Here is a 144179-nt window from a genome sequence, read left to right on the forward strand (position 1 = left end):
TATGGGTGATCACAGCTTTAACTGCAATTGATGTCTGGGGTAGCCACATTACATTCAATTTAAGTGAGAAAACAGTAAGATGGCCTTCATTTAGTAGACCAAGAAAGAATTGGAGAAAGCAGAGGTTACTAGACAAGGCATGAGACATCATAGTAATCCTGAGCAGAAGCTGAGCCTTGTGGCCCAAGAGGTTTTCTTGGACACTGATCACAAATGCAGAAGCTGAGGCACTGATTTATTTGCAGCTGTTTGAGTGTGTATCATATAGGAAGCAAGCAGAGGGAAGAGCAGCAGTGTGCATGTGGCTCTGAGCTGAAGCCAATAGAGAGAGAACATCTTTTTGGACAGTACCGACTGGAGATGCAGAACAAGGAAACAGCCTACTACCGGTGTAATGTGAATATGATGTGTGTAACAGCCGGAGGAAGTAGGGGGCAGTCTGCAGAGCTGTGCAGACTGTAATTTGGACTACAGCTCCTAGAAGCCCCCAAGAGCTGAGGGGCAGGGCAAGGTTAAGAGAGCAACATGCATGTGAAACCTGGTCAACCCTAAACGGAGGAGGAGTGTGCAGTGGAGCTGGAGATTTGACGGCTCAGTCAGCCAGGCCGGTAGACTGGAGCTGGACACGACTCAGAGGCAGCTGCAGGCTGCTGTTTGAGTGCTCTCGGGACTATAGGCTAGTTTGAGAACACTTCTGGAGGGGTGGAGGGAATTAAAGTGCTGAGTGTGTGTGTTACCGCAGTATTTATGTTTTACCTGTTCCACCCCTTTGGCCCATTGGCTTGTGACCCTAACCCCTCTGTTTCTCTATATAAAAGTGGGAACACCCCCTTTCTTCTTGTGCTAGTTTCTGAAGCTGCAGGGTTGGCACACTGGTTGCTCCTGCTGCGTTCATGGTAATAGAAAGTTGTGTTCATCTTCTGCAAACAAAAAAGACTGCACTAAAGAAATGCTGGGCGATCATCAGTTTCCCAAGAGAAACAATCTGGCAATGTCCCAAATATTGTTACCCAGGGGGAACACTAGATTAGTTTGGGCCTCCCAGAAACAAACGGTCCCTTCAAGAAAACTGGGACGATCAAATCTGCCCGTTGGTTTTAAAGGCAGTTTGTGCTGCTTAGTCTTTGGAAAAATAATTTAATAGAGAATGAGCTTATCTTCCAGTGCTTTAAAAATAGCAACCAGTCGACTCGAGTGAGATTAGGTAGTTAAAGTTCTACCACGAAAGATTTCATAATTTCTGTAAGCAGTTGGAAGGTTAATGTTTCCTAGGGAAGCATGGGGCAAGCGTCACATTGCCTGCTAGTCTGTTGTTCTCACGTAAACACAAAAGAGTTAAAAGGGGAAAGGCAAGCTCACCAGGAACATACTTTCCTGATTAAAAATATTGTCCATGAGGATATTACATTTTGCCGGGCATAACAAAATGTGGGAAACAGGGAACAAGCGAGTGCACTGCTTGTGTGCACTGGAGCGGTCTTGCCAACCCTGCTACCGCAGCACTCCTTGCCATTGGATCCCAATATCAAGGTAAAGAGCTAGATTTGGCAGGCATAATGGGTCTTGGAGTTGACGGGCATAATCTGAAACATAGTGCAGTGTGGTTATGTGCAGCAGTTCTTGAAGGATTCAGAAGAGAAGGAGGTCACAGCAAGCAGTTTAATCCCCAAGTGATACCTCTTAATTTCAGAGCTAAAAGCCTGCAGTGCCTTGAACTCCTGCATTTTACATGGAGAAGCTGCTGTAGATTTAGCTAAGGGGCTGGGTCTTCTGGTTGAAATGGTGTTGAACGGCACTAGGGATGGACCTAGGGCAAACTTGCAACTTGCTTTTTATGCTGGGCAAGAGAGATTATTGACAGCTCAACTATTGCTAATGACAAATTCAAAATTGAAAGTACAGCTGGAACAAATAGAAGTTTCCTGAGCTTCCCAAATTAAGCTGGCAAGCTGGATCAGGAAAAGGAGCACAGGAAAAAAATTGGAAGCCTAAGTTATTGCTACCGCAGTGGGACCAAATTAATTCATGCATGCTTTACCTATGATGTTTAGGGTAGGCCTATGTTGCTGAGTTCATCTGAGCTCTTACATGGGTTTTGGCCTTTAATCCCTCACACAGAAAAGCCTCTGCTATAGGTCTGGATGAGCTTGACATTTAGGCTAATTAGGAGCAGGGGAACCTCATCAATGCAGGCAAGAACGAACGCACACAACACAGGCTATATCACAGAATCACCAAGCATCCTCTTGCAGAAGACTTCACGACTTCACATGAAAACCAAACACGTTTTTCTGCAATTAGCACAAGGGCTTCAGAAAATTTCTCAGCATAGTGACCAGGGGGTGTGCACACCCTCTTAACACACACTGTGGAGAGTGAGTACAGGGACATGGGGATATGAATAGGGCTTTGCTCACACTCATACTAACTACCATTCAGGTACTAATCTCCTAAACCTTCTCAGAAGCTTAAAATGTCTATTGTCTACATTACCATCACAAACGGCTCCATGGTATTTGATGAGTTTCCTGTCTTCTTCGGAAGACAGGTGGAGGAAACAAGGCACTTCTATTCATTTTTCCCTGCACCATCAGCTGCTCATCATTAGGAAAGCAGGAAATACAGGGCTACATGCACTCCTATTTCAAGTGGATTTAACTTTATTGACTTCAATGGAGCAAAACCTGCTAATAACATTCATGAATTCAGCCAATGATCTCCCTAAGCCACTCTGCGGAAACATCGTTACGGTTGCAAAACAGTGCAAGGAACACCTTTCCTTGAGATAAAATACCTGCGTTTCTTTTGCAAAACACAGCCAGCTGCCAGCAACTCTAGCAACAAATAATGGAGGTCCTTCTGGACATGAGCTTTCCGACAAGCGATTCCAATTACCTCACATTAAGAGTTATAGATGCATCTACTGAGGGAAGGCCAGTGGTTTTGTTCTTTAATTCCTATGCCGCTTGTAGTTGCACAGTTTACACTATTTAGAATGAAAGATTACGGAACTACTAAAAGGGACTGAAAAGCACAAAATCAGGGTGGGTTTTTCTGTGGATGATTAAATCCATATGGAGTCAATTTTTTTCTCAGTTACGTCACAGTAAAATCAGATTAGCTGGAAGTAGAATTTGGCCCCTGGTTTGGAAAGAACTAGCTCACTTCGCTGTACAAAGGGGAGGCGAGTGCAGGCAGCCCATATCCTCTAGATGTCACTGCTGCAACAGACTTGCAAATCTGTGCTCCCCTTTGCAACAATCCCTATGCCCTATGGAGAACAAAGTACGCGTTAAAGGGACAAACCCCTATTTTCTTTCATATATTGCCAGTGACACCATATCACCTCAGCAGTGGAAGTAACTGAAAAAAACCCCTAATTTATTTCTTATCATTTCTGCCATTTCTTTCCTATTTGTATTTCTCCCTGCTCTCTCACAGCCAGCTGAAAATCAATTCAGATACTTGCAAGTCCACATGCATTAGTGAATGCTGCAATGCTCAGGTTGCAAATGTTGCAGGGGGATGCCAATTACATTACTGTATAGCTGCTTTTGCACGGATATTAAAAAAAAGTTGACGGAAAAAATGTCCTGTAATTTTTCATCCTCCCAGCAAGGCTGCATGCAGCTGATTCACAATGTTCTCTGTGAAGGCAGGGTAGATTTGTACCTTAGAGCATTGGCGATGCATAGGGGGTGCACATGGGTACACATGCGCTCCCTGAGATTGACTGTGCACCCCCTGAAAGCACCAGCTGTGAAACTTCTAGTTTTGCCATTGGTGGTTCCAGGCTTGGCGACTGACCACTGAGGGGACCCCCGCCCCACCATTGGCGATCTGGTGTCTCCCCAGACTCGGGAGGCACCAGTCATCCATGCCTTATAGACCAAAGTAGATCTCTATATATAGTATAAGCTTCCTTGAGCTGAAGCTCACTTCAGATATTCTTGTATCATGTCCATCTTCCTAATATTTTCTGCCAAGGAAGAATTTGGGAACTCCTGGCCAGGAACACCTTCTCTCTGATCAGCACAGATTAGGTGCAATTGGCTGACTCAAGCTACCAAAGTACTTCTTTTGTCCAGGTGTATCTCCCTGTCTAGGGACAGAAGTTACACATACACCAGTTTTCAGTGATCAGAAACTGGTTTAAACCTGTAACAGAACAAAAGTTCAGTGCACATAAACCAGTTTCACAATGGCTGAAACTGGTTTAAGATAAACTTGGTTGAATGTACTATCAGACTTAACGGATTTGGGTCTAACCAGTTTATGGAACTTCTATCCCAGATCCCTTCCTGGTTTAAGTTAAATCAGAGTCCTCCAGCATCCCAGGATGCTCTGCAGCCTTGGGCTGTGCTGTGCTGTCTGCTCCAGAGAGCAGGGCTGGTTCTGTCCCTTTGCTCTGTAGCCCAAGCAGAGGCAGGGGCATGACCAGACACCAGCTCAGCATGGTCCCCTGAGGTGAAGGGGGCAGGGAGGCAGTTTATTACCCCCTCTCTTCCCTATTCCCCCCAGGGGATCCTAGCTGGGGTCTGCCTGGCCAGGGTGTAGCAGCCCCTGCCAGGCTTTCCCCCCACCTTACTGCTCCAGCAGTGGTGGGGGGACACAGCCAGCCCCATCTGCAGCCTCAAGGAAATGGGAATGGAGTGGGGTTTAATTCCCTGCCCCTCCGCTGTCTCATCAGCATGGAGCTAGCCAGGGCAAAGCCAGCTGAGCATGCACTGCTGCTGGGCAGTGAGCAGGGCATACCCGTCTTGGCAGCCCAGGGGACACAGGTTATAGTACTGGGGCTGAGGGGGTGAGCCCACACCACTGAGGGGGCCAGGGCTGTCCTGGGTACTCTGGAGCATGGCTCTGGCTGGCCAGGCTCCCGTTTTGGGTGGTGCACGCTGCTGCCACATGTGCCACCCCACTTTTTTTAATGTGGGGCTTTTTTTACCCCAGGATCTCCTGGACTCAATCCCCCCGCAGGTGCTGCAAGACAGCACTGTGGGGAATGCCAGCATGTGCAGTGTGTGGCACCACAGACAGATTGGACAGACTGCACATTCGCACTTGTCTGGACACAGCCAGAGATTTCATACTGTTTAAAACGTTTTGACTTGTTGTGGGCTTTCTGAGTTGTTTGCAACAGAATTTCTATGTTATTTTTCTGGTTTCACTTATTTAGTGACTACAAGAGATAGCATTTTCAAAGGGGTGCCTTGTGTCTAAAAAGGTTACAGAACCCCTGGTTTAAGGAGCAGTGCTGTCAAGGTTTTGCTGTGTTAGTAATGAATGGGAAGCCTAAGACTGGAGTGAGATAGACCATCTGGATCAGAAATGAGAGTGCTGCCAACAAAGTCATACAGAGAATTTTTCTTCCACTTTGTGCTACAAGTCAGAATCTTTATCCAATATCAAAGGGGTATTTTTTGCCATGTCCATAATGGAACCATCTTTTCTAGAACTGGATGGACTTTTTAAGAAGAAAATTGCCCCTCTACAACATTATACCTTGGTGAAAAGGAGGAAAGAAACCTAATTTTTTCAGAACAATACATTGGAATTTTCATTTGACGTTTTACTAGTTTTGTTCCAAACATTATCTAATTTTCTTAATAATGCTGAGAAGCCAGTAGATCATACTGAGAGGAAGCAGATGCTGAGAAGTTATGAGACTTGCAAATTCACAGAGGAAGGCAGGACTAGGATAGAACTGGAGAGTGTGGCTAGGAACAGAAATTACACATAAACCAGTATAAGTGATTGGAAACCAGTTCAAATCTGTAACACAATAGAAGTTCGGTCTACGTAAACCACTTTCAAAATGGTCAAAACTGGTTTAAGATGAACCTGGATAGATGTAGGATCAGACTTAAATGATTTACGTTAAATCAGTTTATTAAACTTCTGTCCTAGATCCCCTCCAGGTTCAAGTTAACTCACAGTCCCCCAGCATCCCAGGATGCTTTGCACCTCCCCCGCAAACTCCCCCTTGCAGGGTGGGCAAGCTATCCTTGGCCCAAGCAGTCTGCTCCAGCTGAGCAGGGAGGTGTGCTTTTAGTGCCCCCCTGGTTTCTGGCCTGTACCACTGCAGGCATGTGGGTGCATTTCTGGAATCAAAAGTGAATGTCTGTTCACTTGCTTATTGGTTCAATCTGTGAAGATTGAATCACTTTAGCCTTGGGCTTTTTGACTATCTCTGTTTAGCTTGTGTGACTCTCTGGCTCATATTCATATCAAACTTTGCTTATAGTATATAATTGACTTCAGTTTGCAGTATTTTCTGCCTCTAGTTACCCATGGATTAAAAAAAAAGAAAGGAACCATCTCTTCTTCTTTTAAACCACACGAGAATTTCAGGATTCATATTACTGTGAAAAAAGCATGTGTTATTTTTTTAACATCAAGATAGAAAATTTGCTGCCAAGTCTTATGGAACACCAAGCATAGGCAATTTTACCCCACCTAGACATAAGGGGACATTCACAGAGCCATGCCTGCACTAGTACTTCATTGTTGAAAGTCTGTTTGGTGGTGCAAGCTGGATGTGCCATTTTTATTGTACAGCTACGGGGATGAGATCTAGCAAATGTTTCCCATGCCTAACTTCGGCAGTCCTTGGATTCTTTTAAAATAAGGAAAAGAATGGGGGGGGGGGGGGGATTTACAGGATCCACCAAAGCACCTTCTACCTATGAGTCTTCAGGTTTCCATTCACAGACAATATAAAAGAGACAAATCAATTACAGTACTGTAGTGTGTGTCTCCATCTGAGATTGTCTTATATTTGGGCATCAAAAACCTACTGCTATCCAGTTTCTAGCACTGAGCATATTTATTTAGGGATTTGCTACAAACATTTACAAATTAAGGATCTGTAAATGATATGAACATAATCTGGAAATATGAGCCTTTAGGTTTTGCATTTTTCTCTAGAAGGCCACTTTCCCATAGATATAAAGGTCCAAATTCTGCTCCCTGGTACAAACATTAACCGCATCAGCCAAGATGGGGTTACGGTAACATTTGTGGGGTTGGTCAGGTAAAATAAAGGAAAAACAGGTCACTAGTTTTTGGAAACTGCTGTGCCTGTAAGGGCACACATCTATATTTTAGATTACATTATCCTCTCACTGGGTTAACAGTCTATTTACTTCTACATAATACAAAAGGCCTCATTTTCCATTCCATTTTAAAATGTGCTGTACTTTCTATGATGCCAATTGCATCTTAAGTGCTTGCTCCCTAGCCTGGAGAAGCAGGATTTGATGAGCTTTGGTATTTTGCTGATGGACATTTATCTGCACACCCATTATCAAAATGATTCTTGAGACAGCTGGTGCCAGAGTAGCTATTCACAGATAATGATCTTTCCAGTAGGATTTTAAATGCACAACAGTGGTAACTCCCAAGCAGCCTTCATGTAATATGGATTTATTAAACATAATACTTAAAGTACAGCAAACTTGGGGTTAAAGTGTATAAACTGACACATGGGGTCAGTTTGGGAATATCAGACTCCCAATTAACACATTCATGCTAACAGCACTTCAGAACTACTTGTTCCTCCTGTTGGTATTCTTGAAAGGGACTGATGCTCTAGAGAGACAATGACAAAACACCCTTGGCCAGACTGAGCAATTAAGTCACCAGTCCCTGAATGCCTATTAGTGCAGGGTTAGGGGATAGCATGCAGCTGTACCGCACCAGAAGCAGCTCAGGGAATCACTGTAACTCTGGGGTCAATTCAGGTACCTGTATTATTTCAACTGAGCCATTTACTGGCTAGTACAAACATGTCACAGCCTTCTGGATAGTCTCTGCGGATGGAGCTCTGGTTTAATTTTCTTTTCACCTACAAATAATATCCCATAAATAGACCCTGCACACCCGGTGCCAACCTCAAACTGGATCATAATTGGGTTTTTTTAGGTTGAAGCATTAATTATTTTGAATGGCTTTGAGTCCACAAAGCTACAACGTTCAGTTATGTTTACAGCACAACTCTACCAAACACGTGGTCCTGTACTATCCACTAGAAAAAAATCAGCAAGACAAAGCTGTAAAGAAAATCAAACTAGTATAACCAGGTTGGCAAATTTCCTCACGTAGACGTGAGGAATCTCATGTAGGTGCTCAAAATTGAAGCTAATGTAAATTACTATTGCTCTACAGAATTCAGTGTAGCAAAGAAATGACAGCACGTGAGAATCTGAATAATTTAATTTGCACCTATTTATGCTACTGTTAAAATCACTCTACAGCACAGGTAGCAAAATATAAGATTTAGAGAATAATCCACTGGTAAACTGATTATATGACAACCCGGGAAAAGGAGGGAAAATACTTACTGACATTTCCTACCATATAAAACCAGTGTCATGGCATTTTACTTATGTACTGCTATTTTCAATGCACTCATAGAAAATAAAAAGGAGGCCAAAAATTGCCCATACACAATGTATGGGCAAAATGTATGGGCACAATTGCCCATACACAGGGACAGCTGTGTCCAATCTGCAGTGCGGCAGGTGTTTTTTTTACACCAGGAAATTCCGGTGTCAAAAAAAAACTGTGCCAGTATAAAGTGGTGCAGCGCATTTGAAGCTCAAAATTGGAGCTTGGCCAGCCAGAGCCATGCTCTGGCTGTTAGCCAGGCCCTGCACACCCACATCATCACCTTGCCAGCCTCAGGAAGCCTCCAGGACCCCAGGTCAAACTGATGGGGCCAGCTCAGGTGCTGGTCCCAGCCTCCCCTACCCCACCTGGAGCACCTTGCTGCACACCAGAGTGTGCATGCAGGGACATTCTCTGGGGACAACTAGCAGCAGCACAGATATGTGCCGCTGCTAGTTATCCCCGGGGACATGCACATTCCTGCTAGTGGAGACATGCCTTATAAGTTCTGTAGATATCTAGGAGATGCACATTAGCTTAGCTACAATTACTTTTTTATATAAATATTACTAATGATTCACTATAGTGTTCTCTTTCTAGGATATTTTTAATGCTAAAAAAAGAGTGCAGGATTGTAATCATGATAAAGATAAAGCCACATCGTAGCCAGACAGAGTTTTAGGGGTTGCCTACATAATCAATTAATTTTGCACTGAACTGGTGCACATTAACTGTTGTGGAAAACATATTCCATAGCAATTGTATCCACAGAGATTTCCTGCTTCAGTCCACACCTTTGTGCCCATACAGTTTTGCCTTTTGTGTGCACACACCACTCTGGCATATACCCCCGGTTGGTTTTTTCTGATACGTGGCTTTCTGAGGTGTGGGGCATTTTTCAGATCTTCACTCAGTGCAATGCCATTCCTGAGTACAGGAAACAACATTGGATGTCAGAGAAAGGTTGTAGTGTGAGTGTGGGGTGAAGAGCGGTGGCAGCAAGGGCCTTCTAGAGCTCAGAATAGCATATGGATATGACAACAGCCCAAAAGATTCAGAAGTTTCTGGTCAATCAGGTGCCTGTACACAAATACTCAGAGCGTGGGAAACAGGCAGGAAGAATGGGAAGTCCTTGCACAGTCATGGCACTCTGACCCGATTGGAATAACAGAGACTTGGTGGGAGCTCGCATGACCGGAGCAGTCATGGATGGGTATAAACTGTCCAGGAAGGACAGGCAGGGGAGAAGAGGAGGAGTTGCACAGTATGTAGAAGAGTCATACGATTTCTCAGAGCTCCAGTATGAAGCTGGAGATAGGCCTGTTGAGGGTCTCTGGGTTAGGGTCAGAGAGAAGGGGAACAAGGGTGATGTTGTGGTGGGGTCTACTACAAACCACCAGACCAGGAGGAAGTGGTGGATGAGACTTTCTTCAAACAGGTAGGAAAAGTTTCCTGATCACAGGCCCTGGTTCTCATGGGGGACTTCAATCACCCCAACGTCTGCTGGGAGGGCAATACAGCAGGGTGCAGTCGATCTAGGAAGTTTTTGGAGAGTGCTAGGGACACTTCTTGGTGCGAGTGGCCAAGCAGCCAACTAGGAGCCATGCTCTTCTAGACCTGCTGCTCACAAACAGGGAAGAATTGGTGGGGAATGTAGTAGTGGATGGCAACATGGGCAGCAGTGACCATGAGATGACTGAGTTCAGGATCTCGAAAAAAGGAAGGAAGGAGAACAGCAGAGTAAGGACCCTGGATTTCAGAGAAGTAGACTTCGACTCACTCAGGGAACTCATGGGCAGGATCCCCTGGGAGGCCAGTCTGCAGGGGAGAGTTCAGGAGAACTAGCAATATTTTAAAGAAGCCTTACTGAGAGTGCAGGAACAAACCATCCTGATGTGCAGGAAGATGAGCAAGTATGGCAGAAGACCAGCTTGGCTTAGCAGGGAACTCAAAACACAGAAAGGAAGCTTATAAGAAGTGGAAACTTGGACAAACAACTAGGGAGGAGTATAAGGGCATTGCTTGGGCGTGCAGGGATGAAATCAGGAAAGCCAAAACACAGTTAGAGTTGCAGCAAGCAAGGGATGTGAACAGTGACTAGAAGGGCTTCTACAAGTATGTTGAAAGCAAGAAGAGGATCAGGGAAAGTGTGTAGATCACCCGCTGGGTGTAAGTAAATAACTTGTTGGGACTGTGTCACAGAGGGATGTGCTGCTTTGTGTAAGTATGAGCTTTCTGCACGGACATCCTTCTGTGTGACATCCAAACCACTGAGGTTCCTGTGGGTTCAGGAATAATGAAATATTAGGGATTCATGATCATGGCATCTTATGAAATATTCTTTGTAATGTGTTATGATAGAATAATAGAAACTGTATTTTGTATAATGCATTGATAGCAGCATGAGGGGAATCGTACCTCATTAAATGCTCATTAAGAACAGCAAACAAGGACAGACGTTGATAGACTCGAGAGGGTCCAGAGGAGGCCACTTGTATGGTTAGGGGCTTACAGGACAAGCCCTATGAGGAGAGACGGAGGGACCTGGACCTCTTCAGCCTCCACAAGAGAAGGCTGAGAGGTGATCTTGTGACTGCCTACAAATTCATTAGGGGGATGCAGCAAGGGATTGGAGATGCTCTGTTCACGAGGGCGCCTCTTGGGGTAACAAGGAACAATGGTCACAAGCTGACAGAGAGCAGATTTAGGCTAGATATCAGGAAAAATTTCTTCACAGTGAGGGTGGCCAAAATTTGGAATAGGCTTCCAAGGGAGGTGGTGCTCTCCCCTACCTTGGGGGTCTTTAAGAGACGGCTGGATAGGCATCTGGCTGGGGTCATCTGGTCCCAGCACTCTTTCCTGCCTAGGCAAGGGGTCGGACTCGATGATCTGTTGAGGTCTCTTCTGACCCTAGCATCTATGAATCTATGAACTTAACTTCAGTAGTGCTTTTTTCTGTATTAAAAAAAGGACAAAGCATATTCAATTTACCAGGCCTTGTTTGAATTCAAGATGAGACAGGCAGCTTTGAGAGTGGGTGCAGCTTCTGCTGGGGCTAGTGACAATGGGCTCTGACTATTTTTCATTTGCTTGGCAGTGAAGTGCATCACGCAGCTGCCATGTTGAGTTTGGTTTGTGTGGCTGCCAGAAAGACAGTCCTCATGTCTTGCCAAAATGGTTGCGTGCATAGGGTGCCCAGAACAAAATAAATCCCAGCTGTATTTACAGCATCTCCCGGTGTTTATTCACCACAAAGTTAAATTTACCATTGAGGTTTTCTCCAAATGACTGGCAGCTGGATGTCCATGTGGGTGACCTCAGGGTCTGGGTCAGATTATTGTATAGGGAAGAGATCCTGGCTTTCAAGGAAGGTCTTCTCTGCATCCTCAGACTCTGGGTTGATCTCAGTTTCATTTGTCTTCCACAAACCTGGGCTCTGTTGAGGCATCCTTGGGAAAAATCCTTCCAGGTCCTTATGTACATGAGAAGTGGCAGAAACACACATTCTGGTCCACGACTTTCTGACAAGCTTTGTAGTTCTTTCCTTTGTTTCTCCCCTGTATAGCATTCCTGAAATGACTCTTGGTCATCTGCTTTGTGGTGACTTTTGTTGACCTATTTCAGTGGTTCTTTGAAATCACAGTTCAACACCTTTGTCTCTCCCCAGAGGACAAGAGAGTCCAGCATATCTGCACAGCTCCAGGTGGAGAATCATATAGTGCTGTTAGAGCAGAAGTGCGATAGTGCTGGTATTTTAATGGGCACTGGACCAGGCATCCATGAACTGCTGTGTTCTGATTAGCTACAAATGTATAGGCCTAAAGGAAAAACAGTATCATATTGCAACTAATTTTGTAGTTGATGCCCGTTTGAAACAAACCGTAGATGGAGATGTGAAAAGACACATGCTCGTTTCTAAGATGCTTGGATTTGAGCTTAGATTGCCTTCTTTGAACTCTCTCTCCCCTTGATTTATTATGTATTCTGTAAAAGATGTAAAAGTGCCATATGCAACTGCTTGTATTTAGGCTGAACTCCAGGGTTAAACTTTGGCTAGTAGGAATTCACTGGGAAAGACAAAAAAAAGACAATCAACTTTGGGGTCTATGGAAAAAATCCCAACCACAATTTGGAGGGGAAGAAAGGTTCTGTTCTGACAACTTATTTGAACCTGGAAAACAACCAAGCAAGGGGGCTTTGGAAAGAAAACTCAGTGCCGATCTGACAGCCAAGTTTAAGAATCCTTGCTCAGCAATAAAGAGAAAAAATCCGGATTAAAGTGGGAAAGATTAAGAGATCAATAGTTCCCGTCTCAGAGAAAATGGGGATTACTGGACAAGTATCAAATCTTGGCCTTTGGGTTGCTGTAACCACTTCTTACTCAGCGATCGATTGCCTTACTGATTGTATTTTTAATCCAGTTTGCTGTTCACATTTAAGAGGAAGAACAAAGAGGGACCAAAGTTAGAAAAGGCTCAGTATAACATCACTCACTTCTTCAAGCAGTGTAGGCCACTGGTGCCACAGGGTTTGTGGATGCCTCACTCAGATCTTTATAATACCCCGAGAAGAAAAGACCTTGGTGAAAAAATTTAGCTTCTGGGATGATTTTCAGATTTGTTTTACCAATTCCCTTAACAGCAGGTAAGAAATTTTCTTTTTTGCTTCAAGGATAATTTATTAAGATGATATGAGGGAGGTATGGAGAATGGGCAAAACCTATTTCTGGTGTAATCCCACAGAGCTCAATGATGTTAGACTAGGGATGAAGTGGAGCAAATATCTTCAGTCAGAGATCAAGATAAAACAAGATTATAAAAGGTTTATTTTAGGGAGCACTATTTGGTTATAGTTTGTCTGAAAGACAGTAGAGAGAAACACGGTTGTGGTGCATTGGAGGAACATAGCATTTCAGACAGCAAATAGGTGAGGAAGACCAGTTTACAAATCACAATTAGATGGTGGCAAGATTAGACGGGAGATGCATTACTTTTGCCTTAACCTGGTATTCAGTGTATATAGTGCCAAGTATATCTTTTTCCAGAAACCTTGGAAGATGCTCTTTGCATTCCCAAATATCTTTCCTAGGGTGAGTACTTTTAGAGAAAACTAATGTGAACTGCTGTGTAAAGAAGAGCCTTCCAATATATCACAGTCTCTGTTTGAGGGGCGTTTATTAAAATTCAAGCTTGCTCAGTTAATAGGTTTGCTTAGCAGGTTTTTTCGGTGTGTCCTCCTAAAGAGAGTCCTACTTATAAAATACATGTTGTTAAAACTGCAGTACACTATTTATAACCTAATGTATTCAGCTGAGACCTTGCTGCTTTCATACAGCTACTCTTTGATAGGTATTAACCATGTAAAACTATCCTGACAAAACAGGACCAAAGTATTTTAGTTCCTTGTTCTATTATCCTAGCCATTTTCACAAGCGTGATACGAACCTGATGTCCTGAACTCATATTTTCTTGTTATGGTAGATTGATTTTTTACTATTACAACAAAAAACCCCAAATGTTTTACTTAAGATACTCTTAGTAATACTCTCTGCTCTCCAATGCTGGTTTTAGGAAACAAAAGACAAATTTCTATAGTAAATTTGCAAAGAAGGTCAGGTTTTTATTGCTTTATTGTAAATTTAAAGTATTCATCTGGTGAAATGAACCCACAATGAATACTTTCAGTGGTTTTCCATTATTTTTTGAACATTTACTTGAAGGAGAGATTTTGGTCAGCAGCAATATGAAATATAATTGGCCCAGTTCTGCATTGGCTTGCAAGTGTCCTACTGAGTTCAAGTGCAAATATTTTTAACTAATATTACACCCTACATTACTCAATAGAATTATTCCCAAATGACCCTTTATCTCTTCTCCACAAAACTTCCTTTGTTAACTTATGGTTGAATTTATTTCAGATTAATTTTCCATCAATACTGTTGTTAAAAATTCTTGGCAATCCCTAGTAAGGAGATGCTTGCATCAAGCCACCCCATACTACCTTCCTGACCATACACAGCACCTCATACCCACAGTGCCATCCTGCATGCTGCCATAACACAAATTTACATGCACCCAGTCTGCATATTTGATTAGATGTTCAGCCGAAGAGGAAATACTGTAACTTTGATGAGGAAAACTTAATTTCAAAGATTATAAAGGCATTAATGCTCACCAGGACAACCTGAGAAAATGCAGTCATTTTGGAATTGTTTTATGTGATAATTCCAGTGGACGTCAGTCTGGACAGTACAGCACACTTCATCCCTTTCCAACACTTTGTGCTTATTATAATACCTCTATGGCTTCTATTACCAGACCAAGTGCCTCACACTCAGTCTCTGGTATCCAGGTTGTAGTTGTATTGGTTTAGAGGCAAAAGGAATCAGGACTCGTGGTAGAGGTGATATCTTTTATTAGACCAACTGGATTTTTGCAAAAAACATTCTTTAATTGCAAGCTTTCGGGCACAAGCACCCTTCATCAGGCATTGGAGAAAAGATTGTAAAAGTTCTCCTGGGTAGAAAGGAAAGTTGGAATAGTCTGTTTACCTCGAAGTTGTTTGGTGGCAAGCAGGCTGTAGTCATATTTCCTTCTGGTTATGGTGTTCCATATTTCACAGAGGGAATACGACCACATCCTGCTTGCTACCAAACAACTGTAAAGTAAACAGACTATTCCAACTTTTCTCTGAGCCGAATCTGCATATAAAATGAAGTGTTCCAAACAGGAGCCTTCAACTCTCCTATGAAATATGAACTTTCCTTCCTACCCAGGAGGACTTATACAATCTTTTCTCCAATGCCTGATGAAGGGTGCTTGAGCCTGAAAGCTTGCAATTAAAGATTTTTTTTTTTGTTGCAAAAATCCAGTTGGTCTAATAAAAGATATCACCTCCACGAGTCCTGATTCCTCACAGTCTCTGGTGTATTTGCCCTCACAACACCCCTGCAAAGCAAGGAACGCATGGTTGTCACACTGAAGACCAATACAGTGCTCTGGTCAGAAGAGGGAATGAGAAACACCTGTTGAGCAAAACAGCTGAACTCCTTTGTGGATCCAATATTAACATGCAAACAGACATATGCTTCCTTCTTACTCCTCTTTGTCACAATTAAAGCCACATTTGATCATTTCACAGCTATATTATTCAGACACAATGGACTGTCTGTGGCCTATCTCATCTTCCTACTGCTCATCCCACTGTTCCCTGAACCTACAGCTGGTACAATGAAAGGTAGGTGACCTCCCTCCAGTTCTGGACTATCAATATTATATTAATTTGCATGAGGTATACCGTATTCTTCTAAGGAGCATGTACCTGTTTAAGGAGCATGACTACAGTTGGGTATCACTGGTATTTTGTTATCCTGTTTATCAGTCCCATTCAACCCCAGACTGGGTGTGGTGGGGGTGCTGGGATTCGTCTGTATTCCTTAGGCTTGGACTTTTCATGTTCATAGATTCATAGATGTTAGGGTCGGAAGGGACCTCAATAGATCATCGAGTCCGACCCCCAAGAATGTTGCCCACAATGCAGTTGGGAAAGGAAGGGAGCTGTTTGTTGCCCCCTTGCATTGCATCCATCTGATTTAGACTGTTAGCTCCAAACAAGGGACATACCTCATTAGATGTTTTATAGGACATTACATACATTGTTTACTAGCACAGCAAAGCCAATCTTTTATTTTTCAGGAAGCACCAGACAGCTGCTTAGAACAATAACTTACACGAGTTTCACTTTCCTTGTGCTACAAGTGGCGTTTCAGATTGCCTTCTACTATCTGCCACCGAACGGTAAAGTCAATTTTCTGCTGTAAACATCTACCCAGTAGTAAAGAGCTCGATAATTTAATTAGCCAAATGCCACATTAAAAATGAGGCTGGATCCCAGCAAGTTGGAAGGGACTTTGGTTGCTTATTCCAGTTTATCATTGGACTACTTTTCTACTTGGTGGAGGGGGATGATTGGGCATTGGGGATCTAAATGGCCCTCATATCATAACTGAAGCTGATGTCTTATTTTACAATGTATTCAAACACATACTTCAGTTTTACTGAAATCTCAGAATTGCTTTGGAAACTTTTGAGCCACATGCTTTGTGCAAAAAATCTTTGGAAGCTTTAAACTCTTTAAATCAAAAATAGATCCCCTTGATTTTCTTCCAGCATAAAATGATCCATCTCAATGACCCTTGTGTTGGGGCTTTATATTGTTTTCTTAAAGCCAATGTATGCCTCAAGTGAGGGAAAAAAGGTCCTTCTTATTTTCCTGTTTGGCTTGCCATACAACTACTCATTTGTTTCCAGATTACTTTACAGAAGGATTCAGGCAGGAAGTCAGGAATACAACACAAGTCTAGTGATGAGAATGTATTTTGGGATTTGAATCTATTTTTAAATGGTCCTTTCTGTTCCTTTCTGCTAGGTAGCAGATGGGAGGTCCTGCTCTGTCATTTTGGACTTCTGAGGTAGGCCCCTGGCTGGATGGTTCTACTTTCACAATGAAGCAGAAAATGTAATGCTTGATAAATTGGCCACAGATTTGCTTATTTATATCTGTAAAGAAGTGTCACATTGTTATACATGCAAGCACTTGGTATTTTCTTGCAAAGAATTGTAATCCATCCAAAAGATACTTGAACACATCCTAAAGGAGAGAACAAATTCTTCAGGGTATGAACTGTTTTTATTTTTTTTAATTTCACATTTGTACATCTTTCACAACGAAGCTCTGATTGGGCCCGTAGGTGATATTGCATTAGAAACACAAATAAAATGAGCACTAATTTACCGTAGTGAGTGATCTAGCAAGCATGGCCAAATATATGTACATTTAGATGTTCTCGGTTGGACTGTCCATTAATAATGGAGATGCCTAGTTAGGGAAAGGACTTGGAACTGGGACGTCTATACCACTAGTATTAAAAATATTCCCTTTTTTTTTTTTACTGAGGTCTCTGCTTTGCCAGACTTACCAATTTGCCCAGAAAGACCTACGTCATTCTAAACCATTCAATCTAAATCATTCAAAGTCATTTGAAAGAGAAATACCTACTTAATGGCCTTGAAACAAATGACTGGATCTAGTAAAGTGACAAAGTGAAATGTTCTAAGCCAATTCTTTACAGTGACCTTCTTGCTATATTATTTTATATCAATAAATGGTTTTAAAAGAGTATCAACTGTTCTTTCCTTTATGCTGCAAACACAGAAATGTGCTTAGTGGTTTGCTCATTCTGCTAGTAAACCAAAAACTATGACTTTTACTTACATGCTATTAGTAGATCAGAGGTGTGAATTTTGGACTTCTTATTCAGTGAGTCACAACTTTAAGGCCATTTGTGCGTGGGGGGTGGGATGGGGAAGGTGGGAGAGGAAGAAATTTTAAAACTCTGGCCAGTATCCAAGTATAATACTATTCACCATTGAGACAAAGCAAGTTGCAAGAGAATAACCAAGATCACTGGCTTATTCCATCTTTATTACTGCACTGTGGCATTTCTGGGATGGTTGGAAGGAAAAAGCACTTTCAGCTTAATAATTAAAAGAGTTGTAAAAATAAAGCTGCCATTGTTAAGCACTAGACTCCTGTTTCACTCATGCTTTCCCCTCTGCAGGCTCAGCAGAGTGGATGCTGGAAATATCTTTCGCCTACTGGTACCTGATATTGGAATGTTTTTCTCCAGTATCGTGGTTACACGGCTTTATGCAAAACTGGCGAAACCTCAGAATCCCAAAATGCAGCTTTGTTCTGAAGACGAGGAACAGAATGAAGGAGAGGTATGGAAAGCAATAAGACTGTGTAAGCCAAGCCACTGGAAAACATTTGGATTGCGAGAAATGCGTTGGCTGTGCATGTAAAAAGCATCAGCTCTGAGGGCAAGATTTGCTTTCTCCCTCTGACTAGCTCTCCAGTTTTAATGAGTTCACAGGACCATATTTTTGTACTTTGTACTGTAAATTTTCCTGACTGCAAAATGCAGTGTTTAGAGACTCAAGTATTCTTTGGCTTATTTTTTCATAGGTCTTTGCTGCCTGCTTCTCCACAGCAGAATATCCAGACCACAACACATTCTCTTCGTGACTGAGAAAGTGCAGTGAAAGAGTTTGGGAACCATTTGGCAATGGTTTAACTTTGATTTTCAGGCTGATGCTTGACTTGTGCTTAACCATTCATCTTTTCACAGGGCTATGAAACAGAAACAGAAGACAGTTACGAAGAGGAGTCTTCCTCTGAAGATGAATTGGGAAAAGAGGCAGGTTTTAAAAAGCCAGTTTTCATTCAGAAAGCCATTGTCTTCCTTGCTGGCTTAAAAAGTATAGTTGATGTCATGCTGAGAAATGCTGGAAAGGTGGTAGCAACTCTTCTATTAGGTGTAGCAGGTAAGAGTGTTAAAGCAAGAGGCTGAAATAGCAAAGGTTGTAGTCCACTAAAGAATAAAAAGACAAGCGGATACCCGTGGTACTCATTTTTCCCCTACTGTTCTTACTTGTTATTTGTAGTTGCCCAATTATTTGTTTGCTCTATGTCAGCATCCACTACAGCTGAAAAGCCACAATCATCTGTGAGGCAGGATTTCCTTGTATGATTTATAGATGGACCTTGACACTGCTCTTCTGGTTGTCCCACATTTTCTGGAGGATAGTTTCCCCAGTCCAACTTCTGCTGTGACTATGGAGTGGGGAAACTGTCTGCACAGGACGAGTCCCTCCCTCTCCCCCCAACTGAAACCCCTGAGAGTCTCAGAAACTTTTTATTTAAGATAATTGAGGGGATCATCTATACTTGGGGGGGATTTTCTTATTAATCCACTGTCAAACTAAGCAGCTGCAATAGCCAGATATGTGTATCTTGCTTGATGTGGAACAGGACTCTTTTGTGTTTTTTCCCCCTCTAGGGATAATCTTACCTTCTGCAACTTCTGCCACCTATTTTTTCACTTTCCTGGGCTTGTGTTCTTGGTGGTCCTGTCACCTCCCCATTGCACTGGTCACCTTCAGCAGTTTGTGCGTGATGATGGCTATATTCAGTGCTGGCCACCTTACTGCCCTTTACCTATACCAGCTGCCATACTTTCAGGACCTCATTCCTCCTGATGACATTTATGCCAGGTAAAGACACCAGCTTCTATGCAGAAAAGGGCAGGGATAATGCTTAAAGCTGTTTTAAGACAGAATGAAAGAATGAAAGATACACTAATGATCCTCGGTAGGCCCATCAAGGCAGCATAAATACAAGCAACATGTCAACACTTGCCAGAGGAATAAAGAAAGATCTATAGGGACCATTATTTTCTATTGCTTTGCTTTAAAACGCAAAACTTTTACTTGAGGATCTCAAAGCACTTAACAAATACTATTTCAGCCTCAAGGTATGGGGCTGATCCTGCCCATGTTACGAGTGGAGGAGCTGAGGCTACATAAGTTGTTCAAGGTCATAAGGGAAGAGCGTGCATTGTCAGCCAAAACAATAGCATAGTGTGTTCAGTAGGTTGTCCTATTTAGTATTAAAGCACTTGGTTTTGCTTTTTAAATACTATTTTAGGCTCAATGTAACATTAAAAAAGACTTTCATTGTTACTGCTGTCTCTGTCTTCTATTTCTACAGGCTCCTAGGAATGACTGCAATCATCAAAACAAATATCACAGAGTCCTGGAAACTGCAGCTTCATCCTGGATTAACTTGGCCTGTGTTCTTCAATCCTCCAGTCTTGCTTGTACTGTATTATGCACTGGTTGTGCTGCTACAGCAGTGGGCTTTAAATCCTAAGGTAATATATAGGTTAAAGAGCAGAGCTAAGACAGGCTACAAACAGTATGTGCCTAAATACAACCACATTTGAGAGAAAATCAGGAAAAGCATCTTGTTTCTTTGCTTCTACCTAATTTCTCCATTTTCCCCATGAAATGTGTGGTCTGTAGCAAAGGCACCAGATGGGATGGGGCTGTGGCTCATGGCCTGTGACATCTTCATGTGCTATTTCCTTGAATGCAGGAACATAGAGAAGAGGATGTCCACTTACCACCAGCAGAGCACAACAGTTTGGAGTTGGAGACAATGTCATGGGTGGCCAAGAATGAGGAGAACAAGGTAAAGGATATCTCCAGGAGGTTCTTGGTGTAAAGGGACAAACAGGTCAGATACAAAACCTGAATTCATGTTCGGTAAACAGGACCCGCCATTTCAAAAGTGAATGCTGGAAGTGAGGCCTCCTAAACCCATAAATAAATACTTTAGTAAGAGACGTACCTTTGTTCTGAAGCATTTAGAGAAAAAGGACTTCCCTTCCCTCCATGGTAAGAGTTCAGCTTGAGATCTGACCCCCATATGTGCCTGTGCCATAGACCCCTTCCCCACAATAACTCCCCTTCCTTAAGAAGGTGCTCCTTTTTTAGTTTTCTCTAGTTATTTGGATTACTTGTGTTTTCAGATCTTTTCCTGTCCTGCCTCAGTCTCTTAGTAACTCTCAAATATTTATTGAAAAGTGACTTATTTCAAGCCATTTTCCCCTTTTCTTTTTGTCCTCCACTCCCTAACAGCCCCTGATTACTCTAAGATAATATTCATAAAGCCAGAATCCCAGTAATCATGTCAACTCACAGTATTCATGGGTTGCTCCAAAGCAGCTCCATATCCACCACTCAACCAGCCCAGGCTAGAACAGTTTGCAGTGTCTGTGGAAAGATGAGGCTGGAACAGAAAAGTTCTTTGTACTTCTTTTACTAGGTGACTTATATTTCAAGTGGAAACTGGCAGGACATGGCCTGTTTATATTGTGAACAGGACACAGGCTGTGAGATCCCTGCCCACAAGCACAAAGGACTTAGCCCTCCACTATCAGGTACTATACATCCTAATGTGATGTTTGTGTAACTAAGAGTGTCTCAGACCAAAGTGAAAGAGGTCTTGAAAAGGTGGCAGCATTAGTAGGAATAGGAAAAATAATCCTTTCAAATTGCATCTTTCATACTTACAGTTTATACATTTTCCTCTGCAGTACAATTAACTGTACAGATGGAGGGAAAGCCTGATCTTTCTCTGGCTGATAATCTCTGCCATGTCAGGAAAAAACATTTTTTGTTGTTGTTAATGATATGGCAAGTTCAGCCAGTGAGTGGATGATGCCAGGGCAACTTATGCATTAGATAGTACCTCCAGGAATACTATCTACCTCCACTTCTTATGAAGTGCATCCTAATGTCTACCCTTGCATATGCATTGAAAAGGCATATTCCAGTAAAGGGGTTTAGATTTAGACAGATAAATCAAGACTTTGCTAGCATTAACACCGATTGTGAAGAGGGTTTATTTATGGCACGATGCCCAGGGAGTCCAGGCACCTGCTTCTAGGACTCAGAATATTTTGCACATAGCCCCTTATGTGCCGTTGCAAGCATGTACCCAGCAGACTTATAAGGGCTACTGAATATAATCAATTTTCAATGAACTATCACAGATGCATGGTAGAGACCCTTCAGTGATGTTCACTTATGCCTGTACACTATATGTTTCTTGCAGAGGATCCTGCTAGCCCTGAGAATGCAGACAGTGATGGGAATAAGACTACCACTTTGGCTGTGCTGGGTCAATTCATTTTGAATCAAAGCTATACCAGCGCACTGATTGCCATGATGGTAAGATATAGAGCTGAGAGAATATACCCTGTACATTCCTCTAATTTTCTTCTTTGTACTACCGTTACTAGGGCATTTGGTATGAAGTGGTATCCTGGAGTGTTTGACGTGGGAAGAAATATATCTTCTTGAACCTCAAACCCATGTAAGAAACAAGGATGCTACTGCTTTCCTGTGGGGCAAGGCTTAATATTCTACAGATCAGTGAAAGTTCTGCATATGGTGAATGCAGGATGGGCAACACATTCAGAAATGGGAAACAGGATTGTTGCAGAGCAGAATTTTAGTAAGGACCATTACAGTAGTGGATGGATCCTGATCTGGTACATAGGACTTCAGACCAATTCCATGTTTAGAACACATTCTAAGAACGTCCTCCAATTGCTTTGACTTGACTAGAGTTTTATGCTGAAGAGCATATTTATTAAACAGTCCTATGTGCATTAGGACACTGCTAGTATGCTTTGGGCCGCATTTTCAGCTAACTTAAACTTGCTTTCAGTTTTGTGCCTAGTTTTTGCATGGCAATAGGCGTTTATCTGTTCTAGGTATAGAGAACCTGTATCTGTGTGTATATTGAGCTACTGGCTGCCCAGCTATGTAATACAAGGAAGCAAAATATAAGTATTTTCACTTCAGAAGCTGCAGTCAGCTGTAAATGCAACTGCTGGGTGGAAAACTACAGTCTGAAATCTTTACTTTTCCACTCTACTTAAGTTTGGTTTCATTAAGGTTTGGACAGCAGCATTTCTTCCCATTCATTGTCTGTCTGTTTGCAGGTTTGGAGTATCACCCATATCAGCTGGTTGACTTTTGTTCTCCTTATCTGGGCTTGTATCATTTGGATGGCTCGTGACCGTCGATTTTATGCTATGTATAGCTCTCCATTCCTTGTCACCTATGGGAATATCCTGCTGGTCCTCAGTTTCTTTGTAGGGTTAAATATTTCTCAGGAAGAAGTCTTTCCTGGAATTTCAACCTCTGTGCTCATTGACTTTGACTTAAAACCATACTCACTGCCATGTGTGCACCTTGCTGCTAAGGTAAGGACTCAGTGGTTCTCATTTAATTGCAAAGCTAGGTAATACACAGGGCTTCAAAAAACAAGTCAAGATGATCTACACTGTAAATTGCACCTCCATTTTGGGAAAGATTTTTAAAGACACTGGTCAAAAACCATGGGAAACACAAAGAAAGGGAGGAGAGAGTTGTCAGGGGTTTACTCAATTAAACAGCTTTGGGGAAGTGGTTATGGGAGAAGAGGCATGACACAGTGGTTTACTTTGCTTGGACTTCAGTACCACATGTATTCATATCCATTTCAAAATTGCAAAATGTGAATACAGATTTCTATCTGGGCTTAACCACACTTTCAGGGTGTTTGAGTTTGAGGCTTGCTTCAGTTCATTGTACAGATGGAGGCCAGCTCAGATCTGAGTCCAAAGTTTGGGGAGACCCCAGACTTACCTCTAATTATTAAACTTGCTGAGGATGGTTCATTACTGAATTGGTTAAATTTGGCTTGGTTAGAGAGGCCCTGGAGTTTCTGGCAAATGGTTAGGATCAAGTACTGGTAAGGAAGACAAAGGGAGCCAGAATAGCTATGAACTGATATGTCTTCCATAACAAGATTAATTTACTGCATATGAGGAATTGTAGAGGGGGTAAACCAGAGGTTAGAAAGAATGATCATTGGTGATGGTTTTGCCCCTTCTTCAAGATAAATTCATTGTTTAGCAAAAAATAGAACAATAGCGTTCAAATTAAACACTGGGTTTGTGAATTCTGATCTTCAACTTGTGTTCTAGTAGTGCCTGGGATATCAGTGTGTTAAAAGTTGTATCAATATACACCACAGCTCTGCCTCCAAAAAACTTTCAACCAAAACTCACATCTTCTGTAACGATCATTTAAACATATATTAAATCCTGGCATTGAGCCAGCTTTCCTTTTTACGTTCTGCTCTGACTTTTTGCCTTAGAAGTAGAGACCTCGATTCCTAGCAATTAGCAAAATGAGGAAGGTAGAGAGAGGAATTATTTGCATTCCTTTGTGGTTTCTTTCCATGAAAAAAAATAAGGCACAAGTATGGTTTAATTGCAGATCTCATATACATTCACATTCTGGCTATTGCTAAAGCAGCATGTAATCGAAAGACGCTTGAAGGAGAAGGAAGACTCTCTCAAAGAAGTGGCAGTGAATGAGACGGGTAAGTAAATGTAATATTTACTCACAGACCACCCTGACACAACACTCACTCATGGCTCTATAGCTCTCCATCACCACAGTAGTTAAGTGTCACTTTTACTAGAGGATGCTGAATTTCTTTGTATATTAAGATTTCTTGTTAAATAACTGGGGGTTAGCTTTTCATAAAGCTTATTCATGCTAAGGTGTGTGCAGGTTTAAAGCTAATTTGCACAGACAGCTACCCAAGTTGCTCTTGCAGTTGTGATAACTGCATGTGGTACTTAACTACATTATTTGCACACCGAGTAGCCATTTATTTGCAGCCTGATAAGCATTACAAATCTTGCCTGACAACTTCCATTTTTTCACAAGTTTCACACAGGAAAGCACGGGCAACAAGTGAGTTTGGGGAGGAGAGTGTACCAATGTGCTCAGTAGACCTGGGGAAATAAAGAGCTTCTGCTAGCGCTTCTCATGGTACCATTGTATCACTGTCTATTTTAGAGCTAGAGAGGCGTAGAAAGGATTACATTAATCACCCCATCCCTAAAGGCATTGTTTCTAAAGACATGCCTTTGTGTCCTCAAAATGCTTCCTCTCCCCCTAGCTTGACCATAGGCAGCTAACCGCTACTGAAGACTTAGGGGTAGGTGGCAGTAGGGCAAGGAGGGCCACACATTCAGTAAAAAAGTAAGTTACCTTATATCCAAAAGTACTGGACATTTTATGGGACTTCACTGTTCCTTCAGCATCCCTATTATCAGCCAATGCTTTGTGATGTGCTTTAACACAGGATGTTAAACATACTACGCAAGACATTTTATTATAATAAAGCTATTACAATGATACAGTAACCAAATAACTACTTGTAACACCCCTGATAGATTTCAATTCCTCTTATTACAGAAGGAAACAAGCCAAATAATTTTCTGCTAGAAATCTTTGGCTCTCTGCTTAAGGAAATTCTGGATAAATACTGGATCTGCTTCTGCGCTGCCATGTTTTTCGTGGTGAGTTTCAGCGGCAAAGTGGTTGTGTACAAAATTCTCTACGTTCTGCTCTTCCTGCTCTGCGTGACTTTGTATCAGGTAAGCAAATGGGTTATTGTACGCAATGCAAAATGGGAAATTAAAAGAAACCAATAGTCTGCAGCAGATTAATCGAGTTCCCAGTTTGCTCCTGGGAAGTTTGCTCCCAGGTTTGATCCTTTGGGTTTTAGTCCCCTGTTAGCATTTGACTATCTCACTATGACTGCTGGACCGTGTTTTGGCCTTCCTGGCTAAAATTCAGTTCCAGTTGAGAAGAAAGTCTGAAGAGGAACAGGTCCTAATTTTGTTGGGAAGCCACAGATACCCTCAACACCAAGTCAGATATCTTAAGAACTGTAAGAATTTACTTAGTTTCCTTCACTCATCAAGAGAAGCCCTTGAGTCTGGGGCTTTGGGTAGCACAGGGTTTTTGACCCTGGTTCAGTCAGTAGACAGTTTTTAGACAGCACTACAGATTGAACTGTATCTAACATGAGATGCATTTGGTTTCAGATTCACTATGAGTGGTGGAGACGAATCCTGAAGGGCTTCTGGTTCACTGTTGTCTCCTATTCCATGGTAGTGCTCATTGCCGTCTATGTCTTCCAGTTTCAATCCACTTCTGGTTTTTTTCTCCTGACCTTGGCAGTGTCAGAAGAGAGGTAAAGACCCTATTATGTTTTTAAATGATCCTCCTGGAAATCCTGCAGAATAAGACTTCCTTTTCCCTCAACAAGAAGCCCCAGCCCTAGTCACCTCCTTCCCTCAGGCAAATTAAACTCTAGACAAAGCCACAGATAAATGCCTGGGTCCAAGGGTTTCTTCTTCAGCCAGCCCTCTGCCTCATGTACCTGGGCCAGCTTCCTAGGTCTGTGACGAGTAATCCATCAGCAGCTACCACTCCTTTCAAAGTTTTGCTGCCAGGAGGGAGAAAGGACTTTTAAACCAGGCCAACTTTCCTAGCATGCCCTGTAGTTGCAGGTCAGAGTGGTGCAGGACCAGAGGCCTATCTGTAAAGGGTCTGTACATATATTACACTATCACCCGTTCAAGTATTATTAATTCCCACCCCATGACTCCATAGACCTCATTTAAAATAACAACTCCCCATTAATAGACCATCATCAACTCTTCCTCTCCCTCATGGAAGAAGGATCCAAAGCCCAGGAAAATCAGTGGAAAAAAAACTCCCTTGACTTCAGGAAGCTTTGGATCAGCTCCTAAATTCCTAAGGAAGGAAGGAGAGCCTTGTGGTATGCCTAGGATTGCATTTTATTAGTTAATGACTGTGAGCACGCCACAGTGAAAGGACCAGCAAGATCATAGGGAAGTAGGGCTGGAAGAAACCTCAGGAAATCATGTAGTCCAGCCTCCTGCTCAAGACAGGATCATCCTTGACTAAATCATCCCAGCCAAGATGTTGAGCGTCTCCTTAGATTTCAATGAAAGCCAGGGGTCTTAGCACTTTTTTGAGGAGGCTTGATACATTTTCACCATTTGGGAGATTAACAGTACTGCGAGGCTGCATCATTTTATTCCCTTGGTGCAATGTGTACAAGAATAGAGCTCTCAGCATTTTCTCTATTTTCAGTAGCATGGCTAAGACAGCAGGATATGGAGTACAGACCCAAACCACAAAGGGGTGACTTGCTGGAATACAAACCCCAGCACAGTCTGCAGGATTCATCAGGTTTTTTTCAAAATCTTTTGGTAACTATCCCTGATTTCAGATCCAAACTACTGCAACAGAAGGGCCAGCCTTTCTGGCAAGGGACCACACATTGTTCTGTTAAAATGTTTGTGGGTTTTTATAGTAATAGTAGCCAGACAGTGGTGGCTTTTCAAGAATCAGTAGCGGTCATTCCCTTCACAACATGGGTCTTGGATCTTTCCTGTGGTTAGAGAAATGGAGACAAGAGGAAGTAACCTTGGAATAAGACCAAGGGCTGGAAGAAGATATGGGGGTTCTTTATGTGAATTCAAGTTGAAGGGATGTGTCTGTGGTAGCCATAGTGATGCCAGTAGCCCATGATTGACTTAAGGAAACCTGTAACAGTGACACTATGCTGTCAGCCTCAGATCTAGGAAACAGCATGACTTGTCCATGTGTCAAAGGCATAATGAAGGATGACCTCGCTTAAAACGGTCACTCTTCTACAGTGAGAAATACAGTACTGCAGTGCTCCATGCGATCAGCTACCTCATATTCTATGCATAAAGCCTTACTCCCTTTTATCGGACAGGTTAAAAGATCTGGGTCTGGAAAAATTTGACACAGTGGAACTGTTTGCTAAGATTCTGCTTCCATCAGCTTTCCTCCTGGCCTGCATCCTGCAGCTTCACTATTTTCATAAAGATTTTCTGAAGATCACCGACCTACGTAATGTTCCCGGGGATGCATTTACTCTGGGGAGGTACTGTAAACCAACCCATGCATCACTTAGCTTTGAAACGCATGAAGATGTCTCTAACAGCATAAATGGTTACAAAAATGTCTATTTGATATATTTGCATGAGTATTTATTAGTCTTCTGACACACACACACAACCCCCAACATCATTTCAAATTGGAGCATAGCAGCATGTCTAATTTATCATGCAAAAAATGTTAACCATGGGAGGTTTAGGTAGCTCCTGCCTTCCATTTGCTAAGAACATTAACTGAGGTTCTGTTATATTTTCTCCCTAGTAAAAAGAAAACTGAAACGAATGTGCATCTTCTAGCAGACATGTGAGTCCATTTCCTGTCTTGGATTTTTGTCAAATGTTCTCTTTTTAGCTACACCAAACATTAATTTGATGTTACTTAAGCTCAGAGGGCATTTATACAGGCCCATAGGGCTCAGGGGGCATTTATACACATGCTCTGGGAGCACTGGGGGGAGGGAGGAAGAGGGGGAATGCATTAATTACAGTGAGCTTTAAAGTGCTCCTGCTGCCATTTTAAGTGCAGGGACACTCATACACAAGATGCTGAAGGCTGCTGCAGTGCAGTTATTACCATACTCCAGCAGCAGGGCCAGATTAATGCATAGGGAAACTAGGCACATGGCTAGGGTCCTAGTCCGTCCACCTGCAGTGGCAGTGCAAATGGCCCTGTTCACCTCCCGTTCCTTACCTTCTCCTCCCCTCCACCCATCTCACCTGGGGAGGGGGGGTCTTGACTGGCCCAGGGCCCAGGAGTTTGTTTGCCTAGGGCCCATTAATGGGGGGCAGGTGGATTGCAGCCCTCCCACCTTGCAGCCCCTCCACTTGCTTCCCCCAGCCCCTTCCCCGCTCCAGCTCAGGTCAGGCAAACCCCAGGCCAGATCTCTCTCCCCTCCCTTCTCCCTCTTCCTTTCCTGCAGACAGCACCGGAGCTGGGGGGTAGGCTAAGGGAGAGAGACTGCAGGCAGGCTCCTCTGCTGGTTTGGCTCCAAACGGAGCACCATGAATTAGAGCGGGGGCCTGCATGTCTGTCAGCACTCTTACTGACAGCTCAAGTATCAGGTAGTCTTTGGTGCTGAAGCTGGTTTCATCCTTGCTAATAACCAGGCAGACTGAATGATCCTTTCTAATGCTATCAGTCATGGATATTGAATGCATGTGGCTATCCATCGTTTGTAAAATCACTTTGTGGCCTGCTAGTAGGAAAGAGACTCTAACTCTGTAAGGAATTGTTGTTAGCATTTGTAGAAAACCAGAAAAATATCTTGGTGTTATATTTTTTTTTTCAGGCTTAAAGAAAGTGTTTGGAAACTGCAGAAAGGGTGAGTGTGACGTTCTAGAGGACGATATTTCTTTGTACATTTTCACTGAAGTCTATTTTGCTCTCGATAACTGGAAGACAAAGATCTATAGTTTTCATTAGGAGTCAGTTGATTTGTTTGAATAAGTTCTCCACAGCTCGCTGAATGGAATATTGTTTCTTAATGATTTGACACTGGGAACACTTTATCCAAATAAGAGACCAAGATTGTATTTTTTTATGGCTCAAATGTGAATGCATTTGCTTTAGTTGGTTCTCACTACAGGACAGTAATTTAAAAAAGGTAATATGGGATTTTCAAAAGCATTCTGCACAGGTCTAATGCTGCGCATCAAAGTCAAAGGGAGCTTTATCACGGATTTTAGCATGAGCAGAGGAAGGCTACTTAGAGCACTTTAAAAAGTATTGATAAATACTTGTGATTAAAATATAGTTTATCTCCACTTTGTAGTCTGTTCTCCCTTTTGGTTTAGCAGCAGGCCATTTTATATAGATCCCAACTGGTATAGCTTACCTGTCTTTACCGCAGCTGGCTAAAAGAGCAGTCTGCTGGCTGACACTTGCCTTTTTTTCTGTTCATTCCAGTGTGGCCGCCAACGAACCACCTGGTGAAACTCAAACCAGCTTGGATAAAACAGGCAATGCAACAGTGGATGAAGAAGCCATGAGAGAGGCTGAATCGGAGAAATCAGGTGATTAATTGAAGCTCCTTGGAGCATAGTTGAATTTTGTTCCCTTGTTTGTGTAAAGGTGGAGAAGGTTCTGTGACATGGTTTATAGGTAACTTCTGAAAATAAATCCACATTGCCCAGTTAGTCCAGAATGACGGGAACCTGGGCTTGTGCCTCAGGTTAGCCTAGACTGAGCCTGAGTGCTCCCACACCAAAGTCCTACCCTTTGCTGTGTCCTCACTGTTTCCTCACCCCGGTGTCCTGTGGGCATATCTCCCGTTTCCTTGTGCTGAGAATTCCTCTCCGGTTGGTTGTTGGACGAGCTGTCTGTCCTTCACGAGAACTGGGGGGAGGCTATCAGTGTCTGAGGGATATAGACTTTTATCCTTACTGCAAAGAGGGTGCACTTCAAGGAGACCTAAAGCACAGCTCAGGCTTTCACTATAACATTACTCAAGCAAGAAGGCACGGGTTCAAAGCGCAAACAGGCCTGTGTTTGAGGGTGGCGTTTGTGGATGATAGCTTGCATAAGGATTTGAGTTAAAATTAGGCATGCCCATGGAGTTGACTTCAAGGATTGTAGTTATCACACCCTTTAAGTCCCTGGAACTGAAATAGGCTATGCGCTTACCCTAAGTGCGCACTCATCCCAATTCAGCGTGACAATGAAAATTAACTACCCTGGTTTCTCAGAGCCTGAGGCCTCCAATACCAGCCTTGAAATTGTCAGCTGTGAACCGAGTAAATTCTGTCAAATATATTACAAATTTGACAATGGGGTCGAATTCCTATGCATTTAGGTAGCTTATGCTCATAGCCAATATGAAGATCACCGTTGTTACTTATAATAGAAGCAACAGGCCAAAAAATAAGGACTGGCATCATGTTATGCAATTTAAGTGAATTGTGTACTTACCCACATGCATATAAGTGGAGCACACTGTAGGCAGCAGCAGAGTGCCTCCAGTCCAGGTGATGGCTGTAGTTTCAGTCCTTGTCCCTTTTGCAAGGGCTGAAGGAACCTATGTAGTAGAGTGGCTATCCAGTTAAGAAGCATAGTGACTAAATTATAGCTTTTCTGTATCAAATCTTTAAATACAATCTCTTTGTTCTGTACATGTTCCCTGGTTTAGACTTAGTAGAAATGGTCAAAGAATTGGGATTCAGAGCTATGTAATACCTCATTTTCATAAAACTGAATCATAAAAACAAAGCCACATGAAAAGTTTTCTACATATAAAACTGATGTTACCTGCTTTAACCCTGTTCCTTACCTTTCATCAGCTTCCACAACAACACTGTTCCTATGCCACTTTTCCTTTCTCCTGACATGAAGATGATAACACAGCCCATTAGTCAAAGCCATAAACACAGCAGGAAATCCCTATTTCTGTTTCTGTCAATTCTTAAAGGTTATTTTAAAGTACTAACCTAACACTTTTTTTCTTAGGGGAAAAGACTAGTAACTGGACACTGGTGATTGACAAGTCAGCTTCCTGTCTCCTGAAGCTTTTGGAGATGGTTCATGAAATTCAGGTGTTAGCATGGAGGATCCTAGAGCTGCATGTCCTTAAAATTGTGTCCATTTGGATCATCTGGATCTCTCTCCAGGAGGTCAGAGAGAAGCACTACGTTAACTGAAACGTACCATTTGTTTTCCCAGTGTTGCAAGAGACTGAGATTACTGCTAAAATAGCAGCTGTGGCCAATTACGTTAATGTTTTGGGCCTGATCTGTAGGGCTCAGACAGAAGTTACATTTGTTGTGCGACTGACCCTGTGACAGTGCTCTAGCCATGCCCCTGGCTGCAGAGCATTTTTTAAGCGCTGAATTGCATGACAATCTGAACTCATTACATGAGGGTTCAGATGAAGGTGCTTCAAAATGGAGAACCTTCATTAATGTTGGGCAGTGCGTGCTGGGAGCAGGATTGAGCTGATACAGCTCAGCCACGCCCCTGGTGCTGTCTTCAGAATGGGAGGGGGAGAAGGGAGGGAGGGAGCTCGGTCTGGGGTTTGCTCAGCCTGCGCTGGAGGGTGGGGGGCTCCAATCCCCCCAGAGGGGGGGAAGGGAGGGCTAGGGCTAGGGGAGGGAGGCTTCAGACATGCAGCTTGAAACAAGCTCAATCCCCCAACCCCTGGACTCAACACTGAACATCTGTTGGGTGGGGGGGAACACTGTAACTCATGGTGCTTCCTGCAAAACACCACGAGTTACAGTAGGGAGCTGCATGTTACTCAGTGCCTGTAATTTCAGCATATGCAACTGTACAGTGTGACAAAGATGAGGCTTGTTTCCCCACTGTTTACAAGGTATATTCTGCAGGTAGTCCAAGCTGAACGTCTTTCCACAGCTGTGGTGGAGCATACAGTCATGGCTTTGCTTCTTCCCTGCCTCTTAGAAGCCTTTTCATCCAGAAGAGGCTATTGTGTGTGTGTTTGGAACCAGGATAGAGGTGCAAGGAAGAAGGGCCTCTTTGTGACTTGTTTTAGACATTTTATGATGATGTGATATGGCTTATCAGAACACAACAGCCTATGAAGTTTCCTTCTTGATTACTTAAGCTAAGAGTTTCTTTTCCTCCCTGCAATACCAGAATAAACCTCAGGGGAAATTCAGGTGGCTATGTCATTCAGGCCCAAGATTTCATAGCTGTCTGCACAAATGTGATAAATACACAGGCAAACAGCCATTTAGACAGGACCTAGGCAAAACTGTCAGGCAAATCATCCATGTTTGGTTATGTTAAGTTCCATGTTTAAATAAATGATCTACATAAAAAATATGCATGTGTAATCTGTATGCAGCATGCCATGCATTACCATTTACTGTCTTTGACAACTGTCATGTAGCAGCTTCATTTACTGTCTTTGACAACTGTCACATAGCCATCTTATTTTACAGACATAGGAAATTGATATATTGCATAACAGGAACTTAAGTGTTATTTAGTTCCTTGCAAAAGCAATCAATAAATATGGATAAGACAGAAATTTCAATAGCACTATATCACTTACATAAGCCCTTTGCTAAATGAAGGAAAATCTTTTTCTTTCTGCCCAGCAGAGTCAGCAACTGTCCAAACCTATCAGGACATATTTTTACCTAAAAGTAGTCTCTTACTTCTGTTTTTACGGTTGTTATCCCATGTTGCATTGTTCAATACTACAATACAACATTGCAATATTACAAACTGAATCTCTGAATCCACAAACACACTAAAAAAAGGGAAATTGTAATAAAACAATTCTGCTTTTTTCCCCCCTGAAATTATTTAGGTGTCTATGATGAATTATCCTTTTTTCATCCTCTGGGTGTTTGCCCTGCCATATCCCAAGCTCCGGCCTCATGCATCACGAATCTGCACAATTTGGTCCTCTGTGATGGTTATCTGTAGAATGATGTACCAGCTGAAGTTTGTCAAACCACACGAATACTCCTCTAACTGCACAGAGGTGAGTATTGTAAAGTCCACAGGTCCCTATTCTGCAAGCACTTAGGCATATGGTTAACTTTACACACAAGTAGATGCACTGACTAACCACATACATGAGGTTAGTCATGTTCACAAAAGTTTCCAGGATCAGGACCTTAATGCTAAAGTCTGGAGAAAACTGCACTCTCTTTAAAACCTAGTGAACATGATTAACTCTCTAAAATGCCAGAGTTATTTAGCATGAATCACCACCTATGAAGAATTGAGACTAGATTTTCAAATTGTTCAGGTGCAAAACTACTTGTGAAAATGACACCTGCAGTTATGCACCTAATTTGGCTGCATTTCTACAGCGACGTGCAGATATGCCTTGAAAGCGTGTAAAAAATTGGCCTAAAATTTAGTAATCTTTTTTATACTTGAATCTGGATTCTATCGATGTAGAAGTTGTGTTGTTTGATGAACATGCCTGACCGATATAAGTACTACAAGGACACAGAGAGAGACTTCTATCAATGAGTGTGCATACAAAAGAAGTCATGTCCCTCCAGCTGGTACCCTTGGGGACAGCCCCTCAATCGCAGGCACTTTTCCTCAGTTTTTCCCTTGATTTAGTCAGGTAAATCAACTCCCCAAGTCACAACTGCCCCTCTTGGGTTGTGTTCCCAGCCATAAGCTCTCCTCCCTTCAAGAGTCAGCATCTTCTCAGCTCTCCTTCATGGAGCTACATTCCCAGTCCTAGCACCCCTATCCCCCAGGCTCTTTCCCCCATGTTCAGTGTTTCCAGAGCCCACAGCCCAGCCACTCTCTGCAACTCACTGTCCTCAGCAGGCTTTTCCTTTTAGCTCCGGAGCACAGCCCTCCCTGGACTATGCAGGCTGCCCCCTGCCAGCACCCAGTCCTGCTCCCCATCCGTGTCTGCCTGGGTGGAAGAAGGCCATGCCTTGCCTGATCTTGGCATTTTGAAGAAGTAGTAAATTGGCTCCCCTCCCTGAAGCCAAGTACTGCTCTGTCCCCGAAGTGCTTCCTCTTCCTTAGCACCTGCTTCTGGTCTTTCCTTCATCTTCATCCACTCCCGAAAGCTTGAGAGGCCACGTCATGGAACTGAATGAGCTGGGCCCTAGCTCCTACTGCCCATCAGGGAACCGTCACCTTGCTACAATCCCTATGGGCGGCTGCCTGTTTGTACCAGAGCTCTAAGCAGATGAAAGGTCCAGAGCAAGGAATAAGCCTTATGACCCCTGACAAACTCACCCTTACTCTCATACTTTCTTTCTCTTGTTACTTCATATACTTCAGACATGAGCTGTCACTCAGCTTATAAGGCTTAAAAATGATAGCTAGGCATACAAGAGTCTTTTCAGAGGAAGAAGCATAAAGGAATCTGGAAATGAAATGTCTGGTACAGGAACTCATCCTGGTTTACCAGAGTGAGTGATATGGCTTCTGTTCTATTTTAATATGGATTAACTTCTGCATGTAAATGGGAATAAATATATAACAAATCAGAAACACAGCAGGACAAGTCTTAGGGCCCCTATATTCCCCTTGTCTTAGTGGAGTTAGTGCCCAGGCACACGTGTTTGTCTCCACAGAGACTCTACCAAAATGGAACCTACTATCATGACAACCGGGATGAACTGTTGCAGAAATCGGTGTTGTATGTGGCTCCTGTGGACCCAGCAGTTTGGTACGGAGGTTTCCAAAAGTGTGATGACAGCGTTTTGCCCTGCATGAAGGTAGGATTCTTATCGTGGTTCATTTTCACAGGGGCAGTCACCAGCTTCAGTGAGAACAAAACCCTGCCGGTGCACAAATGGAAAGTGTAACTTGCAATTAGAACATGGATTAGTGCTGAAGGATTGGCAAATAGTTCATTTGCTGAAAAATACTAAGTGAGCGGTGCTAAGTCCAGCTGAACCCAGTTGCTAATTTATGTTGACTAGTTTTGGCCGAAAAAATGGAGGAAAAAAGGCGGGGATAGAGAAATCTATACATTTAATTTTATATTTTCTAAATAAAATGTGATAATAACTTTCTAAATTAAATGTTTTAAAACAGCACAGTGTCAACAACTGTCAACATGTAAACTTAAAAAAAGGTTTGAACAAGTTTTTAAAAGCTGAAAATAAAATCAGATCCCTGTTCTGGGAGGAACCGTGGCCTTTCCTTTCACCTTCCATGCCGCTCACCCAATGTCACATCTCAGATGCCATTACCATCTGATGCCATTTCACTACCCTTGCAGAACCATCTCACCATTTTGGGATTAATGGCAATGGAAGTGACAGTACATCGCCACCAGCTCTTCTACAGGACTCAAAACCAGCTAATTCCACCTCTTACAGGAAGCATTTTTGAGTCAGTCACTCGGGAGCACCTGGATGATGGGTTACTCAGTTGCATCAAGTATTTTATCAACTACGGTTTTTACAAATTTGGATTAGAGGTAAGCAAGTATCACCAGAGGAATAGTCTTCCCCAGACACAAGGCTCAGCAGTAGCTTACTCAGGCAATAAAGGCTGCAGAAAACACAAAACACTGCAGGCAAAAATTCACTGCTGGTATAAATCAGCACAATTCCACTGAGGTCCATCTTCCTTCCCCCTCTAAAAACTGTTCCTACGCAGGTATATACAGCAATTACCATGATGTCTCATTTGTGTAGTTACTGAACTCTTTAGGCTTTCCAATCGGGTTGAAGATACAATATATTCTGCATTCTCATCTTTCTAGACCGAGAAATATAGCATTATGGACTCAGTTTGGGGCAGGCTGCTTCCATGCTGGGAATTTCACTTGGCAACAGCTACCTATAAAAAGGAATTTTCATATCTTGCTCCCTACAATGTGTTAAGTCCACAATGTTTTTGTTCTTTCAAAAGGGGCAATTTGGCAGAAAATGTTGTGGTGCTCGCAGGTCTACATTTTTTGCTGCTCTCCCCACCTCCAGATTTTCCCAGGTCTAGGCAGGGAGGTTTTCTGTGTGCCAAAGGAAGCCACCATATGCCTTACTGGGATGGTTCCATTCTTTCAGATGTGTCTCCTTGCTGCTGTTAATGTCATAATGTACCGTATGGATTTCTTCGCCTTTATCCATGCCTGCTGGCTGATCTACCTCCTGTGGCTCCATCGGAGGAAAGCCATGGCTGAAGTCTGGCCAAGATATTGCTGTTTCCTTGCCTGTATCCTGGCCTTTCAGTATTTGCTGTGCATTGGTTTCCCTCCCGGTTTCTGCAAAGGTAATACAGCACAGCTCACTGTCTAGGTGGGCGAATGATCAGTGAGGTTGATCTCACTCCAGTCATGCCAAAGCCACTACTTACCACAATGTGGGACCTTGCATGCGGGGAATAACATTTTAGGGCCTGACTCCATGCACACTAAAGTCACCGGAAAGATTCCCACTGATTTATCCAAGGGCTGGACCCAGCTCCAGTTCTAGCTGCTTCAGCACTGGGTTCAGCTCTCTGATCAGTAGTAGCAATAGCATTAATCCTATGCTAGCTAGAGAAAGTTCTTGTGCCCAGACATTTGTCATTTGCCTTTTGAGGCCACAAACTCCAAAATGTGCTAAAAACCCTGTGAGTGACAAAAATAATCCCCTTGCCAACAGATTATCCGTGGAGAACCTCTCGCTGGTCAGTCCATTCCAACTTCATTAAGTGGCTCTATCTACCTGATTTTGCCAAGAGACCTGATGCCACATTCCTTCTGTGTAAGTACCACTCATCCTTATTTAACCAAAGGAATTCCTGCTGTTGAAGACTAACCATTATTGCCATAATATTCATCATCAGGATGATATTGTCCTAAGATGCTGAGAAGCTGGTTTCCTGTCTCTTCTGTCTCCTCAGATGACTTCCTGCTTCTGCTTTTTGCTTCCCTCCAGTGCCAGGTATTTGAAGATGAAAATAAAGTGCATGTGAGAATGCAGGCGGGAGATAACGTGGAGATCAGTTATGAGTTAGACCCAGCTGCCCTCAGCCAGTACAGCCCTGTACCAAACTTCGTGCACTGCAGGTAGGACTCAGGGAAGTTTGCTCTGAGCAAAGTATAAGCCAAAGAAAAGAGAGATGTGGATGTTGAGGATGTTTGGCTAGAAGGTTTTAATTCTTGCTTTTATGGAAGTAGAGGGAAGCTGTGAAATCTGGACTTGGAGCCTGGCTGGAATCTCTGTCCAACTGAAAACCTTGGGGGTGCTCGTGTCTTGGGTTTTGGATCACACTTGCATTTAATTTTCAGCCCCTTTGCAGATACATACATTTTAAGGCCAGAGGGGACTATTAGCTTAACTAGTCTGACCTCCTGTAGGCCAGAGGCCATTAAGTTTTACTTAGCTACTCCTGTTTTGAGCCTGGTAGCTTGCATTTAGCTACATCTTATGTTCCAGATATGTGCCCCATCTTGATTTGAAGACACCAACCATGAATTGACCCAATGTTGACACACCACTGTGTCAGCGCTGACCCAGCTCTAGCAGTCTAATGAAATTCCATGTGTCTGATGTAGCAAAGTAACTGCCTTAGTATACTTATTACATCCAAATAAAATGCATCTGAATACAATTTCATCTCCTCATGATTAGTCGTAACATCAAAGAATGGATGGTTAAGGAACCCTTAGTCAAAAAACCAGGGACACGAGGAAGGGCACTTGACACCTGAAAGCTCGTCTAACACCTATCCCAACTATATAGTTAGCCTAATAAAAGGTATCATAAAAAATTCCTGGACCATCACAGCTACAACAACACCACAACCTTACTTAAAAGATCACGTTAGGATTATAGCTTAACTTGATTAGTGAAAATTTTCAGCGTACTTCACTAGAGTATATACTGTGTGAATTGTTTCCAGGTAGCATTTTTCTCTTCCCTGTGGGAGCCAGCAATGTATTTATGACCCAGCTGAATATTAAACTTCATTAGCTGATAAAGTGATCCATGAAATGTAAATATTCCTTGCTGCGTGCAATAGGAGTGGGTCTCGGGACCACAGTGCTCACTAATTTAGTCTCATTTGAGGTGGTATATAGGCACTGTGGGGTACAGCTATGATTCAGGGTGCACTTTTGATTTAATTTTTGGAAAAGTTTTACGTTTTCTTTCCCACAGGTCCTATTTGGATATGGCAAAAATGGTTGTATTCAGCTATCACTTCTGGTTTGTGCTCTGCCTTATCTTTATCACTGGGACAACCCAAATCAGTATCTTCTGTGTAGGCTACCTTGTGGCCTGCTTCTACTTTATGCTGTTTGGAAGCAATCTTCTGCTAGAGCCAGTCAAGAATATTCTCAGACCGTGGGACTACCTGATTGCATACACTGTCTTGGTCATAGCAATGAAGAATCTCCTGGCTGTATGTATTTTCTCCTTGTCTTTCACAGAACTGGGGGAAAATCTACCCCCTTATTATTATTCATATGACAACAATGTTTAGAGGGACTAGCAGAGATATGGGACCCATTGCACTAAATACTATATGAACACACTGTAAAAGCCCTCCCCAAAAAACTTTCTTTCTAAGGCCCTGATCCTACAGTGACCACCTCACAGATAAAGCCTTGATGTTGCTGAGGTTCCTGACAAGCTAAGGGTGACAGAAAGGGAACCACTAAAGAATATAGGGATCCTGGGAACCACAGTGAAGTGCCTTGGAGGGATACCTGAGCTAGCTCTGGACAAGACAGCTTAGATACCCGAAGCAATATAAGCACATTGGTGCAGCACTCTGCAATGTGCTAATGCAGTTACACTGCTTCCAGGGATCTCTGAAACATTACTACATTGTATTGAGTAGACAAATCTGAACTGAAGTGACTTTTCCAAGGTCTGGCCCAGCTAAGGAACATACTTGGATCTCCTGAGTTCCAGTCCAGTGCCTTAACCTTAAGACCAGCAATCCACTGTACTTCTACAGCCATATATATATATATGTGACCAGCTGGTGGGATTCTGTGACATCCCGGGCACAAACTACCTATTTTCTCTGTGGGCAGTGACCTATTTTTCTGGTTCAATGTAATGCCTTTTATACCATAAAAATAAAATATTATCCAAATTTAATGAAAGATCTGTCCCTGTAGAATGCTGATTGTTAAAGGGACACTGTCAGGGCTGCGATGAGCAGCAGTGCAAGTGATGGCACGTTAATAAATATTACATCAGTGGCGTGATGTGATCGCTGTTTCCGCATGGAGACCTCTATCAGTGCAAACAGAGCAAAGCATCCATAGCTGTAATTACAGACCGTTCCTCCTCCCTGCCTGCCTCCTCCTATGGAAGAAAGGGGTTGGGATACATGAGGATTATTTTTCCCAGCTAAATAAGATGCATTAAAAACAAAGTCTCCTTTAACTCAATCACTACCCCAGTTGGATCCAAATAGCAAATGTAGTTGAAGCTGAGAGCTTAGGTGAATAAATACATTGAAGCTCAGTGCTGCTAAGGTTTTTCACTGTTTCCTTTCCATCAATAGATTGGTGCATGTGCCTATCTTGAGAAGTTACTGAGAAACCACTGCTGGCTAATACACACCTTTGGCATGTTTTGTACTATACCGGGGTATGACTTGGGTAAGTGGAAAGTAAACATGAACAAGCTGGAAGGGAGAGCAGAGGCCTTGTGCGACTGTAGATTTAGGCAAATAGTTTGTTACTGAGGAACAAGGAAAAATATAATCCACTTTTCCTATACAGCCAAAAAGCACCATGTTCCTAGCAGCGCAGGCAGAACACACAAACGCTATTGAAGTTCAGTCACACTTGTGTATGACGTGTCATTGTAAATCAGATAGAAAAATACTACTGAAAGGAACTTTGACGGGTCATCTAGTCCCACTCAGGGTATAGTAACCTTTGTCCAAATAAGCCAGGCCAATGTTTGTCTAGCCAGCACTTTAAAACTTCCAGTGACTTCCTCAACCTCTCTGTAATTTCCCCCAGGGCTTAACCACCACCATGGTTAGAAAGTCCTTTGTATCACCTACCTCTAGTTGTAGTTTAAGCCCATTACTTCTTGTTCGTTCCCCCAATGGAAAATGAGAACAATCCCTCACCATCCTTTCTATAATACTACTTTTTGTATTTGAAGAACTTCTTTCAAATTGTCCTTCAGGCTTCTCTTTCCTAGATTAAATAATCCCATTTTTTCTAACCTTTCCTTATGCACCACATTTTCTAAACCTCTAATTATTTTGTTGCTCCCCTCTGGATTTTTCCACATTGTTCTTAAAGATACTGGAACAAACTTATGGACTGTCTATTCTGGTGAACTGATTATAGTCAAGCAAATCCTAGGTGCTCCAGAGAAATGTATAAATTAATTGTAATGCTCCTAAGTATTCACTGTATACCATTCCCTGATTCATACGTATAGGAGACAAAACAGTCCAGCAGTGATGCTTTCCATTTTAAAAGCAACCTCCAAGTGAATTGTATAATAGGTTACAAAGCATTTGCTCCAAAGGCAATTAGTCTTCAGTGAGTTTTGGATGAGAGCCATTACAGGGCACATCTACACATGCATTAATGCGCTTTAGTTAATGCGCATTGAATCTAGTACCTGTGGGCACTCTTATATGTGCCAAGAGCTGCTTTAATTAAAGTGCTGATGCATTTCCTGTATCAGCTTCCCCACATGTCAAAATGGCAGTGGGGGCACTTGAACTAAAGCAAGATGCAGGAGACTGCTGGAGCACAGCAATTGACATGGTCCATAAGACTTGATTAATCTAGTCTGCTCCAACACACTGGGCTTCCAGTGCATCAGAGCAGACTTTGCACTCATGTATAGGTGCCCTCCATTGTGAGGTATTAGGAAAATGCACATTAGCTTGTCTTAACTAACGAGCATTGGGTGCCTATACGTGAGCAGGGAGGATACTCTGATGCACCGTAATTACAGCATGTTGGAACACGCTTGATTAATCAAATCTTCTGGAGCATGATAATTGCTGCACCTTAGAAGTCCCTTGCATCTTGTGTATCAGCATCCCTGCACTTGAAAATGGTGGCAGGGGTGCTTTATCTAAAGCTTGTTGAATTAACTTTAGATAAAGTGCCCCCACCACCATTCTGAAGCATGGGGACGCCGATACACGAGACGCTCTGGGCGCTTTAATCAGAGTGGCTCTCGGAGCTGCTCTAATTAAAGCAGGCTTTCCCCACACACGCTCTCGAAGGACGTGTATAGAAGCCTGTGGTTTTTAAGTGATGCTTAATGCACGTTAGCCTATTTTAATGTGCATTAAGTAAATAGTGTGGTTTTAGTGACACTTTAATGTGCATTAAAATAGGCTAATGCACATTAAAGCGCATGTGTAGACATGCCCACTGACAGTAAAAGAAAAGCTGAACCTGAAACCCCAGTCCTCCCTCCCCATCCATTGGTCCTCTTTGATGCCACCTGGAGCAGAATTTGGGCGTTAGTTATGGTCCATATGTTGCTGAGTGCTAAAACATTTCTGTCAGTTTTCCTGCTGTGCTGTCTCAGAGGAAGTACTGAGCATTTGTGCAGATGATGTGATGCTTTCTTCTGTGCAGAGATTCCTGAGGATGAGACATGTGAGCTGCCTGAAAATAAAGCAGGGATATTCTGGGATGCAATAAGCTTGACTTTCTTGTTGGTCCAGCGAAGAGTCTTTACAAGCTACTACTATCTTTATGTCGTGGCAGATCTGAAGGCTGCCAACATCTTAGCTTTCAGGTACACCTGAAGGATGCAGGGCATAAGGCACTGAAACCCAACAGTGACAGAGAGCAGCTCTGGATCTCCTCTCTCTGTATTAAGTACTGTTCTTTCTCTGGGATGTGGATTTCTGGGGAGGCTGATGGGGCGCGGGGGGAGGGGGGGGTGTCTCCTAGACATTATGTTCAAAACACAAGGCTTCCAGCCAGACAAACATTTGCTAAGTGCAAGCAATGCACTTAGTGCTATAAAAGCAAATAGGTCATGGGGCCTGGTGCAAGAATTTACAATCTGATATATTCACATGTACCACCCTGGGTGATGGTATGCAGGCAAACTCAAAGTGAGACAGAAATCTTGGCAAGGCCTTGGTGAACGTTTTGAGAGTGGAGGGTAGAGAGGGTCCTTGGCTTAAGGAACAGATGCTTTAATTGTTAGAGAGGCCATTGCAACAAGCAGCCCTAGCAGGCTGAGCAGTGAGGCACAAAGGGAGGAGGGCGTCCAGTTTAAAACCTGGCTTTCATTCTTAACTGCTGTGGTCACACCTCATACAAGGGTAAGGGAGGAGCGAAGAATCTGGAGATCTTTTTGAAAAACCATAAAATGCTGCCGTAGTTCTGGAAAATGGAACAGTTTGGCAAGTGCAGCCTCCGGCTTAGTGGTTAAATTTGTGCACCATCAGGAAGTGGCAGATAAAAGAAATGTCCGATGAACTGTAAGAAATGTCACGTAGAATAAATGATAAGCAACTCTGGATCTTGGCAAGTTCCTGTGACACCACAGAGGAACCTCTTTTGGTGAAGAGTGTTCTCTGCCTTTTCTATTCTACGACCCTGCTCCCAGCCTCGTGCTCCCTCTCTCTCTATCTCCTACAGTCTCTTTCTTTAGCCATTAATTTCTATCTTATCCACTTGTCTGTTTCTGCATTTACAAAGGACCTCCCTACAATAGTATTTAGTATCTCTAAAGTCCTCCCTTTCCAACTGCTCCTGCCAAGTGATTTACCCCAACTTGGTCAGTTTGGCAGGACATTGGCTTCTTACTCGGACCTTCTGAGCACACCTAATACTGTGTTCTGGGAATCCAGGAGAGCAAATTGTTTTGAATGCTCTTAGTTCACCAATGAGCTCTGGGCAGTAGTGTGATATACCAGGTTGATGATGAATGGGTTACCTAGTTGTGTTTAACAGGGTCTCCCCCTTTGTAGTGGTGTAAAGGCAGCAATATGCTGGTCAGCGAAGTGATTTAAGTATTGCCTGGTTTATTTCATGCATGCAGAGGAGCAGAGCTGTTTGAAGCAAAGCTGAAAAAATTGGTGTTGTTCAGACTGGAGGAAGAAGAAGAATCACTACAGGTCATGAGAAGACAGTAAGTTTATGTTCATTTTAAGTTACACTGCATTGGGTATCCAAGTAGAAAATCAAGAGGTTTAATCTTTTCACTTCTCCATGTCTATCTTCAGGGGTGTAGGTTGTAGCCATGTTGGTCTCAGGACATAGGCAGACAAGGTTCTTTGGGTGAGTATGCTATCTTTTAAGTTGGTTGCATAGATATCATAGAAAAGATATCATATTCACTCAAAGAACCTTGTCTACCTATGTCTATCTTCAGGACACTTTATTTTCCATCCTCTTGGATTTCCCTTCTGCCATGTTCTACCCTTAGCAACTCAGATCCCTGTCCTGCCATTGGGAGGAAGAGTGGGAATACTGCTAAAAGCAAAAATGAAGGTGATGATATAATGGTCATAATAGAGATTCAAACAAGAGGGAGGGCTGGGAGGAGACAGGGATTTGAATAATGGACTCAGTACCCAAACACTGTAACAGCTCTCAACTCCTTGCCCTCATTCTTCTATACAACCTGGAGATCTTGACAGAGATGGCACGAGGAGTTTTAGATTCTCTTTTAGACTGCAAGACCAGAAAGGTGTTGACTCTAGTCCATGGTTGGTCTCCAAGACATTGTTACACAGCCTATGGTACCATATCATCACGCTAGAGGACATCCATCTGGTCTGTCTCTCAGGATTTTAGCTTCTTTACAGCTCTAGACAATAAGAGCAATTGTTCAATGATGACATTCAGGCAGAATTAGTGTTAGACCTTGTCTATACTAGGGGCTTAGCTAGTGGTGAAGGTCCACTAAGGAAAACACATAGCATAGACATATGAAAGACATACTGGGTAAAAACTGGGGTTAGCACCTGTGCAATTTATCTCGATTCGAAACCAGGGCAATCTGCACTGCTACAGGTTGTGGTTTACACTAGCGCATTACATCTACAGAAGGATCGTCATTGCTGCAGCTACCTTAGTGCAGCTATAAGACGAGGCTTATTTAGGACCCATCTGCTGACAATGAGAAATACAACCTAAAGAAGTATTAAAGCTTCCCTTAAAATCTGAAAGGATGTACCAAATGTGAGCCTATAGTCTTGGAGTCCCTAGGACGGAGATGAACGTGATTGTACTTGCCTGTGTCAAGTCCCTGCTTGCCATAAGATCACTGAAGAGGTATACAGGCAGACAGCGGGCCAGAAGGTATCCGTGTCATCAGCTAGTGTCAGTACTGGAATAACAAGATCCACTTTTCATGGCAAATTGAATTAAACCTCCTTAATTAGTTATCAGATGAGTGAAGATTGATCAAATGTTTCACGTTATCTGCTTCAGAATCTCACAGATGTTTCCTTGCAAAACTCTCAGACGTAATGTCAAACATATCGACACAATGTAAAATGCTGTCTAGAAGACAAATGTTGGTTCCTTTTGGGGTTTGTCTATAGTATTGCATGCATCTAATCAAAGCTGCTTCCTGTTTTGAATTATTAAATCTTGGAATGAATAGCTTCCAAATATTAGCCAGATCCAAAGTAAGCGGAGTTCAGTACAAGCAGCAACAATAATATCAGCAAAAGTATGTGTATTTAGATGAATAGTTTCCTTTTATTATTTCCTGACTTGCTAACTTGCATGTGTTCATATGGAGGTGGCCAGCTTTGGAAAAGGTTAGCTTCTGCTGGCCAAGGGCATGAAAGTCTCTGCTATTCTCCCACGCTTTGTATTTGAAATGTCAAAGGAGTGTTCCTGGAAGTCTGCATTCAAAGATTAAGCCAATTCCTACTGGCGTTCCTGTGCAGATTCCCATCAACTTCAATGGGTTTTGAATCAACCCGATAGAATATTAATGTACTTATATTAATTTAAGCCTAATGAAGACAAAAGAGCATTCTATATCGGCAGTAATTTTAGACAGATGTAAAATAAATCTGTGTTCTCCAAAATGAAATAAGGTTCAGAGTTGTGTGAGCGAGCACGAGAGTTTCCAGTATCGGGGAGCAGAACTGAGAGCCAGAAACTCCTTAGAGTCGCACCCAGTTCCATGTCTTTGATCAAGCTCTTTTCATATTTATGATCTGGTACTACTAATTAAGGCTGATTTTATGGACAATATTTCCATTAAGATTTTTTTTGATGAAAACTTGAGCTTTAAACAGAACCAAAATATGTAAAAGAACCTGTTCCCTCAAAAAAAAAAATAAAATCCTTTATTTTCTTTAAAAGACCAAAACCACAACATTTTTGTCTGAAAAACAGATTTTTTCCAGTTTTGGCCATCTTTTTAACCAAATGTTTTTATTCTTTGGCTTTCGTTTTTCAGGGAGCTTTTTTTGGTGGAGGTGGGGGTGTTGATGGAAAGTCAAGATTTTTCAAGGGAAAATCTCCATGTTCTGACCATTTCTATTATTGATATATTTGGGATGATAATAATGAAACTGGAGCTCATATGATAGGATCCTGGGAGGATAATGATTTAAAGTCTGCTTTGAAGTGAAGCCAATAATGCGTGTCTTAAATGCTAATGATTATTGTACTCCTGCCTTTGTCCTTTTTTAAACCCTTAGAATGGAACTGATCAGATCCAAGCAGAAAAAAGGGGACAAATTGAAGGAAAGGATCCCAAGTCCAGAGAAAGCAACTGTGAAACCCTCAGCAGAAGATCAGGAGCTACTAGATACAGGTGACATTAAACTTGTCACATTTAGTAGCCCAGCATAGAATGGGAGATGGTCTCTATCCTTGTCCATCCTCTGTTCTCTGCTGTGTTTTTTACAGTAAAAAATTTCCTGAAGGACAAAATGACCCTCAGCCAAAACTTGTGTCATTGGTCTCACCAAGGCTTACCACAAGGCCCAACAGGCTGAGAGTCATTGGGTTTAAGTCACTGGGCTGCAACGCACCTTATTTCTGTTACCTTCTGCTGTTGCCACCCCTCATGCTGGGTTTCTGGGCCATGGACTTCCACCCCATGCAGTGGATCTTGTCACCTTGCTGACAATTCACACCTGATACAGAGAAGCCTTCCATGGCTCAAAGGATACAGAAGTCTGACCTGACCATCCCACAAGCCCCACTGAATTCCCCACATGTGTAGCTTGCTGCATTGAGAAACAATTCTTTTAAGCTAAAAGGAAAATGAATATCTGCTTGTCCATCTTACTCAGCAAGTTTTACAATCGTCTTTACAGAGGGCGGACAGAAGGAAAATGAGGACAAGAAGTGGTGGCAACCCTGGGTCACCCACACCTCAAGTAGGTTCTCTCCTTGTGTTAAAAGCCTCTGAGGCACGTATCCTGTTGGATAGGGGGTCTGCACGCAGCTACCTAGATTGCACATAACAGGAACCTGCCAAAGCATGGTTGGGTGGAGTCATGTCAGCTCTCAGATGGGAGTATGGGATCTAATGGAAAAATTTCATAGACTTTTACATAAATGGAGTTGGAGCAGCCTAGACCTAAAGCCATAACCTGCTCTCAGTTACACCAGTGTATCCCAGGTGTAACTTTGACCCTTCTTTGTTACTGGCAAGCAAACAACTGCAGTTTCTGTACTGCACAATGGATTTCATTCTTGCAGAAGGGGAACTACAGCAGCAGTGCACATAGCAAGCTGGCAGGAAACTGGAAAAACCAGGCATTATCCTAAGGGATAATCATCATTATATAATTATTAGGGGATGCCTAAGAATTACATTATTTAAAAGTTTTACTGCAACTAAGCTGCTCTTCAGTAGCTGTCTGAACAGCTGTCCTAATTTAGAAAAGATCATGTATGTGCATTTCAGCAAAGAGCATAGCGTTTTCCACTGGGTCCCTCACACTTTCCTAGCCAAATGAAACTGGGAAGGATTGCAAATGCATTGGAGGGGGCAAGCACAATTTAGAAGGATCCTGACAGATTGGAAAGTTGGGCTAGATCTAACAGGATGAAAATCAATGAGAACAAATGCAAGGTGCTACTCCTCAGGAGGAATAATCAAAACCACAGATACAAAATGGGGGACACCTGGCTGCATGGCAGCTCTGTAGAAAAGGACTTGGGAGTCTTGGTAGACCACAGACTCAAGATGAATCTGCAGTGTGATGCTGCTGCACAAAAGGCAAATGTGGTTTTGAGCTGCATCAATAGAAACATGAGGTGCAAGACTTGGGAAGTGATCGTGCATCTCTACTCAGCAATGGTTAGGCCTCATTTGGAGTACTGTGGGCAGTTCTGGGCTCCACATTTTAAAGAGGACATAGAGAAGTTTGAGAGGGTCCAGAGGTGGGCAACAAAGATGATCAAGGGCTTGGAAGGCAAGTCATACAAGGAGAGGCTGAAGGAGCGAGGCATGTTCTGCTTGCAGAAAAGGTTCTTAACAGGTGACATGGTAGTCTTCAAATCCTTGAAGAAATGCCGTGAAGCAGAGGGAAAGCAACTTTTCTCTTTTGCTGCGGAGAGGAGCATATGGCTCAATGGCCTGAAGTTGCAGAAAAGTACATGTAGATTGGATACCTGGAAAAACTTCTTCACTGTGAGAACAGTGAGCCAGTGGAATAGACTGCCTAGGGAAATTGTGGACTCTCCATCACTGGAGGTGTTAAAAAGAAAAAAGGTTGGACAGCCATTGGTCAGGGATGATCTAGGTGCAGCTATACCTAATTTCTGCCATGATTTTTCATACTTCTGGGCTTTGCTGGTTGCTTCTGCCCCCTCTCCCTCCTCCCACATTTTTTTTCCCCATTATATGCGTCAGGGTTTTTTTAAACCTCCCCAGAGGCATTGGGTGTTGGCTACAGCTAAAGAGGGGACTTCAACTGGGGTTTGCCAATTCTCCTACTGGGACTAAAGTCTGAGGGTCCTGGCTAGAGGGCCTTGCCCCTCTGCTTGAGGTCAGACCAATCACCACATTTGGGGTCCGGGAGGAATTTTACCTTTGGCAGGTTAGGGTGTTAGGTCTACGTTGTATCAGGGTTGAGGGTAGGTAGTCTCATGAAGAGTTTAGATTATGGTTGTATGGGATGGTGTGGATATGGATGATCTTTCTACAGGTAGGGGGTTGGACTAGATGACCTCTGGAGATCCCTTCTAGCCCAACTTCTCTATGACTAATGTCAGTGCTATCCAAAGGTGGCTTTCTTTCCAGTTGTTTCTATTTATAGCCTAACTGCTACTTTAAATTCCATTAAGGGTAAAAAATACTAATAAAAAGGAACAAAAAAATATTAGTAATGAGAAAAATATGCCCAATTTACCTATTGTTAATATTTTCTAGGATGGTCGTCGTCCTATCAAAACATACATTAAACAAATAGTCTAGGATTTTGAAAACCATGCAATTGATTTAAATACACAACCTCTATTAATTTCAAAGAAAGATGTGAACCTAACATGTTAATAGCTTTGAAAAAAAACTCAGACATCTTTTTTCTGGAACTGATTTCAGTGATTCAGGCTGGGAGCTACTGCCTCTTTGAGACAGACAGTGAAGACGAAGAGGAAGAAGGGGACACAGAACAGAGAGAGGAGGAAGAATCAAAGAGAAAAACAGCATTCCAGGTTTCGGGCTTATTTCTGAAAATATTCAACTGCATGGCCTAGCTGTTAGAGCACTAGACTAGGACTGAGGAGGCTAAAGTGCTGTTCCTAGCTATGCCCCTGGCTTGCTGGATAACTTTGGCTATGTCGCTTGACTGACCTCTGGCTTAGTTTTCTCATCTGTAACAGGACACAATGAAGTTTACTTCCTTGGTAAAGTACATCAGGTGAAAAGAGCTAGGTATTGTTATACATACAACTGCACTGAAGCTACCAAATATTTCCCAGTGTTGCTTTTGCATGGAAGCAATTGCTGTTGTTACTATACCGGTGTTATCTGAGTTTATAAAGGAGCCTAATGGGTCTGCAAACTGCCATTGAGGTTGGAGTCTAAATGAATGGAAGTGAGGAGGAAGGAACAGCAGCTCATTTGATCCACAGTGGCCATGTCTACATGAGATGCTGACTATGCAGTTGTTACTGCACAGTCATTTAGTATTTGTGAACACAAGTACTAAATGACTGTGCAGTAACCAGAGTTACTGTGCAATAGGGTCCCCGAATGGCTTCTTGGTGATGCTGACTGCACAGTAGCTCATTTCTACTGATGATCAGTAGCTTGTTACCCCTGTGCAGTAGCATCACCTCATGCTTTGTGCCACAACGTTACTGCACAGTAGTAATGAGCTACTGCTCAGTAGTAACAAACTACTGCTCAGTGAGCATCTTGTGTAGATGCAGTCACTACAAGTTAAAGGAGTTCCTGGTATAACTCAGTAAATTAAATGAAATCCAACTTAGGTTGATGAGCTGCGTGGACACGTTAGGCTTCTAACCAGAGAGTAATGGCACTTCTTTATGCAGCTCGCCCATGAAGCCTGGATGACTAACTCCAAATCAGCACTAAGAACAAGAGAACAAGATGAAATCAGGGAGCAGAGGAAGAAAGAGCAACTTGGAGGTAATAAGAAACATTTGCCGACACCTCCAGACACATTAGACCAAAAAGGACCATTTGAATGAGAGAGGCTATAACATAAAAGATGGGTGGGCCAGGGAACAGTGACACTCATGCTCGCTGCCCTCAGCACACCCCACAGATTGGGTAAAGAGGAAATCCTTATCTCTTGCCATAATTCCCTTAATGGTGCCCTTCACACATGCATTCATTTACAGTTTCTAGATACCCAATTAGGTGACCCTCACATAAAGTCAGAATCTCATTGACTTCAGTGGGGAATTGGACTGGGCTCCTAATTTCTGAGTAGCTGGAAAGAGGTGTAGGCAAAGTTTATCCCTGTGTCATTCTGTTTATGTTCATATATGAAATAGAAGACATGAAAGGGGCATCCTTTGAAGAGGAAGCGGAGCGATCAGTCACTGAAGAGCCTTTAGATGAGCCAGGTGAGTTGGTCTGTTTTACAGAAATAACCCAGAAGCCATTTATCCTATTTGGAGGGCTGTAAGGACAACTGAAACTGATAGTTTCAACCCTTTGTGTCTGTGCTGAGTATTTCTCAGACAGAGCTTGGGAGCTGCATGAGATGGAGTAACTCACACGGAGCAGTTTGCAGTGGGTAAGCATACATGATTTTTTTTTTCCTTTTTGACAGAAAACATCATCCAAAGAGTAATCAACATAGTCAAGCTTGCTTGGGTCCTTGTTCAAGTTTTGTTAGATGATACTACAGAGGCAGTGAATTTCCTGTGTAAAGATAACCTGGACATAGCAAAAGTACTCCAAATTGAAAGGTGCATTCTATGGCAAGAAATGAATAGGGTAAGAGCACTATCATTTCACACAATATCTTATGTTTTAGTGTCAATAGGATGTCTGAATTTATTACACTATATCAAACTGGAAATATGGAGCTCAGTCTCAAAATCCTGCTTTTCCCAGAAATATTCTACCAAATTCTGCTCAGTGATGATTTATACTTTATAGCAGCTACTGGCAATGTGGTTTACTAACGTTCGTATGTTGGCCAACCTTTCTGTACTTGGCTGGGTTTTGAAAACCATTTTTTCTTCCTTTGAGAGACTTGATGTCAGTACTAATAAGTTCTGAGCATTATTTACATCACAGCATTTTAAAGTGATCAAAGGGCCTGAAGGACTCTCTGACTTGCAGGAGAAGAACACAAGCTCCCCCCACCCCAATGAAGCCCAAACTATCCACCTGTTTCAGAGGATGGAGTTGCTCATGGGGATCCAGAAGTACTATTTTCCTATGATAATTTGCATTGACAGACATCATGACAGCATTTCTACCATTTAATTAATTCTCTATTAACTTTTAAAGGGGAAAGAGGCCTCAGCAGACACTGTTCTCCAATATTATAACCTGAAGAAGAGCCAGAAGGTACAAAGGAGTGCTTGTGAAGGAAATAAAATGGAAACTGCAAAGGAGGACCAGAGTGATGAAGACACATTATCTGAGTACCAGCAGATGCCCAGAGAGGACATCCAACAACCTTATGAAAGCATGGCATCCAGGTGGGTAAAAATTAGCGATGTCATCGTTACTACATATTTTCCCTAGAGTGGTGCACACATTTAGTTAGAAAACTCACAGCCAAGCAACATTTGATGGTTTTCTCACACCAGGACTAGTGCAGCCCTTATTATTGCAGCAGCTGAGCATCCTTTAATCTTTAATGTGGTCATTCAGAAACTGTTACTCTTGTTTTACAGACGGGAAACCAAGCATAAGTCAAACAGGGGGTTTATGACAGAGCAGGTCTCCATTAGGCCTGTGTGAATAGGGAAGTATTCTATTCGGATTCGGCTAGTTAGAAGGACAGTGATTCAATATGGAGATTCGGATCGGGGAGAGGCAGGCACAGCTGGGTGGCTGCAGGTTCCCCTGTAGCTTCTCTGGGTGTGCCTGCCTCTGCAGCTGTCGCATCAAGCGGGTGCAGCGCGCTGTCTGGGAGCATTGATGTTTGATTCAAGAAATGCAGCCACATGCCTGCAGTGGCTCAGGCCAGAAGCTGGGGGGCGCTAGAGCATGGCTCTCTGGCTGTGTGTTCATTTCTTCTTTGTGCTGCCCCCCAAGGTCTCTGAGATTTGCAGTCCAGACTCACAACAGCAGAACTTTGCAGGGTTGCTCATCACTTCCTCTTCCTGCTTCCAGGTGCCTCTGGGATTTGTACTCCACAGTTGCAGCCAGCAGTAAATATGAGCAGGGGAAGGGATGTGCAGTCCTCCCCTGCAGACTGGGCTGCATCCCCAGTTGGGTTTACCCCACACCCCTTTGTCAGCCAGCCCTCATTGCTGCAGCTAGGGAGCAGAGGGCCAGGGCCAGCTCTGCTCTCTGGAGCCAATAGCACAGCCCAGCTCAGGGCAAAGCATGCTGGGATGCTGGAGGACTGTGATTTAACTTGAATCAGGAAAGGGTCTGGGACAGAAGTTTCATAAACTGGTTTGACCCAAATTAGTTAAGTCTGCTACTATATTCAACCAGGTTTATCTTAAACCAGTATTGGTCATTTTGAAACTGGTTTATGTGCACTGAACTTCTGTTCTGTTACAGGTTTAAACCAGTTTCTGATCACTTAAACCTTTTTATGTGTAACTTCTGTCCCTAGCCTGTAAGAACAACCCTGTCCTTTACTTTCTGTGGAAAGTAATGTGCTAGAGTGAAGCCATTCCAAAACCTGTCACAATGAGAAAACTTGGATGCTGGAAATTGCACTCAATCCTAAAGTTCTGGAGACTATGCCCTTGTTATTCTGGCATGTCCACAAGACATTATATCAGCCTCGCTTAATAAGAGTTTTTCATTGTCTATCAAAAGCTTAACTCACTGTCTCAGCAGCACTTTGAAAAATATGCACTTTGGATCTAGGGAACCTGAGGAAGCTGCTGAAGAAACAAATGGAGATGAATCAGGAGAGAAAGAAGAAGATGAAGATAGCATCAAAGGCACTGAGCCAGAAACAACTACTCGTCCTGCTTCCTGTATGGTGCTTGCCAATCTGGGGAGCCGTTCATTAGAAACAGAAGATTATGTTACTTCCCCGTCCATTCAGAAGAACAAAGTAGCAGGCGGGCTGTTAAATGAAGTTCCTGTTATGACTGCCAGTGATCTGCTCCTGAACAGGCAAGAGAGACCTAAATACAAACCCAGCTGCAATGATACCCATGTGTCCATAGCAAGATGATTAGTCTTAAACAACATGACAGCTTAATTATGCCCAATTTTTTGACTTATTTAAGACTAAAGAGGGCCCTTGAGGGAGATCCTCAGCTGGTATCAATGATGACAGCTCTGTTCATAGTGAAGTTAAGCCAATTTACACCCTGGAATCTAGCTCTGTGGTTTATATTTTCTCCTTATGTTAACAGCGATCTTCTGTGGTAGAGCTGGGGAAATAGTTTTCACATTAGAAGCCGCATTGGGGAGGTTGGGAGGGAAGGTTTTGTTTTTTTTTTCAGAAGTAAAAGCTTTCAGAAATCCCTTGTTTTCACAGGTTTTCTTTTACTGAAATGTTTATGAAAACTGCTTTCAAAATCCTTATTTTTTTTAAACTAAAAAATAACAATACTTAATGAGAGCCACATTTTTAGCACATGAAGTTTAAAATGTCAGTAAAATCACCAACATTTGGAAAGAAAGAAAAATAGGTGTTGTTTGAACATTGCAAGATGGAAATCATTTTTTTTTGTTTTAATATCACTCTCCCACATTTAAGTCAGCTCCACTCCAAGGGTGTTAAGAACTCTGCACATGCAGCTTGTATGCAGTGCTGGTATAAGCAGTACGACTGTCATGTGCTCATGCTGATTGTATGGGTAAATTAAGGACAAGATCCTCAGGTTAATGAGATTCAGAAGTGCTCAGTATCTCAAGTAGTTGCTCTGGATTTTGCTTGAGATCTAGGTGTGTAAGTGTGTGCATTTTTGTCGAAATGGCTTAGCAGGTGCTTTTCCCAACCCCATTGAAGTCAGAGGGTGGAATAAATTGAACCCCACTGAAGTCAATCCGAGGGTAAAACAATTCCGTGTTCATTCAATAAGGAAAAATATGCTCCCACATTTTCCTAACTCCATTGAAGTCAGAGGGTAAAAAAATTCTGTGTTCATGAAATAAGGTTCAGAGTTGTATGAGAGTTTCCAGTATTTGAGAGCAGAGCTGGGAGCCAGAAACTCTAGATTCACACCCTTTATTCTTGTATATGGTTTAGATGAGTGAAAGCTTTCATTCAAGGTGTAGCTAATGAAAGTATTACAGCTTTACATGTAAAGTTCTGAAGAGATCTCATTATACCATATCTGCTCTGATTTATTTAAGTCAGATTTATAAATACTGTGTGGTAGCCAAGAGCCTCTTTGGAAATACAGTTAAACTGATTTTATATTTTTCGTTCTTTGGTGCAGGACGTTTCATGACAACGAACTGGAGCAGTCGGACAAATTTTATGAGTGTCTCCCCCGACTTCTAAAACTGGGCTTTGCTTTGTACACCGTCATGGTGTCCAAGTCAGAAATGCTTTGTTATTTTGTGATCATTCTGAACCACATGGTCTCTGCTTCAATCCTTACTTTGGTCCTGCCTATCCTTGTATTTATGTGGGCTATGTTATCCATTCCAAGGCCTACTAAATTCTTCTGGATTATAGCCATCATTTATACACAGGTATGGAAGCTCCCTGTACCACAGACGAGTGACTTGCTTCAAGCAGGGGCTGTTCTTTATATTAAAGTTCAATAAATTCTCATTTGAAGTGCTGATAATGGGATGGAAATAAATGGGGTAAAATGAGATGACATCTTTCCAGAGTCCCAGATCAAGGCTTGTTCTCTAGAAGTTAAGCCAGCAGAAATGTTTGCTGGAGTCTTTCCCTATACTTGGAAGATGTAAAAAGCTCTTTGAAAATTTTGGAGGCCAGCTGTTGCTCTTCGAGTTCAGACCTTCTAACTCGTTTTGTATGTTTTTGTTCCCTCCAGATAACAGTCGCTGTCAAATATTTTTCTCAGTTTGGATTCTTTCCCTGGAGCAGCAAGTTGTACTGCGCCCTCCATGGAGAAGAGCCATTTGCACTGCCAAATATTGTTGGGATAGAGAAGAAGGATGGCTATGTGCATTTTGATCTCGTGCAACTGCTTGCTTTGTTCTTTCACAGGTCTATCCTGAAGGTAAATCTCTCTTGATCGGAAAAGAAATGATCCAGTTCTTTATAGCTGTGCTCATTGTTTTCAGTAGAAATGAAACTTTTCTGTGTGTGCCTTTTCTTCAGTCCTGGTATAAATTCAAAACTCACCTCTGGGCTTTAAGATGTATGGACTTAAGAGTCCAAATCTGGGTTTGGAACAAGTTTAACTTCTGTCCTTAACTCAAAAAAGAGGCAAATGAAATTCCAGATTTAAATAAGCAAGTGCTTAATTCTCCTGTCACAGGTTACCTACTGATAAATCTTTTTAAAGGAGATGTTCATACGAAGTAATAAGAGAGTCGGGTCCTGGAGGGGTGGGAAATCCCAACCCCATTGAAGTCAATAGGAGTTTTACTTCTAAATTTTAGGAAATTTGCATTGTGGGTTGAAGTTGGGTCTTTGGTCACTAGGAAACCTCCCTTGTTCTCAAGTATTAACTCTCTCTCCACCCCTTTATGCGTCTGCTTCTTCCTCCCTCTGGAGAGTGATTTGTGATTCCTGTGACTTAAAGATACTGTACTGAGGGCACAATGTACAGACTATTTTATTTTTCTTAAAATACTCTCTTTAGTGCCATGGACTATGGGATGCCAAAGGCACTGATGTGCCCGATCCCAAGGAAACAATACTGACACGGAGGCAAAAGAAAAAGCAGAGCAGAGTTGACCTGGAGGAAAGTGAGGCTGAATCAGGGACATGGCATCTCTTCAGACATCACCACCTCTCCAAGACTGCTTTTAGGAGACGCCAGACAGGCTCAGCTAATGAAGGTAACTGGACCCACACAGAGCTACTCTTATATGGGGGGAGGCATTCGCTTTATTATTAAGATAAAGAAAATACACTTGGGACCATAATTTCAGTTGTTCATCATTCTCTGGATATACCTACAAACAGAGAAGCTGGGCCTTCAGTGGTTGGAGTCTCTATTCTCACCCATACTGGGTGTATCTACATGAGACGCTACTGCTCAGTGATTACTGCAAGTACATGTATAAGCAAGTACTAAATAAATGCACAGTAATTGGAGCCACTGTGCAGTAGTGCTGGCGAATGTTTAAGTGATGCTACTGCGCAGTAACCTAATAGTACTGTGCAGTAGTGTATTAGCACTGTTAGTGCCATGACATGCTACTGCACAGTAATATTCAGCTACTGCGCAGCTAGTGTCTTGTGTATCTGCACCCACTGTCTATCTTTTTCTGATGCACCCACCACTTGGGCGCAGAAATTCCAAATAATTCCTACTGAATATTGTGTATTATGGGCCCCAAAACTATATACATAGGGGATCTTTGTTTTAGTAACATCCTATAAGGGAACCTTTATGGCTGAATTAGTGCATTTTTGGAACAAAGAAAATGAACAAGAATTGTTAACCTTTCTGGCAAAGGAATACTAATGTCATTATGAAGCTAATGGGTCTTGATTCATCTTCCTCTTGGTAGGCAAGCCTCAAAAGGAAGCCTGGAAGAGATGGAATCTTTTCAGAAAGAAGCCCAGCAGGAACAAAAAAGTTGCCAAGAAGACCCTGAAACAACACTTGGTGAAGATAAAGAAACTGTCAATTAAAACGTAACTGGAACATTATTGGTAGTATCTATTAATAAAATGAAATGTTGCATTTCAGTTCAACAGAGTTCTGATGATTCCAGTTTTTATGGATTGTCTGTTTAAGATGCGAGGTGGCTATATTGAGCTAATTATTTTTAAAAAGCTTTGTAGTAATTACTCACTAAAATTATGTATATTATTTTTTACTCCTAGTGCCCTACAAATCTATCGGCCGATCAGGCAGTTCTTCTACAACATTATTCACCCAGAGTTCAGCCCTGTCCGCGATGTTTATGCACTGATGTTCCTTGTGGATGCAATCAATTTTATAATCACTATCTTTGGATACGGGGCTTTTGGCGTAAGCACAAATGCACCTCTTCTTTCCTTTCTTATTTCTTAAAGCAGACTGCAAAGGAAAATGGTTTTGATTTTTTTTTCCTTGAGGACTGTGGTAACTAGTCAGCAGGATCCTTCCATAATTGGATACTCCAGGAAACTTTAGAGGACCTGTCTGTATAAGTCTGGGAATCAAGAGTTAGGGAGAACCACAATGTGTGCAGGTGCCTAAAGACAGAAGAGGCTTTGTACTCTCTGCCCTGGACTCCTCTCTTCACCACCAGGGAAACCATCAGCATTTCCCCTGATTTACAGCTGCTCTTTCTTGGTTTATTTGCTTCTTGATTCATCCTTAAAATTGAGCAAGGAGTCTCCAAAGGGACTATTCACAAAGGCAAGACAGGCTAACTCACAAAGATAACAGTCACTAGTGGGGGCAATGGAGGAGTAGATAATGAGACTGGAACACAGCTGTGGGGCTGCCATTGCTTTGCCAGGAATTCATTTTTCATGCATTCACTGCTTGTTTCATTTCCCTCCTTTCTTTAGCCATTGCTTTGCTTTTATAAAGTGAGGAGAGAAGATTTCTTCAATGCAAAGATCAGAGATGACAACCCATCAAAAGAGAAGGGGTCAATCTCCTTCAAAGTGATCAGCATCTTACCTCTGTATATGTCAGTGAGAGCTGACGGCATTCACTGTCCTGAGACGTGCTCAGGATTGTGTCCTTATTGAACAAGGAGCCTGTTTGAGATCCAGAAAGCATATAAGCATAGAACTTGTGACAAGGCCCCGGAGTGATTGATGCAGGCTCATGGAGCTGAAGCCCGGCCCCATTTTTGCTCTATGCTCAGCATTGTTATTTGCCTGCTGAGATGTTCAGTTTTAAGTCACAGACCCAAGGATTTCAGTCAGTAGTCAAGCCTCAGATTCACACACAAGTTTAAGGATTTGCTTGGGTTTCCTCCATCTGCCTGGAAGGAACTGCTCTGTCAGAGAAGGTGATTCTGACTGCAAGCAGGGGAATTGGCATCAGTAATATCAGTTGAAGCTGTTAAGAGGGAAAGATCCAGGCTTCATGCAAAACATTCTTAGTAATAATGAATAGGGGAAAATGGGAAAACCCCAAGCACAGCTGAGTCTAGGCTGATGCTTTTATATTGGCTTGAATTAAGCTCCAGATCAGACCTGGCTCAAGCTGGAGATTTGAAAGCCGGATCTGACCAGTTCCAAAAATAAGAGGCATTTGATTTTTAGAGGCTACCTGTGCCTGGATCTGGCTCTATGGTGGGTGCCCATTTTTCTATAAAAAAAAAATACAAATAAAAAAAGGTTTAAAAATATCTGTTCTTCAAGATCCTCCATGAGGCACCTGTAATCTTGTGCAATCTGTGCCTCCAAGATGATTTTCTATGTGATCCTTCCAAAGTGGGGATTTGCTTATAGGCAGAGGAAGCAGAATCTGGCCTTATTGACAGATACAAACCCTTTGCTTCCAGTGGTCTGCTTGCCTGATTAGGGATCATGCCCATGAGTGCAGATTTTCCCCCTGCTTAGCGGATATGTAAAAACACTGGGTGAGCCCTGAGCCTTATTAGTTTAGCACTGTTTGGTTGTTACAATAATCCTTATGATTAATTGCAGAAATACTCGGCAGCTGCTGACATAACCGAATCACTGTCAGAAGATCAGGTCCCTCAAGCCTTTCTGGTGATGCTCCTGCTCCAGTTTGGCATGATGATAGCGGACCGGGCCATTTACTTGAGGAAAACCATGTTTGGGAAGTGTGTGTTCCAGGTTGTCCTGGTCTTTGGCATTCACTTTTGGATGTTCTTCATCTTGCCAGGAGTTACTGACAGGTACAACTGTATCCTGCATCATATGAAAATATTTCTCCCTTATGATCAGTCATTGCGTTCAGTGAGAAAACAAACAGCAATGATGGCTTTGAAGTCTGACATTTCTGTGCACTATCAGCAGATGCTAAATTTATGTTCTTGGCACTTAAGCTAAGGTGGGTGGACTTGGAAATCAGTAGTGAACAGATGTAGACAACTTCATTTTCCGCAGCAGTCCTGATAAAGAGAACGTAGTTCACTTTAGCCAAAGAGAACACTAGAGTGCAATTCTGTGTCCAGACTGTACCCTCCAGTTGTACGGCTATTTTGATTGTGCAAATGACCAGATACACATTTCATATGCATGCTCAACAAGTATGACTGAAAATGCTGTCCTTGGAAAGGGAGACATTGGCAGACTTTTGGTATGGCAAGGGAAAGCTTGGGCAGGCAGAAGCAGTCTCCCAACTTTGGATGTAACCTACTTTGAAGTGGTTCATTTGCTAACTACACTCCTTTCAGAGATGGGCCTTTCCTATTTCAGACTGGGGGAAGAAACTATTTTGTAGCCCTTGCTTTGAGTCTCATGTTTGCCAAGTTCAAATCCAGTCCGAAGGGGTCACTGTACCAAGAAAGTTAAAATAATGATGTAGAAAGTGCCATGTACAAAGTGCAATGAAATTTGTGTTCTGTTCACTTGCAGGAGGTTTAACAAAAACCACGTGGCCCAGCTTTGGTACTTAGTCAAGTGTATTTACTTTGGCTTGTCAGCATATCAGATCAAATGTGGATATCCCAAGCAGGTCCTAGGCAACTTTCTAACCAAGAGCTACAACTGCATAAACCTCTTCCTCTTCCAGGGGTAAGCATGGAGGTGATATTCCCCTTTGGCAACAGAGACAAAATATTGTGGACCAAGTCCAACTCATGTTAAAGTCAGTGGCACAATCCTTACTGAACCAGCATTTAGCCTGCACATGCTAACTTCTTTTTTTCAGGGCATGTGTAATTTATGGGAAGCCTGTCAGAGTTAAGCTCAAACCCCAAGTTTAGACTTCGAAGGAAACAAGAGTACAGTGTAAATGCCATTGTTTCACTTTTGAAAACAACCCACATTAATTACTGCTGCAGCTGCCCTTCTCTGATTGTTACTATCCTACATAATCCCTCAAGGAACATTTCAGACGAGTCATCTCACTTCCTGGCAGTCTCCCTTCTGATAGATCCTCCCTGATTGCCTGGAATAGCTGCTTATGCTTCCAACATTGGTCATGGGGACATAAATACTATAATTCAGTTTCAAGAGGCAAGGAAATATTAGCAGAATTTAATGTAAATACTGTATAAATCATCCTAAAATAGCATGGTTGTGAGATGAGCCAAAGACACCAAAAGAAAGTTAAATAGACTAAGTAAATATAGACTAAATATATTCCACTCCTGGAATTGCCACTGGAACAGTTCCAGACAGGAAATATGTTGAAACACAGCCTTGTGGTAGTGATATTAAAAAGCCATTGGCCAGTTTGGCAATGTTTAGGATGAATGTTATGTACTCGCTGCTTTTTTAAACACAGACGCACACAGAGTTAAATATTGTAAAAACTATAAAAAGACTGGAAAAAAGATGTTTCTCAGATGGGCTCTCTGCGCGTGTTGTACAAATGAAGAGGCTCTGCAAGGAAACTTAAGGGACAAATATTGTTTCCTGCAAACTTTGAGTCCCCCCTGTGCAGACAGAAATGCTGAAAAACTGTCAGTGCCATTCAATCTGTCAGCTCAGCTGACAAACAGTCATTTGTGCACTAAGGTAACAGAATTTGCACACGTGTGCCCACTTGAATCAGTAAATGAGCTGTAAGTAAACTCTGCATTTTGTGTCAGGGACTGCTGGTTGCTCTGGGTTTCTACAGCACTGCACAATGGCCCCAGTTCTGCATGGCTGCTAGGTACCTCTATAATAAGCATGATTAGTTACAAGGATAGTTTTTGGCATGGGTACTAGCACCCAAGAAGTACTCACACAGGCACTTTCACACACAGACAGGAGGAGGCCAGGGCTGAAGACCCTTTGGAAATTTGATCTGTAACAGTTGTATTCCAAACTGGAAGTCTTCCTAGTTGGGCAACTGGGAACATAGGACTTGCCAGATGGGATCAGCTGAATGTGTCATCCAGTCCAGTGTCCTGCCTCTGGATGAGGCCAGTAGCAGATGATTTGGGTTGCTCCTAATAGACAGTTATGGAATAATCTGCACAGGGGGAGATGTTTTTTCTTTGCATCAGGCAGAAACTAACCACTAACTACCTGGAAGCAGGAGGGTTTCTTGCTGCAATCACCAGGCACCCTCTGCTTCCTCAGAACATAGAGCTACACATCTGCATTGGAAAGGAAACAGTTTTCCCATGGAAAGATAAAGGCAAAGTCCACCAAAGCCAAGGGTGATTTTTCCAGGTTCAGTAAGTTATCTGCTAGGACTTCAGCCCCTGGTATTTGCACAGGCATCCGTCCAAAAGGTGGCTAACGTTCTTTCTTGGTTTAACCGGTAGGTTCCGAATGGTGCCTTTCCTGATAGAGCTGAGAGCAATCATGGACTGGGTTTGGACTGACACCACGCTCAGCCTTTCCAATTGGATATGTGTGGAGGATTTGTATGCAAATATTTTCATTATGAAATGCTTGCGCGAGTCTGAGAAGGTGAGTGGTTCCATTTTTGCAGTCCCTTCTTGGTGACAGGCTCTAAAGCAGACATGTCTGAGGCCGGTGCTGGCTCTCGGGGAAGACATCTGCTCCCTTTACACTCATGGAGAGAGAGGGGGAGAGTTTTGCACTTGAGCAGGCCCTTCCCTGCACGGCAGCACTGCAAGTAACAGCTGTTTAGTGAGTTGCTGTGTAGGCAAATGAGGCAGTAGCAATTATCACCCATCTATGGGGCCTGGCTGGGAGAGGGGATTTGGGCTCCAACTCAAAGACTGTAGCCTCTTCAGTCTCTAGCCGTTATAGAACTAACTTGCAATGCCTAACTCTTCCATGTCCTGCCACCTAGTGGAAACTTCAGCTGCTAGTTAGGGCCAGAAGCATACAATGCATACAGAAGGCAATGTAGAGATGCACCTCCTAAAAAGGGAGAATCAGGCCTTTAGACACCAGATCCCCAGAAACCACAAGCTGGGTAAGGAGCTGCCTGCCTAACTCAGCCAGCGGGAAGTGCCACCCTGCTCCTCGGAGAGACTTCTTAGGTGCCGAAGTCCATGCTGCCGGGAGGCAGCTTTCTCTGCCTGGGATTCTCAGCTATGAACTTTGTCCTGCAGTTAGGTAATTTAGGGCGGATCATTCAAGAATAAAAGAGCTCCCTGGTGCTAACCGAGATGTCCAGGGGCTAGGACACTTGCCTAGAAGGAAGAAGATGCCAATTCAAGCCCCTGCTCTGAATAAAGCAGGGTGGAGAGCTGAAAACAAGATCCCCTCACCAGCAGGCTCTTGGCTGCAATGACATGCCGCTGAGCATCATCCCCAGCAGGGCCCAGTGTGCTCTGAGAATACCCCTGGGTGAAACTGGTGCGGGAATGGCTGATTTGAGAACCCAACTGGGGCTTAGGTGGTGTTTGGTTGAAAAGGCATCAAGACGTGGGTGAGTGCAAACGCTCGCCAGCCCAAATAGAGAGGTCTTGGAATTTGAAGCAAGCATGGGATTATTAGGTAGCAGCTGAGCAAGTTTGATGGATTGCTATGGCACTTAAGTATTGGATCTAGGCACCTAAGTGACAGCATACCCAAGTACCCTTCTGGATTTAGCTCACAGACACCACAAGTGGGAATTTGGTTTCCTCTCAAGTGTGGAAACTACTCGCAGCATCAGTTCTGTGGCAGCACTGAGTCTGAGACCACGACTTGTGGGGGCTCCTGTGTTATCAGAAGCTACTCCTGTACTTATTTGCAGAGAAATCTATAAATTACTTGTTGGCCTGATCTAAAAAAAAAAAAAGACTCCATTAAAAGCATTACTAACTGAAGGTTAAGAACAAATATTTAATGCTGCAGATGAATGCCTACATCAAAATCATACAAGGTGAAGATAGAAGAGAATTGCTAGGTTATAGGTTATCATTCTGACCCATGCAGGGTTGTCTTTGTGGGCCATTATTTTATTAGGAAGGGCTGAGATATCTCTTTCCTACCAAGTCTTCAGCTGCTACAGTCCAGGACCTCCTCCCTTTAGGTACTGTGCTACTTCTTAGTATTTTTTTGGCTTTTTAAGGCTTCATTCCAGCAAAAGCTTCACCCCAGTTGTCACCCCATCACACATGGCTGCCAAACGTACACGCAAAACCATCAGGTTATTTTCCAAATGTTCTCAAATGTTTGCCAGCTTCCTTCTCCTCCCCCTTCCCTGTGCTGTCCTACCTAATTTTCTTGCAGTGTTAATTACATCATAACCAATTAATTATATTTCTTTCTTTGCAGAGATACCCTCAACCTGCAGGGCAGAAGAAGAAAATGGTTGTGAAATATGGCATGGGGGCCTGCCTTATCTTCATCCTGATCTTCATTTTGTGGTTTCCACTGCTGCTTATATCACTTGTTAAAGCAGTGGCAGGAGTAGTCAATCAGCCCCTGGATATCTCGGTCAAAATTACGATTGGCGGTTACGAGGTAAAGTATGGCTCTTACAGAAGTGTTGTGCACACAGTAGCCAAGAGGTTTTAGATTAGGGGTCACCTGAGTGCAGAATTGCTAGCAGCAGTTGGAAGTGCTACCATTTGAAGACAGAGGAAATGGGAGATGTCGAAAGGAAAGGCAATAAAAAGAAAAGGGGAGGGAGGGGAAGGTGATGAATCTTATTAGGTTCCTGCTCCAAACCTGGTATTGGGAGATACGGTCTTGGATGTGGAGGGGTCCCCAGCAGCACGGAGAGCCCCATAAATATCTGCAATTCACCCTTTTACTCTCTCCTAGCCATTGTTCACCATGAGTGCCCAGCAGAGGAATCTGATCCCTTTCACTCAAGCAGCATATACAGACCTGACCACTCAGTACGCCTTTCACCCGGTAAGTGGCACCCAAGCAGCTCATTGAATGCGGAGAACCCGCGTTTCCTCCCACCCTGCCCAGGAGGATTTCTTCACCTGGGTCGCAGTGCTTTGGGTAGCTACATCACCTGCCTGGAAAGGGAAGATATCCAACCAAGGTCTTGATGACAGAGGGATTTCAGCAACACCTGCAAATCATGGAATAGGCTGGTGGGGTGTTCCAGCAGGGCTTTGCTTCAGGGGTAATGCTAGCAATTTGAAGCCACAGCAACATGTCTTGGGAAAGTCTCTCCAGACTAGGCGTGCTGGGCCCAGAGCCTAACAATCCCCCAGGCAGCCTGCTTTCTGCCTGTAGACAGCTGAGTTATAGTCCTCCCTCTCAGCACCTCTCCTTGTGGGAGGCACTGCTGGGCTGATCCTAACCCGATCCATCAAGCGTTGCGCTCCTCTATTGCAGTGTTATGCCCGATTGCAAGTTAAATGGTTTTCTAACACTGTTTGCACAAATTAATGGTCTCGATCTTGCTCCTACACAACTCAGCTGGCCAGATTCTCACACCCAGCTGCAGCCCTTTTTGTGCTTATCAGGTGGCTCAAACAAACTCAACCAGCTGCAAACACGCAGCAGAGGACTTCTCTGTTGGAAGCAAACTCCCTGTGAGCACACCTGTGCTGCTGCCAGGGCCTGTGCTCCTGGCAAAGGGCAGGAGATGGGCCTGATCAGGCAATGTGAGTTGACAAGGTTCCTCTTCACATTACTATGCTAATCTTATGCTGCTGTCGAGCTGCCTGGCATCACCTCCGTGGAAGCTGGCATTGGCCCATAGCATCTAGTTGCAAGCTGTTTTCTGGATAACCCCACCCCACGCCTACTCTGTACCAAGCAGAAATCTGGGAGCTTTGCTATGAGGCTGGATTCTGGTTTTCAAGTGTTCTCCTCACCCTGCCCAGCCCTGTCCTCAGCACCAACCTAACCTGGTCAGACTCTGCAATTTGGCTACAGTTAAGGTTTAAATGCATTGTAAAGCCTGTGTGGATAGGGCCCTGTTGAACTGTTTCCAGTCTCAGTGTCTTACCCTTTCTGTTCCTCCCTGCCCAAGGCCGCCATGCAATTTATAGTGAATTATAACCCAGAGGACATCGTCACTGCTAAAATAAAGAGCAATGCCAGTTTGCTGTGGCACATCAGTCCAGCGAGCCGGGAAATCATGATAGAAGAGCTCTCCAAGTCAACCGCTATCTACGTCCACTTATACTGGACAGTTCAAAGGTAACAACCGCCTCACAGCCAACATGACTTAAAAGATGCAATTAAAATCAGTTTCCTTCTGCCTTTTCAAGCTACTTTTCCTCAGAGTCTGGAGTCAGTTTCCAGTCACTCCTTTAATTATCCAGCCAACATTTTAATTAGTTAAAATAGAACAAGCTGTGCTGAGACCATTGCTTATCAAGGTTGTCTTCTCCCATGCTCTCGCATCATCTTTTGCCTCTTTGGGGCAGGGACTGTGTATAGCAGGCAGCACAAGGACCCTCGCCCATGACTGGAGTGCTGAGGAGCTACCAAAATGCAACCAACAATGGCTCCTTCCCCTTGGGGATCTCCAAACCCTTAACAGATATTCAGGACTCAGTCTTGTGCTTACCTCAGAGCTGGTGAGATTATTACCTGCCATCTTCCCAACACTGCCTCCAATAATGACTTTCACTAGGGCTTGTAAGGGCCCTAGTAAGACAGCCCAGAGCTGCCTTGTAGAGTGCCCAAGCCAGTGGGAAGGCTCTCCCAGCCATTAAATGTCTGTCGCAGTCAATGGGGACCTCCAGAATAGGACCCATGGACCATCACTGGAGGGAGAAGCTTACAGTGCCCTTTATCTTGGACCACTTTTGTGCACTGCTCTGAACTATACCTCACTTATTCTTTTCTCCAGGAATGCATCTCTCGTGAGGAACGTGGAGGCATCTGGGCAATACATGGTGCGGTACGAAGAGAAGGAAATAAGAGAGCAGATTGTTCAGATGCTGAAAGGGGTCAGGAAGGAGCCCATGTTAGTATTTGCTTGTTTGGGGCACAATTTTAAGATGTGCTAACGCAAAAATGAGGGTTGATGCACACCATAGATGAAGCTCATCTGGCTGCTGCAAGGGAGTGTCATTCTCTATGTGCCCCTCGCTCTCCTTGGGACTGCTTCCTGTTCTTGAACAAGGAGGGAGCATGGGTGTTGTTCTCACCCCTACTAACACATTAGCTTGTGTTTACTGTCCTTTTCTGCTAAAACATGCTGGGGCTGACGAGCATGGATTTATAATCCATGTAACCCTCCTCCTAGTAACAGAGCAGCTACAACAGGAGCAGCTGTTTCCCAACCCTTCCCTACCCATGTACCTGGAGGAACCATCTCTATGGTTTGGAGGAATGTGATCTCTAGCACCTGTTTGTTTCTGGGCCTCCCTGATGCAGCCAACGAGGGCATAACTTAATGAGAGGGAATCGTTTGCTGGGAAGGGTGTTACTGGCTATGGAGTGGTCTTGCAGCTGTAGGGTTCATGGCTCTACTAGAAAAGAGATGTGAGCTCTAGGTGCCTGCTACTATTGATGATTGGGGTCTCAGCATTCCCTCTGTAAAATGGGGAAAAACAGAACTGCTGTATCATTTAAGGATGTTGTAAGCGGCTCACATAACACAGCAATGGGAACCAAGAACGTACCGTAAAGTAGTTTCTGTGATTTGCTCTTTGAGAGCTTGATAGAGCAACTGTCACTAACAACTGTGGCTAGGAGCTGCTGCTTGGCTTTCCTTTCCGTTTGGTTCAGTTTTATTTCTAAGTGGTGACGAACCTAAGGATCAATTTGTAAGATTGAGGAACTTGGCAATTCAAAGGCAGCTTTTGGATTCTCTTTTTTCTAGACTGCTTCCAGGCCTCATACCAAGATACTTCAGGGCTAATGCTGGAGTAGAAGCTAAAACTGCCCATCGGCTGCAAGTTGGTAAGTAACAGCGTGAAAACAGTTGAGTGTGGGGGCGGCGGGTTCTTGGTGGAAACCTAAAGCTCTGCCCAGTCTGGGATACAAGAAAGGAACCCTGTCTGATATGAAATGCAGAAGTCTATGTAGCATCCACACTGAACTGGCAGAAAGGGAAGCCCTTCTCAGCGAATCCATGCTCATGAATTAGAGACCATTATTTTTTACATGCTCAAAACTGCATGAGCACAGATACAATGTGCTGCTTCAGAAAGCAGAATCCCATCTAGGCAGCAGCAAGACAAGGGAAAGAGCCTTATGTATGAGACAAGAAAGTAGTGAGAGGAGTTAGACATAAAATGAAAAAGCTCTTCCTCATTTACCTTTGCATTTGTGAAACAGTTCATTCTCATAAGCCAAAAGACATAGAGAAAATGGCTTTCTTCCGAAACGTAACCATAAAACTACACCAGCTGCCCAGTAATTTGTCTTCAAGCAAAGCGACTGAGTGGTGGATTATTCAAGAGCAGAGCCCAACCTGTCTAAACAATGCTTGCAGCAAGAATATGGAGCTCATCATCTTCAATGACAAAGTCAGTCCTGCTAGCCTGGGATTCCTGGAAGGATATGGGTAAGGGCAAGGCTGTACTCAAAAAGCACATCCCTTTGCTTTCTCTCTATGTGGTGGGTTGTTTTATTTTGCTGGGATATCTGGGAGTTATTCACTCTCACTGAGATCAGCTGGCATTTGGGGCATAGAACGACAGCACGTAGTCCAGTTGAATAGTGCGGAATGATTCTTACTAGGAGGAAGGGAAAGGATTTTCATGGTCTCTCCTCTTTTTCCAGGGTCACTGGCCTGTACATGTCTGTTGTCTTTGTCATTGGGAAGTTTATTCGTGAGTTCTTTTGCGGCATCTCCCGTTCCATAATGTTTGAAGAGCTGCCCAATGTGGACCGCATCCTGAAACTCTGCACAGACATTTTCCTGGTGCGGGAGATTGGGGAACTGGAGCTAGAAGAACAACTCTTTGCCAAGCTCATCTTTTTGTACAGATCTCCAGAAACCATGATTAAGTGGACCAAGGAATCAAACTGACAATGAAGAGGCCAATACCTTTGTGAAGATCAGGCTTAGGAGGCAAATATACATTGCTTGAAAAGCAAATAAGGTTAAAATAACATTCACAAAAGGGAGCTGCAAGTGTCTTCTCTCCCACAGCATATTTCCATATCAGGTTCTTCCTTGCTCTCCTTCAGTGAACAGTATAAACTTGAGATCGCTGGCCTGAATGTAATCAGAAAGCCTACCATTAATTTTGCCAAGGGTTCAACCTCTATTCACTCATGCCAATAGGGTGGCCCAGTTTCTGGCCACCATGCAGATAAAAATCTTCAGACAGCCCAAAAAAAAGCAGCTCCGAAGAGGCACCGTAGGTCGTTAGACCTGATATTTCTGCTGCCAACTATGTAAGGTGGGCAAGTCATTTCCCTTCTCATGCTTCTCTTTCCAATTTCAGCCTTTATCCATGAGTTACTCAAGGTAGGGACTGCCTCTTAGTATGTTTGTACGGTAGCTAGCACAACCTGATCTCTGCTGCATGCACTCAGTGAAATAAATGTGGTCCTTTCTTCTTAAGAGTGGAAGTGCCCCCCACACTGCAAAACCACCAAGACCTTCGGTGCCTGTTTCTGGGCTGTATTAAAGCTGGGCTTGGGAATATTCAATGCACAGTCATGCTCTTGCTTTCCTGTCCCCAGTATTTTCAGAAATGCAAATAACGCCATGAAAATCCAGGCTGGGATATGCAAGCTGCTTTAATAATTAATTTATTAAGTGGCAGTCAGCCACATTACTCTGTAAACCTATTTCCTTCAATAAAATCCAAGTATTTTTTGTTTAACATTAACATGTTCTGTTACCTGAAAGCGAGAGACCTATATGAAGAGATGTTCTGGCCTGCTTTTTTTGTAGATTTTTAACATTTAAACATGCAGGAAGGGCACCTTACTGAAATAGAAGGCATTCAGTCATTAAACTTTCTGCTGCTAAGCTGTTGCAGCTGACTAGGTCAAACCTACAGTGGTTTCTTCTTCCTCATCTTGTGTTCTGAGAAGCAGTGGAGCCTGCAAGAACGTCTGACAGACAAAACCTCAGGTAAATAAATCAGAAGGTTTTGTAAGTAAGAGCTTCAGCTGCTTCTTCACACTCTGAGGAGGTTCTCATGCATTAATGCACTCAGTAAAGTTTTGTGAGGTGCTGAGGAGGATACCCCTCTATTCCTGGATAAAGCTAGTGGAGCCTGGAGCTGGCAGGGTCAGTACTGTTCAGTTACTGTGTGCACCAATAATTTAAAAAACAAAAGGAATAGGCTGCTTTCTCAGAAATGAGTAGTAAATCTCATCAAGACAGTAAAAAAAATGGCAATTTCTGATGTGTAATATTTTCATTGCTTCAGAATGAATCAGTGCAAAGTGAGGTAACATGTGCACCCCATCACTGAGGCCTTAGGGAGCGTTACACCAGGCGTCGTCTTTTAGAATCTCTCTCCATATCTTCGTTTGGAGAGTCTCCGTTGCATCCCAAAGGAGACACCATGTTCAGCAGAGGGTCTTCAGATGCCCCACCAAACAGAGACAGCAGCAAGGCCACTCCATAGCCAGTAGCACGTTCCCCCTAGAAACAAGTTGTTGCACTTCAGATTTTAATATCACTTTTGTACCAGGCTCATCTGCACTCTTTCAAGCAGATTACAAGTGGCAGAGAGAATGCTCAACTGCAAGTCAGTCCAAGAAACCTTGGGGTGGGATTTTCAAAAGCACTTAGTGGAGTTAGAAGTTCAACTCTTACTAAGATACAGGGGATTTGAGAGCCTAACTCTGAGCTGCTTTTGAAAAAAAATCTCATCCTTGATGCAGCTCAGATTGTAATATGCAGCATTTGGTGAGAGAACTCTGGAAAAGCAAGCAGTATTCTTGCACACAGGTATTTCTGGTGGCTCTGATAACAGAAAATCCCATGCACAAAGGAGAAAACAGAGAACCCCAGTGGTATTTTAAAGTGCAGGAATCTAGAAGTATGGATACTGCAAACACAGAAACCCCAGTTTAGTCTCCAATAACAAAAATGCATAAAGCAGGGATGCCCTTAGAATGATCTTCAACAAAGGAACAAGCTCATCCTTGAAAATTATCTACATCTGGATACCCAGCTCCTCTCTCCACTCTATGGCTTAGACCTACACTGCAGTCGGGAGCTGCAATCAGGATATCTTCAGACTAGAGGTTTTTCTCCTTAGGAGCAAGCACCTTGGAGGACAAATAAGCACACTTACCGCATGAACAGGTGCAGCAATGTCTATATGGACCCATATTCCAGGCCAATCAAAGCCAATGTGAGAAGCAATAAAAAGTCCAGCACAGGAGCTTGGAGTATTATCCCTGTCCTGCACAAAGAGTAAAGATTTGATTTTGTAAGATACTGTTTTTAAGAATGAACTGTTTCACTCAAGAACAACTCATAACAATGACTTCACATTACTGAGCACCATGGAAAACAATTCACAAAGCCAGACCTCACTGTGAAGAATGACAGCAGAGTACGCATGCCTGGGAGGGGGAGACAGCCAAAAATGTAATGCAGAAAACCTTGTTAGGCCACTTCTAACCCCATCTCACTTTGGCCCTTGTGAAATAGGATGCACTGTGAAGTCAGTACAGTCACTATAGCTGGAGAAGAGGAGCTGTTTGCAAGTCAGTATTAGGCAAGTTTCCTGCCTTGCCTTTAGCCATGCATCTAAAGGGTCAAAGCACATCTGAGAAGCCTTTATCCATGCAGAGTCAGGCCCAGAAAAATGCTTATTACATAAGGAACTAAAATAAAATAACACATAAATAAGCCTACCGCCACAGAGTTCTTCATGTCGGCTACAGCAGAGGTAAATTCACTAAAATGGAGCTCAGGGCAGTACACAAGAGGATGGACCAGGTCTCCACAGTTCCTGCCAGCTTTAACACATGCCCTTTCCCATTCTTCACTGTTGGTAAGGATGGCAGCATGGTATTTCCCTGTGGCAATTCCCTAGTGGGGAATAAGACACGATCCAGTACCAATAATATAGTTCAGTCTCCAATCTTTTGCTCTCTCCTTCATACTTACTAGGTTGCATGGCCAGGCCCAGCTATCGATAACCATGTAATTTCCTTTTTTCTTTGTTTATTGGTTAACCCAGTCATGAATGCTCTCTCATGCATACACCACCCCGCTATTTGGGTCAGTCACAAGTAATGTGGTCACATTTTGAAAGCTGGAACCACATCTACTGGAAAGATTCATTCCCCTGATGTCTGCTATTAGGTCCTGGATTTAATCCAGGGCTTGGAAGCCACCGAGTATCAGAGTTCTCCAAACAGGTAACTGGCTGACAAACGCAGGAAATTTTAAAAGGGCTCTTTTACATTGATTTGGGCAAAGAGGCTTCTGGAAACCCATTTTGTTTCTCTTCTATAAATTAAAACTCCCCAGCTAATGAGGTGTGATCACAGGATCAGCTGCCCACCCCTATCATCTTTTATGAAATAATGATATGCAAAAGAGGATATTCCAGTGTGATTTTTTTTCTCTTGTATTAATATGATATACAGTGGGTTACGTGCACTCTCAATGACATAACAACCTGTGTAAATCAGGACATGGCCAAGTATCTACCTGTAGACCCTCACCTATGCCTTCTGTTAGTGGAAATGAGTACACCTCCATTAACTCCAGAGAGGCCTGGCTGATTTACACGTGCAGAAGGCCTGGTCTACAAATCTATCTAGAACAATCTTTCAGCTCTTGCAGTGGCTAAAAAATATTTGTGCACTGCTATTGCCTTGCAATATCAGTGCTCAGCCTATTATGGTTGCACTAAGTTCTCCCATTCATCTTATGGAAAGGCAAGTCTAATACTCACAATACTACTAATACCTCAGCATTTCAATCATTTAAAAATCCTCTCAGGCCTAGGAAAAAGGCTCAAGTTCAAGTTCCCTAGGCTGAATTACAGATGCCATCATCTTCACCACCTTTAAAGTTGCTCTTTGCTGAGGCTTCACTAGGAATGGAACCAGACTTGGCAAACTGAAAACAGTGTTTTAATTATGGGTTGTAGGTCATCTAGGGATAAAGCTACAAAATTGCAAACTATGAATATTACTTGACTATATATATCAGTTTCAAATACATCTGAAGATACATCACTTCCGAGTCAATTGTATATGATATACGAAGCCCAAGAGCATGGGCATCTTGCTTGAGTAATGGAGCTATAATGGTACATGCTGGAGAAGTACACTGTATATCCTTCAGTGGCTGGCCTATGTACTGGGCCACAACCTACCATTGCTAAAGCTAACTGAATTGTGTCTTTAGTTCACTTTGTGAAGACCTGTGATTGTAACTGAAAGTATTCCCCTGCTAACCTGCAGGGATAGCGTATAGGCTCTCATGCTACACAGACTATCAGAAAGTTGTTCTTCCACAAGCCCTGCTGTTTGGTGCACAACTACCTGAGCTCCAGTGAGAGTGGCCATATCTAGGATGATATCAGCTCCAAGGTCCTTGCATGCATAGGCTACTCCATCAGCCAATACCAGCCTGCCCTCTGCATCAGTGTTGTTGATTTCCACAGTTCTAGGAAGAAGGCAGAACTTTTCACATTTGACTTTGTACTCAGATAAACCATCTAATTTCTCAGATGCTTGTGAAGCTTGTCAGCCCATTCTGCCCTCCCCCCTACCACCCTACAAATAAGATAAAATACTTTTAAGCCTTGAGAAGAAATGTCCCTGTTTTCAGTCAAAACTGTGAGAATCGCAAAGAAACATCAGCTGAGAATGACTATACCAGGTATTTATATTAATGGTGTTTGTTATTTGTACTGCATTAGCTCCTAAAAGCCTTGCCATGGAAAAGGACTCCACTGACTCAAGCTCTTAAAAAAAGGACAAAAAACCTAGTCTTGCTCTGAAGAACTTTCAATCTAAGTAAATGGGTTCCTACATGATTTGTCTGAATGGTTTGATTATGAAGCAATTTAAATTAATGAGAAAGACGAGGCACTCCTAAACAATTCTGTAAAAGGGATAGATGCAATCTTACTTTCCCGAGTAAAGGACATGGATGTCATCAGGTCTTGTTGCATTTGGTCCAACAGAATTCTCAGCCAAGCAGAAAACAGCATGAAGATTGTCTTTAAAGCCCTGCAACAAAAACAGGAGAGAAATACAAGTCAATATAACATAAAATAGTTCATTGGGACTGACACCAGTGAGGAAATATGACTTGGAAGCAATAAAAAGAACATATTTTATGACATGGTAAATCTATGAGCAGCAGCTTCTAACCCGAAGCTGAGACCTAGAGCTATGAAAAGAGCTTAAAGGATAAATAAAATGATAGCTTCTGAGTTTTCAGTGGAAAGAGAGTAAGAAGCCTAGCAGAAGCAGCACATACCTAGAAGCTGCCATGTGTCAGAAACAGGGCACGGTAGGAAAGCCAAAACACCTTTGCCAGCTGAACAAGTCAGTAACGCAATCTTGTTCTCTCTGGCGAGGTATATCAGAATTGAAACACTGTCTCTCCCCAGTACATGTGCATCTGTAATGTTATTCTTCAAATGAAATCATTTGTGCATTTTTAACAGGCTCCACTAAGGACAACAGAGACCTGATCCAAAGCCCACAGAATTCAAAAGGTATCTTTCAGTTGATTGTGATGGGCTTTAGATCAGGTCCCGACTGAGTACAAACAACTTGAATCAGAATATTTCTGTCTAAACTACAGCAGTGTGGATTTTCATCAGCATACCACCAAAGACATCCAACTGTGGAACCAACCCTAATGCAGGCTCAAAAGCAGAGACTGGGAACATCTAGGCCAACATTTCTAACCCCTTAATCATCTATAGCCACAAATGAACGATCCAACTCTCTCAGACAACAAATGCTTTCAACATAATAATTACAAAGACTTGTGTCAGTATGCTACGCATTCGTGGAGTGACTTGTTTTCTGATCCTTATTTTCCTATTCCTTTCCATTACATTTATTTAACCTCAAATAACATTGATTAGTACAATTTGGGGTCATTTCCTAATTTGCTCCTCTCCCAATCATTTCCTGGAATCTTGGGGGAAGCATTAGCACAGGAGGAGAACGTAAACCATAGAAGTTGATCTCAAGTCTCTGGTGAACTGTGAGCCATCTGAAGAGGCACCTAAGAAAACCACTGACCCACTGAACAGAGCCTGAACTATATCAGTAGTCTCTCCCTAGATGGCACTCTAATTCCACAGCCTTTTAGAAAGCCTGCTATTGAGAAATTGGCTGGAAGGTGCTGAGGAAGGCAATCTTAAGACACAGAATGTGCCAACACTTCACACATCCCCTCCTATTCTGTAACTGCCTGTCCCAGGGTCTCCCAAGCCTCAAGCTCTGAGATCAGTTAATGCAAGAGACAAGATACTGAACTACCTAGATCACCAGTCTGAGAAAAGAAGGCAGGCCCAGTGGTTCCCCACATTTAAGCAGGCCCACAACCAAAAGGAGAGTGGTTACCACTGCTACCTTCCTATTTTGCTATGAGCCCTGCAGCACTTTCTGGAGAGCTGGGAAATAATGTCTATTTTTCTGCTCCCTGCTTCTCTCTCTTTTTCTTCTCAAATCCCTCTTCCTTCTGGTTTTAATACATATTTGGTTATATTATATATGCTAAAGTATCATCAAATACAGCATCACCTCATTATAACAACTGTCTCCCCCACCCTTAACAATCCCAACAGTAGGAACCAATTTTGCATTGCTGTGATGCAGCAAATTGACTAAACCTATTGTAGCAAATATCCTCTTCCAATGAGTTTCTGTCTCAGTCCCATGAGGGTTTGTTATAATGAAGCTGTATGGACTCACAAGGAGCCTACTGTTTAGAGAGAGAGGAAGCAAGGAAGAGAATTTATATTCCCACTCAGGAGTTTCATTCAGCAGTAGAGAAGTTTTACCAGGGGTCAAGTTCATTAGGAATCTTCTGATAAATCTCATCTGCTAAAGAAACCAGGACCTGCTGAATTAGTTCACCCTCTAAAGCCCCAAGGGCTAAACAAAGAGTGAGTGAAGTTAATTAAAACTAACATAAAAATGGACAGCAGTGAGGAACCATAAATTAACCGCACACTGGGGCAGATGACAGAAAACAGTAGGAGAATTCTTTGCTACATACTTGGTTTGTGACATCCTGCCCCCACTCTGTTCAAATCTGCTTCCAGCTGCAAGTTACACAGATAATGCTCCACAGGTTATAACCTTTTCACATCCAATATGGCTGTTATCACCAAGGCACAGAGCTTGAGTCATAATAAGCTGCTGGGAAATGGGAATCTGGCATCTGACCATCTCCTGGACCAGCTTTCTGACAGGCTATACATTAATCCACAGAAGTGAATGTTCTTTGAACCTTGGACACTGCTGGGAGGCAGGGGCTGCTTCGTCAGCAAGGCTGGATTTATAGTGAGAACTAGATCTCTCTGGCACCACATGATTTTTTTTTTGTTTGGAGAGTAGTTCACAATACTCCAAGGTTTGGTTTTATGCAAGGTCTCCTTTTACTTTCTGGCCACAGCAACAAATCAATAGTCAGGACCATAATCTGCTGCTTTGCTGTTTCCCCACCAAACGTTATGAGAACTAGGTTGGGATTCAGGATACTGACAGGTACACGAAGTCTATTTTCCCAGTACTCGTAACAAAAATCTCTGTTAGCTAAATACAGAGGAACTACAAAAATCCCTCACCCATGATAGCCAATTCACTACCCATACACCACGCAGAAAGAAAAGCAATGCTGGAGTGGTGCTGTGTAATGCTGGCACAAAGACTGAAATCAGTGAAGGTCTCAGGATAAGATAATACTTACTTATATAGGCCACAATCCAGGAAAGCATCTTTGCTTAGGGACTGTGCTCAAGCAAAGCCCTGTGTTGAGGCCATGTAACAAACATTAATTCCCAGTGTTTAATCAACATCTTCCCCAATTTTCTCAAAGGCCACTGACAGTCAATTAGAACTCTGGTAGCATACCCTGGACAAGACTGCCTCTCCTCAGCAGCACTGATCTAACTCGTACTGACTAACAGTTTACTCACTTGCTTTACAGTGGCTTTGAAGGCACCCAAAATAGCAGCTGCTCCACCACAGTCTCGTTTCATGCCAGGCATAGTAGTCTATTTGAACAAAAACGGATAGAAAGATTCAAAACAAGATTCGGTTTTATTTCCTTTTAACGCTCACACTCTGATGCAACCTTCGTCTCTTGAACACTTATCTCCAAAATACCCCACGTCACACACACACACACAAAGGCTGTTTGAGCTGTGAGGTTCCACACTGAATTAAATCACTTTTCTAAGACATTAGCTGAGCTCTGCACCTCGCACTTTCAGGATGAATAAGGTAGCAACGCTGCCACTAAAGTGTTTAAAATGTGCAGCTCGTGGTTTTCTGCTGTGAAACTTACACAATGTAACTTGGATATGGGATGAGCCAAACTTCCTATTTTGAAGATTGTTAAGTTTCCTGACATTATTTTCACCTGCCTTTTACTAGAACTTGCCTTGGGGCTAGAGAACTTTAAACTTCTTCTGCTACTTCATTTAAAAAAAATAAAATGGGTTGATGCCAATGGAAATCTTTCCATTGATTTGGGCAGGATTAAACCCTATGTGCAGAGATTAAGGCAAAATACTTTAGGAGTAATGACTAGCTAATACCTGCTTAGCAACATGTTCCCAGAAATTAATTTGCCCTTCACCTTGAGACACAGAGCTTAACTCTAAAACCCCTCTACATCCCTTTTCTGATGAAACTCTTATATTCACTTAAATCTCATTACAGTGAAATGCCAGATCTCCTCTCCTTTACATACCTTCCCCTTAATGCTCAGGCCTCCAGTGTCATACACAATACCTTTGCCAACCCATGCAATGGTCTGTGTAGCACCTTCTGGGGTGTGGCTGAGAACTGCTAATGCAGGGGGATGCACAGCTGCTTTGCCAACTCCATAGATGCCTGGAAAAGAAAGATTAAAAACTCCATTTGGTGGTGAAACGTAGCAGGAGAAGATGTCTGATTCACTGTCCTGTCCTTGTTCAGACCCCCTTGGGAATTTCAGGACTATAAAATTGCTCCAAATTTTCATAGGCAAAAAATTGTAATAGAGTTGGTACCACATTGCAATAAACTGTAGGGCAGTGCTTCCCAAACTGCGGGCTGCAACCCCAAATGGGGTCACAACATTAGCAGATGGGGTCGTGATAAATGTCCTCCCTGAGATTTCTGTGCCCACAGCAGGGTGCAGGGCTGCAACTGGACTGGACCAGCTCTGGGCAGGAGATGCCTCTGCAGCCCAGTGGGTGGGACCCATTGTGGGAGGGAGAGCCGTACCATCATGGTTGCCAAGGTGAGGCACGGCAGCAGCAGTGGCGGCGGAGCTGTGCCTAAACTGGTGCCGGGTGAGCAGGGGGCAACTCAGCTTGGCAGCCACAGCAGCACAGCATGGCACTCCCTCCCTCCCACACTGGGTCCTGCCCACAGGGCAGTGGAGCCCCCAGGGGGAAGGCAGCAGGGTGGGGAGACCCAAGGCTGCAGCCCACATCCTTCACCCCCCACCACAGGCTCTGCTCTGGCAGTGCCCACAGGGGAGAGGGGAGGGGAGGAGAAGCTGGGCTCTGCACTCTGCTTCGGACATAGCAGCTGCTGCCTCCTGCGGGTGGCAGCCAGGGCTTGGGCACCGCTGAAGGGAGCAGGGGGCTGTAGGTGGGGAGTGAGGGGCCATGCTGAGGAAATGGGGTCATAAATGGGGTCACACTGAGGAAAAGTTTAGGAAGCACTGCTGTAGGGTGCACGCTGAGCAAGGCATACCTCCAAATCCTCTCTCTTTCAACTCTTCATCACGGATAATGGTTGGAACAATCCCAAGATCCTTGCCAACTTTTTTGATTTCCTTTAAGGTTCATCATAAAAAAGACAAAGTAAATCCATATTCACTACACTGTGCTCATGTCTCCATATAGTTAAAGACATGCTCACGTGCAGATTTCTGCGGGAGTAAAATCACAAAGCTTTTAAGACTGTGGTCTTGACACTGATCTTCCTATGGTGAATTCCACTGACTTTCATGGAGAGCCCTCTGATTTACAGCACCAGGCCATCTGAGTCTGGCTCTTAAACTCTGCTAGGGGACAGATGCTTTTAAGCAGGAAAGGCAGCTGGTCACCTGCACTGGACCACAATGAAATACAGGATGAAAGTACATGCTCTGAACAGCTTTTCAGGTCTCTATATTTGAACACACAGCAATTTTCACTCTCCAGTTTTAGATACATGTGGTCATGGTAAGAGAGTAGTTTTCCCCTTTTCGCAGACTGGACACTGTAATGCAAAATGGCTGAGGGCCTCATCTGCAGAAATCAGATGAAAAAGAAATTAATATGAACTGAGAGCATCCAATGAAGATCAGGACTGTAAGGCGGTCCCAAGTATTGACCTCCCTGTACAAGATCACAGAACAAACCAGGGGCTCAGACAGCAATTCTGATATTGGTTCCCTGGCTTAACAAAAGACAGATGAGCCTCAAACAGCTTCTTGGAATGTCCATCACTGCTGACACTGCCTACAATTTAGCTAGTAAGAAGCCAAAATTTATCCTTGATTATTACATTGAGAAAGAGAGACTTGCAAACAAGGTGCTCTACCGAAAGGTGCAAGTACCAACCTCCAAGAAGTTATCCGTGTTCATCTCATTGCAAGGGGTGTCTACGATCCGAGCAGCCAGCCTCACTCCTTCTGTAGCACTCGCCAAACACTAGAAATAGAACAGGGTTGGGGGGAGACAGGCAAATGGTGTGGTTTCTGTACAGAAAAAGGGTGGAATCTAAAGGTACAAGATGTGGATTCCCTTGAAGTGCTTTAATCTGCAACTGCAGCAGCTGCACAATACAAAGAGACGCCAGACCACACAACCAGCTTTCATACATTTCTTATGTGTCCCTTATTTTTATGGTGCTTCAATTTCTAAGGAAACCGAATTCCTTCTCAGAGTACTTTGCTGGAGCAGTTCGATGATCTTTCTCACGGTCCCAATGAGTAACCACACAGTACAACTTAAGCCCATGAATGCCATGGGGGAGACATGAAGCTGATTCAGACTGTCTGAATCAGATAAACCATGGGCTGTTTAAGCTGGGAGCCTGTGGAGGTTAGCTATTCCATAGGAAGGGAGACTAGTGTTTACATGTGGTAGAATGAATGGCTTCAATGGATAATGCTTTCTTTTGTGATAAATGGGGCCTTTGGCAAATGTTGGATTTTTAGGTGCTACGTACATGCCTCAGTCTCCCCTTCTTTCTGTATGTTGTAACACTCTGGGGTTAATCTCTACCTCTGACTAAGTGAAGTCAGACCCGGATAAACAGAGCTTGAGACTGAACTGCTGTGAAATGTCTACTGTAAGATGGTTATAGCTAATGACTGAAGGAAGAAGGCCTTTGGGGAAGATGACAATAGAAGCTGCGCTGATGAGACATTAACTTTTAATAACTGGGAACCAAAGGGCCTGGAATAGAAAGACAAGCAGTGAGGAAACGATTTGTATGACCTTGTAGTCCAGCATGAGGGAGGACAAACAAAAGCACAGAGTAAAGGTGGATTTCGGGGAAACCTGCCACATGGTCCAATTGACTTAAAAATGCTGGTTTGTTTTGGAACAGAGGCCTGCTTGCCTGCAATCCCTTCATGCTGCAATGATTCCCTTTAATGGACTGATAAACTCAGCTAGTTCAGACTGGCCTGTGGGGCCACAGAGAAAAAGAAAGCATATAACTCTCACAGGACCAGTGCTCAGAGTCAAAGAAGCCAGGTTATTTATCCTTATAAAGAAGTGGTGCCTGACAGTGGCTGCAAGGGGTACTCAAAGAGCCTGACTAAAGGTAGACTCAGAAGATGGTAAACCCCTGACAGCCCCCAAATTAAAATGATATGGGCAGTGCAGGTGTAGTGCAGAATGTGGCAGTCTGCCCAGTGAGCACTGCCTCCCAGGGAAAGCATGTGACATCCGTGCTCTGGAATCAGCACCAGCTGTCTGGGTTGAATTTAAGGGGTGAAATCCTAGCCCTCAGTGAAGTCAGTGGGATTGACACTGACCTTAGGGGAAGGACAGGGCAGAATTTTAGCCTAGCTGTTGGTTTTCAATCCCAAAGCCTTAAGTGGCATGAGGCCTGCCTACCCAACAGAGTCCATTTTTAATACTGACTGCTTATTTTTTGGTTTGAGGGCAAGAAGCTGATTGTTGGGTTCTGCAACATAACTCTATGGAGATGCCTTGAACTTAAGACACTTGAAATATATACAGTCACCCCTTTTATGCTAGCATTTCTAACTGGAAGGAGTGTCACTCAGGGACAGTTTCTCCTTTGTCAATCTGTGCCTCTTCAGCCCTACTACAGCCTAAACCATACCTGTGGGATCTTTCAACCTCCCCTAGCCCTTGATTCAGTTGGGTTAGGTTCAATCTGTATTAAAATATTAAAACCTGAAGCACATAATAGGAGATTGTCTTAATGTTTGTAACAGCAAGGCTTAAAAGAACTGTTCAGGAAGAACTTTGAATTCTAATGATCTATTACACTTTGAACACCCAGTTGATAAGGAGTTCATGTCCCCCCAGTAACCACGACTCACAGGTCCAAGTGCATCACTACGTTTCTCTCCGACTCAAAGATGACTAACTCAGATGACTTTACAATTTAACTTTATAAAAAGAAATTAATGTTGCGTAACAGACTCTGGGCTCGTTCAGATTTGGATTATTTCCCCAGTATTTCATTTCTAGCTACGAATTTTACCAGGGGAATAAAAGGCAGCAGGTACATGACATCAGATAAGAATTTGGCCTTTCATATTTTGATTCCAGAACATGCAGTTCCCAATTTCTTCAATGAAACATATGTGCAGTGTCAAGGACAGAATTTGGACCCCATTAAAGCCAAATTCCCCCCCCCCACTTCCTTTTGGAAATAAATTCATCTGCCTGACTAGGTGCAATATTAGATTATTTGACCATTAAATATTTTGAAAGTGAAATTGTTGAGACACACATTTTCACCCTGCCTTGTACAATGAGTATCTGATCTCTGAACATGATCTTCAGGGGTATGTCAGACTCAGAGGTGCCTAAACTATATTAAGTGGTCTGGGATCACTTATCTTTGGTGCAGTAGGTATTTCAGACACCAAATGGTAATTCATACCACTGTGCAACAGTTCTGCAAGAACCAGGGTTGCCCTACAGAGGGAACAAAGGAAGTTGCTGATCAATGGGAAAGCTAGGAACTTACTTTAAGTGTTGCCACTTCTATTGGCCCATTGTTCTGCCCAACCAGGAAAAACTCCACAGTTACTGTTTTCTTCTCAGTGCGTCTAGAGATGCTGGATCGATGGGTAAAGAGTGGGAAAGCCCTGGCTAGTGCACAAGCTGAGGCAAAGACCTCAGATCGCTCACAGACCATCTGAAATACAAGCAAGAAAACACATGGTCATCAAGTGCCAGAGCTGGAACAGAGCTGTTTGGAACTGGATGTAAAGGCATCTGTTATCTTAGCTGGGAGTGCCATGGGGAGAAAGGGAAGAGAGTGTAGGTATGGTTTCCATACGGACTGTGACTGGTTCCACTGCTTCATGTAGCACTGATGCAGTTACACTTGTATTGGTACCTTTCATAACATGTGAGGTCCCTTCCAGCCCCTAATTAGATCATCTTCTGTGATATACCCACATAGAAATGGAGTAAGCTTTACCGCCAGACCATGAGGAACCTTTATGCAGGTACAGGTATGTCCACACTAGAGGAGCTGTACTGTTTTAACCATCTTAGTGTACAAGAGTTAATTCTAGGGGAGAGGCTTAACAATTGCAACTGGTATCCAAACTAATTTTTCAAGTGAGGCATGTTGTAGATAGCCCATACAGTCTACCTGGAGAGAAATCTGATTATTGACAGCTGTTCAGAGGAAAAAACCCCAAACCTGAAATTCAAACTGGTCTGTAAGAGATTTTTCTCAAATTAAAAATCCAGAGTTTATCTACTCACAGAAGATGCCTTAGTTAACTAAGCCTTTGTCCAGGCAAGGTGTAAGATTAGGTCCCATTAACTAACGTATTTTAAAAGTCTAATGTAGACAAGGCACATGTCCTTCAACAAATCCTAAAGTCGCTGTCAGTGACAAGCTGATGGTTGTATGCATTTAAGATGTGAGCAGGGTGCTAATGTTATAGTTTAAATCCTAGTCAGGAAGAAGTTGCTATACTGGTTCTCTGTGTGTGGACACTTCTCCTGAATGAACAACGTCCCCATAATCCCATATGGATCCAGCTAAAGTCTGCTAAAGACAAAACATAAATAAAACATGTAGATATGTGTTTTACAGGTACATATCTAACACACAAGTTTAACAGTTAGTTAAAACAGACATGTTTAACTAAATTCAGAACCAATTTAGTTAAACTGGTACTCAAACTGTGCATGGACTAACCCTTGTCTACACTGGAAAGCTGTATCACTTCCTATACTAAAAGAGTTATATTGGTTCAATAGCTTTGGCTTAATTTCCTGTAAAACAAGATAACCGCGTTCCTACTATGATTTTTACCGCTATAACCATGTCAGAAAAGAAAGAAAAAAAATTACCCCTAGCCTAACAAATATTGCTAAAATGTTAAAGTACAGACCATGGTCTCTCTACAAATCACACTCTCTCAAATACAAGGACAGACCTCCCTTGGCTTTTCACCAAATGCACTTCCCAAATGCCACTTACAACAATACATCTGTTGACGCCTCCTGGAAGACAGTTGCGAACCAGGCGGGTGATGAACTGAGCTGCAGAGGGGCTATTGTGTCTGCTAACCCTGGAAGGCAGAGCAGCCACCGTGGCATAATTCAGGTAGAGAGGACAGCTGTCGGTAGGGTTGGGATTCAGTGTGTTTAAGGCAGCTTGCCATATCTGAGGAAAGAGAAAGAAATTGAGAACTGAAATCTGTAGTGCACTTTTCTATCAGTTCCATGCACCAGTAATGATAACATTTTGGTGTCAAAAAGCTTTAGATTCAGTAGGCCCAGGCAGGCAAAGGTGTTTGGTTTTCTAAACATGGGAAACCTGTTTGTTAATCAGGAAGATTAACTACTTTCCATCACAAACGCATCTCTGCTCCCTTCCCTCAGGCTCTATGAGTTACGTTCGATCCCAAATTCAAACATGAAGACAGGCTTATTTGCGTGAAGGCTGCTTCAAAGCCGTTTTTAATTAAAACAGTTTAAAATAAAAAGCCAGTCTGATTTATTAGCATCAAACTTGCCATCATTTCACACGGCCAGTTAATGAAGTAGGAGGAAAGTGCCAATCCTTTACAAGAGAAAGCGTCTGTCACCGTGCTGCCAAGTGTGTGACCAAGCTAAAAACTGTCACACAAAGTGTTTGTGATTTTTCTCTAAGTTTAAAAAAGAAAAGGGAATTAAGAAAATAAGAACTGCCACGGATTGCGTCAGACCATCAGAGCGGATGCCGACGGGGGCGGGGAGAGAACTGGGTCCGACCAGGGTTTCCCCCCTGCACCGTCCCTCGCTCGCAGCCTCCAGCACGTGCCCAGCGAGTTTTAATTTCGAGGCTGTGCCCCTCACTCCCCTGCTCGATAGCAGCGGATGCTCCTTTCCTCCAAGAATTTATCTGCTCCCTTTTTGAACCGGGCCAAGCCGTCGGCTTCGGCAGCACCCGGTGGCCACGAGCTCCGCGCTCGAATAGGTTTCATAGACGTTAGCGCTGGAAAGGACCTCGGCAGATCATCGAGTCCAGCCCCCAGGACAGGAAGTCAGCTAGGGGCAAAGGATCCCAGCAAGATAAACGTCCAAATGTTTCTTAAGAGTCCAGAGCAGGTGCTTGCACCCACCCCGGAGGGAGCCTAATCCAGGCCTTGGGGGGGGCGGCGGCCTCGGGTCAACGAACAGGTCAGTAACAGGCCCAGGTCTCCGCGCCCCACTGCAAGGGCCACACGGGGGTGAAAGGCCACACGGGAGGTTGTACCCCTTGCGGGAAGGTGGAGGAGCAGGGTGGGGGAGAGGCCGAGCCCGCTGTACACCCGCAGCCCGCTGTCCCCGCGGGGGCACTGCTGCCACGGCAGCTCCTTGTGCCACCAGCCATTTTGGGGTCGCGGCGAGGCCGGGCCCGGCCCGAGGGGGCGCGCGGGCTGCTCCCCACCCCGCCCCGCAGGCCGGACCCGTCGCTCCGCGGCCCCGGGCCTAAGACTGCCGCTGCGCCGACCCCGGCCCGGCCCCGGCCCCGGCCTCACCTCCTCGCCGACCCGCGGCTGGAGCTTGCCGCGCAGCTGGGCCCAGGGCAGGCGGTGCAGGTTGTGCAGCTGGCCCAGCACGAGCAGCGGGCGGCTCTGCGGGTCCGCCTCGCCCGCGCCCGCCGCGAACTCCAGCTGCACGTTCGCCATCTTCCCCGGCCCCGCCCCGCCCCCGGATGTGACGTCCGCCGCCGCGGGGGGGGGGGACGGACGACCCCCCCTCGACAGGGGGCGCACACACCCAGCGCGACGTACACACGGCGTGACTGTCACACCTACGGGACTATACCCACACACACGGGGCATCACCCCCCCCCCCGGCATGACTGATGCGCGCGCGCACACACGGAGCACAACTGACAGGACATAACTTTCGCACACATACACCTTGAGCACGACTAACACATGCACACCCACCCCACACATACCTAGTATTAGTACAACGAATATACACACATAAAGGACATCACACACGTGTACCCCCCATGACTTACACAGGGCATGACTTGCACACACACGCGCACCCCCCTGACCCGACTAATACATACACAGGGCATTATACACACACTAATACACCCCCCCAGCGTGACTCACACAGGGCATGACTCACCCCCCCACACTCTGTGCATAACTTGCACATGTGTACTAACACACACAACTGACAGACACAGGACATAACTGACACACATACTAACACCTTGAGCATGGCTAACACATGCACACACATGGCATAACACACACACACACAGGGCATTGCCCACATGCACCCCCTCATGACTTACACAGCATGACTTTCTTACATGCACACACAGCATAACTTTGACACACATACTAACACACCCACATTGGGCACAACTGACAGACACAGGACATAACTTTGACTCACATACTAACACCTTGAGCATGACTAACACACACACACACACACACACACACACACACACACACACGATGGAGTTGTTAACCTGGCGACTTGCAAGGTAGAAACCAACAATTCAGAGACGTGTCGGGAAAAACCCAGGACTGTCAAGTTGTGCAAACCGGGAGGTCACCTCACTCCCCAGCAAGTCCGTGTCCCCACATTTCGGGAGCGCTGTAGCAGCTGCCCTCTGTCTACCTTTAAGACTGTGCTCAACTTTTGCAGGGGCCTGAGTTTTCCCTCCCTGGCAGGGCTTTCAATACCCAGTAGCAGAGAGAAACACTGCTTTTGAAAGCATGAATTTGTTACTAAATTAGGTGCAGAAAGGGTTGACTGTTCCACTTCGCATTCATAAACTGCAAGCATTAGACCTGAACTCCCGTTGTGGAAGGAGCAGGCCCAAAACGGGGAAATCGCCAAGGCAAGCTGAGATGCAGCACGTGGAGTCATTAATAAGAACAATGTTTTCCAAACTCCACCTCCAGTAGTAAACTGAAATATGTTTATTTTAAACCCACCAGGCTGTATTTTCATCTCTGCATGCTTGCCAAATAGCTCCTATTAACGTTAGGTCAGCAGGGAATGGACACGCGATAATCTACAAATATGTGAGGGATCTAAACTTCAAAGAAGGGGTGGATTTATTTATGGTGGCAAAAGGGAATGCCAGCAAGAGAAATAGGAAGACATTTGAAAAGGAGAAATTTAGGCTAAATTCCAGGAAAAACTTCCTTACAGGAAGATCTTATTAAACCGTGGTACTTTCCAAGGGAAGCAGTGGAAACGTCCCTGCTTGGAACATTTAAAAATCAGTCTGGATAAGGCAGTCTTAATCCTGAGTATATCAGTCAGCTGAGCATTAAAAAGATCCTAACAGTCCCTGAAAGCAGTGACTCTTGCTTGTCTGTATATTTTATTAAGATTGCCTGGCCAGGATTAGGAACTAGAAAATGCATCACAGAGAACAATCCTACATTGTTAGGGAACAACCCAGGACACAGGTTTCATCTTCAGCTTTTCCAATGCTATCTTGCTAAGCCTGAGGACACATTCTGCTCTGGTTTCAGTTCTGTGCAAAGAAACCTAGACTTTCAGTGGAAAGAAATGTGAGAAACAGCAGGTATGGAAGTATGTTGCATTTAGATGTGCAAAGACCAGTAGCTGGAAAATAAGCATCATCTCATCTAAATGCTGCTGGTGCAGGGCTATTGAAGTTAAGCCTACAATGTTTCCGAGCTCTGTAGGTTAAGATCTGGAATGGGCTCAAAGCACTACTTCTCACCTAGGGCCTGCTTCTACATTCATGGACTATACTGGTGTGGGATCAGGATTCTAATCAAGACACTGGATTTGCTGAGAAAGTCTAATTTCCCTTTCTAAACCTTATCTGCACTATGGAAATTTCCTAAAATTTTTCCACTGCTGCTAGCAGCAGTGCATTTGCAATGATGCCGAGAATGACGGGAGTCTGAGCAGGGACCAAGTTTCTGCCGTCACAGTAATTTTTAACCTTGTGATGGTTAAAAGCTTTTCTTGAATCAGGCCATCAGTAGAGTTATGTGACTGCTCACACTTCAACATACAGAAACATCGACTGGGTTCCTTATTTTAAGAAGGTGTTTATTTTATAAATCAAAGTTTTGACAAACTATCTGGGAACAGACATTATTTAGAGACATTCAATCAAGAAAATATTTCTGTGAATATGGAAAACATTGAAAAACCACTATTCAAAATAAGAAATAAGTTATCTCCATGTATATCAATCAGCTGAGCATTAAAAAGAAGATCCTAACAGTCCCTGAAAGCAGTGACTCTTGCTTGTCTGTATATTTTATTAAGATCGCCTAACCAGGACACCGTGATGGATAAACAGAAGAGATCTCAGGTTTGCAAACCCTCTGGAATGTACATATATTACATTCAGTCGAGTTCAGAAATTGGCCTGAAAATATAATTTAGGTTTAATGGCAGATTTCTTGACCCACGCCCCCTCAAACACTGCAATTGCTCTGATTACAAATGAATAGATTACAATACACACACAATCCCAGCAGCTTTCCACAGCCACCTCATGAAGTTCTATATTGATCAAGATCTATTCAGATGCCTTGTGCACTAAAAGATGCACCCTGTGGAGTAGTTTGCATGAACTTCTCTTTGAGGATGAAACAGCAGTTGAATTTTTAGTTGAAGACAGATTTAACTAAATTCTCTTTAGGAAAAAAAAAAAATCACAATTCCAATTTTAGGTCGCATCTCATTTTGTAGCGTGCTATAAAAGGCTGTAGTGAAAAACAAGATTGTAAAAAAAGCAAATGAGAACACCCCCCCACAGCTTCAAAACAGAATATACACAGCAAGGGGGTTAAATAGTTCAGTGCTTTATAACCTAAATTAATGCAGTTTAAGAAATTCTTCTGTCCCTCAGGTCCCAAGACCTGCCAGATGGGTGAATACTTCAGTTGAGCATGGTAGAGACTGCCTTACAAACTCATCATACCCTACTGACATTAGCTTATAATACTGGGTAGTTTTTGAACATATAGCAAAAGAACGCATTCCGGCAAGCGTCACTGGTACTTCAATGTAATTTGGTCATTTGTTTTTGTAAAATGGTTTGTATTTTAGTGAAGAACTTCAGTACAAGCTAAGAGGTCTGCAGACCACCAATGTATTCATTACAGATAAGCAAAGTCGTGATTTGTAAAGAACATTTATATAACAATTTTATTCTACTGACCCTTGCAGGTGTCTCTCTGTTAAATGGCTTTCCACATCAACAGCCAAATCCTATACCCTCTCCCATGGCAGATTCTAAACATGAAAAGGTTCCACTGGAGAAGGGGAGGGATCCAACATGAAGAAGTCATGCTAGAGGACATACCCCCCCCATGCCAGGGAATATTTTTAACTGATTACCACTGCAGCATCTTGCAGAGAGGTGGTTAAGAGCAGGACAGTGGCATGGCCACTGGGGTAACGTGACCGTGTTGATTCATTACCTCTGGGTACGCACACCACCATCTGCTCCAGCTCACCAGCTAGACTGCCTGTGCTGGTGTTCACTTGTTAATAAATATCAAGAATAAAATAGTGAAGTTTAGACATCTGAAAAGATTTAGGAAATAAAATCCTCCCACACCCAGGAACCCTTCCCTCATAAACACATCAGCACCATAACCAATATTTTTAACAATTTCTTGCTCATCCAGTAATGTCATGTGAGACAATGCAGCTGGCTTTAAACTCTCAAATGCACTGAAGTGTGCCTGTGTCTTTAAAATGTTCTAATTCTGTCTCATTATGGCACTGCTCTTGTTGCACGAGATTGGGCATTAAAGCACTTCTTTGCAAAGAGAGTCTTGTTAGTCTTTATGGCTTTCATCTAAATTTAGAGGGAAGATGAAATACAAACACAAAATTCTTTTTCTTTAACAGACATCTGTGTAAGTATTTGTTTTATTATAAATATGTAAGAAAAATGAATAGTAATTGATCAATTAAGTTGGAAGTGTTTTATTACTTCTTTGAATTCATTAGCTATGATAAATCATCAAAAGCACTGGTCAAGACAGAAATAAATAACATCATCTCATGTTAGAGAGAAAGTTGCAAATACAGCATATTCAATTATAGCCATGTGCTGCTTCACACCATACGATGCAGACAGCAGTAATGCAATAAGGACACAGTAGTTTTAGTCACAATCATCAAAAAGGCAGGGGGAGTTGCACACCAGCCACAAGACTGAACATGGTATTCTTCCTTTTACAGTATGTCATGTGAATTTTAGTGAAGGGTTTGGACTGGCAATCCCTGGAGACCAAAGTATTCTTCAGCCGGAAAACAAGTTCAGTGGCAATAGCAGCAAAACAAGGATTCCTACATTGCTCCACCTCTCAAAGGCCAATGCAACTCGACCGTCTGCTAAGACTTGCCAAATGCACCAACATATGAAACTGGACCACCATTAATTCCACACAGGCCATGAAGCATCCATCAGATGAAATCAGTTAAATACTGGTAATCATTCTGAGAAAATTTACACACCTGGAGATAAAAGGCTCCATGTGCTCCAGCACCTATTCAACAAACCACCAGGTCACCCAACAAGTTACTTAGATTAAACTGTATCGGATATCTGCCACGCTCTCAACATCAAGCATTCTCTATGCTTGAACTCAGGCCAAGGTACAAGGCATTTGGATGCTGGGACAATTTAATAATCAAGGATTTTTGCCTGCAGTTATCCTGAAGATTTGTGTAATGTGTAACTCTAGGCAATTTTGGTGCCACATACAGGCAAGTGATTGGTTCAGGACTCTACCCACTGCACACTTCATACAAGATGGGTCTCCTTGCAAAAAGCCAGTCACAAAACGTAAAACAGCCTCCTCATTATTACTGCCCTACTGTTATGTATTTGATTCATAAAGGACAATGAGGGACTCTCCAAAAGCAGGGAAACCATTCATAAGACTTGAAAGTCAGTGCAAAAGAAAAGCTGGCTAAAGTGCTACCATTAAGAAAAACCTACCGTAGGGACAATTGTTAGGTGTGCTCCAATATATCTTCTGCTTTTCATGAATAAAACACTACTGTGGCCAATTCTTATAAAGAATATATGTCTGTGATGTTAATCACAGCTCGTTAGTCAGGGGAACACAGAACATGCTTTTCTTAGCAATTCTTGCCATCAGTATGAATGCAGTCTGTCATACACAACAAGGGGAGACAAAAATGACACTGATGGATCCCAGCAAGTACAGACCCTCCAACTACTCTTAATACCTCAAGATCTTTTCAGACCAAGGAAAGTCTGTAAAGTAAAAAGATTTAAAAAGGAGCCACAACCTAATTATGTCGTTGTACTCTTTTTTAACCAACAAGTCTGTTCCTGGAGTGAATCAAAGAAGATCTACATATGCCATCCAAGTCCTCATCATTACTAATGAAAGTAGGAGTCTGATGAATTTACAGGATACAAGCCGGGAGATCAGTACATGATTAAGTATAGAGAACTTCCATCCAGCATGCATAACACTCAAATGACATATGAACCTAGGTTTTAGGGGCTTTGGGTACAGTGTCACTGTAAGTATATGGAAACCACTGCATAAGTCAGAACAGCAAGTAACAATACAAACAATAGCCCCCTAGAGGAAACAAATTAAAAATATTAAGGCAAGCACCCTAAAATTGCATAACACTTCATGACCATATTAAATTTTGGAATATTCCACTGCTCAGAATTTTTCTACATCCTCTTCCATAGCCTACAACAAACTACCACTGCAGAAACATGGCAAACTCAAAGTGCGTCGGCGGTCTGACACATGCCTACAGCAGCAGGCTTCGGTTCATGGCCAACACTGCACCCAAAACTTTCCTAATGCCTGGCTAAAAGAGGACAAAAGATATATATCAAAATTCTGCTAGGAACAATGGCTGCTATAGGTACTGTAGCAATAGGTAAATAAACCTTTTTATGTATTTAGGTTAAGGGGATAGATAGGATACTGGGCAATACTGGGGATAGTGTAAATTAATGTTTAGTGCTACCTGCATGTAAGGAATCAAACAGTCCAGCATCCACTACTGTAGGATACTTGGACATGCCAAATACAGAGGAAGATAAGGGGGGAGGGAGGGCAGGAAGAATTCCTTTCTATTTCAGATGTAGCTCAAGCATTATTTCAGTGCAACTGGCTGAACTTAAAAATAACACCAAAACACTGCAATAAGAAAAAACATTGTACATGATCCTTTTGAGGAGAAACAGTTTTCCTGTCGTTACTCAGGCTTAAGAAGTTCTTTAATCAGCTAAACACATTAATAGACACCAATGATTAAGTCCTGTTATTTACACTTTAAGTATTACTCTGATCCTTGTACGCATTATCTAAATTAAGATAATTTTTTATTAGTCTATCCAATTATTTTTTAAAAATATGGAGGAAAGTAAGTGGAATCAAAACGGTTAGAATACTGTGCATCTTAAGGCATTTTATCTCAAAGTCATAGTTTTTGGTACTAAATCCCGTAAAACCGTCATTGTTTAAAAACCTAAAAAATGGCCACACAGGACTACAGAGAACAGTACACTTTTTTGCACTTAGTAAAATACAAATTATTGTACGTTCCTGTAAATCTCTTCTCTTACTTTCCGCATTTTTTAAATGCTCCAGCATATTCCAAATACAGCTGGATGGAGAACTGGATGACTGATTTTGGTAGCATTACTGTAGGCCCTGACATTTTCCATTCAAGTTTTACAAACGCCTCTCATATCACAGAATAATATACTGCGTAAAGAGTTCTACTGAAACATTGCACAGATTTTGTACCACTAGGGCTTATACATTCAAAAGGCAACTTCCAGGAGTGCAGGTCCATCCATTCACAATGGGGAAGAAAAAAAAAAAAAAAATCACATACACACTAAAATAAAGTCATAAAAGTGTTACCTAGTGGGACTTTACACCAATGAGAACAACAATAAGGACAATTACTATAACAAACAAAATTAAAATGACAAGCATCTTCCGATTCTTCTTTTGATATTGCTCGGCCTATAAACACAAAAGAAAGGTAGTTAAGCACTTTAATTCTGACAACATGCAAAAGGACAGTATGGCATGACCCTTATTTACCACATACCTCAAGTTACTGTTTACTATTACTGTTACTATTATAATTTGGCACATCTCAATGTAAAGCAAATTGGACCCACAAAATTAACTCAAATGAGTACTATCAGTAGATGCCTAACTTGGCACAGATGTATTTACAAGAATGCACTGAAACTTTATCTAACAGATTCATTCATTCAGAAGGCTTCATGTCAGAGGGTTCAACTTCATGACGACTGTACAAGACTGCTGTTTTTATCTTAGGAGGTCCCTGGGAAGGCGCTATAAGAAATGGGGTATGATATGCATTATTATTTTTCATAAGAATAGAAGCTCATCCGAAAGTGAAATTACATTTAAAAATATCCAAATGTGAAAACCGTAGATAGAGATCAGCCAACTGCATATGTAAGTACATCTGAGTAGTAAAGGCTGGTAAAAAATTATTTTAACTTTTGATTTTTCACATCATAAAAAGTTACTTGTTGAAGGAAATTAAAAATGTACAAAAACCTTCACACTTTGAAACTAGGTTAAGTTTTAATCTGGTTTCAACTGGAATTGAAACAGTTTTTATTTGATTTTCAGTTTTCTTTCCCCCTTTCTGCCCTTCCTTTTCCAAGAGGGCTAGAAAGATGATAACAGGAGACAAAGGGAGAAACCTCCCAAAATTTAAGTCAAAATTGAACAAAAATTTGTTCCGGTTTGTTTAATAAAAAGATGAAAAGCAAAGCATTCTAAAGAAAATGAAAGTTCTTTTTTTCCCCTTGGGCTTAATGATTTTGACAAAGTTCACTAAAGCATTTTTGCATGCAGTTAACCGATGGGTACCACAGAAAATGGAAATCTGGCTTTTTATGCATTTCAAAACAACAACTTGGATGGTAGCAATTCTGTTATGAAAGAGGAATAATTAACATCATCCAGTTTCCAGTGTAATTTAGGACAGATCAATGGCTATAAAGAGTGCTTTCTGGACAAGTTGAAACAGCTTTGCTTATTAAAGCAGAAAAAGAAAATTGACTTTTTTTTTTTTTTTTTTTTTACACAAAGAAAACAACAGTATTATTAAAACCAGCAGGGATGTGTTTCACGTGATCTTTCTGATCAGTGAGTCTCTCCCATGACAGATTAGAAAATTCATATTAAATAGCTTGGCTGCAGCCCACACGTACTGAAAACAGCCAGCATAAAATGCCTATTGCACCAAAGTTCCTTGCTCTAATCAATGAGCGAAAGGGAACCTGCTGAGAGCTAAGATCCTATTCCAGTTTGGAGCATTTGCTTATTTCTAGTCCATTTTATACACTGTTTTAAAGAAAATGCTTATTAGAAGATCAAAATGGTCACCAATTCATATTTACATATAATACACAAAAACAACCTTGCAAGCAACGTATTATACTCTTCTGAAATGGCTTTTTAATTCTGACACCATATACAAGTTTGCAATACGCTCGGTTTCCAAAACATAATGGTCCACTGCAGTTGAGGTTTCAGCTTGAACCGCTCATTCCATTTTGTTTCCAAGCAATGCAAAGACTGAACTGAATTGAAAAAACAAGACACTATTTTAAAAAACCCTAAATAAGACTCTGGTGTAGTCTGCTGCCAAGTTCAAACTTTTCAGTTACTCCAAAACCACAATGTTCAGAGCAGAAACAGAAGGTTGGCCTTAAATCCAAATAAATGCTGTAGAATGAGGGAAGACTCCTACAGCCAGTTTCAAACTAAGCACTGCCAATATACTAAAGTCAGGACCCTTCCAGACCTGGGTATGTGAAGTGAGGTATATCAAGCCATAAGGTAACTAGTTAACCCACTTGATTTTGCAGGAGAGCTAGGCACAAACTCCCACTGAGGCTAGTGGGAGTTAGATATAGGTCAGCACTCAAATGATCGAGCCACTGCTTTGATGCTCAAATATGGATGTAGAAGCTTAAAACCAGGAATCATATATAAAAATGATACCCAGGAAAGCTGCAACTGTAGTTGGATCAGGGGCAAGAACAGATGAAATTGTTACAGAATGCCACAGAAGAACCACGTGACAGAAAAAGAAAAAAAAGACACCTGCTGTTTTTCATGTTGGCATAACCTTTGATGGCTGTTAAGATAAAGATTAGAAAGGATGCAGCATCTTAAATATCTTTTCAGCTTACCTTATGCAGCTGTTTCAGACCTTCCTCAGTTTTCACACATGACTGTTCAACATTGTAGTCAATTCTATCCAGAACCGTTCCCTAAATAAAACGGGCAGAATAAGCACTGACGAGAGACAAGTAAATACTATAAAACGATCAGCATCAAGCAATGAGAGACAAACAGATTTCACAGAAGAGAGCTGATGGATTATGCAGCAAGCTATGCATTTTTTTAAAAGAAAGAATAGTCAAAAACAATGTTTTCTTTAAAGAAGCACTTGGCTTAGTGGCTTAAATAATGTTATTGTCAAAGACTTCAAATTGCATGCGTTAGCGGGGATCATTTCAGGGTTTAATACAGAACCAGCTATTTGGAAAGAACAGAGGATGTTTTCCAACCTAACTTGTTTCATGATCCTGGGAAGCAGTGATATTTTCTTGGTTGTTTGTCTTAACTCAAATTCCTTGTGCCAAGGATAAGAACAGAAAGCAAGGAACAGCCAAACTCCTTAGCAACACCAGGCGCTCCACTAATTACCAGAATGAGGAGCTGTCAAACCCCTGCAGAACTCACTCGTCTCAGCAGAATTGTAAAAGATCAGACATGCTTTTCTTTCTTGGAGAATTACAGCAATTTTACATACAGTAATATTACCCATAAAAATACATTAACACAGTTATTGAAGCTGCAGAGCTGAGCAAATATAAGCATTGCCTAATTTGAGGAGCCCAATTTGAGATGCTTGGACCTGATTTTTCAGAGTACTTACCATTATATAGCACTTTACATGCTTAAAGCATAACTCTCATGAACTTCAATTGCAGCTGGGAATGCTCAGCACTTCTGTCAATCAGAATCCAAGATCTCAAGTTGGGCATGAAGAAGACAAGCACTCCATTAGTCATCAACTATAGAAGTCTGGTTTAAAGATACTTGGCTAGCATCTGTGGCAGAGGCAAGGATAAGATTCAGTTTTCTGGGGTGACATTCGCTTGCCTTAAACACAGCACCTTCCCCTTTGCAATCCCCTATCACACTCACTATATCCTTCCATCTTTTGCAACAAATTAAGCATGGATCTTTACTGCACAACTCTGATTCAAGCCCAGAGCAAATCCATCCTATGGGCTAAATGAAGTAGGAGTGTTGTGGACAAACACAGCAAGTGATCACATGATTAAAAGACTGTGTTGTAATGCATATGCATAAAGGAGCTCATAAGGGATTGAATTCAAGTTGCACTCTTGAGGGTTCGCTTTTGCAATCTTTGACCATGTTCTTGTAATAGTTTCCTGTATGTCATTTTAAGTTAAAAAACAAAACAAAACCCCAAAACAAACTATAACGCAATTGCGTTATATGGATCATACTAATATCCACAGGGGCATCAGAAGGGCTAGGATCTTTAAATCCAACATACAGGTATCTAAGCTAAAGGAGTAACTGAAAATAGTAGTACATTGTCATCCTCTATGCAGGCCAGCACAAGACAGGGATGAGAAACACACTTTGCTAGTGGGTTTCCTAAGGTTTCCTGATGGCAGAGGAATGGTGAGACTGGGAACTTGGGAAGCATTGCAGGTTCTGAAGTGGAGTGTGCTCTTTTACTCACCTACCTTAAGTCTGATTCCTCTCTGTGTAGCCTGAAGCAACCAAAAGCTGCAAATGCTGAAATTCTTAGGTAAATTCAGTACAGAAAGACACCCAATGAAAACAACTTCAGCCCAAACTATTAGGGCATTTGTACACATGCTTGTGCCACACCATCAAAGGTGTTTTAGTTCAAAAGCGCACCGCCGCCATTTTCTCAGCGCTGACATACATTTTGCCATTTATACAAATGTGTGTGATGCAGCGGTGGGCAGAGTAGAGCAACTTGCATGCAGAGCAGATAAATGTATGTGTATAAATGCCGTTAAAGTTTGGCACCGTTATAAAAACAACTGAAAACAGGTTTTTATAATGGAAAACACAGGCAATCTTAATAAGAGGCATTACTCTTCAATCAGTACTTTTACTGTGGGTTTATGTACCTGTTCTACTATCATTGCTCCAAGGTCCCTAAATATTTCGTTGAGATCAGAAATTGACTGTACAACCTGTCGAATTTCTCGTTCCCGTTCTTCCACCATTAATGTGTTTCGTTCCACCAATACTAACTGGTCATCTGTAAAACCCTGCAGAAATGTAAGATTTAAAATGATGAAATAAAAGTAACATGAAACGCTGGTAACAATATGAAAAAAGAAAATCACAGTGTCAGATCCTTTTGGAACTCCCATAATGGCAAAATCTGTTAAGTGTACAAACTGTACCTTAAATATGTAATAGAAATGTAGGGTTGCCACAAAAAATTATATAAAGCACCATCATTTAGAGATCTTTCTAGGATAGGCAATTTAGTGTCTGAAAGCAAGTTTGTATGCATGCATAAAATCAAGAAACTGGAAAAAATACTAAGTAATAGTAGTTATGCCCTATCTACTAAATGCTGGTGGTACAGAAGATCTCATACAAACATAGGAAGTTCGTATACAAGTACTGGAGCAGCAATTGTGTTTATTGAATCCTTTAATGTTATATACACATTACTATTCATCTCCCAAGGCCATTCACAAAACACTACTCATTTTCAAGCATTCTTGTGTTCAGGTCATGTGAACAATATTTTTATGTTAACTGAAATAAAGCCTTACTCTTTTTCCATACAAGCTCTCCACTTAACCCCTTAGCATCAGAGTAGAGGATATGTTGCAGTGCCAAGAGGCATACTAAGCAATCCTGCTACCACTGGCATGTATAATCCCTGAAGTGCTGATGTGGGCACTTAAGCAATGCATCTGATATATAGAGTATATGGAGGTGCATATTATGGAACATGTATGAAGGCAGAAGTAAATATAAAACATTGTGTATAAGGACTCAGTGGAAAACTTCCTTACTGAGGGAAAACCAAGCCTCAGGGATTGCTCCATGAGGAACAGTGTCAGCATCCATTTAAAACTAGACTCCTGCCAACTGATGATAATCCTCATCCCCAGGCATTGTGGAGGGAAGGGCGATAGTGCTGACTCTGCAGCTCACCTAGCCTCTCTCAGCTAAGGCAAGAAGAGGTTGGAAATCGAACTCGTGTCTCCTATGTTGCAATATCAAAGCTATTCCCTACTTCCCAACACCCTGAATGAGAATTTGTGCTCCTTCTTTCAATTAGCATGTGTGTACTGAATGTATCTGAGTCACAACTCATCAGCATAAAAACAAAATCCACAGAAACATTTGTTTTAATCAAATGTCCTTAAAATCCTACTGATTTAAAATATTGCTACTAGGAAGACAATACTGTTACTAGGAAGACATTCCATTGATAAAAAAATAGAATTTCCATGTGGTTTGATGTACATGTCAGGCATGTACAAATCTGATGTTGATTTATTCTCAGGAGTCTGACATTTAAACCACAGTAAAACCAAAACAACCCCCTCACCCCTGTCCTCCCAAATCCCCATGTCCTCTCTGCCATTAACTTCCCTTAACAACTTCCTAACTCACCCGATCATAAAGAGTATTGTCCTCGCCATCATCCATGAGAGGGACTGAAGTGTCAAAGAAATGCTTGGATCTTTCTTCCCGATTTTTCATACCTGAAAGAGAGAAAAGCCGGGCTAAGTATAATACTTTGACACACAAGCCATAAAGTCACTAAGATTCACTATTATCCTTTTAAAATACAAACACACTGAAAAGAAATATACAATTAGTAGATTGGTGCTTTTTCAAGTAGGCTTATGAGAAAACCAGACATACGCAGGAGAGGGAAAGTTATGCAAGCAGAACAGTGTCTCATCATTTATTAGGCAGATTTTCCAAAGTGACATGATCTGTATTTTAACTGACATATATCATTTACTAATTGTAAAGTGACCAGCTTTGACTACACTTAAGGTTGATCTAACCAGAATTTAAGTCATTGAATTTCATAAGATTCAAGTACATTTACACCTTTGAACATTCAGCAAATTGAAAGGAGATATTTTTGTGGATGCATCTTTAATCCGCCCCCCATCAATTAATATTATTCAAAATTAAGAGGTGATGTGGGCCCAGAAGAACCTAGATTAGCTTGCAGGGTGACTTATTTCCTGTCTGGCATTGTGGGCTGTTTTCTAACCAAAGAAATCCTCTTGGGAACATCTCTCCTCCTAGTCCCAATTACAAATGTTACTTGTGGTACACACAGTGTGTGGTAGAGATTTGATTAATATTCAGGAAAGAGTTTAAAATAATACTGGGTCAGCCTGGTTATAGCCTTTTGGCTATTACATGAGCAGCATACATAGCATATTGCCCATACAATTTTGTATCAATATTCTCTCTTTTGTATGGCTGTTGAGTTTTAGTTTGTCAGCTAGCAGGTATGACTGCCTGAAGACTAGGCTACCTCAAAGTAAATTCCGTAGAGCACATTTTGTGAAACAATAAGACAGTCCACACTCTGAATGCTGACTAAGTCAGTCTGTATAGGAAACTACTGGATCTCACTGATTTGTTACCAAGGAGCTTCAGATCTGTACGTGTATGACATGCTAAGTATATTTATTTTATAAATAAGAAAAATAGAGGCATAGCAAATGATCTGAGCACAGGCTGGGAGCCTATGAATTCTAATCCCAGTCCTTACACATCCTTTGTCATCACAAACAAGTCCCTTAGCCCCCCTGTGCTTCAGTCTCCCCCACACACAAAAAATAACTGAGGGTAAAGATGTGTTAGTACCTCACAGACAGCAGGTGCTTGGCGGATGCTTACGTTTGAGATAGTCAGACTGTGTGTGCCTAAAGATGGTGGATAGGTCCTGAAGGGACTGAGCTAAGGAAGACACTACATTCCTGAGAACACGTTCTTCTTGTTCTGTACAGTTTCGTGACCTGCTTTGCAAGACCTGGACTGCTCTCTGACACCTGTGAAATAGCTGAAAAAACAACTGCATTAGTAACAAATATGGCAAGCTACATTTCAATCATCATGTTGCTCAAGGGATTAATATTTTAAGTTTATGGGCATTGAAGGGAAATGACACTAATGTCCAGTCTGTCATTTGAATGGGTATAAAAATCACAGCACAAGGCTGAAGAAAAAAAACGCTAAAGCTAAACATAAATGAGTTTTCTGTAAATTAGACTTTGCAACTGGCTTGAAGATTTCTAATTAAAAGAATTAGGGCACTTGAATTATGAATCAAGGAACACAAGAGGGCATGCAGGCAGTTCTGAACCCCAACAATATTTCCTTAATTATATCTGTTCAGACTGGAGGTTGCAATTTCATACAATGGTTTTGTATTTCTATAAAGCATTTGCAAATGTAAGCTAAGTCTTGCCATTCTGCTGCAAAGCAGATGAGTAGGTTATTTCAGGTGGGTCTACAAAGGCACAGAAGGACTAAGCTACTTGTCCAGGATCTTGGTGACCAAGTGACATAATCAGACACACAACCCAGAAGCACTACTTCACAATTACCTATTAAAAAACAACAAAATGGTCCTATTAAAACTCGTTTATTTTGAACAAGTCACTGCCACACAGGGAAAGAGCAAAGTATAACTACAACTTCAGAACTGAAAACAATTAGCATCTTCTCTAAAAACACTTTCATCTGCACCTGTGTGATCTCCTGGGTAGTTATTTCTATTGCATGTTCTTCTTCACTGCTATCATCCAAAGTAGGTCTGTTCAAATGTTTGTTGTGAAGACTGGCTAATTCTTTCATTTTCTGTTTTATCCTGGTGATATCATACTGAATCTAAAAAACAGCCCAAACAACAGAGAAAGGAAAGTGAGTAATGCCGGAGGAAAAGCTTTGACAAATACCAGACAAATAACTTATGTGAAAACATTCACAAAAGTATGTGCACTATACCAGAACAGCCAAAAATCAATTTAAACCAACATGTACAAACAAAGCTGACCTCTTAGTGATTGAAAACTGATGTGCCTTTTGTGGCACTGCTGCTCTTTTGACATTTTTACATTCTCAATTTAAAATCAAGTAGATTAGATTGTAATGCTTTCAAAGCAGCAACACGCAAATACAATATTGTTTTTAAAATCATATTACAACAACATTCACAAGTCCTGGGTCTAACCCAATCCCCCAAAATCAGATTTCACAGGGAAGGTGAAAAATCCAGGTCCTATCTTCACCTCTATCTCCTGGTGTTATAAAACTAAGCAAGCATAACAGTAAAAATCAAGGGGCAGAGTCCTAAACTGGCCTCTAATAATAAAGCTACAAGCAAGCTGTTTGTCCTAGGGATACAGTCTGTCTATCTCTACACACCTGGTGGGTTCTGCATACAAAGTGGTGTGACTGCAAATTTTGTGGGTGCAGCTTTTTGGAATCTGGGAACAGGATCATGTTCTAAATGCTACATGATATGCCCGATCAACATCCCCCTAGCTTTTCATTTGGGCAGCTGTTTGGTGGCAGTCAGGACATCCTGCTCTTCTAGGAGGTACAGACAGCTTCTGAGCAGCAAGCTTTTTGTCTTCACTACTTTGTGGCCTGCTCTGTTGCCTTCCTTCAAGGGGGTGCTGTAAAACCTCTGCATTTGTTACTGCTTTAACCATAAGACTCGGCTTTTGAAGGAAAACTGCTTATTCTGGGAAGTTTTTTTTTTTTTTTATTTAAGGACTAGAAGGACAGGGCTTTCTGGTACGTGCCTCCAGGCAGCCTCCTCCAGATAACTCTGGAGTTTAATTCTGGGCTAACTGCAGGGATCACGCCTACTACAATTTTTGCCTCTGAATAGCGCCTTTTGAATCCATTTTCAATCTGGCATTCCAGATACTAAACTTAAACTTGTTTGAAGCCTTTCCTAAATACTGATGGCGGCTGATCAAACAGCACGCAAATTTACAGAACAGAACTTGCTTCAATTAACTTTTAAAAAAATTACTATTACAAAAAACCGTTAACATTACATTTGTCAAAGCTACATCATAAGCAAGTTTCTTTTATGGAGAACGATACCCAAGCACTGGGTACGACAGGGTCACCGGTTAGATCAGTGTATGTAACTTACTTCTTCCACTCCATCAACCCACTTGGGCGGTAAGCGCTTTGTTACACCAATTGCTGCTTCAGGATCTAAACTGATCCCGGACACTAGTGCCATGCGATCATCAGCAAGCTAGAAAGAGAGGAAAAGCAATAAATTTAAGAGACAGGAAATTAAGTCTATTTAAACTACGCACAGGGAGTCCTAGTGTCTGTAACTACTGTTATTTACTCCCCTCTATAAAACCCAGGTCTATTAAAGTACTTATGTCTTGCACAGGTGGTAGACTGTATTTCTGCATGGCTGTAATTTGCTCCTTTGTGATGGCTTGTTCCTCCACCCACTAATGAGGAATGTTTCCTCCTGTCCTACCAGGGAAGAACTGCAAGAACAGATTCTAGCAGGCACAGCTAATTCTGCCCTCTTACCCCCTTCTTCAGGGAGGGGTTCTGTCCTCACTGAAGACTTTTAATTGGCACCTTCCGGCCCTTGGAAGCCAGCTGTCAGAGGGCATTGGCTCTGTAGCTGAACTAGAGATTGGAGGGAAGGAACCCCTGAGGCTATGGCAGATGGTTTATATTTGAAAAAACAAAACAAAACCCTAAAACCTAAGGGCAGAGGGAAGGAAGACAATCCAATCCAACCCCCCCCCCCCCCCCCCCCCAAAAGCAGGGAACCCAGAATTGGAACAGAATATTATTGGAACCTGAGGAATTATGCTTACAGGGCATATTTAAAAAGTGATGATATGCCTTATAATTATTATATGCCCACATGCATGCCCTAATCAGCTCATGCAAATGCATATTACCTCTGTCCTTCTCCCTGCCTCTGTGTTTACTGCATGTTGCAAGTGCTTGGTGCCCAACTCGTCTATAATGTTAAATCACCTTGGATGGCACAACAGTGTTGTGAAGAGACCTCTCACATAGCTCAGCTACTGGAAGCAGCACCTTCACTAACATACCTTCATCCAGATTTATTAGCATGAAGCACTTTGCGAATGCACCTAGACTGCTTCTGGTGCCTGCACTACTTCATTTGGAGCTAGCCTGGCATTCACTGCTGAGCGACTCGGGGACTTAAACTTCTATGTATACCCATGGATGTGTAGCACAACTGGGCTTTGATCCTGAATATCGCCACAAATATATAGGAGCGAGGAAATAACCACACATCAAAAACAAGCTGAGGGAAATTAATTTATGAAAAAACAACCCCCAAACCACCTCTAATGTACCAGCAGTGGCATTAATGTTCCTGGGGAAGACAGCGTTTAAAAACAACAGGCTAGAACTGCATTATGCTTTGCATAGCTGCAAGAACACAAAAACCTCCCCAAAGATACTCTGTATATCACAATTCACAGGAGTCAGGTAATGTGACTAACATAAGGAGATGTTTCATAGGTTTGATAGAGAGTTTAATGTCATTAGGTGATGGACGTACAGCTATTTATCTCAGCATTGTAGCGGTGTTAAAACGAGGTGTTTTTCAAGAATGATGTCTGAAAACAGAGTTCAGATTTTGAAGAAAGTGCCATGAGAAAAAACAGACTTGAAAACCAGAAAGGCTTTTGTTTTTTCCTCCAACCACCCTTACAGAGAACAAATGCCTGCAAAGTCACAAATGCTTAGAGTAAGTGTGTGCGAGCTGTGGTTTTTACATCACACTATCACGTGTAGGTCAAATAAACTTTGCTTCACCTTCAAGAGATATCTAAAAAAGCAAGAGAGAAGCAAAAGAGAGCACTGCTGTCTTTGCTTAGTCTGGCAAAGACTAAAAGCTCTGTTCTGATTTTGGACATCATTAATGGTGAAACATGCTCATTCATCCTCACTCTGAACTGTGTCCTCAAGGCTGGGGGTGAGCCGAGCGAACATGCACATTTCTTTCTCAGCCCTATCACAGCTTCTTGGCATCCTTCTGTAGGCATCCTCCCTTTTAAAAAGCTACCTTCAAAAGGGAAGTCGGACACCGATTTACAGAGGCAGGAAAGAGAGTGAGGCAACTTATTTGAATCTGTTCTTCTGAATTAAGTTAACAGCTCCACTTTAATCACATCTAAAACTAAGAATACTGAAAATAGCTCTAATTAAGAAAGAAAAGGAACATATTATGTAATCACAAAGCGTAAGGTTCATTAAACCTCAATAGCAGCAACATAAACTTCTGAGATTATGTGAGTAGTGCAGTGCAGTAAATAATGTGACTTAGCGCTCCTATGGCACTTGACTTTCAAGCACCTCAAAGTGCTTTTCACGCTTAAATAAAGCTTTATAAAATCTCTGAAAAATAGGTATACATGTATTGCTGATGGGGAACAGAGACATGGAGAGGCTAAATGCCCTCCCAAAAATCAGAGCCAGGGACAAAACATAGGCCTTCTGGCTGCTGCATTAGGCTTTCTAATTTAATTCAGGCAATCAGCCTTCTCTCCTCTTTCGTCCAGTGATGTACTCAGTGCAACTCTCTGCTACTGCTACAAACAGAAACACTCAACTTCTGTAACTTCAACCCAGGAAATTTTACAAATGACAGACTGTAATTTTTTGGGGTTCAATGAAGGTTAAATGAGGTCAAAGAACACATTAGAACAATAGGGAGTCGGCATCATCATCATCATCATCTTAAAAATATCAGGAAGCTGTCTGATAATCATCCTTAAAGTTGTTTATAAAAAAGTGTCGCCTTAAAAACAGTGCTCCTGAAGGCAGGCCAGATTTCTTCAAATCATTCTGGTTAGGTAATTCATTCTGGGTTAACATCTTGTCAACTACTTAGACACAACAGCCATGCTTTATAGTTCTGCAGACAACAGGGGTACAAAGGAACTGGTTTTGGTTGTAAGTTTCCCCATGTAAATACTGTACTTACTCAAATATAAGACGAGGTCCCCCATTCTCCCCAGTCAACATGGGGTAAAAGCCCCTTGTCCTAAAATCACATGCGAAGTGGAGCGGGGAGCAGGCGGCTGCTGTGGTTCAGACTGGTGTGAGCCTGGGTTAGGACCAGAGTCAGACCCACAGCAGCCTCCTACCCTTGCCTCTACTTTCCCTTTGCAGCTTCTGCCCCCTTCCCTTCTCCTTACTGTCAGGCACAGCTCGGTTCCGGCTTGGGTCTCTCCCGGGCACAGGGCACCTGCAAGCTCCTTCCCCTCCCTGGTCAATCAGCAGCACTGCATGGGCAGGCAAGGGCTGAGCTTCCATGTGCCATGCTCCAGGATGGAGCAGCCCGAGCAGCATCTGGCAGTAAGTTGGGGGTGGGGACAGAAGGAGGCTGAAAAAGGCAGATTTTGGAGAGGAAGGGGCAGAGGATGCAGGGAGATGGGGGTGAGGGGTGCAGGTGGCAAGAAGGCTGGTGGGGGGGTCATCTACTGATTTTCCTGCTGTAGCAGTAGGGGAAAGGAGCAAGGGGAAATTATCCTCTAATACTCATATTCTATACCTGGAAAATCATAATATATTAATAACATTTTCATTTAGAAAACCTAATTATTGGGGGGGTTGCCTTATATTCAGGGTCATCTTATATTGGGGCAAATATGATACTTAGGCCTCAAAGACTAGCCTATTGCTTCAAATTCTATTAGGCAATCTTAGTCCTATTGAAATTTATGTTTTTGGACCGAGTCTGATGGTTTGTAAGATTAGGCACTGCAAAAGCAAGAGCATTAGTAATTGCATACAGTGAAACAATTAAATGTCTCCAGAGTGTGCACCGTAAATCTGGCTGACAGCAGTACTACATGATTATCATTGAAATGTCTCATGAAATCTCTTTTGTGCCGATGGGAAAGCTGCCTGATCCTTAGGTGAGGGGGTGGGGTGGGGGGGGGGGGGAGGGAGAAATCAGACAACATCTCATAATAAAACACTTATTGCTTGACCTCCACTTGTGAGATTTAACTAACTCATGGTCTATAAAATGCACCATGATAGAACAAAACATGAAAAACAATACCTCATCCAGCTCCTGATGTGAGATTTGTTGATCCCATCAGCCCCATCCATTTAAGGGCAGCAGAGGGTAAGGAGACACACACAGGACAGAGATAGGGTATAGTCAGTCGAGAAAACATTGGAACTTTTTTTTAAAACTTGTCAGTTTACCAAGAACAAACCAGATACACTCTTAAAACATGGACAATTAAATACACTAATCTTGATTCATCTACATTAGCATTTAACCTGCTGCACAAATACACATTTTTTTTATTTTTTCCAGTTGATCGCTAAACAGAAAGAACACAACAGTTATTTTTTTTTTTAAATTAAGCACACATCAAACATATAATTTCAGTGATCAAAATATCAGATGGAAAAAAGTAGTGCGAAGTGTGCACACATGAGGTACAAGAGTTTAACACAGCAATCACCATATGGCCATATTATTGAAAAATCCATCATACATTTTGAAACGCTTGATTCAATAAAGAAATTGAAAGATTAAGATTTATGCACATTTTAGCTTGATATAGTTACTAGGCAAAGTGTGGAAAGACACACACTTTACTGATAAGCATCCAGCCAGCACAAGATAAAATAGGAAAAATGAGAAGAGAAAGCAGAGTGTTAAGAGCCTATTTGTGCAGAAGCTTAAGCTATACTCCAGCTTTCCAACACTGCTGCCCCGTATGTTTAAAAAGTGTAGGCTAACAACTACAATGCAACTTTACCAGTAATCAAAGTGCTATTTTTGGATGCACAGAAGATTCATTGAAAAGTTAACGAGGTAAACATTATACTGCAGTTTAGGAAAAAATGCTTTAAAAGGGGATGGTGTTAAACTACATTTAATTCTTTATTCTATTCACAGATTCACTTTTAGAAATAAAACTAAATCGTTTAGGGAGCTTTCGCTATTTGCTTCTGGTTCTTCAAATGTTAGGTGCATTGATTTTATTACAGACAGCTAACCTGTGCTAAAGCTGAATTAAAAACAAAAACAGTTCTTTCTTAACATGGAGTTTCACACCCAGGAAGGACAAGGAGGCTTTGCTACACTGCCCTGCTAGCGTGCCACAACCCTGCTTCAAGCTATATGGATGTCACTGTGATAGCACCTTGGAAACATGCTTGGGATGGCCCAAGCTAGGCAGTCTTGTCCTTCTGATGAGACAAGTATGTGATTAAACAAGAAGCAATTATGAAATAAACACCTGTCCATTATTAACTCATTTCACATATGGCAAGGAGGAGTCAATAAAGACTTTCAGTAACTGATGATCTTGGTTGCATTTGAACCTGAGAAAATAGACTCTATTCCATAAATGGTGGTGAAATGTAGGGAAAGCAAAGGGCTATTATCCTATCATCTATCCAACAGAAACTGAATGTACTTGGTCGATGGATTCCTATTCCTTCTTTTATTATGAATAACCTTTCTACATTTCAAGGCAAGTATTAAACCTTTTAGGGGTCTAAAAATATCCCAAAGATGTAAAAATTAATCATTACAAATTTTAATAAGCAGCAAACAGTTCCAGACTAAGATGCACTGAAAACATATTGCCCAGCGAAATCATTACTGTTTCATAAATTAAATTCCATAAGTAGCCAGTGTAAGGATAGGCCACTAAATTTAGCAATGAACACAGTAGTCAATGGCAGCTCATGTACTTCATGAAACACCACTTTTTCTTACAAAAAAATCACAAAGGCCAAGTCACTGAGAAAGAAAAGAAGACCCACATATGCTTACTAAGGCTGTTCTAAATAAATGAGTCAAACCTAAAAGCAGAATTATAATTTTGTACTGATGTGGTTTTGTTTCTTTTCCAACCAGAAAAATCTACGTGGCTTGCTTGTCAAGCGGGATGCTGCGGTACCAAGATCAAACTGCCTCTGTTAATGTGCCTTTATAAAATCCTCTTTATGCATCTTGCACGATGATTATTTTATCGGCAATTTCAAAGCAGCCTTGGAATCTAAAGTTTTCCATCAGAGTCTGACCAGGCCAAAATTTAGAAACAGCCACATGAAATAAAGTGCCAATAAACCAGCAGCCTTCTGAAGTTCGTGTAATGTGACACTCCACTAGAACTGAAAGATTTTTTCTTTGAAGAAATTTTCTATCAATAAATGCTTGTCAAATATATAATTATTCAATCTCCAAATTCTGAAAATAGCATCATATAATGACACTTGGCAAAGTGCAGGAAAGAAGAGAGACAGCTTATATTTTTTCCGCACAACCACTACTTGTTCTCTTTTTACCTGACCCCCAAAAGAGACTATACCATTCCTGTTAGAGCACTTTATCACCTGGTAGCAATCTAGAGGCTGAAGTTTGTTAGAATTGTAATTCTCTTTGCTGGAAGGGCAAGTGGTTACACATGACAACAAAATGCTCTATGCAAGTGTCTATTTTCCCATTTACTGGGGGAGCACCAAATTCAAGGGTAAAAATATAAGCCATCCAGAGGCACAGGTCTAGTCTGAGTTATCTTTAATTTTCAAGACCACGTACATATACACTGGCCTGATCCTCATGATTTTGCTCAAGCCGACCCCCTGCCTGCAGACCCAGATGTTCTCAAGATCACATCTGCAAGCAGGATCAGGGGCTAAGTGATCTGTCATATCTGTACACAAGCCATTCAGTTTTCCTTGCCTAAGGTTATCATTTTTCCATCCTGGAATTTCATCACCACCTATTTTAATGATGCCACGTCTTCCTACTATGCACAGAACAGCAACTGCTTTTGCTACAGCAATATGGCTTTGGATAAAATGCTATGCAAAACCCGTGTTTTTCTACTGAACAGAGTCCTAGCTTCAGAAAACATCAACGTGGAAATTAACAGGGGTCTGTCCAGCCGGTGTCCGTCGGCTTGCAAGTTCAGTTGGGGGTGCGTTCTCTCCACTAATAAATGACATACTCAGCAAGTCCTTCGACGCTAATACAGCTGTAGCACTCCAGCCCGGAGGTGTTAGTTGCAAACACAATAGGGAAGTTTTCTATTACAGGCAGTCCTCGGACTTACGACCCGATTGGTTCCTGAAAACCACGTCTTTAGTCGAAATGTAACTCGGAACTGATTTTCCCATAGGAAACAATGTTATAAATGGGGGATTGATTCCTGAACCCAGGCCCGATACCCCATTTTCACCAAAAATAACCCAAAATTTTGTACTCAATCAATTATAGATGAGTAATATAGCTACATTAATGTATTTATATTGTAAATAGCAATCATATGAATTTGGAAGGACTTCTTTGAGGTGAATCTGATGGACCTTTTGAAGGGCTCTTGCCTGGAGTCTCCTCAGGAGTCCTGGCTGCAGGTTTTCCTGGAGTCTTGTCTGCTTTCTTAAAGAAAGTGTCCAAGGAAGTTTGGACGGACGCTCTCCAGGGACACGGGCGATGCAGCGAACGTGTTCACTGGCATGGCACAGCGTCGGATCAAGCGTTGTAAAGTCAAAACTGACGTCAGAAAGTCGAAACAGGGTGTCAACTGATAAACGCTGCAAGTCGAGGACTGCCTGTCGCTCTCGGTTTCCCCTTCCTTTCCCTAACGAGACTCACGGACGGGTCTCCTAACCAGAACAGGAGACGGCACGGGTGCCAGCCGCCGTCGCACGCGGAGGAGGCCGGACTCCGCGCCTGTCGCCGAACCCGCCTCTTAGCCCCCTTTTGCGTGACGGCACCAGGACATGCTCGCACCCGGCGGCGCGCTGGGGGGAAAGGCCCCGATCCCGAGATAACACAGCGCAACCCCCCAGACACCGCTCTGGGCCCGGGGTAGAGACGGGCCGGCCGCAGGAAAGGGGGTGACACGGAGGGAGCGAACAACCAGGTGCTGCAGCGGGGGAGCAGAGAGGAGACCCCGGAGCCGGGCGGGGAGGAAGGGAGTAGGATGAAGGGAGAGACTCACCGCAGCGGCCAAGCTACGTGAATGCAGAGGGCTGGAGGAGCGGGGACTACTCACTTGCTCGGCCAGCAGCTGCCGGCTTTGGATCGCGTTGTTCCGCAACAACAAGAACGCGTCCGTTAAGCGCCGGGTGGCCATGGCGCGGGCCCCCGCCCTAGCTCAGCCCTGACCCCGCCGCTCACCGCGCCCCGCCGGCGGCAGCCCGGACCCCGGCTCCATCCATCCTTTCCTGCCGGAGCCGCGGCCCGATCGCTTCCGCCCGGTGCACCCGCCGCACCGCCCCCCCGCCCGCTCACTTCCGCCCCCCGGCCCGATCGCTTCCGCCCGGTGCACCCGCCGCACCGCCCCTCCTCCCGCTCACTTCCGCCCCCCGGCCCGCTCACTTCCGCCTGGTGCACTCTCCCCACCACCCCTCCTCACTTCCGCCCCCCAGCCCGCTCACTTCCGCCCGGTGCACTCTCCCCACCGCCCCCCGGCCCGCTCACTTCCGCCCGGTGCACCCTTCGCACCGACCCCCCGGCCTCGCGGCCGCTCCTCTGCGTTCCTCCCGCTCCCAGGCGCGCTGGCACGCTCCCATCGTGAGTGATAATCGGGTTGGTAGGGCTGCACCCCCACCCTCATGCCATGCACGAGCCAGCAGAGTAAAAGAGTTCAAAACGTACACTAGGCAGACACGAGTCTTTGGGTAAACCCCCATCTCTTCTATTCAACCCACTGGAATAGTCGGATAAATTCTTTGCAAGCTTCGGCCGAGGAGGTGCCTGTGCTGGATGCAGCGGGAAATAGTTTTTCCCAACTATTGGAGTGGGTCTAATAAAAGAGATTGGGTTTACCCAAAGCTGCCCTAGACCTGCAGGGCTACAACTGACACCCCCAACACGTACACTCGTTTTTGAGTGAATTGATGCAGTCGTAGGTGCAAAACCCAAGTTGTTCTCAGGAAGTCTAAGATGACGGCTGGGTTTGCTGCCAGGTATCCAGGCTGTAGCCGCGTCGGCGTAGAGCAGCGCTTCCCAAACTCTGCCAGATTGCAAACCACCAGGTGTATTTATTGTAACAGGCGCATGCAGGGTGGCCGTCATAGAGGACAGTCCGGTTTTCTGCTCCTCTGTCCTCTATTGATACGAAACCCGACACCTTTATGTCCTCTATTCTTCTCTTGAAGAATATATTTATTTATTCTTTTATTTATTTGCAAGGCACAAGCACCCTTCATCAGCATCGGAGATTGCAAAGATTGTAAAAGTCTCCTTTTTCTTCTTTAAGGAAAATTTTTCCGGTTCCAAGTTTTCTCCGACTTGCCAGTGGGAAGGAAAAAGTTTTGCCTGGCACATAGTGGGCCTGCTTATCAACTTGTGCAAAGTTGAACCTTTCCTTAAGAAAAAAAAAAGTCACAGACTCTTAGGACTAGGAAATCAGTCTTCTGAATATAAAGGCCCACAGCGCTGCTGTACTAAACCTGCCATCGGTCTGAAACCAAAGAGAAGAGAATTACTGCCCAAGCGCAGGGGGGCTGGACCCCATGATCTGTAAGGGCCCTTCCAGCCCCTAACATCTATAAAACTATGAAACCAACCAAATCAATTCCCAATCTGTGAGTCAGTCAAGAATCAAGTGTGGCCCTACAACCAGCAAACACCCTCCACCCCCGTCTGGGGCTTCATATGTTTCCAAATCCTTTGGCGGACACCCTACATGCAGGATCCAAGGCCCGGGAGCCTGGACATCCTCCCAGGCCCAGGAGCTTGAGGTTTGGATGCCCCCGAGTTTCACTTGCCCTCACCCGTATGGCCCGGGGGCAAGCTAGGGAGGAGTCTCCCGTTTCCGTAAAGTTGGTGCGTCGCTGAGATCCTCCCGCTGGAAGCTGCCCAGCGGGAAGGTAACTATGAGGCTCTTGTAGGTAGACTGGTCTGCAAGGAGACAAGGGTGCAATCCTCCGTTACACAGTGCCGTTTTAATTGTATTACCTCAGTCAGGGTACTTCCCCTGCCACCATCATGGTCCTGGTGTTTCCTCTGCCAGGTAAGCATCAGCACTTTCTTAGGACTGCTGGCTTCAAAATAAAGAAGTGCTTCAGCTTGGAGGACCCATTTCTTACTCAATCACTGGCGAGTTATAGTGAGCAGTATAAAGTACAGGCAACCCCCGCTTAATGCTGTTTCACTTACCGCTGTTTTGCTATAACACTCATTTTAAATTGATACCTGATTCCACTTAGTGCTCTTCGAGTCCTGTTATAACACTCGCGGTCGCCACCTTGGGTCGTCAAAAACTTTCTGTTTCACCTAATGTTCAGTTTTTCAGGAACCAATTAAGAGTGCTAAGCAGGGGGTGCCTGTAAATAAGAAAAATACTTATTTGCATTCTTATTTTTTTCAGTCTACAATAGTTTTTCAGCAAATACAATCATTTTGAACTTCCAAGACGATCATTTCATATTTAAGACCAGGCAATGCTTCCAGGGTGGGCTGGAATAGGGCTGTCCGACCTACCTCAGCCATAGATCGTGAGTGGGAGGAGGTTGTCAGGCTGTCCCAGGGTCCCCTGATACCTGGGCTTCCCCAGTGGTGGCATCACCCATGGGGTCATGCTTGACGGTGTAGTAGGCCATTGTCTGCAGGGGCCGATCTCCGACCCCAAAGCAGGAGCCTGCCCTGGAGGGAAAGGCCCCAGGCTCTTAGTGTGAGGGCTGCCACCAACCTGGCCTTGCTCTTCATGGTGGAGCGAGGCACGGGGACAAAGGCTGCGGTGTGTTAGCAACCCTGGGAGCAAGAGCTGGGCAACTCACAGACTTGGCAGTTCAGGGGCTGAGCTGGAAAAATAAAAAATCATTTAGCATTTACCCAGGAGGAAGATGCTGAAAAGAAACAAGTTCTGGTCATTGAAACATGAAGATTAGGGTTTAGGTTATTTAACTGTTTTCTGCCCCTTTTCTCCTTTGTCATCTTCATCCCTGAATGTTTTTAGTGGTTCTGAAACCGCCCCTCTCACATGTGCCGTTTCCCCCCACATCTGCTTCTCCTGCTCACTCCACCTGTATAAAAGCCATGAGCTGTGTCCAACTGGCTTTAAAAATGATGAGAGAGAAACTAAATAAATATAGTTGCCAGCATATTTGCTTTAAACACCAACTTTCCTTTGCAAAATGAGGGCAAGAAACATCTACTTTTAAATGCAAGTGAAATCACAGGAGCTGGGGCTTTAAAGAACTGCCGTGTGTTGTGAGACTGGGGATGACGGTGGGACACTCAACTGCAGGCTGTAAACTCATGTTTAAAACGAAGAGAAAAGAGAAATGGAGAAGTAGCTCCTTAAGCAGGCCACAGTCAGGACAATTTTGGGATTCCTGTCACAGGGGCTCATTTTAAGTGTGGGAGAGGTTATTTACCAATTAAAACAAAAACAGCTACTTTGAAAATTTAAATTAAATTTTTCACAATATGGTGAAGGCACTTACCATATTCACATTCTCATTTTCCTGAAAAATTAGATTATTGTATCTAACAGTTGGGACTGCCATGCAGGGATGAGTGCAAAGAAATACTCTGTTGCCAATACAAGATATTTCAGGACTGTCCTTGGACAGCTTTTTTGCCTCAACTTATTGCCCCACAATTTTTCAGGATGGTCCTGAATTTGGGGGCTGTGTTCCTATAGAGTCCCATAAAATTAGTTCAGAACCAGCCAGCCCCATCAAATGTTACTGTGATGGTAGGCAACATCCTGCCACCTCTACTGCCCAGTTGTCATGTCTAATTTGCTCTGCCTCTCACTAGATAAAACATTATCCTGGCATCGTGGGAATGTGGCTGTTCTGTTGCTGGTTCAGCAGGCAGTCAGGGTTTACTTGAACTAAAAGTACTGTAATATAGTACAGTTCATATGGTGCTGTACCTGAACTAATTAATTTTACATTTCCATAGAGCTAATGAGCTTGGGCTCAGCACCGTTTGGACACAACTATTAGTGTTTAATTGTTCTGCTGAGAGTCAGAGCTAACAAGTCTGTTATCAGCATTGCACTGAAGTGCCTACATTAACAAGAAGAACCAAAAATGGTGCAGACTGTTTCTGGTTCCAGAGGTTTGTTGGACATCTGAGACCATGTCCTGGATTTTGCTTGCCAAAAGTCAGGTCTCTGTAAGTGGGAAGGGCTAGAAATTTGGAATTTAACAGGGAAATAAGCCCCGGTCCTCAAAGACCTAAGCATGCTCTTAATTTTCCATGGTCTGGCAAAAACCTGTTCTGATTCTGATTGAATTATAAATGTTAAAAAAACCCAACATTTTCTCCATGCTGTAATCTTCTTTATGCTGCGACAACAGGTGACCGCAAATGTTCTTCCAACTGTTTTTGGCCCTGAACACGTAAGTGTGTGTAAGTTGAGTGAATTTCTCATGCTGCAGGTAATCTCTCAGCAAATCTTTAGTTCTGGATCTATGTACCTGAGAAAGCTGGCTGGGATTTTGTGTTCAGAGGCGTGATGAATGGGATTCTGTCTGCAATGAGGCTTTGTTCTATGCCATCCTGGAAAGGGCATGTTGTACATTAATTTTGGCATTTCCTAACATGTGACAACTTCATTTTGGAAACCTTAAATTTATTTTCGTGTGTGGTTGTTTCCCTCCCTTTTTCTTTGACTTCTCCATTTACACATGCGCTGAAGAGCTCAGGCTGTGAATGTGAAGTCAAAGGTGCAACCACTGTCTCAAACTCAGATCCGTGGCAAGAGGGAAGAGCTCCATACCTAAGCAAATAAATAGCAACCTCAGAAAATATGCTGGGAGCAAGCAGAGAACTTAAAAGAAACAAAGGTTGCTCAAAGAAAAATAAGTTTTCAAAATCAGAAAGTGTAAGATAAAGTGAAAATTGCCAAAAGGGAAGCTTGGAAAGGAAATCAAAACACATAGCAAAGGGTTCTTCACACACATGAATAAAAAGAGAATAAGGAAAGAAGGATTGCTGCTGTGCTTCACTGAGGATGAGATAAAGATGAAAGGGATTCTAGGATTGGCCCAAAATTAAATGAGTATTTTTACCTTGGTTTTCCATAAGAATGATGTTGAACATGGGAGCGAAGAGCAGGATGGCTAATGGGAATGAGGGCAGGGCAAAGGAAACAAAAAATCTCTAATGGGGTGTGGAGGAAGGGGAGCAGAATAACGTATATCACAGATTTCTAGAAGAACTGGCAAATGAAACCAGCACTTATCAGCAAAAGCATTTCCAGTAGAGGGAAGGAAGTATTCACACTACTGTACAAGGCACTGTTGCTGGTCACTGTGTTCAAGAAAGATGCATTTAAACTGGAATGGGAGCAGGGGAAGGCTCCTAAAATGATCAGAAGAGTGGAGAGCCTATTTTAGGAGAGGAGACTAGAAGAGCTTGGGATGTTTTGTCTAGCAAAATAAAGCTAAGAGGGATTTGACAGGCGTCTCTACATACACTGGAGGTGCAGAACACCACAGAAGAAAAAAAACTATTGAAGAGAACCACGTTGGCACAAGAAGAAACGTGTTTAAATTGTGTGTGAATAAAGTTAGCTTGGAAATTAGAAGAAGGTTTCTAACGGCGGGAGGAGCGAGGTTCTGGAGCAGCCTTCTAATGCGAGAGAGCACCAGGGGCAAAAACTTAACTGATTTTCTTATGTAGCTTGACCAATTTGTGAAAGGGATTACATGAGCTGGTTGCCAATACTAACAGGGGTTGGATTTGATGACCCAGGAGGTATGTTCCCAGCTTATGTTCCTTTGATTCCCAGCCCCCTGGCTTCTCTGATATCACAGTTCACTGTTACGCTTTGCTGCTATTTGAGTATTTCTCCTTCTTTTGGCTTCATCTCTGTGTCTTTAATGTCTCGCTGCCCTACTTACTGAACAATAATACAGTAGATGCTCTATGTGCTCACACATTCCTCCACCCGCATCCTCTCCCACAACTAGGGCCTAATCCAAAACTCATTGAACTTGGTGGGAACTTTCCATCTACTACAATGGACTTTATATGAGACTTTTAAAGAAAGCCAAAAATACCCCTGTTTCAGCTAATAACTCTATTTTGAGGCAAAGAGCTAAGCAATTTAAAAAATGGTTAGATAATTAGAGCCACATTTTCAAAAGCCCACTTTAAAACTGTGCAGACAAGCGTTTGCCTCCCCCAGTCCAATTCCTAATGGAGAACCACCCGCATCATAAAAATCACCATCATTATCTAACTATTGAGGCTAAGACAAGGGCATTCAGATCTCATGCTTCAGTGATCAAAACACGGGTTAGAAAGGAAAGCTCCCCCACTCGCACGTTCCTATGCATAATTGGGTAGGTGCACTAAGGGGGAGAAGCGGGAGCATTGCAATTCTCTGAAGCATGAGCTATTGGCCTGTGCCAGAGGCATGATGCTGGACTTAATGGACCAATTAGTCCCACTCAGTATGGCCAAGCCTACACTCCTTTCACAACTAGGACCCTCTTTGGCAACCTTAGCAGAGGGAATGAGCGGAAGTGACTGGTTTCACTCTGTGCCAGTTGGAGGTAATCCCTTTGGACAGGAGTCTGGAGGAAGCTGACATTGCTCTTACACCTGTTCAGAGGGAGAAGATTTGCAGAGTCCAGGGCTGTTGAGCTCCCCGCTGTCATAAATATAACACATTCATTTGAGAAGTTAAAGCAGCACCTTGCTTTGGCAGAGAGTAGAGGCTCCATCCTTCACTTTGCAGATGGATATTCTGACAAGCTCTCTGTAGGTGGTGCTCTGGAGTAGTGAAGTGCCACAGGGAAACTTAATGAAATCTCCTTAGTTTCTAGTCCTCCACCGCATTTCAGCTTTCTTAAAGAGAACTGAAGGAACTGCCCATAATATCTTTATTTTGCTGAGCTATAATTAAAATGCACCCGTTGGAAAGTTACATAAATAGAGGAAAATGGCTATCGCTTCTGTGTTCTAACCACGGTCCTATTTCTTGTCTCTCACTGGAAAAACCCAATAGAACAAGCTGTCTTCTCATATGATCTAAGCTAACTAGAATTTTAACAGCAGATTGTAGGAGTTAGAGAATAAGAATCTCTAGGGGAAACACTGAGTAGGAAGCACTTAAATACAGAAGTGGAAAAATGTAATTTTTCAAATTGGGCCCTGGGTCTGCTCCTAATCTACATTCAAAAGCCTGAATGAATTCAGTGGCACTCCTGGACACAGAAAAATGACAATAGCAGTCTACTGGTGTTTCTTATGCTTCTACTGAAATGCAGTCAAATATGGGGTGGAAGGCAACATATATTTAACAATGTGCAGGAAATGAAGACGAGAATGCTATATCTGACTGGAGCTGCGTAGGAATGTAATGAATCAGAATTAAATCACCAAATTTGGTCATTGTATCTCAAAATGAGATTAAAGTCCTCATGGCTCACATACCTGAGTTGATAAAGCACCCTGATTAAACAGATGTTAGACTGATAGATATGTAAACTCTCAGGAAATCTCTCATAAAACTCTCCTGCCAGCCTAACAATGCATGCGTACCCAATGTAAAGGAGCAGCTTATTTTGTGGAAGCTTCTCTGTGTAATGTTAAGTCCCTTGTGTGATGTCATGATGCATCTCTAACACATTGTCACACATTGCAGACCATTAGTGCAGCGACGTATAGCCCAAGCCCTCTCCAGTTTCATGGCCTCCATGCTGAGTACTTCCACTGAAACCATTTGGAGATATCCTGGATTTTAATTGGTGGAATGGATGTCAGGATGGGTTGATGTTCTTCATTCTTTTTTTGTACAGTGCCACGTATACCTAGTCGCATTACTTATCGAGCGTGTCTACACGTGCACATTTAATGTGATTAGCCTGATTTAAGGCATATTAAGGGAGCACGTCTACATGTGTGCACCCTTAATGCACCTTAAAAATGGCAATGTAAGGCTATTTGGGCCCAAATTTGATACCTGCATAAAGCAGGCATCAAATTTATGTTGGAATAGTTAAATTCATTAGCGAACATATAGATATACTAATGTACATTAACATGGTGTATGTCCATTGACTTGGGACTAACTTTAGTCACAAGGTGGTCCGCACACCAATGTCAATGCACATTAGCGTGTGCATGTGTGGGCATGTGCTTAAGTTGCCTTAATGCGCATTAGGCTATTGTGCATTAAATTTAGGTGTGCATAAAAGCACATGTGGACATGCCCAGTGTCTTCAGATTGAAACCTGATGCCTTTCTGGAAAATATCCTTTAGTTAGAAACAAGGTATTGGACTCAGCAAAGGGGTAACTAGGTGAAATTTACTGACCTGTGATATACAGGAGGCCAGACTGGATGCTGTAAAAGTCTCTTCTAGCATTAAACTCTATTAATTTGCAACAATAAAAACAGATAAGTGATGATAATAATGGACAACCATTATTAATATTACATGGATCCAAACTTGCTGTTGTTAAAGTCAATGGCTTTGCTTTTTCGCCATTTAAAGAGCTTTATTATTGCCATAACTTAACAGAAGCGTATGGCTTTATAGCACTTTAAAAATGAGTACAGTGCTTTAAATTAACCCTTTTTAAATGAGGTTTTAAATTCAAAGTGCTGTATTTAGCAACCTACAGCACTTTAAATAACTTCTGTAGGCTGGTCTAATTTCTGGTGATCCTGCCAGTATCCCAGGAGACCCTGCGTGGCTGGGGACCAGAGGCTTGATGCAGGGCTGGGTGAGAGCTACTGCTTGGCCTCATGGCAGACATGGTGCCCACTGCCAGCAATGGGGGGACACACTGCAGGCTGGACCCTCCTCCCCCGCCAGCCCCTGCATGGCTGAGGACCAGATACTTGCATGGCTCCCCCCCACCAACCAAACACTGCAGGTCTGTCATGTTTAAGAGGACTATAACTTCATAGTGGTATAAAAAATGCTCTACATTACAGTGCTGTAAACATGCATGGAGCACTTCTGCACACTGACTAGGAAACGTAAGGTTATTTACATATTCCCATGGGTGGAAATGGTGCGATGAAAAATAAAATGATGGATTTCCCAATTTTCATCTCACACCAATGAAAACAGGAATAACTTCACTGAAGTAAATGGTGTGCAGTGCAAATGGTATGAATCACTTTTCTAGTCATCATGCTCACTTGTTTTAAAGACCCACTAGTCTGGCTTAGACAAATACATTAATTTGGGGTGGGTTTGTAAAGGGCCAAGGTTGTGATACCCATTCTGGTACCAAGAAAGCCTGGTCATGATAGTTCCAGGAGCTTTAGATGTACACATAGGGAGAGACAGCGCATGCCCGGGAGAGATTATAACCTAAACAAAGAGGAAGTATTGTTAGCAAGACCCAGAGACAGTCCATAAATGACTTGCCCATGGTCAGACAGGATCCATGTCAGAGCTGGGATGGAGTCCAGAAGGCAAAATTATCATCGTCTTGCAAATGGGGAAACCAAGTCACAGGACAGTTACTTGACTTTCCTGAGTTCACATAAGTGTCTATGGAAAAGTCAGGAACAGAATTTAGATGGCCTGAGTCCCACTCTCCTGTCTCTGCCATCAAATCAACCTTGCTTATTAAGCAATCACATGGAAGATTTCCCAGCAGGAGCAGGATTTAAGAGAAATGATAGAATCAGAGTTGGAAGCGACCTCAAAGGTCATGTAGTCTGACCTTCTGACAACAGTTGCAAATGAACCGGAAGCTTGCAGCTGGATTAGTCAGAAAGACAACTACAAATTCCAGCTTCCCCTGTGGCTTCAGCCCCATTCCTGCTATAATCATGATGGTCACCCTCTGAAAGTCTTTACCTTTTTACATTATAATGTTCGTTCTGCTAAAGAGAAATTCAGAGAGCAGAAATGCAGTAGGTTGTGGCTGGAAATTCATTCTTACAATATCACTTATTTAAAAACAGGTATCTTGCAAGCAGTTAGGAAACAGTCAGACAGATGGCTTTTCAAATTAGTAGCATTTGAACCACTGAAAATACCCAATGAAACAGCAAAGGGGCTTAATTTCAGAAAGACTACATCATGTACATTGTCCTGTAATGTACAGAAATAGTCTGACTCTGTTTTATATTAAATAGCATTTAATCATCCATCGTTCTGGGACTGAGGGGAAAAAAGGAATTCACCGCCAGTTGGCAGTGGCTGTTGTGAGCAGCAGAGGGCATGCAAGAGCAGTCCTCTAGCTTGCAAATCAAAACTCTCCTGTTCTTGATGTTCCTTTAGAGCTCTAAATATTACATTTCTTTATGAAGTGGTGCCAAGTGGCTAGAAAATGGGTATTCTCAAAAGACAGAATCTTAGATTTCCAAACCGGCTTTAAGTCACCCCAGATTGCTGCTTGCAGCTGACATAGCATTGCCAAGATGCTGCCCTGCAATGGTGCGTACAAGTGTCAGGAATTGTAATGATAGTTTCTCTCTGAACATCTGAATCTGGAATGGGCTCCCAAGGGAGGTGGTGCTCTCCCCTACCTTGGGGGTCTTGAAGAGGAGCCTGGACAAGCACCTGGCTGGGGCCATATGACCCCAGCGCTCTTCCCTGCCCAGGGCAGGGGGTTGGACTCAATGATCTACTGAGGTCCCTTCTGACCCTAACAACTATGAAACTATCTGGGTTCTTCTCTAGCACCATCAATGACCTTTTACTAACACGAATTACAACCCCTTGGAGAAGCAGGTGACTCTTATGATCTCTGTTTTACAGGGAAGGACACTGAGGCAAAAGGTGCTTTCAGGTCTGAATTTTGCCTCAAGTTTTCCCAGTATGATTCCACTGTAGATGTAGACTTCATGTGTGACCTTGAACAAATCACTTCATCGCTCTGTGTTTCAGTTCCCCGTCTGTACAATGAGGATCATAGCATTGCACCCTATCACTTTGGTGTAAAGTGAATGTGAATACATTAAAGGTTGTGCGGTGCTTCTCAGTCGCACGAGTTAACAACTGTAGGCAGAACCCAGTGGGTTTGAAGCAATTAATGGGGACAGAATTGTGGCTGGGGTGGGGTTGTCTGAGGCCTTCTAAGTAAAATTTAGCAGCTTTGCCCATCTCCAAGCTAGGTTTCCTGACCCCAGATGAGGTACTAGGAACCCACAAAACCATTCCTGCTTTTCCCCTTCTCCCCTGCCACACCAACGCAAGCTAAAACAGCTGCAAATGCCTTGTGGCTGGAGATATGCTGAGTGGTCTGGCAGAAATTCCAGCAGAGGCAAAGATCCCGCCCACCCGTACCAAGGGCTCTGTGCCACCTGCTGCCTCTGAGCACGCTAAAAACTAATTTGCTGGAAATTGCTGTCTCCATAAATATCAGGCAGCCAGCAAGAACAAGGGCTGCTGGGGTTGTATCGCTGCACTTCACTTCGTCATGGGAAATACGAGGTGATACACAATGTGCTGGCATTAGGCAAAGGAGTTGTCTGCTGATGTGTGACACGCTTGAGGCAAAGCTGGAAAATGTGATCTTTTCCTGTCCGTGGTCTCCTCTGCACTGTGGTAACACACGCTCCTCTCAGTTTGCTTGTGGGTATTTAGGGAAATGGGAAAATGAAGTATGCAGGCCAGAGACATCTGCAGTTCGTGAACTCAGATGTGTCAGACTGGCATGTGCCTGTGGGACCTTTCAGTGTAAGGCCCATTGGTTTGTAAAGATCGGTTCATGTTGCAGCTGGATTATCTTGGATAAACAGAGAAGGTCAAATTAATCCCTGGTGCAGTGCAGTGGAAGATGAAGGGAGTTGAGCTTTTCAGCAGTCTTACACCAGGAATGAATTTTTCCAATTGAAAGCCTGGCTCCAAATCCAGTTAGAAGTTTCCTAGCTCTGACACCCTCCTACGCCTGTGTGGGCAGCAGTAGGTTTCCTGTCTTTTAATGAAGCAGCAAATGGCCTGGTGGCACTTGTGCTTGAGTACGTGTGACATTAGATCCAGGTGTAGGGAAATGTCCTGCATTCTCCTGTTCCAGATGTGATGGCAAGAGCAAATCGTACACTTCTGTTGTTTCCTGCTTGCTTTCTGCTGCCTTGAGCCAGGCAGCACTCATTAGTGCAGCATGCGAGGGGGACTAGGAGGAGGCTTTTCCCTCTGCCTCCCTCAATGCAACTATACTTTTTATTCTTTTATTCCTTGCCCCTTCACTACAGTAACCCCTACCCATTCCTCTCAGGCCCAGACTACTGCTCTTCTACACACACAGAAGGCAGCATAGCTACACTCACCCTTTCTACAAATAGCTGCACACACCTTCCCACTTGCTTCATTTTATAATTGTCCTCTGTCGTGTGAAGTCCATCCAGATCTGTTCCTATCCATTGCCCTCCACTTGTTTCTGCTGCATGTATGAAAATACTGGTTTCCTGTCTACTCAGCACCTTACCTCTGTTAGTGCAAGAACCACAGCCTTCTTCCATGGGCTGGGCTTTCAGAAAGGACCAGCTGCTCCCTAAGTATCAAAATACATCACCAGATTTTTTCTGAAAACTGGGCTATAAGTCTCACTGTGAGAGATGCTTGATTGTGAGTACTTCATCACTTGTTCCTCATGTCCACCTCAGTCTCTTTCCATCTCTTTTCCACCTGCTGTTCATTTCTCTCTCTCTGCCTCTGGAGCTGCATCCTCCACCTTTGTGAGGAATAGAGTTACATGCCAGTGCAGTGCCACGTAGAGATATTTGAGCCAGCTCTAAGCAAGCTATCTTGGGTTAGAAGTAGGAGTGTTAATGTGGCTTCCTTCTCAGCGGGATAAATTAGCATTGTGCCATGTGGACCTAGCCAAAGACTTTGTATTGCCCAGTAGTTTCCAATGCACTTAAACATATGACAAACAATGCAGCATTCACATCCTACACAAAAGCTACGTCCATGCACATTCTTTTTTATTTGGGAGGGAAAGCTGGAGAGTGAGGACAGTACTTGGGGTGAAATAATGGGGATGCTATGAAGAATTCCTGTAGGAGTCTCTGCACACAGAACTAGGCTGGGGAATAGCAAATCCAGCACGGTACAGGAGTTTATGGATCCATAGTTCTTATGATCTGGGTCCATGGCTATGTGAGAGGCCTCATGCAACTCTTCCTGAAGCTGGGAATCTTCCCTTTGATCTCAATCGGGGCTTGTTTGTACAGGGATGGGGGGTGGCTCCTGCCTCTGCGTGCACCCCTGAGCAAGCATGGGGGTGGGGGTGGGGGGGTGCCCCTCGGATCTGTGCTCAAGGCGAGGGCAGGCTGCTGCTGCAGACTTGCCCCAGGCACCAAACTTCCTTGCTATGGTACTGGGATTTTGCTGTGAATGCAACTATCCTTCCCCTCATCCCTCCCTCCCTTCATCCAATCCCATGTGTTCCTGCTGTTCAGGTATATTTTGGATGAGCTGGAAAGGAAAAACAGCTCTCTGTTAAGGTGCATCCTACCAACCATCTCATCAGCGTATTGCTCAAACGGTGGCTCTCCTGTAGATTTCTCATTTAATTACTTGCAAAAACTGCAGAAGAGGAACAGTGCCCACAGGGTCATATGCTCCTGCCAAGACTTCTGAAGGGAAAGGACAGCAGGCAATGCTTGCTTGAGCAGCTAGCTGCCTGTGCCTGGTGGTCTGCCTCTATTACTGTTGCCTTTCATTATCCTCTCCTGCAGGTGGCACTGCTGACGCTGTAGTGGTGGGATAACACCATCCATCATACATCCCCCAGGAAAATTCCCTAACACAGAACATCACCAATCTGGACCTGAACCTGCATGGTATCTGCATTGGCACTAGTAGCCAGTCCTTTCTGGATGTCTTGATGCCAGCTCTTTGAGTCTTGCTTTATTACTGCCCTATGTACAGGACAGTGATCATGTATACACCCAAAGGTGAGATGTCTGAACAAGGTACGCACGTGTTCGTGCATCTCGCCTGCACACACAGTTGCACAGAGGGGTCCCACAGATCATAGATCTGCTGAGACTACTGAAATGCACTGGCCATTTTTACTCACCGTCATGCAATCAAACTGCATGCACAGTTCCTGCATGCTGCTGGAGATAGCGGCAACACGGGTAGGGATAGCCGTGGTCACAAATGACCAGTCATGGTCACTTTTTGTGTGTGCCTCTATGTTCATGTGCCTCTAGTTATTGGCCCAGGCCCAATATGCCATGGGCTGATAATTTCTTGGGTTTTTTTAATGCAGAAACTGAACAGAAAAATCAGCAAGCACATGTGTGTGCGCGTGCGTGTGCGCACGTGCATCCTTGAGAAGGATAGTTGTTTATTTATATAACAGAAGTGTCATGTAACAGCCGCTTGCTTTGAAGAACAAAGGCTTAATGAATAATGCTCAATTAAAGCCTGCAGAGGAGAAAGGCAAGTGAGAACGGCTCTAGGTTTTCTCCCTGTGCCTGGCTTGTTTCACATGCATTTTTTAGGAGTGTCTCCGTTTAAACAGAAGAGTTTTATTTCGTGCTTCAGGGTAAGATTTTAAGAAAAGGACACCTGGAAATGCAATGGTAGAATAATGCTCCTCAAAACGCACGTGCATATCCATTTGCCACTTGCAGAGGAACCTGACATCTGTATGTACGTGCACGGCAGCAACAGCCGTTGCATACAAATTGCTCTCCCCTGGTGTTTACAGCTAGGCTGTGTTTAGAGGAAGTGGTTAGAATATTAGCCTGGCACTCAAGAGATCCAGCTTGACTTCTTGGCACAAGCTTCTTGTGTAACCTCAAGCAGGTCACTTGGGCCGTGTCTGAGGCTCCTCCATGCCCCGGCCAGGAGCAGCGCTGTGAAGCACACCCCACCCCACCATGCCTCTCCGGCTGTGCCAGTTCCCAGAAACCTTCCTATGGCTCTGAGCACACAACAGCAAGCGCACCCGGCACAGGCCCCCCCAAGAGCAGTGCTGGGTGCATGCTCAGCGCTGGGCTAAGGCAGTCGTATGGCCCCATTTCAGGAGCTGGTGGGAGTGAATGGGCAGGGCATGATCCCCTAACAGGGGCGGGCAATTATTTCGAGTGGAGGGCCGCTTACTGAGTTTTGTCAAGTCATCAAGGGCCGCATGACAGGCAGCCAGGGGCAGATAAATGTTAATTTTATAAATTTTTTTAGGGGCCCCACGGGCCACATAGAATGGCCTGGCAGGCTGCATCCGGCCCAAGGGCCATATTTTGCCCACCCCTGCCCTAGGACATTCCCAGCTGTGGCATAGAGATGGTGCAAACATGGCCTGCGTCCCTCTGGGCATCATCACTGCCTTCCCTCAGTTGTGGTGTGAGGTTATATCCATCATTTGCAGATCCCACGGCTGGTAGATAGGCTGAGGAAAGGGGCTGAGGTGCTCTGTCCCGGCAGGGGCCAGTCTGGCTCACTTAGAATAGGGCTACTTGAGGCACAAAGCCACAGCCAGAGCTGTGTCAATGCTGGGCTCCCCTTCTCCCACACTCATACCCACTGTTGTGGGGACTGTTGGAGCAGGTAGCTCTGTCATGTTTCTCAACATATGAAGCCTTGTCGCTTGGGAGGTGTGGCGAGGGGAAGCTTCTTTGTTGGGTGAAGGAAGAGAGTGTCTCTGCCTTTTGAAGTGACTCAGACCTCACACGATCAGGAGTTCAGTTTCACCTTGAATGCTTTTTTCTGAGAGGGAAAGACGGAGCTGGGAGAACACTGTGGGGCAAGTGAACACAATGCATCTGCTGCCTCCAGATAAGCTCTGGCTCAGACGGGGAGTCGAGGGCCAGAGCACTCATTCAGCCTGTTTTGTAGATGGGTGCCTTCCCCCGGAGAGCAGGATGAATACATAGTATTCCCATTTTGCAGGTAGGAAAATAGAGGCATAGACAAACTAAATGACATATGCAAGGCTGGGCAGCAAGCCAGCAGGAGACCCAGGGAACAACCAGTGTCTAGTAACTTCATGCAATACCCACAGGACCAACCCGTCCACCTGCTCATATCCATCTCTCTGGTATGGAGATGCCAGTGGTTCCTGGAATACTGTGAATGACCAAGAGGGGAAATTCTGCCAGGATCCAGTTGTCTGAAGCATAAGTTGTAGTGTTCAGTGGCTGTTAATTGTGGGCACGCATTGCTAAGAGGAGCTACTACCTATTTTGAAGCTGTTTGTGGGCTCTAGAGCCAGCTGTGCAACCAGCACCTTCCACCCACCCCACACCACTGTGTCAGGACCAGAGTTTATCTAATAAATAGAGGTGTCCCTTCACCCACCACTAAAACGCAGCCATCTCCAGGCTATTACATGTCATAGGATTTACCAGCACTACTAACTGGCTTACGACAGTCAAGGAAGAGAGGATTTGCTTAGACACTGGGGGCCAAGTCCATCCCTAGGGTAGATCTGGTGACTTTAGTGGACTGTAACAGAGTTCAAGTAGAGGCTGCTAGCTTTGGGGGCAAGGACTGATTTTGTGCTCTTTGTTGGTCTACACTTGACAAGCGGTGTCTGGGCTGGGACTGGGGCCCCTGGGTGCTATGGTCATGCAAATATTCTTTCCAAAACATGGAGAAACATCCTTACCTTTTGTCTGCACTGTAGATTTTCTAGTCTGAAATATGCAAACAACCCCACAGTCATCAGAAAGTGTTTGTGCTGATCATCTCAAAACGATCTCTCCTGTGCTGGGTTCTTAAACTGGAACCCATCACCAGGGTACATAAGCACAAAAAACCTGATGGGGTTAAGTTTCCTGAAGAAAATCAGACTTTCTCCGGCTGAGGAATTATGTTCTGGGCCCCTGATAAAACCATTATATGGAGATGAATAACTCATGTGGTTTTATGCTTCCTTTCCCTGAAATGCCATTATAAGAACATCAAACACTTTTGTGTTTATTCAAGGGAATTTCCTACCAGGCTCTTTATGCAAGCAAAAAATGGGGCAGAAAAGGGAGCTGGGGCTGAACTATGCTGCCAATTCACAGTGTCTGAGTGAGAGCTGACGAGCCAGGCTTTTTGCCTCATTTAAATCCATTGGTGGTACCATGAGGTGCATGCAGAATATGTTACCTAGTGCGCCGGGCTGAAAGACCACATCAAAGCCTCAGGCAGATCAAAGATGAAGCGACAGGCACCTCCGGCTGGCACGTCTGTCAGACCTTTCCCTCTGTTTTCCACTTGGAATCTGATAATGCATCCTTTCAGGATCCAGCATCCTGCAGGGCACAGGTAGTATGGAGTGTGCATCTCTTCACTGTCATGCCACACGGGGCATTACGTTTCCAGAGCTTAGCTCTTTGGGCTGGGAATTATGAAAGAGGCCAATTGCTATATGAAACCCCCCAAAACTGCTAAACTGTAGATCCCAACTACTAAACGATAGATGTCTGGAGCAACTCTCCGTAGCCACCTATGGGATGGTGCTTATGGGATGGTGCTATAGAGAGTTGTTCCAGACATTAGAGGCAGAGAAAAGGTCTTTGAAGATAAGTAGAGTAGGTTGAGAAATTTTTGAGGAAACAATATTTCCTTTCCAGTTTGACAAACTTTCGCTGACTCCATGGCGGGTGACTGCTGGGCAGGCAGGTGTCCCCTTTGCTGGGGAAGCTCAGCTGAGGACTCTCCCCTGGAGCTCTCTGCCTCTGCAGTAGGCCTGTGCGAGTAGGCAGCTATTCAATCTGGCTTCGGAGTCAGCCACTTTGGATGCCAGCGATCCGATCCGGAGCTCTGGACTGGGTTCCTGCTTTGATCTGGCCAAAGCGGCTCCCAAGAAGCCACCTTGGAGATTCGGCCATAGGGTATAATGGGGAATCAATGAAATACCTATAACTTTGTTTTTTGTCTGATCTGGAAGAAACCTGCAGAAATGGTAGCCCCTGGGGAGGCCACAAAGCCTGCCAAGTTTCAAGAAGATCAGTGCAGGGGTTCAGGGGGAACTGCACCCCAAATTCTTAAAAGCAAAACTCATGTCATGTGTATGTGTTACACCACAGGGGGGTGACAACTGCAGGAGTGGGGGCCCCTGGTGAGGCCACAAAGCTTGCCAAGTTTCAAGGACATAGGTGCATGGGTTTGGGGGGAACTGTATCTCAAGCTGTGGACAAGCAAAACTCATGCCATGGGTGACACTGTGTGTGTTAAAGCACAGAGGGGTGAAAGCTGCAGGGATGGTGGCCCCTGCTGAGGCCACGAAGCCTGCCAGCTGTTAAGGAGATCAGTGCAGGGGGTCTGGGTTCTGGGGCCCCCCATCCATGGGAATGTGATGGACCCGTGAGGCCCTGCACCTCTAGCTGCTGACAGGCAAAACTCGTGCCATGGGTGCTTGTGGGACTGACTGTCTCTGCCCTGGGGCAGTTGATTGTCTGTATTGATTATTTCTTCTCCTTAGTCTGTGGTTTTGTAGGTGTTAATCCTAGCTAATTAACTCATTAACACCAAATTAACACCTACAAAACCCCAGACTAAGGAGAGGAAATAATCAGTACAGACAATCAACTGCACCAAGACAGAGACAGTCAGTCCCACAAGCACCCATGGCACGAGTTTTGCCTGTCAGCAGTTAGAGGTGCAGGGCCCCAGAAGCCAGACCCCCTGCACCGATCTCCTCGGCAGCTGGCAGGCATCATGGCTGTAGCAGGGGCCACCATCCCTGCAGCTGTCACCCTGCTGCGCCTTAACACACGCAGTGTCACCCATGTCATGAGTTTGGCTTGTCCGCAGCTTGAAGTGCAGTTCCCCCCACACCCCTGAACCGAGCTCCTTGAAACTTGGCAGGCTTTGTGGCCTCAGCAGGGGCCACCATCCCTGCAGGTTTCACCCCCCTGTGGTGTAACACGTACACGTGACATTAGTTTTGATTTTAAAAATTTGGGGGACAGTTCCCCCCAAACCCCTACACCGATCTTCTTGAAACTTGGCAGGCTTCATGCTCTCAACAGAGGCTACCACTCCCACAGGTTTCATCCAGATCAGACAAAAAACAATGTTACAGATATTTCATTGATTCCCCATTATACCCTATGGCTGGATCTCCGAGGCGGTGCCGAAGCTTTTCCAAAGCGGTTTGGAAGCTCCGAACCACTTCAGAGAGCCTGAAGAAGCCAGCGCTTCGATCCGGACATGCTGCTTTGGACACTGAAGTGTCCAGAGCTTCTCCGGATCTGAAGCACAGTCTGAAGCCTTGCACAGCCCTACTCTGCAGCTCTGTGGATTGAGCCCCGAGGGTTAAAAAAGATGGGTGTGGAAAATATTTCTCCATTTGTTTTCCAGAATCAAATATCTGTATCATAGACCCCTAGCTTAGGGCAATGAGGATGGCTTTTTGAATCCATATCTAACTAGATGAATTAGCTCATTTAATGCAGAGTATTACCACGTTCTGAGAGCTGGACTGGTTTCCTGTATCTCTGGTCTCACCTCCAAGGCTCAGAGAGCTTGGTCGGCCGGGAGATGAACCAGATAACCTTGTTGGCCTTTTCCATCTATGAATCCAGCGTGAATCTGAAAAGAAAAGCACTCAGAATCTCCAGCTAAAGGAGATTTGTTTTCTTCAGCAGAAATGTTTGTAGATCATCTGCTCCCAGATCTCTCATTACGGTCTCCCCATCCATGCCAGCACTCTGTAATGGCCTCCCACAGAAAGACAGGGAAATATTTAAAGAAAGAAATGGCCCTTTCCATTAGCCACAGCTGCTTTCCTTTTAATTTATTTCTACATTCTGGAGTCTGTTTATGAAAGCTGCCATTAATTATGTTTCTCATCAGTCAATGCTCAGAGATGGCTAATGGCCCAGCACACCTAATTAGTCCTTCATGTATGATAATGTTTCAGCAAGTCTATAGTTAGTCGTGCAGGACTGATATCTCCTGCGTGGTTGAGCTGTGACTGGGGCTGCACAAACTCTCCTGGTGTGTGTCAGATAGTGTTACAGATCTATTCCACTGCTGTTTCCAACATGTGGGCAGCTGTGGGCTGCAATTACTAGGATGTGATGATAATAGCTAGTGCCAAAAATGGCTTCTAATGTCACTCATACCCTGCTAACGAAAGGGTGAAACATTCAAGATGCCTTTTGAAATCCTTTTGAAGATTGTTAGTGCATAGACTAGACTTACATTTTTTTTTTCAAATGATGCATTTGGGATACATTACACTAGCTGTGGCTTGACTCAATTGTCTATAGAACCACGTATGCTTAAAAAGGTTGATATGGCTCTAAGAGCAACTGTGGAACCGTCTCCATGTTCAAACACAGTTGAAACTAGACTAAATGAAATATATTAGCAAACTGGAGGGCACATCTAGCCTGCAGTGTTGCATAGAGGTATCTGAACTAAGTTTAAACAAGCTAGCTCAGGAGTGGACACATACTAGCTGCCACAGTATAGAACTCAGGGGGTACTAAGTTATCCTGCTTCTTATGGTAGACCTGATAAACCATTTCACTGCAGTCTGCCGTGCAGAGGGTCTTAGAGGTAGCTTCAAATTGTAGACTTTGCATTAAGCTTAGGGGCTGTCTGCATCTTGAATTTTGTTTCGGTCCATATCCGGAAAATATACTGTAAGGAAGGAACGCTTGGACAGTGGTTGAGGAATGGAGGGGATGGGCTACAGGACTTCAAGTAAAATGGTCAAATGCAAAGCTACTTATTTACAGCAATTGTGTTGGAAAATCCTGTAAGTGCACATGGGCAGCTGGCTCTGCTCACTTGCCCTTGTCTTTATCTCGCCTGCTTGTGCTACTCTGGCAGTTGGAAGCACAAACTAGGAGCATATTTGGCTAACTGTGGTTACAAACTGACAGAAATCCAAATCAGAGCACATTGGATGAAGCAGTTTGTCGTTTTCCTGACTCCTATTTTGGAAAGGAGCCCAAGATCTGCGCAAGCTACATATATAGTGGTTTGCTTCAGAATCTGCTGAGATTTCTGGAGAGCAGAGGTCACCCGTGGTCGATCCCTCCCTTACCCTGATCCCTTGGGAGTAGGCTCTTTTCGTTCTGCTCTATTCAAAAACATTTGCTGTGAGCTCCAGCTGGGGCTGAAAACAAGTGAAACAAGATTACCAATACCTGCTATGTATAATCATGAAAACCCCCTATGTTGATAATTTCAGCATATTTGGGTTTGAATAACAAGAGGAATCTTTGGTACTTGGACTTTGGTGGTACTCTCAATTTCTTTAGGCAGTGGAAATTCACTGGCACAAGAATAGGTCTTTGGATTACTTGGCCAGTAGGTAAAATCTGCTTTGGAGAAGTCAGAGCCATTGACTTTGGACAAATTTTTCAGGCCCCTCCGGCAGCCTGAACCTGCCATGTTGCTGAACGGACCAGGCACAGTCCAGAACACATCTGCTTCCTCCAAACAGGACAGATGCATAGCATTGATACTAATGGTCTTTTAAATGATCAGAGCAGCATAGCAGGCACCTTGCTGGACTAGCATTGGAAGTGGGAAAACAATTCAGAGCTGTTGTTTTTAGAGAAGACCAGAAAATAAAAATGACCCACTGAGACCCATATGTCCTTTCCAAAGGTTGAATGCCTCCTAGTATAGAAGGAAAGACAAACTTCAAATGTATCATGATTATAACTAAAGCCATTTTACGGTGGTAGCTTGACAAGTGATCTATGATCACCGTTACTCCTAGTTTGATGTGTTTGTTTGCCAGGTACTTCATGACCTCAACTCTGAGCTTCTCAGCTGAAGTGTCTACCAGGCACAGAAAGCCATTGGAAAAATGGTATAAAAATGTTTCAGCAGCATCACATTCCTGTTCTCAGCAATTTCAGCGTAAATCAGTGTAAAGCTGAAGGAATTACTTGGTGGAGTTGAGGGTGCTATTCATCTCTCTGTGCTTGCATTTTGGACTCTTGTGTTGGCAAATGACCCTGCTGTAATATTGCAACAACACATCCTTTTGAGCGAAAGTGATAAGCAAGACAAATGTTTGGGTTGTTCCAGAGAATTTAAAGAGGCTACAAACCGAGCATCCTTTGAAGATTGCCGAGGCCCGTGCTTTTAGTTGTCTGTCTATATCGAAGACAACGTTCATTTCATCGCAGCTGATGCCATAAATCCAGAGGTGCAAGCAAAAGGCTAAGATTGAGTTAAATCACCTCTCTATCTACTAATGGCATTTATGCCTTTCCTTGATGATGAAGGTTATCTTGCTGCTTGGAAATTAGAACCTACAACCGTTAGACGGCATTATCTTCAGACTTGGGCGAGATAAGTCCTGTGAAAAATCCAGGCAATCTGAAACTTACTGGCTGCCATTCAGATGGGGCTGAAATGCTTCACGATTTCAGCTGCCTTCACACACGGCTTTACCCGAGTGCCTCCTGCTCTACAGTAGAGAAAGAACAACAGATGGCAGATGATTGATAACAACGCCGCGGTCCAGTAGAAGGTTTCTGTTGACATCACAAACAGGAATGGGAGCAGCTTGAGCTGTTTATAAAACTCCAGAGGAGACTTTTGCCTCGGAATGAATTAGCCACCATTTGCTGCCTTCCCTCCCGCTCCCCACTCGAATTCCATACCCCTTCAAGAGCAGCAAACATCTGTAACGGCACAATGTTAATTGTTGCACTTAGCGCTGCTGTTTACATTTCTGATGCAGGCGAGTCAAAGCATGTCAAGGCAATCCAAGTGGTCAAAGAAGCCGGCAGTCATGTTCCGACCAAAACCATGGGCCAGGTTCTGATCTGTTCTGCCCGGTCCCTCTGGGTTGTCAGCCTCAACAAGGTCTGAATTTGGGCCCTTGAAGCACGCAGAAAGGTTCAACGGAGTGTGAGGAGGGTTGAGTCACCGGGGAAGCCTTGCAAAGATATTGCAGTCGGGGATTTCACTGCATTTATCAAGCGTGCTTGATTTCCCAAGGCTCTGCTCCGACCAAGATTCAGCTTAATGGTCCTACATCAGAAATGATGGATCACTGCTGTGCCCACCCTCTGGTCCCTGATTTCTACTTTCGCTGCATCCGCTTTGAGTTCTTTTTAATTTGCACTCGTACAGCAATCTCCGAGCCAAGTGTGACCCAGGGGTTCATAATCTTGTTGGTAATTGCTGTGTGCAGCAGGTCTCTTTAGGATGGATGCAGTTTCAATGGGGTATGACTTGTATGGTGTTTTTTTTCTTCTTGTTGCCCGAGCCACGCCAGGAAGGAGGTGTTATACATGAGTCTCAGCAGGATCCATCATGACTGAGGTCAGAGCAGAATGCAATGAAACAGGGTGAGCGGGTGTCTGGCTGAGCAGGATATGTTCTCTTTTCTCTGGTTGATACAGTTTTGGCTGGGATTCAAGAAGGTGTTCAGGCTTTAATCTCTGCACCTTCCTTCCTCTACTCCCCCAAATATTAATGGCCATGCTCATACCTCCTTTGCCCTGAGTTGCATAATATAGTTGCTCAATATAATTCCTTATAGACATGGAATTTTATCCTTGGGCCGCTGATGAGCGGTCTCTTCAACCCCAGCTGCCAGATGCTGCCTCTACACCAAAATCTCTTGCTTGCTGGCTGGTTCAGTCTCATGCAGCATGAGGGCAACAGTGTTTGACATTTGCCCAAGCTCATGAACAGAGGGCAGTAACCTTTAGAGTGCCTCAGTCAGGGCCAAGATCCTGACTCTGTGAGTTGTGGGTGCATCTGGTATTTCTCATTGGTAGGAGCTGGCTGTTGTGACAAACACTGTGACTGTGGGTGTTTTTGGCAACCAGGCTGCTACTTGTTTTACAACCGCTCTGTCCTTCTCCATCACAGGCTTGGGCAAATGTCAAATGCTTGTGTGGGAGGTTACTAAGCACCAAGGCCAACATCTCAGGGGAGGTGGGTCTGAGGCTACTTTAGAGGCAACAATGGAAAAAGTTTCTTGCCCTAAAACTTGAAATGTAAAAAATGATACCCTCCAGATGAAGCTGGCTGTGCGAGGGTCAGAACCTGGCATTTGCAAAGTAGGTGGCCAAAGCCGCTGAGCTCAGTACAACTAGGTTTGGATATCAGGTCCATGCACTGAGCAGGGAAGGAGCCTTGAATTTGAGTTTCATAGTCCTGGAATCAGGGGTACTTCGGAGGCAGTAGCACAGTGCTGTATTCTTCTGGCTGGGGCCTAGCCTGGTTGCGCTGCCTCTTTTGTGGACAAAATCAAGGATACAAAAGCAGAAGCTGGTTTACTTTGGGGTTGTGAGTGGGGGGAGGGAGGGAAGATTTCTCTGGGGGAAAATCCTACTAGAAGTGTTTGCCCTGGGAATCCCAATTCTGGTGCGAAAGGCCCTTTTAAGGGACAGGTTGTGGCTTTATACTACCAACCACGTAAGGAGTCATAAATATCAGCATCCCATTGTGCCGGGCACTGCATCAATACAGTCCTTGTCTCTAAGGTGGACGAGGCAAAGAAGAGAAGCATTGTTATCTCCACTGCACAGAAGGGCACCTGAGACACCGAGAGATGAAGATGCAGGAAGCCTGTTGCAGAGCTGGGAGCTGAATTGAGATCTCCCTGAGTCCCCATTTCCCACTAACTCTCCTCTTCTCTCTGATGCAGAAAAACAAGAATGGTTGTTCTCACACTGCTCATGCCTGGAAGAGCGGAGGAAGCTCTGAAAAAGTAATACAGTGAAGCATGGTTAAGAGAGGGTTTTTTAGAGTCTAAGTTTCAAGTTGAGTTTGGACTAGAATGAAAATTTAAGTGCTTGTGGGGCGGGCTTTTATTTTACCCAGATCAAGTCTAATTGTAATTTAGCATCTACGCACTTGGAGTTCACACACTGCACCATGAGCAAAAAGTGTGCCATCCAGGGAACGGAGGAAGTGAAACATTATAGCCCTACATGCTATCAGCATATCATCCAGGAAACAGCCACCACTCCCCTTTAATGCCGAATTCCTCTCACCAGCACTGAATGCACCATGAATGTGAAACCAGTGTTGTAGCTGGACTTCGCCAGATTCACAGTGTTTAGGAGAACAGGAGTGAAAGTCCACCATATCATTTCGTTTCAGAAGAACAGCCACGTTGGCCAATTTCTCGCCCTTATTGCCAATATTTGCTGTGGGAATCTCTGCTGCCTTGGTTAATGCCTATGTTCTTTTGAAGTTTGCAAAAAGAAAAGAAGAGAATATTAACATGAATGTAATGTTAATTAAATCAATATGTGCAATACTGAGGTAATTAATCAAATGAGAGTGATGGCCAATGAGACCAGGGATGCATGGATGCACAGCTGGGATTGAGTCCAAAAGTTGTGGATAAAATGGAAAGATTTCCATTGACTTTAGAGGTTTGGATCAGGTCCTTACAAAAAAACAAGACTCTTTCTGCTCCATGTAGACATAACGCTGGAAAGCCCTGGGATCCAGTGGCCTGGATTCATTCCTCCTTTGAATTTTTAGGGATGTGGACTGGATGACCTAACTGGTCTTTTCCATCCACAGTAAAGTGGGTTAATGCACAAGCAGTTGGCAGTTCCACTTCCATGCCTTCCTCAGTTCAGTGGTGAAAGTTGTGTGACTGCCTCATCCTATTTCTTAGTGGAAATTTGTCCGCCTTACAAAAGCACCACACAAGTCAGCCCAGTGTGCAAGCTCGGCGCAAGAGAGCTCTCGCAGTGGGATAACAGGAGTGCTATGAATTAGGACAGAAATGCATTCATAGAGTTCAGTGAGGAGTGGCTCCGGAGAGGAACAGTAGGTATTGCAGGTCACGGCTGAAGTGCATTGGCAAAAGCTGTGTGGAGGGGGCCCTGGGATGGAATGGCAGTGGTTGTTACACTTGAAGGCTGAGGCCCATTGGCAGAGCTGTAGGTGTGTGGGCAGGCTCAGCACCTGGCAGCATTATAGCTGGCTCTGCTGAGTGGTATTCGTTCTCGAGCACTAGCTCTACCCACAAAATATTTAGAAAAACAGTAGGAAACCATGCTTGCATACAGGCTATAATGACTAACCCTTTGCATCCTTCTTATCCTTGGTCTCAAATCCTGTGAATCAGCTCAGCAGCCCAAATCGGACTTCTTAAAGCTGGAAGGTATTTGCATAGCATGCTCACTCTCACTCTTCTAAGTCAAGCGTCAGTACATCTATGACGTTTATTTTCCGGAGCGGTAGCTCTGGTTTACCAGTTAATGAAAGATACAGCATGAAGAACAAGGGCAGCAGGCGAGGGAAGGGAATAGGAAAGAAAAACGAAGGGAATGGACAACCTGACTGAAACATCCCATGTCTTGAAAAGCTGATTTTGAGGTGTCTTGTCAAAGCAATACCTGTGTTTATTGTGATTATTATATCACATGGGCTTGGAGTGGTTTTCTGGTATTTTGCAAGGACCACCCAGAAGCAGGGCAGGTTTGGCTATTGGATTTACAAACTTGAACGAGAAACACGCAGCTCCTGCCTGCTAGTCAAAAATAATATCGCAAGGGAAGCAAACCACAGAGAGACCACAGGGACTTGAAGCCCATTTTCCACTTGCTTTGGGAACTACCCTAGCATGCTGCAGAATGATGTCTCCATATGCTGGGAATGGTTCCCAAAAGCGCTCCATCCTTGCCGACTCACTCTTCCCTCAGCCTTCTTTCTGATCGAGTGGGATCCAGGGTGAGGAAGTGGCTCTGAACAGGATGCCCTTGGGTGTTTTCACCGTGCAGTGAAGTGGAGAGAACAGTCTGCAACGGAAAACACAAAAATGGTGTTGGGCTAGAACAGAGGAACCCTGTCTCTACCTTCCAGGCTTCTTAAACCATGGCCTCTGGACCACCCATTGGCTGAAGACGGCTTCTTGTAGCTTGCACACTTAACCTTTGGTGTTGGCAGATATGTGAGAGACAACGCTGCTCCTAAGCCACCTGGTCCCTCTAATCAGCTTTCTGTCTGCTTTGTCCTCAGCCAACCCTATGGGAGAGGGAGCAGCTCTGGTCCTAGCAGCTGGGGAGAGCCAAAATAAGCTGACTTTGATGGAAAGAGAGAGAGTCTAGAACATACTGTAAGTAGCTGTAGGCCTCATGGCCAGAGAGAGGAGAAAGAGACAATAGGGCTGGAAATTTAGCAGGGAGGTTGGAAGCCAAGAGACTTTCTCTAAGTGGTTTACAGGAAGAAATGAAAATAGAGCCATGTGCAGCCATGGGGATACATGGAACAATTTACTTTAGAAAGAGAGATCTCCAGTAGCAGACCTTGGAAAACTAAGGTCCTCATTCTCTGCTGCTGGGCCCCTGGCACAGTCATTTACACTAGCACGGAGATGTCTTCTGCTTAGACAGTCAGGTCAATGTGTCAGTCCAAGGTGGCATTGAGCAAACAGCTACCCAGGTTTGAAACAGAGTAGAGAAGAAGACACCTGGGTGTAACTTATACTGGTATATATCCTTGCTTTCTGATAACTTTACCCTGGAGACTTATACTGGAGGAGGAAGGGCTGTGCATAGTACTTCTGCTCTGCTTTCCCCCCTGTTTTTCTTGTAACTCTCCTGCAGCAGCAGGGCAACTCAAAGCTACATGACAATCGCTGCACCTAAGTTTAAAGTGTAACTTAGGTGCAGCCTAAAACTGCACCTAAGTTGCACTTAGGGAAGTGCAAGGAAGTGCAGTGCACTTAAGGAAGTGCAGTGAAGAATTGTGCCCCTAACACTGCATGCATTTGACCAAGCCAGGCAGCACTTAACAGGTTAACAGGAAAAGCTCCTTCATATAACCTTTTACCTTCCAAATGTTTGTTGATCTTTTTCTTTCTAGGCATGATTTTTGTTTGGGAACATGCTTACACATTCACATGCATTTATTACACAGACATCATGTTTGGGTCCATCATCAATCAGAGGAAATGTGTAAAATCTCCATACCCAGAGCAGTAGTGCTTATGGTATGTGGCAGCCTTCTTGCCAAATCTCTGCAGCTGGAGATTTTAAACAAAACTAATTTATGAATAGAGACGTGAGCAAAGAAATCTGCAATAGCACAATATAACTCATGAGGATCCTGAGAGTTTAGGCAGTCTCTTGGAGAGCTCGTACAATGGTGTGGAGCAGAAAGGACCAGGCTGGTTTATGAAGAAGATGCTAAGCTGAGATTGTTTCAGGGTTTGCTGGGTCAAAGCCAACTCTGGTCAATAATGACCAAAAATTGTTCTCTGATGGACCTTTGGTTGCCTCTGAAAAATGGGTTTTTGGTCTTTGTTCAGTTCCTGTAGCGTAGGCTTCCAAATCTCCGTGGCTGTGGTTGCTACTGTCACTGCTGCTGCTGATTGCCACACTCATTTCAGCAGAAAGTGTAATTAGATGACTGAACATCCCACAAAGCCCCAAATCCTATTATGCATTCTTAGAGGTTTCTGAATGGGGCAGGTCTTTAGACACCTTGGTGGTGATGGCAGGTTTGGGTCAGCTTTTATCTGCTTGTTAGATAAGAGAGATGTAAGTCTTTCCTGAGCTTGTCATTTGCTTCTTTTACTTGCACTACCCTAGGGACATCCATGTGGTTTGGGGGTTTTAGTCTTGCTGCAGCCTCCCTTTGTCAGAATGCAAAACTCTTTAAAAAAGAATAGCCAATGCCCCTCCAAGGAGATTAATTTTGGCAAGACAGAAGAGCCCATGTGTTCCAGTTCTGAAAGACTGGTAATCTGACAGGGTGGAAGCTGTGCCAGGTGAGCATCACATAGGGGAGATTAATGACTACCTAGTGGAATGCTATCCGCTGTGGGAGCAATTTATATCTTCATAAAGAATAATACAGCTGTGTGACTGAGAAACACGTAAGATCACAAAAGAGGAGTGTGAAATTACAGCGGTGTAGCAGTTCATGGTTTCATTCTTGGTTAAATGCTAGTTCCCTATTTGTTTGTAGAAGGTGAGTTACACTGGGTCGCATGTTGAGAAAAAAAATGTGTAAATCTATGTAAAATGGCAAACGTTCTCTGATCTGCAGTTACTGCAAAAGCATATGCAAGATGGGAAACTACATAAGCATATAGCTGATTGCCCAGTTTGCTCATCAGTATTCTATTTGCCTATGAAATTGCAGCTGCTCTGTGTCCCCCTCAGCTGCAAGCAGTTGCACAGTTATATTGGCCACTCTGTTTTGAAATGGTTATGTATAGCTTTGCATCACTTTTTTTAAATGAATGATGTTTCATGAAAGAAGAAACATTGGCCCCTAAATTTCAGTGTGAGCTAACAGCAATATAACATACCAGTGGTGAAGATTACTCAACAGTATCCAAGAACATTACGCTCCCCTGAAAAGATGGCTATTACTTCTGTCTAGCCCTTTAACCAGAGACAAGGTGAATTTATATATATATATATATATATATATATATATATATATATATATATATATATATATAAATCTTCTCAGAACACACACACACACACACACACACACACACGTCTTCTCAGAACTTTATTGATATACTTAGTTTTAGGGACAAGCTGATATCAGTTTAAAAGGTATAGACTGTTTGAATGCAATTGAGACCTGGGCTGCCCAGTAAACCTGAAACATGCCTTTGGAACAGCTTGAGTAAGGATTTCAGAATTTCCTGAACACTGGGCATGTCTACACGTTCATTAATGTGCTGTAATTATGGCTCATTAAGTTTAGTGCCTGTAGTAACAAGTACTTAATGCACCATAATTGGTGCTACTGCACATTAACACAGGTGAATGCTTTTTAAGTGACAATGCCCATCAGATTAAAGATACTGAACACTAGCATAGATGAACGCTTTTTGGGTGATGCTTAATGCCCATTGGACAAATGTACTATGCATTAGCGCATTAGCACAGTTTTTGCCAGCTGTGCTAATGCGCTATAGAATTAGTCCAATGGGCATGAAGTGTCTCATGTAGATGCACCCAATGGGACGCATCATTAATGCCATATTGCTGATCAGATTGGTGCCAAAGCCCATGGCCTAGTTCCTGGCTTATACTTGATCAATGTCTTATATACCTTGCTCTTTGGAGGTAAATATATATCTCAATATATGAATATGAATATGTATATATATATATATATATATTTGTCTTTTCAACATCCTCATCATCCGTGGAAAATAAGCAAGTGGGGACGGCAGATATTTGTGCCTGAATGGGAAGCCTTGCAAAGCAATGTGACCAGATTACAAGCAATATTTTCAAGCCATGTTTTTTTAATAGAGAAGAGTTTGTGGCCCCATCGCAGAGATTGAAAGTAACACTCAACGTTCTCTGCCAGGCAAAATGATGTCATTTTTGCCGCATGCTTTTCTTAAATCATTGGCCATTTACAGTGCTGTCAGATAATAGCAGCAGCAAGAGGCAAATGTAAGGATTCTGGATGTTATTGGTTTTGATGGAGAGGGCACAATAAACCTTTTTTTTCCAGTAGGAGGAAAATCATGTTGTCAGTAGAATAGTATTATTCTGCCTCTTCCAATATGTTTTCACTTGAAGGGCAAGGAAGAAACATTGGTGTTAAAGCACAGCATATTTCTCCTTCTTCTGAAGCAGATTTTGTATCACAAACACATGCTAAAAATATCTTTCATGTTCCCGTTTCTCAGAAACTGTACAGGCCGTCGGCTTCTTATCTAATCTTGGCTGTTGCATTAAACTGGTACATGCTATTCTAGCTGATCCTTCATATAACTTTAGACATGGTTTCTATTTTCTTTGCACCTCACCAAAGTAGCAAGGAGCTGTTTGGAAAATGTTAACATCTGCTAAGGAAAGGGATTAATCAAAGCCCTGTAATTTATAGACTCAGTTCTTGGACCTTGATTCAGGTGCTCTTTCTGCTGCTGAGACCGCACAAACCGGCCAGAACACTGTCCTAATGGTAATCAAGGATTCCCCCTGGCCCTGGGATGGTCTAATGCTGCCATGGCTGGTTCTATGCCACCTTTCCCATACCCCTGTCTCCTGACAGAGGGAAGAGCACGAAGCTTTCAGCCAGCTGGCTGTCGCTGGTATAACTTACAGCAGCCTTGAGGCTGCTTGGGACCATTTCAGCTCAGGATCACCTTACGCTCATCTTTACCTATATTTCTCTTCAGGTAGGTCAATGGCTCTAAACTTGTGGAAATTCGAGGTACCCCTCATAAGCCTCAAGGCACCTCTTGGAAAATGCCAATTCTTAGTTTTCACTTGTTTCTTTTTAACTATGGAAAAGTGCTAGGGTTATTCTTCTGTTGCAGGGAGCTCACGTCCAAATGTTTTTGCTGCTGTAGATTCCTATGTAAAATCTCTGAGTTTATCATGTGAATTGTGTAGGGGTTTGCACGTCTAATAGTGCTAATACTGTGTGGATCTCGCTACACCTTCAGATGAGGATCACTGAGACAGATTGAACACAAACTCAGAGCAGCAGAGGACTGAGCCCCATCTCTCTGCCTGTAAAGTTATTTGTCTTTATCCAGAGAGCTGTGAGTCTTCCAGGGCATGTGTGTATCTCCACTCTCCCTTCCTCTTTGGCGGGCAGTGCTCTTTGAGAATCAGCAGAAGTTACATATCCTGCCATTGAGGATAAGACTTCCAGGGAGTCCTATATATCCTGCTATCGAGGATAAGACTCCCAGGGAGTCACTCCATGCCATTCTCTACATCAACTAATGATAAGATTTAATCTTAGATACAAACACTGTAGGAATTACAGAACTTTCTAATGGAACATGAAGCTGGAAACAAATCCCTGGGTCTGAATGGTACCAAATTTGAGAAGCGTTCAGATCCAGCTCCTAACTTTGTCTTGGGTCGGCCTTTTTGTAAGGCCAGTGCTTTCAAAGGGTGTCTGCAATTGTCAAGCATCTGACTGTGATCTGAGAAAGCATCTGCATATGTTATTTAGAAGTATCTGTCCAAGAGGCAGTTATTTACTGTTTCTGATGCTGCAGAAGGCTATTCTGAAAATCAGAGGGCATGAGCTTGATTTTCTTGTCATTCCCACTGGCATAAATAAAGTATTGTGCTGAAGTAAATAGAGCTACAGTTGTGTAAAACTAGTGACAGGTAGAAGAGAATCAGGCCCTCTGGGTTCTCTGGGAGTTAAACATGAAATCACCTTTCAATGCTCTTCATGGTTTAGTCATCAGCTTCTTGGGCCTTCGGAGGTGGTGCTGGCAGTAAGCAATTGTTCCATCATGTATAGTAAATCAGTTGCTTGTTGATATATTACTGGAAGCCACTGCACAGTTACTGCTGCTGTTGGGGATTTTTGCTTTGGTTTTTCCCTTCTTTTTGAAAGAACTGTATGAAATTAAGATTTGAAGTGGAGAAGCCAAAGTCCATGGGAATGTTTTACTGTTTGCTCAAGATTACCTGCATTTTTGTGGTTTTGCAAGTACCGCTGATACTATAGGTGTCACGCAGTTATGCTCTGCTAGAAACATACGTTCAGATCGAATACCATTCCTGAAACTCATAGTGGGCATTTGGAATTAAAATTATGTGTGCTTTTGAATGTCTTCGTTGTCATGACAGGTTACTTACAGTATTACTTTCGCAAATTGGAATACAATGTAGAAACATAAAGGGATTTACTAATGCAGAACTGGATGTGTGATGTGATGTAGTGCTGTGATAATAGACAAGGTGACATTTCATGAATAAAACAAAGTCTTAAAGCACACTTTATGTAGGGAAAAAGTGATGGGATCTGAATTTGACCAAATTTATCCTCTTCCTGTGGGCAGAATGACTCTTCTGGCTTCAGTGGAATTATTCCAAGTTATGCTGAGCAAGAGCAGAATCAGACTCTGAAATTTTAAAGATAAACTTTTTCCTTTAAAATCCTGTTTTGAATTGCTAAAACTAACCATGCAAGCAAAAGCACAGATAAGAACAAATCAAGTAAGTACTAGTCTGCTGATCTACAGCAGAGCTCATGTTAAAATGCATGTCAAAATCATTATGGAAGCCATATGAAACCTTACTAATGACGCTTAGAAAGAAATAACAGCCTCTCAACAAAGGTAACTATGCACCTTAAATTAAATATATTCTGCCAAAGGCTGGGCACAGAACCAAGAGTGGGAAAAGGGGTAAGTAGCCACAGTTGCATTTCCCTGATCACCAAAGCGAGTGATTATGTTCAGCCTTGGAGTAATTTAGAGCAACCTCTCATTCAGCCCCAGGTAATGGGTCCAGCAATGCTCTGGCTACACCTTCCTTTTTGGAGACAAGCCTTTTATAAGCATGCAGGTGGAGGATGGCTGTAGGAAGCGGGGTGGACCTGTTCCTGAGCTGGTTGTGCAGTTCTGTCATTTGGGCAGCAATAAAACCCTTTGTGTTGCTAAAATGGTTTACAGGGACTGGCTGTTGGAGGGTATCTGGACTACAGAAGCTATACTGATCATTCCTGAGTCTCCAATTTGCTGCTTCCCATCTTTGTTGGGGGAACATTTCCATTTCTAAACTCTGCACTCAAGGCTTCCCCAACTTTCCCCAGCTGTGATGTGGAATCATTTCTCCCTTGTTCATCTCTGGACCTCATGATTTTGAAGTTGTGCATGGAAATCTGTCTCATGAGTCTCCATCTACATGGTATTACTTATTTGTCATTTACTTATCTAAATCAAGGCTGCCTGAAGGAACGTGTCCGAAACCAGATCTTCAGTCACAAGAGAAGGGCTTTGCCACTGTCAAGAACGGACTGACATGTGGACTGAGCAACCTCTCGGATTATTGCAATAAGAACCAGTTTCATACCAACCCAACCAAGACACAGGTCACAGCCTTTCACCTACATCATAGAGAAGCCAGGCGGAAATTAAACGTCACTTGGGATGGACTCCCACTGGCTAATCATCTCAAACTCTGAGTATTTGGGGGGGGGGGTACATTGCACTGAACACTTACCTTCAAAGCACATGTAGAGAAGATGAAAGGGAAAGTCAACACCCGAGACAACATGCTTCAAAAGTTGGCCACTTCAAAGTGGGGAACATTTTGTGATGCTCAGTTGCACCCTTGGACACGACAGCTGACAGGGCACAACTGAGATCATAGAAGGAAAGACTATGTACAATCAGATGCCCTGAGATGGACCTGGAACCCCAAGAGGACCTTCTCAGAGTGGCTGATACAGACTGGTCAATATGGCGATGTCTGAACTGCCTGCACACACAAACTGGAAGTTCATAGACAAACATGATCAAATGGGGCTACTCTAATGACACAAACACATGCAAGTGTAGTGAAGTACAGACAATGGAGCACTCGCTCCTTTGCTGACCCCTGGGTGAGACCTGCAAGAAGGCGGACCTTGCTGCAGCAGTGCAAAGAACTGTCACTTGGACATGATTCTGGAAAAAAATCTAGTTTACGACAAGGACATGAGAAGAAGTTGTGATTTGCACACCCAGATTTGCATATGCAGTCTGTTGCATCCACATAGTGGAACACACATATTTTGTCCAGTTGTTCATGTATTATCATCATCATCACATCCATTAAGAATGTTCCAACTTGAATCCATCTCTATTAATTAGTATTCACAAAGCGCTTTGAAGAGAAAAAAAAACTTGCTGTGCTATGAATACTGAGTACTATCACAGGCAGCAGAATCTGCAAAGCCTCTAGTCTGCGCACAATCAATCCTCCCACCTATTTAGTGGACTTGGGCTGAGGCGGCTTTGTTTGGTGACTAATTTTGTACACAGCATAATTCTGTATTGCACATGCATAATTAGAGGCCGGGTTGAGGCCCTTTGCACATACCGTGCTGGTTATATATTTAGATGTGTTTATTAGTTTATTTTACCATTCCAGTTTCCTTTCTTTTAATCTCTATTTATAATCTGCTGCAAACAGTGGCCAGGAGCTGTCCTTGATCCATCTCACCATGCTGCATGCAAGGGTCTTCCTATGGATTTTTATAAACTAAAGGCCAACCCTGCAAATGCTTCTGTCAAGCACCTTATACAGCTCTGGGGGGCTGCAAATAATCAGTTTATTTGCTCTACTGAAGTCACACACTCAGTCATAATTGCTGCAGGATCAGGCCCCAATGGCACACTCCCCACATTGGGTGTTGCTGTGTCTTACTTCTCTATTAACGAGTTGCCTGGATTAAATGTATCTGAAGTGAGTACACAAGCAATAACTAAGCAAGAAAAGCCTCCAGCTTTTGGCATCAGAAAATCCTATATTGCTTCAAGTTACACATTAGATGTTTTTAAGCCACAACACACCTTGAAATATAATTAGCAATGAATCTACTAATTTTTTTATGTGGACTCTCATTTGAGCTGCATTAATCATTTAAAAAAAAAAGCCAGTAAGTACTTGATTTTGCAGGCGTGTGCCAAAAAAGATGAGTTTTCTCATTTTTCCTCCTGACTTGTTTTGACAGGCACAACATTTGTAAAAGCTGCAACTGCAGTAACAAAAACAAAAAATCACCAGTGAAAAAAAAAAACCCTAAACAAAAAATGCTCCCCCCTTCAAATGACTTTTCTGGAATGCTGGAAAGTTTTAAAGTTAGAACCCATTGAATTTCCACAGGCGGTTGAAGCTATTAGCAAACACATGAAAGACAGCAAGCAGAGTATTGTGAAAAAAAAGATATTTGGACAGTTATTTCAGTAACACTTTATTTAAAATGTCTGGTTGCTGGCACTTAAACAGTGCGCGTGACCTGGGTTAGTGAATGGTTATTGCCAAACAACAGATCCCCGAA

General features: G+C 43.3%; 3 protein-coding genes and 1 long non-coding RNA gene across 9 annotated transcripts; 2 read left to right on the top strand and 2 right to left on the bottom strand.

Moving 5' to 3' along the window:
- The first annotated feature begins 1243 nt into the window (after positions 1-1243).
- Positions 1244-68434, top strand: LOC102562110 (piezo-type mechanosensitive ion channel component 2). 4 transcript variants are annotated; one of them, XM_019484486.2, is made up of 53 exons: positions 1244-1530; positions 15529-15624; positions 16083-16184; positions 16816-16858; positions 18008-18170; positions 18578-18773; positions 19289-19502; positions 19999-20161; positions 20386-20481; positions 21118-21232; positions 21910-22025; positions 22805-23068; positions 24129-24234; positions 25122-25303; positions 25757-25905; positions 27487-27657; positions 27933-27974; positions 28960-28992; positions 29577-29683; positions 31113-31276; positions 32941-33117; positions 34694-34837; positions 35347-35547; positions 36137-36341; positions 36716-36817; positions 36957-37122; positions 38216-38459; positions 39579-39675; positions 41644-41806; positions 43067-43156; positions 45696-45811; positions 46320-46382; positions 48557-48669; positions 49513-49609; positions 49984-50052; positions 50262-50428; positions 50951-51144; positions 52499-52753; positions 54031-54289; positions 54601-54789; positions 55378-55576; positions 56255-56381; positions 56574-56721; positions 58344-58558; positions 59241-59399; positions 61088-61235; positions 63003-63191; positions 63495-63587; positions 64669-64838; positions 65497-65613; positions 66475-66554; positions 66933-67161; positions 67380-68434. In XM_019484486.2, exons 2-53 carry the CDS (start codon positions 15618-15620, stop codon positions 67627-67629), a joined length of 7668 nt encoding a protein of 2555 aa, XP_019340031.2. In that variant the 5' UTR covers positions 1244-1530; positions 15529-15617; the 3' UTR covers positions 67630-68434. The 4 variants fall into 4 exon arrangements, with proteins under 4 accessions (XP_019340031.2, XP_019340030.2, XP_019340032.2 ...); XM_019484485.2 differs by having other exon boundaries at positions 1245-1530; positions 49981-50052; XM_019484487.2 differs by having other exon boundaries at positions 1245-1530; positions 25122-25225; positions 49981-50052.
- On the bottom strand, positions 68331-84128 carry NPEPL1 (aminopeptidase like 1). The gene is made up of 12 exons (XM_006271751.4): positions 83962-84128; positions 82437-82622; positions 80958-81128; positions 78338-78427; positions 77484-77565; positions 76489-76631; positions 75710-75787; positions 72673-72773; positions 72081-72204; positions 70435-70611; positions 69866-69976; positions 68331-69207 (listed from the first exon to the last, which is right to left on the bottom strand). The coding sequence occupies exons 1-12, from the start codon at positions 84109-84111 to the stop codon at positions 69049-69051; spliced, it is 1572 nt and encodes a 523-aa protein (XP_006271813.2). The 5' UTR covers positions 84112-84128; the 3' UTR covers positions 68331-69048.
- On the top strand, positions 83531-106586 carry LOC109282447 (uncharacterized). The gene is made up of 3 exons (XR_002089427.2): positions 83531-83620; positions 91703-91811; positions 106505-106586. It is a non-coding gene; the product is annotated as an uncharacterized LOC109282447 (long non-coding RNA).
- STX16 (syntaxin 16) lies at positions 86484-108853 on the bottom strand. 3 transcript variants are annotated; one of them, XM_059713232.1, is made up of 8 exons: positions 108597-108853; positions 100742-100849; positions 99319-99459; positions 98467-98629; positions 97210-97301; positions 95694-95837; positions 93678-93758; positions 86484-91455 (listed from the first exon to the last, which is right to left on the bottom strand). In XM_059713232.1, exons 1-8 carry the CDS (start codon positions 108729-108731, stop codon positions 91351-91353), a joined length of 969 nt encoding a protein of 322 aa, XP_059569215.1. In that variant the 5' UTR covers positions 108732-108853; the 3' UTR covers positions 86484-91350. The 3 variants fall into 3 exon arrangements, with proteins under 3 accessions (XP_059569215.1, XP_059569216.1, XP_059569217.1); XM_059713233.1 differs by having other exon boundaries at positions 108651-108851; XM_059713234.1 differs by lacking the exon at positions 108597-108853 and adding an exon at positions 104681-106511.
- Positions 108854-144179: the final 35326 nt, after the last annotated feature.

Source organism: Alligator mississippiensis, chromosome 9, assembly GCF_030867095.1.
Source record: "Alligator mississippiensis isolate rAllMis1 chromosome 9, rAllMis1, whole genome shotgun sequence".
Taxonomy (NCBI): domain Eukaryota; kingdom Metazoa; phylum Chordata; order Crocodylia; family Alligatoridae; genus Alligator; species Alligator mississippiensis.

Bases quoted from the DNA above. Each gene is read 5' to 3' on its own strand.
- LOC102562110 (XM_019484485.2), top strand. The intron at 20,482-21,117 runs GTAAAGGATATC...TTCTTTTACTAG, and splicing joins CCAAGAATGAGGAGAACAAG to GTGACTTATATTTCAAGTGG. The intron at 45,812-46,319 runs GTGACATTAAAC...TCGTCTTTACAG, and splicing joins TCAGGAGCTACTAGATACAG to AGGGCGGACAGAAGGAAAAT.
- NPEPL1 (XM_006271751.4), bottom strand. From the start codon at position 84,111: ATGGCGAACGTGCAGCTGGAGTTCGCGGCGGGCGCGGGCGAGGCGGAC. The intron at 77,566-78,337 runs GTTGGTACTTGC...TGAACCTTAAAG, and splicing joins ACACGGATAACTTCTTGGAG to GAAATCAAAAAAGTTGGCAA. The intron at 70,612-72,080 runs GTAGTTGTGCAC...ATTCCCCACTAG, and splicing joins CCACTCTCACTGGAGCTCAG to GGAATTGCCACAGGGAAATA.
- STX16 (XM_059713232.1), bottom strand. From the start codon at position 108,731: ATGGCCACCCGGCGCTTAACGGACGCGTTCTTGTTGTTGCGGAACAAC. The intron at 98,630-99,318 runs GTGCAGATGAAA...TTGTTTTTTCAG, and splicing joins CTACCCAGGAGATCACACAG to CTATTTCACAGGTGTCAGAG. The intron at 91,456-93,677 runs GTAAGCTGAAAA...TTGTGTTTATAG, and splicing joins GTCTGAAACAGCTGCATAAG to GCCGAGCAATATCAAAAGAA.